The sequence below is a fragment of the Ziziphus jujuba genome, chromosome 7 (genome assembly GCF_031755915.1).
Source record: "Ziziphus jujuba cultivar Dongzao chromosome 7, ASM3175591v1".
Lineage (NCBI taxonomy): Eukaryota > Viridiplantae > Streptophyta > Magnoliopsida > Rosales > Rhamnaceae > Ziziphus > Ziziphus jujuba.
The window spans coordinates 16,377,789-16,503,893 of NC_083385.1; the positions used below are offsets into that span (position 1 = coordinate 16,377,789).

A 126,105-nucleotide genomic window follows, 5' to 3' on the forward strand; every position below is an offset into this window, starting at 1 on the left:
AGGAGATTATTTTCAGTTCCAAGTGGTGTATTGGTGTCCAAGTAAATTCAATTCAAGGTAAAAAGTGGAAGCTCTGGTCCTGCGATTGTCAGGCTGAGTGTTCCTTGAGAGGAGAATTTTGGAAGACTTTAACAGAGTGTGTCTATTCAAGCCACGATGCTTGGGCCTGCATAGGAGATTTCAATGACATTGTAAACTAGGATGAAAAGCGGGGCGGGCGACGAGTTACCGAGAAGTCTCATTTCTTCTTGAGAAATTTCATGCGGGACGTAGGAGCCTTGGATGTGGGTTTTGCTGGTTACTCGTATACTTGGTGCAACAGGAGAGGAGGTCTAGCCAACATTCGGGAACGACTTGGTCGGGTTTTGGTAAGTACCGAATAACATGTTATGTTCGAACAGGTAGGTGTTATTCACCTTAATGCACCAAGGTCTGACCATGCTCCAATCATGCTGCTGTCCCATTTGGATCATTGAAGCACTCCACGACCATTTAGGTTCCTTGAAGCTTGGACTAAGGATCCAAGTTGGGAACATGTCATAGCTAGAGCATGGTTTGAAACTAACCGGAGTTCGAGGAGAGTCTCTTTGACTGCAAAACTTTAGGTAGTGGCAAAATTTTTGAAGACATGGAATCAAGAAAGTTTTGGGTATTGTCAAGCCAAAATCAAGTCTCTTGAGGACCAGTTATCCATAATACAGGGCCTTGAGCCTTCAGAACAAAACTTAGATCGAGAAGCTTCTCTTCGAAACGAGCTAGATGAATGGCTCTACAAACTCGAACTTATTTGGTGTTAGAAATCTAAAGAAACATGGCTTCAAGCAGGCAATCCAAATACTAAGTTTTTGCATACAACCACCTTAGCCAATCGTCGAAAACTTCATATAGCAGCTTTAAAGGATGACTCAGGCGAGTAGCTACTGACCAGGGACGATAATAGCACCTATCTTGTAGCTAAATTCTCACAGCTTTATAAAGATGAGGGTGTTGCTCCTTGCCCGTCATTGTACCAATTCATACATCCTGAAGTTTTAGGATCAAAAAACCACCTCATTTTGGCCCTTCCATCGGAGGTAGAAATCATGAGACTTTAAAGAGTTTGAATCTTTTCAAAGCTCCTAGGCCAGACGGCATGCCAGCACTTTTCTTTCAACGTTTCTAGAATATTGTTAGGGGCGACGTCATAAAAACAATTCAAGACATCTTTATCTCTGGTCGTGTTTCGGCAGCTTTAAACAGAACCACCATGGTGCTCATTCCTAAGACCAAGTCTGCTTCTCTTTTTAACCAACTGCATCCCATTAGCCTCTGCAATACCGTCTACAAAATTTATGCAAAACTGTTGGCCTCTCGGATTCGCCTGCTCCTACCAAAACTCATCTCTCCTAATCAGGCTGCTTTCATTCCGAGTAGATGGATTGGTGAAAATTCCTTACTTATCAACGAAATAGTTCACTCTTTGAAAACTAAGAAGGGAGCTAAGGGATACGTTGGAATCAAGTTTGACCTCCATAAAGCTTATGATCGGGTTAATTGGGGAACTCTTCATGAGATCCTTATTCATTTCGGTTTCTCGGCCAGGGTGATCGCTCTACTCAACCAGTTTTACGTGATTAATTCCGTCTCTATTCTCCTCAATGGCAGCATGTCAGGACCCGTCCAAAATTCTTCACCGGAACCCTAGACAAGCCCTGATCTTAGGGAAACTCTACCGGACCCTCCAATGAAAAATCCGGCAGAACCTCCCCTAAGGGTTGGACTTACCACAACTTTCCTGCACTGAAAACACATTTCTAAATTCATCCCCTTATTCCTCTCACAAACTACAGGTTGATTCCATAAATTTACAGCACTCCAAATGAATAACAGTAATCCAGTGCATAATTAATACATAAGTGTCCACGACAGTATATAGAGCTTCATGAAGTACTATTAAGCATAGAATACAACAAGGATGAAAGAAATATTACAATTGAAATAAACGAAGACAAAGGTAACTTCTCGAATTACGACAGCGACGGAGATTTGGTTCGCTCCGGAAGAACGTCTACCACCCCTTGCACCTAAGGGAATGGAATTTAAAAATATGAGATGCTAATTATCTCAGTGAGTGATCCTATCTACTGAACATTTTTAATATTAATAATATAACAAATAAAAAAATTTAATTAATACCAACAATTAAATAAATAAATAAATAATAAACAATTGAAAGTAATAATTTCTCTCAAAACCTTCACTATTCACTCCGTTGGAAATGTTCTCTTTTTTAAAACATTTTCACAAAACACGATATTCGTATTTCCCGAAAACTAAGGGATCAATTAATTTAATAAACAATAGATAAATACCCCAAATATAAATAAAATGTAATAAAATATAATAAATAATTTTTGAACACTTTGGGTTTGAAATTTTATCTGAAAATTTATACTTGACGCACCACACCATATACTAGACCTGGCAATTTGGATCATGACACGGCGACACGACTCGAAAACGACACGGAATAAATGGGTTTGGGTTTATTATAAATGGGTTCGGGTCATAATCGGGTCAACCCGTTTAACACGATTATTAATCGTGTCATTTTCGGGTTGACCTGTTTAACTCGAAATTGACCCGTTACGACCCATTTATTAATCGTGTCATTTTCGGGTTGACCTGTTTAACACGATTATATACCTATTACAACCCATTTAAATTTAATTTTAAATTAATATTTTATCACTAATATAATATTTAATAACTAAAAAATATTATAAATTAAAAATTTTATAAAAATAATTTTCTATTACTAATTTTTTAAAAACAAAAAATACATCTTTAATAAAACAAAAACATAAAAATAAAAAAAAATAAAAAAAATTTCGGGTTAATAGGTTAATTTTCGGGTTAACGGGTTAATAGGTTAGTTTTCGGGTTAATAGGTCAATTTCAGGTTAACGGGTTAATAGGTCAACACGACCCGTTAAAATAATCGTGTTAAACGGGTCGTGTCGTGTTGACCTGTTTATAAACAGGTCGGGTTAGTGTTTTAGGTACCTGACACGATTAATAAATGGGTCGTGTTCGGGTTAGGTATTGTTGACCCGATTATTAAACGGGTTAACACGAACACGACCCACCAACCCGAATTGCCAGGTATACCATATACCAGTGATGCCCTCCGATACCCAGCGTCCCGAGCACCGACTGGCGGGGAGATTAAAGAGAAAAACTTGCATACGGCGCTTCGGCGTACCGACAGCACCGCTGCTGAAACCGTCATCTCGGCCACGGAGGGGGGCGACTGATGCGCAATATATAAAACTTGCCTGCCCTCGGTCCAATGGCAACTCACGGGAGACATAATAACTTACGCGCTAATCCACATATACAACCAGAACACCAATACTGTATGAGTGCGTCTAAAACCAATTATTAACTTTTTATTATCGTATCGATTTTCCAAAAAGCACTGTAGGAATTATATCAATTTTCAAACTCATCATCCCACATTTTCCTTTAACATTTCCGGTACAAAACCATCGATAACAATATACAATTAATTTTTCTCGTAACACGAGGTTCAACAAATAATATTCCACGCGCATAATTATAAAATTTAAACCACCAATTAAACCAATATTTTCCTTGAAATATTTAAAATCAAATTATGTCCAAAATAATATTAAAATCCAGATACAATTAATTAATGAAAATACCTTGCTCATGCATAATAAGTAAAATTAAATCACAATAAAATAATAATCGGGAATTTCTTAATATCCCAAAATTCCGTTTAGCATCAATGGGTATATGTATATAAAATAATACCTTTTTTCCAATTATTTTTAAATTCTATCACATGAGCAAATTCTAGATATCAAATTAACACAACATAGATATAATTAATTGCCCAAAATAGTTTTCAAGGTGAGTCACATACCTTAAGCATGTATATCAATCAAGATCCTCCGCAGGATCAACTCCACTACCCACACGTGCACCTAAAACATCCACAATACACCAAACCAAATATATTAATATTTTAATTGGATAACACCTAAACGGGTACCCGGGGAGCGAACACAAATGACAACCAAAATTGACAAGTAATATACCGAATCGAAGCTTGAGTGACGAGGATTACAAATCCGGTCTCACTTCCCGGAGATCGGACCCGAGGTGGCCAGAATCTGGCCGGAAAGCTTTCAGGATTCAACTCTTCGATTCTATCAAACCGTCGCGAATTGGAGGAAAAGAACACCGAATTTGGATTCAGGGGGTTGGAATTAGTGGAGAGGGACCGAAGACGGGACTGGGTACTCGCCGGAACAAGGATTTCTCTGGCGAGCCGTCGCGGTCACCGGCAATCGTCGCCACCGACAGCGCGTGCGGTGGCTAATGGCCGAGATTTTTGGAGGTTTTGTAGCTTGAAGGGAGAGGGTCTCAAAGGTACTAGTGGTGACAAGAATGAAGGCCGGAATGTGGAGATCTCGGCGGTTGAAGGAATCGGCGCCGCCAAAATCCCCGTTCCGGGAGCATCGCCGGTCGATTGGCCGTGAAATTTTGGGGTTTGGCCGGGAATGGGGAGGCACTCCCATCTGGCCGGCGCGTGTGGTAAGAATCGGCTGGAAAATTTGACAAATCCGATGGCCGGCGATTTTCTCTCTCCCTCTCTCTCCTCCCCCGTCGTTTTGCCAAATAAAAGCCACCTTGGGTGACACTGTTCACCCACGTGGACCAATCTGGTGTCGACACGTGGCATCACGGTGCACTTAAGCCAGATATAATAAAATATTACGGTATTCAGAAAACTTCACATGTCCAATTTAAGCGTGCCGCTAGTCTATGAACTTGTATCGACGAGTACTTTACAACCATATGAAAGTCAAAACAAAATTCTAGAAGGATAAAAAGTCAACTCTCGGCACCTTTTAGACAGTTTGCACCTCGACTTGTTTTGTCCATAATTTTCAAACCGTAGCTCCGTTTTCGATGTGCTACCAGTCTACAAACTCAGGGCATCATGCACTTCGCCACGGTACCATGGTCAACTAGAATTTCAACTGGAACAAAAAATCAACTTTTGACCCACTCGGTCAACGGTCAACCTCGGTCAACGTGCAAGAATTCCGATGTGGTTTGAGACGGGATGTTACACAGCATCTGTGGTAGGGTCAACTGGGAAAGAGGGCTCGGGCAGGGTGACCTAAACTTACCGTACCTTTTTATCCTATTTGTAGAACTCCTATCGAGAATGCTTCATCAGCTGGAAAATGAAAACAAAATACATGGCATTAAATTAGGTAGGACGGGCACCCCCATCTCTCATCTTTTCTATTCGGACGACTTAATGATTTTTTGCCACACAAACTACAATGAAGTGCAGGAGGTCGTTAACTGCCTGAACCGTTTCTATACTTGGACAGGTCAGCAGGTCAATAGAACTAAGTCAGGATGCTTTTCTTCTAAGAATGTCCCTGGGAATCTGAAAGCAGCACTTAAAGGTCTGTTAAACGTTAAAGAGCTCCCTAAAGACTCAAAATATATGGGGAACCCCCTCTTTTCCAGTAGACACAAGAAGAGAGATTTTGAAGTGTTGAAAAATAAGGTGGAAGCTAGACTTCAGAGTAGGAGAGCAAATCTGCTTTCTCAATCAGGACGTTTGGTTTTAGTTAAATCAGTGATTACAAGTATCCCTATCTATACCATGTCATCCTGCAAGCTACTAAGGATTTGGTGTAGAGAAATCGATCGTTTAGCTAGTAAGTTTCTCTGGAAGGGCTATTCTTCCTCGAGTTCTAGTTTCTACCTGGTGTGATGGTCTAAGGTTCGTAGACCCAAAAGCCTTGGAGGGTTGGGTATTTGTAAGTTGGAAGATGTTAACGTCGCCTTACTATGCAAAATTGGTTGGTCTCTTGAGGCTAATGTCAATCTATCTTGGGTGCGTGTGGTGAAAGCAAAATAATTCCCTCATACTAATTTTTGAAGGCGACGGGGAAGAAATCAGATTCTTGGTATTGGAAAGGTTTTTTTAAGTATCCGATCTATGTTAGTCAAAGGCATCTGCTTTAAGGTGGGAAAAGAAACCAATATCAATTATTGGGAAGATCCTTGGATCCTCAATTGCCCAAATTTCAAGCCTTCCCCCAATCCAAATTTGTCAAGTTTACAAATTGGGATGGTCAACTCCCTTCTCTTACCAAATGGTCAGTGGAATAAAGAGGTCATAGGAAGACTATTTGATCAAGACTCTTTAGAAAAAATCTTGAAAATCTTTTGGGTCGATAACACTCAAGAAGACTCGATAATATAGATAGGATCCCATTCGGGAAGGTTCCATGTTAAATCGGCTTACAAATTCATCAATCCGGCTCCTGGAGAACCTTCCAACTGGTGGACTTTCCTATGGAAGGGTAATATTCATGATAGGCTGAAGTTTCTTATGTGGAAATTGGTCTCCAAGGGCTTTCTGTTATGTGCAACCTTAAGGAGTTGTAATTGGGGCATTTTTGATGCTCGGTGTCTATTTGGTTGTGAGCACTTAGAAGATGAAGCTCATATATTTTTACATTGTACAGTTGCAAGGGCCTTCTGGTTGGCATCACCTTGGAGAATCAGATGGGAAAAATTACCAGGTCGACAATGTAGATGTTCTCCTCAATATTTTTGATTGATTTGTTTGCTGTCTTACCAGTTCACACTGAAGACAGTACCGTTTTCTTTCTCTTCGCTGTTCTTATCTTCTATTCACTATGGAAGCTGCGAAATAGTTTTATTTTTGAAGGGAAATGCCCAATTCTTGAGGAGGAAGTCAGGGCTCTGTTCAAAAGGTTTGGTGAGCACAAGAAGTTGCTTTTGTCCAATCCTCCACAACGGTCCAACCCTGCCTCAGGAGAAGTGGTACCTTTGTCGTGGTGTCCTCCCTCGCCTGGATTCATTAAGATTAATTGTGGTGCTTCTGTCAAGGAAGGCTCTGTGGGGATTGGAGTAGTCATGAGAAACCATGAGGGTAAAACCATTATGATCAAGGCATTTAAACTCAATCTTGGTGTTCCAGAAGCGGCAGAAGCAGCTGGCCTCCTTAAAGCGCTACAATAGGCCATTGGAGGTGGTTATCATAGCATCTGCTATGAAAGTGATGCCAAAACTATCATTCAAAACCTCAATGATCCCTCACGCGACTCATGCCACTGGTTCACCTTTGGATTTATAAAGAAAATTTTAGATGGTCTGCTTTTCTTGCTATCTCTTTCGCTTGGGTTCCAAGGAACGTTAACCGACTAGCACATTTAGTTTCTAGATGGAGTCTTTTGAATCGCCATACTCCACTCCTTCTGTATCTTAAGCAATTTAATGAGGCTGTTTATCAGGAATGAGGCCTGGATGCCTCTACCTGACTGGGCTTCTTGATGTATCTTGCCTCTTTTGGTTAATACAACATCCCTTTTAGCAAAAAGATACTTTGTATTTTTTGCATATATGTTTCCCTGTTTTTCTTAAATTGCAATTTATTTAACTTTGCATTTCATTAAATAAAAAATAGGATAATGACATGAGAAAATACCTCTTATTACTATCACATAAAAAATAATTAATGCAGTGACTTAACACATATATGAACTTCACCTTTTAATCTAGCAGCATAATTACAAAACCTTTTAATGTTTCAAAAGAAAAAAGACCTTTAAAATGTTTCGATGTTTTTTGAAAAACTCTATACGGGAAGACCAATTTGTTGATATGGAAGCTGTCTCTTCATTTTTTGAGCCCCAACTTTGTCCATGTTTAATACCAAGTATTCAAAGCTGATCAATCTTCGTAAATTTTTATTATTTAAAAGAGAAAACAAAATTGTCAAATCCTTATAATTAGCTTTATAATCAATTTTTTACTCTATATTTTCAGAATTATTTCTAAGACAAAATGTAAAAAACATGGTCAATCAGAATGTTTTGGATAATTTTCATGGTACCATGTTATTTTCTGTTCTATGGCAACTTGGTTTTCATCTAACTCTTTGGGTTTCTAGCATTGAATTTAGTCTTCTACTCGTCGGAAATTTACAAATTATCTGAAAGATTTGGAAAACCGTAATTCTTTTTCAACTATTAATATAGCCTAGGAACTCATAAATTCATCGAAATGGAGAGAATTCATATTCATGATCGCTGGGAAATTCGGTCAGGAAGAGTTGAGTCGGGCTTTGAAGCTAACCTGACAAGCTTGACCTGTAGGTTTCATGGGAAGGTCATGGTTCAGATTATTTTCTCACTGGCATATATATATATATATATATATACATGGTCAAAGCATTATTATATTATTACAGGTCTTTTTCACTCTCCTTGGCAGTCACATTATTATTGAAAAAACAACCTTTTTATTTATTTATTTATTTTTTTCATCCAGGACAAAGCAATTGATGATGCTTGCAAGTTGCATGTAGAAGGACTCAGTGGAAGGAGGAGGAGAAAACACAGACGAAGGAGTTGAAGAAAGAGGATGAAAAGGAAAGTGGGCATGGTAATAAAGTGAAGGCAAGCAATTCAGTAGACAAGGAAGAAAAAGAAATTGGAGTATATAAACTAGGTAAAACTATGAGTTTGAATATCAGTGAGGCACTTATGAAGGGATCAATATTTGGTAATGCAGATACCCCGAAATCCGAAATAATAGATCATCATCATCATCATCTTCATGATCATCTTCAGAGAAGCAAGTCTACTGCATTCAATAGTGATGTAGGAGAAACAGAACATTCAATGATTGTTTGGTTGTCACAGTATTCTATTGTTTCTGTTCTTGTTTTTGTTTTAATTTTTGGGACATTTAAATATTGTTACCAGGAAGTAGCTATATAGCCTTTTGTTTTTCATATTCTAAAAATGAAATATAGTTGTAGTTCCTCCTTTTCTTTTAATTTTTTGGTAAAGAATCGCACATGGAAAAAAGGATCGGGGCAAAAATAAAAAAAACATAAAAAAAAAAATTGGGAAGCTTTCTCTGAAGATATCAGAGCCTGGTTTCGATCCAGGGACCTGTGGGTTATGGGCCCACCACGCTTCCGCTGCGCCACTCTGATTAGTTGTCATATGCCAGTGCTATTTATTATTTCAATAAAAAGTTGTTTCTTTTAGTGCCGACCAGCGTAAAAATCTTCTATATTTCGTTTATATTATTATTATTATTTTTTTTTTCCTTTTCTTTTACAGGCTTTTTTTTTTGGGTTAATTTTCCGTTTACAGGCTTACAGCTGTTATTACTCAAACAAGATACAAATCTAAAAGCCGAAAAAATTAAATAAAAAAAATATAAGTCATGCAAAAATAGAAAAGCTTACAAGTTCGCATTGATTTAATAAACATTTTCTTCTTCTTCCTTCTTTATTTTATTTTTTTTATTTTTTTTTGGGTTTTGTGTTTTGAAACGCAAAAATTTCGTGTAAAATAAACATTTTGTTTATTAATCTTAGATATATGACCAAACATGGAGGATTTTTATTTTTGGGAAAAAGCATTGAACATGTAGTTATTATTATTAAAAATAAAAGACCTTTTAATATTTTAGAAAAAAAACATTTAAAATTTATTTATTTATTTTTATACTAAGATATGAAGATTTGAACTTTCAATTATTGCACGATAAAACAATGAATTTACCATTTAAACTAATACGTTTTGCTTAATAAAAGATAAATTACTTATATTTGAATATTAAAAGGAATTGAAATCCTGTATATTGTTGTAGTAAACTATAAACATTATGGATATATTGCAATCCTTATATGCCATTACTGATTGCTCTGAACGTATATATACATACACATAAATTCAATTAAAATAATTATTTATGTCTATATTTAAAAGATTATAATTTAAAATATCTAAATAAAAGATAAATAACAATAAATGACTGAAAAAAAATCCAACCAAAACAAAATTGTGAATGTTATTTGCAAATTTACACCACCACCACCATCAGAATCATCAATATTATTATTATATAATGCCCACTGTTATTTATTCTCATTGCCGACCTCATAAACGTTTAAATCACGAGCATAATGACCAAATTACAACTAGCTCCTATAAAATATACAAACCATGATTCTATAATTTCTTTATTCATTCTATATATATATATATATATATATCCATGCAGTATTATCTATAATCTTTAAAGAAATCTGCACGTTTTATCCCAAAAAAACTGCACGTGTTAAATGTGTGCGCAGAACAAAAAGTGCAGAAGATTTACTCTGACCTTATATCAATAATCTACTTTTGAGGTTTTTTTATTTTTTTATTTATTTTTTTGAAATAAATATTTTGGTCGTTCTCACTTGTTTACACCTGTGCTTCAATTTCCTGAATGCAAAAGGCTATAACTTTTCTTGTCATAAAGTAATTTACATTAACAAAACGATAGCAATAGGATATTATAAATAATTTAAGCACATTTTATATCAAATTAATTTATTTCCTTTTTTTTTTTTTTTTTTGGTAGTGGGCATTGATTCGCAGAAGAGTAAAAATAAATAAATAAATAGACCCACTTGCTTAATGTAGTGCCACAAAAAGAAATTTCACTATTTAAAAAAAAAATAATCCTATTAATATTGTTTAACTTCCATTAAAGCGTAACTGTACGATCACAAACTACGTTCAATTCTATTTTAAAAAAAAATTAATTCTTTTTTTAACCAAAAAAGTAAAAATTGGTAGGTTCCGTACAGAGAAAAAAATAATAAAAATCATGTATAATAATACATTTCCAAGAAAAATAAATAAATTTTAACAAAAATCCACAAAAAAAAAAGAAAAAAGAAAAGAAAAGAAGATACATATATTCTTATCTTGATAATGAAGTTGGCCCCACGTAATAGATCAATGTGGTCCCTACACATGCCCTTAACCAGGCAGCGGCCCACAGACCATAAAAATTATTAGATTTCCAGGTCAAGACCTTAATCATTATTATTATTTTTTTAACATTACAAATGATCCTAACCCTCCGTCCCATTACTCGAATCCATGTTCTGTAACACAGTTATCCTCAATTTTTGACCTTTTATCATGTGCAGCAAAACTCACATCAAATTAAATATTAAAAAAAAAAAAAAAAAAACTTTAAGAAGAAACAGAATCAAATAATGGGGGCCCCACAACTTGCATAGCAATATGATTCGCATGGGCATCAAACAAAGGCATCAATTAATCGGTACTCAAAAGATGCTTACGTGGCACGCTAAATTTTAGCTCATTTTCGGTGCACCGCCATTACATGCAACCATCGCTCAACACCTAAATACTTATTATTATTATTATTTTTTACTTCCCAGTTTCCACCCACAGCAAAACCCAAGGCTCTAAAAGAAAAAGCGCAAATTCCCAACCATTTTACAAAATTCAGATTTTAAGAGAGAGAGAGAGAGAGAGAGAGGAATGCCTTCGATGGTGGAGCTAGCTTCGTCTTCTCAGGATGGTCGCGAGGAGTCCAAAGGTGAGCAGTTCGATCTGGTTGATCTAACGGCTAAGAATTTGTCACTTCCTTCGGAGACTTTACTGAGAGCGGCGGTGACTCTTAAAGACCAGGTTGGTTTTAGAAAAAGCGGTTGCGTAGGTTAAGATTGTACACTCAATATGAGCACGTTAGCTAAGAAGCTTTTGAGTGGGTAATGGAAATTTCTTATTTATTTATTATATATATATATATATATATATTTTTGGTTGTGGTTAATTTAGGTCGTGCAATTGTCGTGGAAAGAAGGACTTGGTTCGGGTTCGGGTTCGGGTAAGAGCTTGGACCCGAGTGTGTATTCGGGTGTTCTTGGGACGGCTTTCTCCTGCCTGAGGGCGTACGAGGCCACCGGTAATCAGCAGGACTTGACGTTGTGCGCCGAGATTGTAGACACGTGTGCCGAAGCCGCACGTGGCTCCACCAGGTTTTTTATTTTATTTATTTATTTTTTGGTTGGGATAGTTTTAGTTTGCCCAAGTATGAAGCAATTAAACGATATTATTATTTTAGAAATTAAACGGAAAAATAAAATAAAATAAAATAGCGGGGATGTGTACGGTAAGGTTGAGGCTATTGGATATTCTGGTGGAACTCATATACCTTAAAGAACACGTAAATATTTGATTCAGACTTAATATCGTGGATTTGTTTTGTGGATATTTTGGTCATCTACAGTACTACGCGTCCGTTTATTAAATTTCTATATAAAATAAATTTTTTTTTTATAAAAATTCAAAATTTAAATTTTTTAAAAATAATGTAAAAAAATTTATTTGTTATCAATAAATATTTATTAATTTTTATCAAATATTTTTATTTTTTTATAAAAACTTTTTTAATTTTTTAATAAAGCTTTTAAGTAAAAAAAAAAATTTATGCCAAATAGAACCTACAACTAGCAATATTTTTTTTTTTTAAAGAAAAAAAAGTTTGTTTTTAATTTTTTTTTTTTTTAAAGAAGAAGTTTGCTTTTTAAATTTTTTGTTAAAAAAAAAAAATTGTTGTTAAAACATGAGGATGATTTATTTAAAAAAAAAAAATGAGGATGATTAATGCTTGAACGGTATTAATAAAAGAAAAGGAGATGATTTTTCGATGACCAAACTTTGGAACATAAAGGGGAAGAAAAAGTTGTTTAAATATCGTCATGAACCGGAACGGCTCGTGAACTTCTACCTAACAACATCAGATTCACACCCACATAATTGGTGATGTTGATTGACAGCTATAAATGTCTTAACCAATTATATATATATATATGTTTATATTATTGCAGCTAAACTATAAATTTAAATTAATTCATATTAATTACTCCTGAGTTGTATTTGTTTGTAATAAGTTGGAAATAGTAATAGTAATACTAGTTATGTGGGGTAAAAAAATTTCAGTTTATTTTACCTTTGAAAAGCAAAATTTTCGAAGACAATTTGAGTCGTGAATTAAAAATTCCATTTACTGTAGTGAATTAAATCATTACAGTGCATGTGGAGTTAATTAATGAAAAACCCGTCACAAATCAGCCAGGGTTTCATTGAAATCTTTTCCCTCATCTTTGTGGGGGGTTACAGGCAGGGTTTTTATATTTTTTTTGTAACTTTTTTTGATAGAAAAAAAGTTAATTTGGTTGATTATTAGTATGTTTCCCTTTATATTTGGAAAATGGGTTGGTCCTTTCCGTTTCTTAAACTGACTTGGAGTAACATTTTGTGCAGGCATGTGACGTTTTTGTGTGGTAGAGGGGGAATTTATGCCCTTGGAGCTGTGGTGGCTAATTATATGGGGAACCAACAAAGGCGTGACTTGTATTTGAATCTCTTCCTTGAGGTAATGTATAGCATCTTAGTCCTGTGAACTTATTCATGTGTGTTTCGACCCAAAAAAAAAACTTATTCATGTGTTCAAAATTCCAAATTTTTTTCGTATCTTATTTCCCAAAATAAAATAGAATGTTTTGGAAAATATCTTGTTTAAGGCATGGGTCAGTAAATATCATGAAATTTTTTTGTCACATATCTAGTCCACTCGCTCCAGTTATTGTCAAGAAGTACTATTATTTTGTAGGTATCTGCCTTTGTTTTAGATACTCGTTTTTGGTTTTCAGATATTTTAGGTATCATCTAGTCATGTGGTTGATAGTGGATGTGCATGTATTGGTACAATTATTTATTTTTTATTATTATTATTATTTGTGTGTGTGAAGATCTGAGATGTAATATGAATTTAACAAATTGGTTAACTAAATTTACTTAAAACTAAAAGAATGCCAATTTTAAATATAATTGGCATGCCTAATTAAATTGGTTTAGTTCATCTTGCATGGAGGAAGATGTTTTTTTTCCTTCCTAGTTTTGGTACCTACTCCCTTCATTTATTTTGTCTCTTTAATGTTGTATGTTTCCCTTTTTCCTTTTTTCTTTTTTCTTTTCTCTTTTATGTTATATGTTTTAGACAGTGGTCCACCCTAGGTAGAGCCCTCCCGCTGATTAATCTTCCTTTCCTCCTTAATTTTATTTATTTTTACTTTTTTAATCTCGGAATGGGAGAATTCTAACCTAGATCATTTTCTAACCATGGTAAAACCACTCGGCTGGCCCCTGAGGTACCTTTCTATATTCTTTTCAACATTTCTGTTTATTTTTTGGATTAGAAGAATCCTACTCTGAGGAAGCATATGAATTATAAAGGTCTTTACTATGATTAAAAAAAAATTACTCTTCTGTGGCGGGGCCCAATGTGGTTAAGAATTTTGTGGCTGCATATGGTGTGTTGTCTTGTCATAGGTGGTCTTCACTATGGAATTTGTATGAGTTAAGACTGCCAATCTCTGTCACATTTATACTTTTTCCAGATGGTCTTGTTCTTTTGTCATGTTGTTTTTACAGTTTAGCTATTTATTTTCATTTTAAAAATCTATACCACAAAACAGATCAGGTGAAAATGTGAAATTTCTATGAATCTTTTTTTCATGCTATGCAATTATTCAAGTCTTGACAGCATGTAAAAAGTAAACCTTTTAAATGATCTCGACATCAAATTAATGAAACGGTCTTATGGTTGTAGTTTAATATATAGTTGGTTCAGAAGCACTGTCTTATGATATAGAGACAGGGTGTTTAATGTTTACTTAATCATGTATAGGTAGCGCAAGAAAGGGCCCTTCCTGTTGGACCAGAGGAAGGTGGTTTTGGAATGTCATATGACCTCCTTTATGGACGATCTGGGTTTCTATGGGGAGCATTGTTCATTAGCAAATATATTGGTGAAAATAAGCTACCTAGTGATCTTCTCACATCTATTGTTGATGCTGTGCTGGCTGGGGGCAGGGCAGGGGCATCTGATAAAACTTCCTGCCCACTGATGTACAGATGGCACGGGACTAGGTACTGGGGTGCAGCCAATGGTCTGGCCGGAATTCTGCATGTGCTACTTCACTTTCCTCTATCTGAAGAGAATGCTGAGGATGTCAAGGGGACTTTAAGATACATGATGAGTAACAGGTTCCCTCATAGTGGAAATTACCCCTCAAGTGAGGGAAACCCAAGGGACAAGTTGGTACAGTGGTCTCATGGTGCAACTGGCATGGCTATCACCCTCTGCAAGGCATCACAGGTTGGAAACTCAAATATACTTGTCTTAAATTCAATTATCAATGTGTCATAACTTTGAGGTTTAGGAACCTCTCATTACAACAAACTAATTCTCCAACTTTCACTTTCACTGCATTTCACTTTCCTCTCATCAATCCTATATGCAATCTCTCTATAGTACATAAACACACACACACACACACACACACACACAGCAGCATTCATGTGTATGAGACATTGCATAATTGCAAAGTATTCTGCATGTTCGATCCTTGATCTTTGGGTGTGTGGATCGGTACTAGAGTCAATGTTTGAAGATGCAGATGTTTTCAAATCCTTAATTTGTTCCACCTAGCATAAACCAGTTGATGGAAAGAATTTCTTGTCTGTCCCTTAGGTGTTTCCAAATGATAGAGAATTCCGTGATGCTGCAATTGAAGCAGGAGAAGTTGTATGGAAGAATGGGTTGGTGAAGAAGGTAGGACTTGCTGATGGAGTTGCTGGCAATGCCTATGCTTTCCTTTCCCTCTATCGACTCACAGGGGAGAGCGTATACGAAGAGAGGGCAAAGGCATTTGCAAGCTTCTTATATCACAATGCTAGAAAGCTCGTAAACATGGGGAATACTCGTGGTGCTGCTGACCATGCCATTACTTGCTCCCTTTTTCAAGGACTTGCAGGAACAGTTTGCCTTTGGTTTGATCTGCTTGCACCTGAACGGTCCAGGTTCCCAGGTTATGAACTATAGACAGCAATCGACAGCAGTGAGAGTTGACAGTTTATTGATATATAATATATAATCTCTATCCTAACATATTTGTATGCATGTGTATATCAATATGTACTTATTTGAGAGCATTGCGGGGGTCTACTTTTCCAATGTTTTAATGGTTGCCTCAGCCACAGCCACCATGAGATGAGTTGGCTTCTTGTATGAAACAGACGTTGTTAAAAATATATTTGCACTTCAGATAAAACCAAAGCAAATCATGTCTTATGAATTGCTTCAATTAAGAAGCGAAAATAATGGAAATTATAGAAATTAGCATAGTGTTCCAACTGTTGTTGAATTGGAAGTAGGGAGGTTGTTGCCCCTGGGCTGGATTAGTATATAATTAGAATTTGATGTTTTTATGCATTTGAGTCAACAAAAAGTTTTCCAGTGAAGAGGTTTTTCTTTAGGGTTATTTTTTTAATATAATGTTGGTAATGCACATGGATTTGATCTTCGTATAATGTGGCAATTTGCCTTATCAAGCCTAGGATCGAGATTAAACGCCAGATGTAAGAACTATCTGACTTATTATGAAGGGGTGTAGCTCTGTGGTTAAGATAAGTAATATTGATAGTTAAAAATTAATTACAGAACTCGAGTAAAATTATCAATTAGTTCAGACAAATACTTCATAGAAGAGGTAATTAAGTTTTGTCCTTTCCTACCCCACCAATGAAGCAATTCAAGAAACAATAAAACAATATGAAGAAAGAAATTTATATCAAGAGAGGCGAAAATAACAAAATCTAAAAGAGATTTAAGGAATTTCAACGTGTACGGTAGGAAGAGAGAAGACAGAGGGTAAAGAAAAAGGAAAGCTGATCACCACCATCTTCTTTTTAGCACACAAATGGTGTCTTCTTGAAAACACCTAAAAGGGAGAACATGGGGGAGAATATTATTGAAGATTTGTCATATCAGAGCCAATATCCAATGATTAACACAATCAATTACATTATATGATGAATTAATTCCATTATTTCATCAATCAATTATATTAAATGTCATTGATCTTTTTTATTTCCTTGATTATATATGCTATACACCTATAAATATTGGTGTTTGTTAATATATTGTAGATAAGCAAGAGTGTATAATGAAATGTAGTGCTTTCGGTCTTCCGTTTTGTGGATGTAGGTTCATATTTATGTAGATCGGTGTTAACTGAACCTCTATGTTATTTTTCTCTCTTCTACTCTTGTTTCTTCTTCCCTCTTTCCCTTTTTTTATTTATTTTTTATTTTTATAATAACTATATCAAGTTAAATTGCAAAAAGAAAGTGGCAAAGACAGAGTTCCATGCCCCAAAAAGATTAGATGATAATAATGATGATGAAGTGGGAGAGAGTCGTTGATAAATGAGTTCCATTTTTTATAGAAGAGATTACCAGAAATTGGAGAATTGATTGAAGTTCCAAGTTATCACATTTGGATTGCTAACTAACCCATTTTTAGCCATTGTTTTCACAAGAATGAGGAGACATGGTTTTCACTTTGAATATAATCCTTAGAATAGATGATAACATTATATATTTATCAGTGTTCTAAAAAGCATAAGATGTTACAAGACGGTAAGGTCAAGCCTTAAGCCTTAAATCTTACGAGCCTAGGCGTAAAAAAAGCCACAATTATATTATTATTTTAATTATTATAAAGTTACTAAATAAACAAAAAAAAATTCATATTTTTAATGTCAAAATATATATATGTTTATATTATTTTTGTATGTGTAATAAACATGAATTAATATGTAATCGATCATAATAGATTTATGTAAATTCATATTTTCCAAGTTTCCAATAACAGATTAGCTTCAAAACATATATATTACAAACCTACAAATACCTAATAATTCATAGATTAATATATATTTAACTATTACCATAACCTATCTCTTGTTTAATTCTTTATCTGATTCCAATTTAATATCTACATCTTCATCCAACTCATCTTCCCTGCCATCCAATTCAAAATCATTTTCCTTGAGCTCTCTAATTTCAACTTGAGCATTACTAGCATCAATTGCTAGTAGAGTCTCTAATTTATTACTCTTCTTTTTCTTATTCATCATGTTCATTTTTGTTTAAGAAAAAAAACTTAATTTTAAAAAAGTTTTCATTTTTTAACAATATTTATTTTTTTATTTTTTATTTTTTAATTTCTTATGAATTGTTTTTTAATATTTTTTAAAAAATAATCTTAAGGAGAAAAAAAAAAACTTTTAACAAAAAGGCTCGCGCCTTTTAATACCTAAGCAAGCATTAGGCGGTCAACACAGTATTGACCGTCTTTTTCTAAACTTTGTTACTATACGAGGCGTTATTTAAAAGTATCACACCTAGATGGTGTCTTTTTCTGCCTTTTAGAATACTGATATTTATCACATAAAAACTTACAAAACCTTTATATATATATATATATATTATATGGACCCTAAAAATTTTAATAAAATTAATATCAAGCGGCAAAATTATCTATAAGTTCATTACATATTAATTTAGGATGGAGGTTTGGGGGAAAAAATTACTATAATGCATCAGTCGGAGGTTTGTTAGTAATTGTTGATTACTTTTGAGTATTGATTTACTGAAGGTTGGTAGAGAGAACTATAATGTACATATTGTCTAATCCTCATAGGTTCTTAATGTACTCAATTATTTTCTTTTTGTGATATAATAACGTACACAAATTAACTCATCCATTAACATTTAACAAAAGATGAAGCAATATTTTTCCATCTCAAAGGAACATCTACCTTCCAATCAAATATGATTTGCCATATGAAATGATAGACACTCTAAATCATTGAGTATACACATTGTCGTTTTGCAACATTTTTTGCACTTTTGCATTGAACATAAACTTTGGAGTTACATGAAGAACATGTATTTGAAGCCACAATGGTCCAAAACACCTGGCCTGAACACATCTCCGATTAATAGGGTTATCAAATCATAGATAATTAAATTCTCAAAAAATCAAATTAAAGATGATGTGATTGGAGCATTGAGAGATACATTGATGATGGGGCATTTGGTATATTGGGTTGGGTGGGTCAAACCTTGACAAACTGGGGAGGATGACAAGTGGCCTTTTAATATATGGACCCAAGTGTTCGACAAATGTGGAGAAATGGCCCATTGGGGGATCATAATTGAATGTCAAAACAAACCCTGTTTCCCATATCAGTGAGTTTGAGAGTGACATTCTTCAAAGAGAGCATATTGTTCTACATTTTCTTTTTTCTTTTTTAATCATATTTATATTTATTTAGCTGATAAAAACATAACTTGGGCTATGAGCCATGGCTGGGTATCTTTAGAGCCATTTTTGGGATGGAGAGAATTATTATTAGAACCAAAAGTGAAAAAGGTACTGTAAAGAAGAAAGATTCCATACGTTATGTGTATATATATATATTGCTTGTACATATTAATTAGGATTTTAAATTGCTTTCGAGAATATATTTACTTTACCGGAAACATGTGCTTTGGGGGTTATTTATCTACTACCTAATTTTAATAACTTGGCCTTTCTTTTCTGTTTTATTAGATATTTATTTAGGATAATCAAGCCTTCATGGTGATTAACCATAAACGGTGATGTTATATTTTGCAAGTATTTGGAAAGATAAACAAGTACATTGGAAGAAGTTTTTTATTAGATATCAAGAAAATTATTCTATTTGGTCACCAATTCTGATAGATAGACATTGCTGACACGGAAATTTATATGTATAATAAAATAATAAGCTCTGTAATTCTTTTTTTCAAAAAAAAAAAAGAAAAAGAAAATTATATATATATATATATATATATATATTAATATTAACCAATCAATATGTATCCACAATACTAACGATCTTTTTATATAATTAATTACCAGTGAAAACAAACTACATATTTGTATGCATGCCTATAGGCAGTTTGCATGCTTGACCAGTAGCTTCCCTGTCAGAGAAAATTTTAGATGATACGTTGGTACCAGATCAGTTAGTATGATTCTAAGTTATCTAATGTCACGTTTAAAAAAATTACCATGTCATCAAGAGTTAAACATCCCAAATAATATTTCACACGCTGTTTCTCTCCCCTGTTTTCTCTTTCCTCTGGATTCAGATCTGGATTTAGGATCCTTCTTCTGTCTATTCTCAAATTCCACCATAGAAGACTCTAAATCTCATTCCACTTTTATATCATTTCACAATCATTTTCTTTGATGGACAGGAAGAGCACAAGAAAGATATAGTAGAAAAGAAAGGAACAATCCATTCTGAGGATTTTCTTCCCTCCTTTTTAAAGCTTTAAGTTTTAGAAGACTCTGAACCATACTCCACTTTTCTATCATTTTACAACCATTTTCTTTGATGGATAGGTAGAGCACAAAAAAGAAATAGTAGAATAGTAGAAAGGAAAGGAACAAAGCACTCTAAGGGCGTGTTTGTTTCACCGGATTGGACAGGATTGTGTCCCAATCCGGTGTTTGGAAGGAACAAATGAAGGAGCGGATAAGTTAGCTGCTACAGTGAAATAATCCCCCGAGAGGGGGATTAAGCTAACCTGTCCTTCCCCCTGGGTCAAATTTCTGTCCGGAGCTCATCGAAGGCGTTGGTGGTGTCTCTCGCGTGCCTCTGCCCAGATCAAGCTCTGTGTTCTTCTTCTTGAATCTGTGAGTTTGCCTTCTTCTTTCTCTTCTCATTGTTTGTCTGCTTCTTCTTCTTCATGTTTCAGTTTATTTCTTTTTTATTAGATCTGCATATTCCTCTTTTCTGATATGCCAGAAAAGACTTTTTATTTTTCTTTTTCTTCTTCTCTGTTCTCGTTCTTCTTCTTCTTCATCTACATTGTTCTTCTTCTTCTTCGTTCTTCTCTTCGATCTGGCATTGTTTTGTTTTTTTTTTTTTTTTTTTTGCCATTTTATTTCTTCTTCTTCTTCAATCTGGGAGTACAGATGTGTAGACAAAATTTCTTATTCTTCGTTCTGGCATTTTTTTTTTTTTTTTTTGCCATTTTATTTCTTCTTACTAGAATCGATGTCTATTGAATTTTTTTTACTTTATGGCTGGAACTTTTCATGTTCTCTCCATTTTTGTTTTTGGAGGGGCGAATAGAAGAGGATGACATCAATGGATTTGTCCTATACAATGGATTTGTGTATTCTTCCTAAAACTACTCTTTATCTCTGACAGGATCGCATCATAGCTCGTCTCCAACAACCATATTCACTAGATTGCATTCCAGTGGAGGCAGAGTATCAGGTTATTGTGCTGTGAATATCTGTCGTATTATCTAATATAATCAGTTTATGGACTTGAGAAGTTACTCAGATTATGACTTTATCAAAGGAATGATGATAGATTAATATTTCATCTAGGTCTATTGAGAGCTATTCATAATTATCTGTTGATCTTAGAATAAAAGTTGTTTATTATCTCACTGAATGGAAAATCAGTATTCAGCTTTTTTTGTTAATAATTTTACACTGAGTGTTTTATCTGCTCTCAATTCTTGAAATGCTGAATGTTGATGCTCGTTCTTACTAAATCCCATGCTCTGAATAGCAGTAGTGTTATCTAATATAATCAGATTATGGTAGATTATGGACTTGAGAAGTTAACTTAGATTATAACATGCGAGAGGAATGATGACAGATTAATATTTCATCTAGATCTATTGAGAGTTATTCACAAATCATAATTATCTATTAATCTGAGAACAATAGTAGTTTATTCATATAATAAATGTTTTGGTGGGTGCTTTAATAGACATTTCTAGGATATGCATCTGTGGTTGGGAAGATGCAGTGGCTATGGTAGGTTGGTGACTAAGGTGGGCCATAGCCGTGGTTGCTAACTTTATCATTCTCTTTTGACAAACTGGATTCTTCAATTGACATGGCCTTGGACAGAATAGTTACTTTTATGGAATCACGGGCTTGTATCCTTCCTAGTTGGTGTCTTTTGGTTGTAGGTTGGTGACTAAGGTGGGCCAGTCACAATCTCTCCCCTCGGCTTAACTATTTTCTGCTGCAATATTAATATACTATTCTTCTATACTACTCCACTCTCTGACGAAATATGAAAACAAATTCTACAAAGAACTTGATATAATAAATACTGCTTTTTATTGGCTTATGAATTGATCAAGCTGATCACAAACACTTGAAGACATATAAGTTGTGAAAATTGAATTGGCGATATTCATGTTTACTTTTGAGTGATTTGGAAAAAAAAAAAAAAAAGATATATTCATTTCCATATTTGACTGATCACCATTTATATTTCAATAAGAAATTAAATCTTTTAATCGCCAGCTAGGGCATGAGAATTTTTATGATTTTTTTTTATTAATTAAATGTATGGTTTTTGTAAATTAATTTAATTTCACTCAATAGTTTGAGTACTTTGAAAGTTTAGAGATTGGTGCTAATTAATGTATGGTTTTTATCTTTTTTAAAACATAAAATATAAATAGGTTTTTTAAATTAAAAATAAATATTTTTTGAAACAAGGACAAAGTAATCTATTTGAAATCAAGTAAAGAAATACTTAAATAGTTTATGGAGAACTAAATTCAAACAAATGTGACCCTTAGACATGTAACTGCACCAATCCAGATAACAAATTTCTCCTCATGCATCATTGTAGTGTCTATTGGTTTGATTGTTAGATACTCCTTGTCATATCCTTGTACTTGAGCAATATCTGTGAACATATGCTAATGTGTTTAGGTTTGTTTACATATATTATTACATTCACGCTATGTTCTCATTAGTTGCACCGATAAACAGAAGTAGATATTAGGTGTTTATACCTACCATAGATAATCTATATGAGAGTAAAAATTCTAACATTTTTTCGTTTGTTTATATATAGGATGAATAATGAAAATTCCAATGTCTTTTGCACATTCGTTTGTTTATGCATAGATATGATAACCTTATTTTTACTTTTTTGTAGTGAATATGGATCGAAGAAAATTAGCGGCATTATTGATGCTTCCAAATGATAAGGCATTAGAATATTTTTGTACATGCTTTATAGTTGTCGGGTTTATGTACATGTATGTAGCAATGCGATTGAGAAATGATAGAGGTGCTAGGAATCGAATAAATAGGACTGCAGAGTTGCGTTCGTCTTTTGTAACTAGTTTGTTGGACAATGATGTTAACTGTATTAGTCAACTTAGGATGGATAGGAGAACATTTGGTATTTTATGTCAGTTATTACGCCATGATGGATATGTTAAAAGAGATGGTACTGTTACATTGGAAGAGCAAGTGTGCATATTTTTGCATATAATTGCTCATCATACAAAGAACCGTACAATTATCACTAGATTCAATAGATCGGGGGAAACAGTTAGTAGATATTTCAATTCAGTGTTGAATGGAGTGTTACGTTTACATGGGACATTGTTGAGGCATTCTGAACCTGTGTCAGATAATTGTTCGGATGATAGATGGAAAATATTTAAGGTATGTTAATCAATTAGTTTGGTTACTTTATTTAATTCGTAGATATATGTGGCAATATCTTATGTAACTAATTTTGTTTGTGACCTAGAATTGTTTGGGAGCATTAGATGGAACTTATATTAAGGTTAATGTACCCGAAATCGATAAGCCGAGATATCGAACCAGGAAGGGTGAGATAGCCACAAATGTCTTAGGTGTATGTAACCCAAATATGGAATTCATATTTGTATTACCTGGTTGGGAAGGTTCCGCTTCAGACTCAAGAGTACTTCGAGATGCATTAAGTAGGCCAAATGGATTAAAAGTACCCACCGGTAAGAGCAATCCTTAAAGTTTATATTGTAATGGACTAACATTACGCTATCTAATAGGAGCTATTTTTCTGTGTTAGGTTATTATTATTTAGTGGATGCTGGTTACACTAATGGTGAAGGATTTCTTGCACCATATAGGGGAACAAGATATCACCTTTCCGAATGGAGAGATGGTTGTGCACCTGCAAATCATGAAGAGTATTTCAATATGAAGCATGCATCTGCTAGAAATATAATAGAAAGATGTTTTGGGGTTCTAAAAATGCGATGGGCAATTTTAAGAAGTCCATCGTTCTATCCAATTTCAATCCAAATTAAGATAATTACTGCATGTTGTTTGATACATAATCTTATTAGGAGAGAAATGGCACTTGATCCTGGAGAAGCTGAATTTGATATGAGTAACGATGCTGACATAAGTGGGGATGAAGATATTATAGGGTCAATTGGTTCTTCGGATCAATGGACTAATTGGAGAAATGAGTTAGCTAGGCATATGTTTGATGAGTGGAGAAGTCGTCGTGGTTAATAGTTGATTGTTATGATTTATATAATTTTGTAACTGTTTAATTTTATGGTGTTTGTTACATCTTTTGTATGAAGACTAAATTATATTAAATATAACATATGAGATTTTTATTATTTGTTATTAAATTCATATTTTTTATGGTATTTTTGGAATCATGGAATTTTTACATAAATAGCAATGGAAGTTGGAGGTAGCAGTAACGATAATAGGGGTGGTGACTCTAGGCGTACATGGACTCAACGAGAGGAAGAAGCTTTACTGATTATCTTAGATGAAGCTGTAGCTAGTGGGCAACGTTGTGATACAGGGTCATTTAAGCCTGGCACACTTACTATGATTGAGAGGCGACTATCTGATCTGTGTCCTAATTCGAGACTACGAGCCAATCCACATATTGAGTCGAAGATGAGAAAGTGGAAGAAGCAATATGGTATAATATATGACATGTTGAACAAAAGTGGATTTGGATGGAATGACTCTCTTAAATGCGTGGAGGTTGACAGTGAAGAAGTTTGGCAAGCATATGTGCAGGTTTTGAATATTATTTGAAAATATATGTTAATTTCAATTTTAGTTTGTTATCTAGCATTTATTTTTTCTTAGCTAAACGTTGGCTTTTTGTATTTTAGAGTGCCCCAAGTGCAAAAGGTTGGAGAGGAAAATCTTTTCCTATTTATGAGAAGCTTGCTAATATTTTTGGGAAGGATCGGGCAACCGGACATGGAGCACAAACTCCAATTGATATGATCAATGAAATAAATCTAGACACTGCAGATGAACCAATTGATAATGTCGATTCTCCAATGTCTGTGAATCGAGGAGGTAGTGAACCATCTACACAAGTCCAAGCAAGAGGTAAACGAAAATCTAGATCGAAGGACGATGACATTGTAGCCGGGTTAGGCAATGCAGCAGAGAAATTATTTGATAAATTGGCTGCAAAGTTGGAAAAATCCGAGGCTTATTATCCACAATATTTAGCTATGGAGCTTGACAGGTTAGGATTTGAGGCCAGTGATAACCTCAAAATCTCTAAGGCAATGAGATCGGATCCATCGAATATAGAGGTTTTTAAGGTTATTAAAACGGATGCGGGGAAGATTGCATATGCTCGTGACTTTTTGGATAACTAATTTAGTAAAGTAGTGGACTACATATTTCTGTTTATGTATGGGAGGATTATAATTATGAACAATTAGGTTTGAAACTTATGAACTTGTTGTATGGTGGTGGATGTTTGTTTCTAAATTTGCATGTAAGGATAATTTTATGATTATGTGTTATGTTTTAGAATATTCATATGCGCGTGATTGAGTTGATTTATTGATTTTTTAATTGTATTACTATATTATATTATAATGTATTCTTATATGCAGGAATATTAAATGGCAAGGAAAAGAGTTTATGTTGTGTTTAAAGGTAGAGAACCAGGGATATATAATTCTTGGCCTGAATGTCATCAACAAGTGCAAGGATTTAGAGATAATTTATATCAAGCATATAATACAACCCAAGAAGCTGAAATTGCATATGTTGAGTATGTAGAACAACGGATGCGGAATCGTAATGACGCAAATCTAATACGAAATACCACCGCACATACACATGCTCAATTGAACAATGAATGGCGTAATGGTTTTATAGTAGGTTTTTTATTTGGATTGCTATCAACAAGTGTATTTACTTATTTGTTTTATAAGTAAATTATCCTTGTAAAATCCAATATATTTATATTTATGTAGTACTTGTTATTTGAATTGCTACATGTGAAATCTATATACATATACGTATAATTTGGATATGGATATTCTTATATTATCAACAACTTATTAATTACATATACTGTTAATTATTTCTTTATTTGTGGATAATTGTTATTTATGATTTACCATACTAAAATATTATTTTTATTGGTTTTGGAAACAATATATTTATGTAATTTATGGGTTGAAAAAATATTCAATTGTCTTATGCATACCATTAAAATATATTTATTTTTAATTAATTGTTATTTATGGCATACTTTGTCTTAAGTTAATTTTAAGCTATTTCTAAAGTTACATATTAATATTATTTGTGGATGTATACAACAAATTTTGTATATTTTGCATGTATATATAAATATATAAATATATAAATGTACAACTTTAATTAGATGTAATAATTTTTTTTAATATAAATTTAACTTTTAAAATTTTTATTTTTTTAAATTAAAAATATAATTACAAAATAGTCCTATCCAGTCCGATTTGGCACTAAACATGGTACAATTAGTCCATCATTCAGTCTGGAACTATGCCAAACATAGTACTGCACTAATTATCCTGTCCGATCCTATCCGATCCTGTCCGATTCGGACCCTGTTTTCTCTTTCCTCTGGATTCAGATCTGGATTTAGGATCCTTCTTCTGTCTATTCTCAAATTCCACCATAGAAGACTCTAAATCTCATTCCACTTTTATATCATTTCACAATCATTTTCTTTGATGGACAGGAAGAGCACAAGAAAGATATAGTAGAAAAGAAAGGAACAATCCATTCTCAGGATTTTCTTCCCTCCTTTTTAAAGCTTTAAGTTTTAGAAGACTCTGAACCATACTCCACTTTTCTATCATTTTACAACCATTTTCTTTGATGGATAGGTAGAGCACAAAAAAGAAATAGTAGAATAGTAGAAAGGAAAGGAACAAAGCACTCTAAGGGTTTTCTTTTCTCCTTTTTAAAGCTTTAAGTTTTAGTTTTGGTTTTGTTTTCAAAGTTTCTTTAAAATGATCAGATTATGTATGTATATGGGAAAAAGTAACAGTTTTTTAAGCTTCCATGTATTTTCTTTCTCAACAAATTGCTATTTGTACTCTAACTAGTCTGGTCAGGCCCAGAAGAAAACCGATTGTAATTGTGGTTTGTGGGCAAAGTTTTCTTGTTTTTAGTTTCTTTTTCTTATCTTTGGGTAGTCAACGGCTGTAATTTATGAAAAATTTCCTCCAACCATTTTCAGAATGCAAGAAAATTTTACAAGCTTAACCTTTGAAATGACCTATTGGAAAAAACTAATAATAATAATAAAGGGAAAAAAAAAAAAAAAAAAAAAAAAAAAAAACCCTGAAGAGGCAGAGAGCTTTTTGTTCTCATGAAGATGGATAGGCCCAGAACCACAACCATAGAAGAAGAAACAAAGCTATAAAGGGCGGTACAAAACGAGGCTTTAAATGTTTTAACTTTTTTTATAATAATAATAATAATAATAAATAACTGATATAACATGGTTTTAGAAAGGTGTGTTAGTTTTTCTAGTTAGAGTTTAATATTTGATGAGATTAAGAATTTCGTGGAGTGGCAAGAGAGAAGAAAATAGTTGAGGAAATAATGAAAAATTGGAATGAAATTTCAAGAGTCTTGGCCATGGTGAGATTTGAGAATAAACCGAAGGAGAGGAAAGAGAAGAGATAGGCGCGTGAAAAAATAACTAAAAATGTTTATCTTTCGACAACATGATAATTTTTTTTTTTTAAATTTTAAATATGACATTAAATAATTTGGAATGATGATTTTCTACATATATCACAAAGATGAGTGGTTATGGGATGGGTGAATTCTATTGATCCAATCAATTAAGCTCAAGTAAACATTAAGTTGTCACAATACTGATTACTGACCTCCAATTGTAAACCTTACTTATAAGTAAGGCTGTCATTCGAGACTTTTTGTTTTATTTTAAGTATTTTATTTACTTTTTTTTCTTTATTTTTAATCAAATTGTTTTATATTGAGGAAGTTTTCATTATTTTTTTTGGTCACCTATTATTATTATTATAAGGAATTTGGAAATACACAGGTGTGGACCATGCAGGGTTCGGGGATAGGAATGACAATTTGCCCTGTATGATTCGATACCTGCAGTGCATCGCCTATAATGGGATGGTTTTTTTTCAAAAAATCGGGATTACTGGGCGGACTCGGGACAAAAGTTTAAAATCCGAACCGGGGACGGGAATAAATACTCTGTTCCGAATTCGACCCGGTATATATATTTATTTATTTATTTATTTTTTTTCTAGTTTCATTTATGTAAAATATTATTTTCTACTTTACTTACAAGCTCCAACACTAAGCCCTCAAACATCGACATATTTGATTGTATTTTTGTTGTATTTTGGTCACTTTATTTACATTTTATTAATAAAAAAATTATATAGATTTTTCAAAATTTTTTTATATGAATTATTAAAAAAAAAAAAGCGGAAAAAACCGCCCCGTCCGGTCCTCGATTGGAGAATACCTGTTCCTACACCGCCGATAAAGAAACCGGAAAAACCGCGAGGACGGGATAAAAAATACCCCCCAGGGATAAAGATGGGATTTTAAAAACCGACCCCGTCCCATCCTATTGACATTCCTATCCGGGGGGACTCGTCCCTTTTCTTAATTTTTTATTAATTTTTTTTAAGTTTTATTTGTTTTTTTATTAAATTGCCAAAATTGAAGGTGTGCCCCCAATTTTACTAACTTTACTCCCACACATCTCTAATTCAATTTTACAGTTTTTTTTCTTAGTTTTATTTATCTTATCTTTTTCATCTCTTTTTTTTTTTTTTAAATCATACTTATTAAATATAATTATAATATTTATCTACAATATAATAACATTTTTTCTTGAAATACAATGTAATACCTATTAATCATAAATTTTAAAAATAATGATCATTTACAATTACAATGAATACAATTAGTTAATAACAAAATAATTGTATAATTAAACTAAAAACTATATTTATTTATAAATAATATTTATTTAATTAGTATTTTATGTCGTTTGAATTATAAAGATGCCAAATTTTGAATCTAATGACTAATTTTATTGTTATTTATTTAGTTCTCAATTTGTTTTGGTTAACTGATTTCTAACAAAATCTAAAAAAAATTTCTTTTTTTCTTTTTTGCTTTAAACTATGATTTTTTATATAAATTTTTAATGCATTGATTAAAAAAATCTAGTTAGTTGAGCTGGTTACAATATAGAAAAAAAAATATTATGTATATAAATGTTAAAAATTCTTTTAAAAAAAAATGTTATTACATTACATAGCGTTCACTTTTGAAAATAATTCTTGGATTCATCATTGGAGATAGATGGATGAAAATTTAGAAGAGTATTTTTAATAATGAATATGGATTGTTACCTATCTATATAAAAATTGATATATTGTAAATGACATATATATGTAGTTAATTTTAAAATTGTTCTATAAAATGTTATTTATAACATATATTTTATTAAAAAAATTTAATTTAATTTTTAAGAAAAATTTTGGGTTTAAAAAAAAATTACTATGTTTAATAGCTCTTGCAGTAGAAGGTCATTGGACAATTATTTTTTATCATATTAATTTGATAAGATGTTTAAATAATCTAATTTAAAAAGTTTTTTTAAATAATTATTTATTTTTTATCTGATAAAAAATTTAATAATAAATAGAATCGTTAAAAACAATATAAAATCGCACAAAATAAGCAACCAATTCCATATGGCATTACTATACCATATGAGATGGTAGCAGCTGCCAATTTCAGCCCTATTCAAATCAAACCTGTCTTTCTTGGAGAATAAACATAGACAACAATATTTAAACGTGCCTTAAATAAAAGAAATTAAGGAAAAAAAATAAAACAAATGAGGAGTAATTTTATCTTTTGGGAGACCACCCATTTTTTTTTAAAAAAAAAAAGTGGGATACAGCCCAGTCGGAAAAAAAAAAAAAAAATCATCTATCAAAAGTACTTTAAATTATAAAAGAATCCAAAAGCATTAGATGCACGTATATCAATAGCTCTTTCCCAATGATAACTTTATTTTATTTAATTTCACGTTACATTTCCAAGACATATTTTCTATTACCAGAAAATATATAATATGCATATACATTCAAAAAAGAGCATCTACATAAACAAAAACGGAAATTTTGATATGAAATTCAATGTGTTTTTTTTTTTTTTTTTAAATTCATCTAGCGATTTGAATTACACGATTAAAAATAATATTAAAAATTTTATAATTGTAAAATGAGGTTTGCTTTATATTTGAAACATTATAGATTTGAAATACTGAAAAAAAAAAATATTGAAAATGATTAAAAAAAACACTTCTGGTCGATAAAATTAGAAGAAAAAAGAAAACAAAATTAAAGGTTAATATCTCAAGAAAATGAAGTTAATCCTACTGCTACGACATTGAAAAGGACTAAGTAAATTCCAAAAAAATACAAGAAGAAATTTATACAGAAAGCAACCCACTTAGTTGTTATTTGTTCGACCACGTGTAACGTGTTAATTGGGCACGGTTTTGTGTGCACGTTTCGTCACAATCTTCAAAAAAAGTGGGACCCACCACGTCAAGTTGCCTACCGTCATCACCATATCTCACTGTCCTCCCCTCTCCACCGCCCACGTCATCTTTTATTGTTCCGTCTGCTGTCACCTTATCTTCCTCTCCTCGTAAAACACAAGAATTTTTGTAACTTTCTGTCCGGAAAACCTTCCCTTTACTCTCCCGAGACTACATTATTTCCTTACTCGCCACGTTTGCACGAACAGCTGGTCTTAAATTCCCAAGACGACACGTCGTTAGTTCAGAGAACTGATTGCAATTTATTAATTTATTTATTTATTTATTAACTTTTTGACAATATCCTTATAATTTCAATGTTTTTGAACTTTACCTCTTCCTTTTTTTTTTTTTTTTTCGGTTCAATTTATATAAATCCTTTTGTCCCTGCGAAGATGAAGATGAAAGCATTACTGTTTTGTTTTCTTAAGCAATAAATTAAGTTTGGATTCCTCATTTTAATGTTAAAAAGATCAAAGAAAATTTTATATGAAATAATTATAGAAATCATTTATACCAATTTAATTATCAAGCGACATGTGTATGAATTTGATAATAATTAATAACATTACATAACGTTAAAATAAAACTCATGGATCTTTTATTTTATTATTGAAAAAATCAACACTTACGAAAATATTTTGTATGAAATAACAATATCAAATCATTTATACCATTTTAAATGTACATGAAATATTTTATAATCATTTCTAATGTTACACAAAGTTAAAATAAAAGCTTGTGGATCAGATTTAAAATTACTATGTGATTAATAGTCTGTAGCAATAATATATCACCTATACAATGAATGTACGCAAGTGATTGTGCAATATCAATAAAAAACTTTGACTTAGTAACTTTTTAATTACTAAATTATATTAATTATAACATTATTTTCATTCCTAAATTATATCCGGCTCATAGAAGAAATTATCCTCAACGCCAATTCAATGCTATATAAAAGGTAAAATGCAAATCATGGGAAAGAAAAAAAAAGAAAAAAGAAAAAAGAAGAAGTTGAAACTAAGGCATTAAAATTTCTACAGTCCTACCTCTTTCTGATTGGGTCGTTTTACATACTTCACTTCGATGGTTTTTCTCTAGCCTGACTCACAAGGCATTGGTGCCCCCAAAAAAAAATAATAATAATAATACTAGTAATAGTATTTTTTTTTTCTTTTTTTTTTTTTTGACATAGTTGCGCGCAGTTTGGAGATATCGGCCACGACTTGTTTAGTTTTTGTTTGCTCGAAATTCGAACCACTAAGGAACTGACACATGGATTTTCGGCTCTTTCTTTAGTTTCCTCGCTGTTTCCACGAAGACTTTTTAATTGGCAACCCCACTGGGGGCTAAGAGGGTGGCATAAACCCAATCAGCTTTATTGCTTCTCGAATTGCAGGTTCACAGAGGCTTTTCAAAGAAAAAGAAAAACAAAACCATGGAGATGCCGAACGCAAGCAAGTGAAGAGAGAGAGAGAGAGAGAGAGAATTCACTACTGATACTGTTTTATAAAAACAGTTTTAGTTTCCATTGGAGATTCAGTGAGGCTTTTTGTAGCTTGCTACTAACAAATGGAGCGCTATGAGATATTGAAAGATATTGGGTCTGGGAACTTTGGTGTTGCCAAACTGGTTAGAGATAAATGGAGCGGTGAGCTTTATGCTGTCAAATTTATTGATCGGGGGCTCAAGGTATGCATATATGTTTATGTATATTATCATTTATTTTTTTGTTCATGAAAATGCAATAACAAGCTTGTTATGTTTTCAACTCTGCTTGAATCTCTGTACTTTTGCAGTTTTCCAGTGAAAAATATATTGGTTTTTGGTTGTTTGTTCATTTATTCATTCTTTTGCATATGAGTTTTATCTTATTTATTTATTTTTTTATACTTTGTATGACATGGTTTTTTGGATAACAGATTGATGAGCATGTACAGAGGGAGATTATGAATCACAGATCCTTGAAGCATCCCAATATTATAAGGTTTAAAGAGGTATAGCTCTGTAATTTTCAATCTCAATAAATATGTCATTTTCTTTCCCTTTGTTTGTGGTCATATTGCCTATTTCACCTTATTTTAGACTGATGTGTGGTTTGCCTTAAAAATCTTTATGAAAAGATATTTTGAGGCTAAATTTTGTTCTCTTCAAATTGATAGAACATTTGGAGGTAATATGCTTGTTGTTTTGAAAAGAATGTGCTTTATATATATATATATATATATATATTTCCATTTATTTTCAACACCCTTTGCTGTTATTTTCATTCATAGACTCTAATTTAAATAATATGCTCATGAATTTGACATTCCTTTTCTGTCTAGAAGTAGCAATATATAAAACCTTTTTCCTAAAGTATTATTCCTTAAGGTATATATCTATATATATATATATGATATTGAGAAGTAATACAAACTAGAAAAGAGATTAAAAATGATGAAGTATATAATTAATTTTGGGAATTAACTTCTTGTTATTCCCCCACACCACCCCACTCTATTATGTTTTGGTATTGGAGAAGGGATAAAGGCCATATTCTACATGAACATATCCTCAGGTATTATTCTGTAGCGTTGCTTCCACATGTGGGAAAAATTCCAAATGCGAAAAGAGCAAAAATATAAAAAGAAAATTAGAAAGCAACAATGGAACCTCATCATGACTAAAAAAATGTGATGTAAAAGGATTTACTTTTGTTGACTTTATGTTTTTTTTTTTTTTTTTGGCTTCTACTCTAACATATATGTATAAATATACATATATATATATATATACACACTTATATATCTACTGTGAGATTGATTAAAGGAGCTCCTTTCTTGTATTTACTAGTTTGAAATTAATATGTGCAGGTTTTACTAACTCCAACCCATTTGGCCATAGTCATGGAATATGCAGCAGGAGGAGAACTTTTTGAAAGAATATGCAATGCTGGTAGATTCAGTGAAGATGAGGTAAACTAAAATGGATGGCTGATAAATATCATACATATATAAATAACACATGCCCCTTTTTCCATCTTAAGCTCGGAATAATATTCAATTGAAGCAAATTTTAGTGGTTTAAAATAAGCGTTTCACAGGGGGACCACTTCTTCTGATGTGTTGTTAGGAACTTCAAGAAATATAATGTACATACAAGTTGAGATATTGATTTCATTTCATATGTAATATATTATATATTGTTTGATTGCTGCACACTACCACATATTATTTTCAGATATAAATGTTTGCAATGTTCTGCATTTATATTATTTGTTTTGTTACCTCTTATATATTTTCCTGCTTCTTATGGATTTTGTACCAGGCAAGATATTTTTTCCAGCAGCTGATTTCTGGAGTCAGCTATTGTCATTCCATGGTATTGTTGTTAGCGCGAACATAAAGTTCATATGCAATTAGTTTCCTCCTTCCCTAACTAAATTTTGCCTTTGATTGTCACCACTCTTTCTGATTTGACGAATTTTTTATTTATTTTTATATTTTACTCTGTTATAGCAAATTTGTCATAGAGATCTAAAGTTGGAAAACACACTTCTGGATGGAAGCTCAGCTCCACGTCTCAAAATTTGTGACTTTGGTTATTCTAAGGCAATGAAAAACTTTACTACTTAATTAATTATTGATTAGAAAAAGACACTTGGAATACATGTTTGATCTTAATTTCAATTGCTTACTTTTTTTTTTTTTTTTTTTTTTTGGTGTACGATTTACAGTCATCTGTTTTGCATTCACAACCTAAATCAACCGTTGGAACACCAGCATATATTGCACCAGAGGTCTTATCACGAAAAGAATATGATGGGAAGGTATAACTATTTTTGGTCAAAAAATTTTTCCCTGTTTTTTTTTTTTGGTTGTTAATCTCTTTAAGACCAACTTTGGTCACCTAATCTCAATGATAGCTTTATTTATTTATTTTTTCTTATCCTTGAGAATCATAGATTGCAGATGTATGGTCCTGTGGGGTTACTTTATATGTGATGCTGGTTGGGGCTTATCCCTTTGAAGATCCAGAAGATCCAAGAAACTTCAGAAAAACACTTCAGGTTGGTCATGGTGTACAATTATAGGTCCACCTTCTATAAACTTGAACTTTTAGTTAAAAAAAAAATAAAAAAAAAATGTGGTACTTTTTAACCCCATATTAATTAAGTGTTTCGTTTTCTGGCTAAAAATGAAATGCTAATGATTAATTGCAGCGGATTCTAAACGTACACTATTCAATACCGGACTATGTACGCGTTTCCAAGGAATGCAGACATCTTCTGTCTCGGATTTTTGTTGCTAACCCGGAGAAGGTAATAAGCTAATAATTAGATGCAATATTACAAAATTCTAGTGTTTATTCATCTGGTTTACCATTTTTATGCAGAGAATAACCATACCAGAGATAAAGAAGCATCCGTGGTTCTTAAAGAACTTGCCAATAGAATTCATGGATGAAAATGATGGTGGGCTGCAAAATGAGGATGAAAATGAGTCAGGGCAACAAAGTATAGAAGAAATACTGTCTATAATTCAAGAGGCTAGGAAACCAGCTGAGGGTCCCAAAATTGGTGACCATTTTCTTGGAGGTAGTATGGATCTTGATGAGTTAGATGCTGATGGTGACATGGATGACTTAGAAACAAGTGGGGATTTTGTTTGTGCACTCTGAAAATGCTAGTTTAAATCATTCACACCATTGCAGGCCATTTTTCCTTTTGGATGTTTCTTTTCTTTTTTTCTTTTTTTCTTTCTTTTCTTTTTTTCTTTTTTTCTTTCTTTTTTTTTTTTTTTTTTTTAAATGCAAGTTGTTGAGGATAAGGCATTCCCTTTTCATGCCTTGGGGAATCCAACTATCCCTTGAAAAAAATCTTGATGTTACGCTAGAATTTCTACTTGGCTTGAAAGCTTTCTGTCTTCGTGGCGTGTACAAAAGTGACAGTAGGAATTTATACATATATGTTTGTCGTTGCGTCCTTATCTTGAAATCATCTTTTTACAATTAAGCCAAAAGCAAAATCCTTTCAATATATATAATATAAATTTTATTTCCTACAATTATCTTCCATTTTATAATGAGAGGCATGATCACAATTTTCTTATAGACAATAGTTTAAGCAATTCAGCTAGTATCCTTCTCAAATTTTACTACAAATAGTACCATTTTACAATATGAATCTGTCATGTCATGCTGTCAACATAATCCAAAGAGAGGAAAGGATATGATTAGCAGAATTCATATACATATATATATATATATATATATATATATATGTATGTACAATTTTGTTAAGGTGGGTCGGTTGGCACAACAATTGGTGGACCATCTCGCCCATCTCAGCATTAATATATATATATATATATATTAACGTTGACAAAAATTCTAGAGGGTGCACTTGAATATTTAAGTTTTTCTATGATGCTAGAACCAGGAGAACCTTTTTCATTAAAAAATGCAGTGGGTAGCATTATATGCAATTATACACATGCAGAGTCCAATGGTAAGCTTGCTGCATATTGAAGGTGCATGATTAATTGAATCGCACCAGCAATTTAAAATAACATTAATATGGTTTCTCCATATAATCTATCATTTAATAAGTTTACTATGGAGAATTTTGATATAACAAAGAGACGGTCAGAATTTCACACAAATATCATCCTATATCGCAAGCCATATCGTTTATATTGATGGCCACATATAAAAAAATAAATTATCAATCAAATTTTTAAAAGAAATTATCAATCAAATTTATAAAGGAAAAAAAGAAAAAAAGAAAAAAAAAGAAACCAGTTCATTCTTTATAACAACTATTAGTTAGTCCCATGTAAATTTGACTCCTCCAATCAGAGTTGATTTAACAAGAAATAAAAATATATTAAAATAATATGATATCATTTAAATTAGGTATTTAACAAGAAATTAAAATATATTAAAATAATATGATATCATTTAAATTAGATACTTTTTTATTTTTTTTTTATAATTATCGATATTGTCGTTTTGTTATAGAATCAAACATAAATAGAAAAAAATAAACAAGCATAACACTTGTCAACTAGGTTTTTACCTTGGTCACATTTAAATTAGGTATTTTATTAAATAGAATATCTTAATGATAATATTAACCTAAGTGGCAGAATCTCCGCTTCGGCCTTCTGATGTGGTTGACCTATTAAAATAGTAATTTGACATATCACTTCCACTTTGTGTGATGTGTGTGTAGATTTAGTTGTTTTATATATTTATATTATATATTTTGTTTTGATTATGGCTTTGTTCATCTATCCAGTTCCCATATCTTAGTGGGACAGTGTCAACTAATTAAATCATCAATATTGACTAATTAACAAAAATGTTCTAAAACAAACTCGTTTGGCACATTGGATCATGATGTGTATATATATATATATATTTAACTATATTATATGCTATTGATTGAAGTAAGAGTTTAAATAATTGGTTTTTTTTTTTTTTAATGTTAAAAGAGTGATGTTTAAAGGTAAAAATGAATAAATAAATATATTTTTTTAGATAAAAAAAGGAGATTGTTTTTATCATATATTTAATGTTAGTGGAGAAAAAATGGTTTTTCTCATATTCTGTATTTCCTGGTATCATTAAGAGGGATCTGTAAAACTTTTTAAAATGTATATGGTTTGATCGATCCAGATCATTTATTGCATATATTCAAGATATTTTTATACGCTTTGTTTTTTCTAACATCACAATAGTAGCATGTAAAGCGTGAGGAATATCTGTATTAATTTAATTAAATATTTAATCATACGATTATTATGTGTATTTTGGTTTTGTTTCTTCTACATTTACAGTTTTAATTTTCGAACGCTGTCTTCCTGTCCAAAATCTCTTCTCTGACTTTGAGGATCTCATCTCAATTGACTTTATGTTATTTTTATTTTGTTATTGCCTGTTGATTTGTAATTCATGCTGGATTACATTTTTAATGTTCCTCATTTTTTCTCTCTTTTGGATGAGACACTGAAGGCAGTTCATCACTTTAAGCATTGGTTTATGTTTGTCTGGACAAAACATTCCTTAGTCTTTTGTGTTAATCATTTCCCCAAAAAAAAAGAAAAAAAAAGAAAAATCTTTTATGTTAACCATTTATTTTTTTTAGTTCTTGTTTTTATCAATAAGAACAGTATTTCCATCATGAACGGTCTATTCATATTCAATTCTGTTCTTATTCTTATCAATACGAACAGTATTTCCATCATGAACCGCCTATTCATATTCAATTCTGTGAAATGATGTGGTAATGATTTAGATTTTTTTAGATATTTCATTTTGTTAGAAATTAAGAATCTCCACTTGTCTTAATCATAGATATGTTAAGATATTTAAATCTTTTGAATTTTTTTTCTTATAGAAACAAAAATCTCGATTTGGAGTAGTCTTTTTATGGCATGTAGATATAATAGGCTTAAAGGTTAATATTGTAACAAATTAATATAATCCTCACACTTGCTTAGCAAAAAACAATACAATTTTAAATTGAAAGGCATTATAATAACATTGAATTTATTTTTCTTATTTTTATATATATGCCTAAATGATTTTTTTATTTTTATTTTTATTCATGCCATATTGTGATATTTTAATTTATAAATTTCTTTTAACCTCTTAGATTTTGTTAATTTAATTTGCAAAATGTACTTTGATAAAATTCATGCTAAATTTTGATAAAAACAAAAGAACTAATAAAAAATTTTGATAAATATATGCAGCTCATGTATTAGCTAGAGACACTTTGTCATTAGTAAAGACCAAGTCATTGATGAAGGAATAGCCAGAATGGTTAACTTCCTAATGCTGTGCCAGTGATCATTTGATCTTAATCAAGTTTCTTTTATTTCAGAAAGAAAAGAAAATGATAAATCCAAATCATCTCCTATCTTTTTTTGGTAACTCATCTCCTATTATTTTTGAATCTTCATCTATACTTGTCTTTTAATCTTAATTATTATTTTCAAATCCATTTAATTTAATGGTTGAAATTAATTGATATCAAATCTAAAGGCACAGGATTTTCACATTATCTCTAAAATTCAATTCATATGCAGTAATACACACAACTATTTTTTTTTTTTTTTTTTTAATTATTTTAAGTTCGACTCTGTTAGAGAAGCACCAAAAGCCGTTCGAAGCATTTATCCGAGTTTAACCTAGAGGAACAAGTATCAATGGAGGAGACGGAAAAAGCCTCAAGATTTGAAGCTTTTGAGTAAAACCAATAGTCATCTCCAACTCGGTGAGTAAAATCCCCTTTATATTTCAATAATAAGTTTTAATTTTTTTTCTTGTAATTTTTTCAAAAATCACCGTTGATTTTTTATTTTTTATTGTTTATTTTTTGTTAATAGGGTAATTAGTTTCACTTCAAAGTTATGTTAGATAATATTCCGTGAAGATGTATATATTAAAGTGTATGAATTCTTCATGGTTACCAACCACGTTAACCAAAGGAAAGCTTCTATATCTGTGTAAAAAGTTTCTCCGATGAAGAAAAAAGTCATAAAAAAATGAAAGTCACTGTAATTTTATATTTATTGTGTTTTAATACTAAATACATTGAATAATTTGTTGTAATAATGATCATGTGAAAATCATTATTAAATAATGTGGCATCAATTTTGACTATTAGATTAAATAAATTAAAAAAATGGCTACAATTAAATGGAAAGTATAGACAAGATACGAATCCAAAACTCAAGCAGGGGATCTATATCCTTTTTGATATCATTTATTTACCATTCTAAATATTTTTATTATTTTTCTACTCAAATATTATATTCTTATTATATTATTTTATTCAAAGATTTGATTTAACAAATTATTACTTATATCTACATATATGAATCAAACAAAAATAAAAAGTGAATTTGCATCATACACCAATAAGTTCTACTTTTAATGTAACTTTCATTTTTATACTTTCTAGATTAAAATATAATTCAATTTAATAAACAGAAGTGAGCTTATTCAATTTTTTAGTTTGAGTCATCTTTAGTATAATAGAGGAAGAAATTAATCATTTTAGCAATGGATTTATATTTAAAATTTACAAAATTACTTTTCTAAAATTTATCTTCTTCTTTTTTTTTTTTTTTCCCTTGATGACATCTTCATTTTAGTTATTATTGTAGCTAAACTATAAATTTGATTATAAAATTATAAATTTGTTCAAGTATGTTTTATATATTAAAATAAAATGACTCAAAAATTAAAATTATAAAAATTTAAAGGTTAAAAAATTATGTTAACAATAATTTTCCATTTAACATCACGATTTTGTGGCACAAATTATAAGAAACATAAAAATAAATCAACATGATTATAATATTATTAAAATATATTATTTTTTATTTTGAATATCATAATTTGTATGTATTCTAAGTGTTATAATTTATTATCTTGATATTATTTTAATATTATTCAGATATTTTTCAATTTAAAGACTATATATTTTTAAGTATTATAATTTATTGATTGATATGACAAACCAATGGAGACAAGTTAGACATCATTATTTCAATGTAAATAGAAGATTATCTAAATTGTCTTTTGAATCATGCAAAGGCAAGTACATGGAGCATCAATTAGGTTGGAGATCGCCATCGAGGGTGTGGTAGTTTAACAAATGGAAGCTGGCTTAATCATCAAATTTTCAGGTTTAAAAGTTATGATTAGAATCTTGGTATGCCTTGTTATCGCCTCGACCATTCCATGCTACGACGCCACATGGTGCAAGATCTTTGGTTTGTTTGGTTTGATGCCTATGATATTATGAGAAGGCAATTGTTTTAATTAAAAAATTAGGTCGCTTTATAACAAGGGGAATTTGTGAAGAAAAGTTTTGGGAAGAAAATGTTCGAGTGGCTAAAAGACTAATTACTCTTTATATGTCTGGATACGATTATTGTTAAGTGAAACCTTGCTTCAATGTAGCCTTATTTGGAATAAGTTTATGAAATGATCATTTACAAGGAGGCTTCCTAGAAATTTTGTTGTGGCAAACAATTTTAATATAGACTTGGGCTTTAAAGTTTTTGAATTTTTTTAAAAGGGCTATTGAAATTTGCGAAGCTTAAAGATTGTATCTCTAATGATATAGTTGCTGAAATTATTAGTTTATCAGTTGATCCTGCAGTTCAAATTGATGATAGATTGATTGGAATTATTAGAGTAAAAGTAATTTTAGTGTAAAGTTTTATTATGAAATAGCTAGAATTAGGGGTTCTCATAAAAAAAGACTAGCATTGGAAATTGATATGAGAAGTTAATGCCCTGTCAAAAATTAAACAAAGTTTGGTTATAAATGATACTTATAGTTGTTGTTAGATATTTTATATATGAATTGTCGATAGTCGTAAAACGTATTTACAGAGTTTATTTTTATCAATAATGAAATTAGTTTATTTACTGACTTTTGTAGTGAAATTTTTAAGCATACATTCTCTGTAATATTTCAGTTGACTCGTTAAATTAAAAAATTTATTCTCCCTAAAAACTCAATTGACTTACCAGTTTTATAAATTTATTATGTTACTATTATTAGTTAGTTTTTTTGTGGATGCAAAATCAGGTATAAGTCAGGTGACTAGCACATGACCTTTGTCTATAAACATAAAATGGTTTTTGGGTGTGCAATACATAATATATAAGATAAACTGATACATGAGACTTGACATCCATTTTGCTTGTTTGGAAAAACTAGAGGGAGAAATGTTTGAGAGACCTACGTTTATTAGGTACTACATTTGCAAAAGTAGACTTGTTTACTTGATAATGTGTGATAAAGTCTCTAAAAATATATATTCACCTCGACAATATCTAAGCATATTAACTTAAACATTTATTGTAGACATTAATAATGGAGAATATTTTCTTTAAACAAGGTTTGGTATAGGAATGATTGATGGTTTTAAAGAGTTATTTGGGAGGTTGGTTATAGGAAGATGTACCAGTAATGTGGGTAAAGTTTCGATGTGTTTCATACCTTTTTTTTGGCTTGTAATATGGGATTCAAGAAAGTTGAAACTGATATCGACTTAAATTGCTCATCCATTGGATGGTAAATATATGGGAATGTTTCAACCATGTAACAATAAAAAAATTTTACCCATTAACTAATCTAAGGTAAGTGAGGCTGATGATGATTAAGAAAGAAGTGCCTATAAATAGCTAAGCCACAACTATTTCAAGTGCGAGTTCGATTCTATGTCATTCTTTCTTAATCCTATTAGGAATGATAATCGGATAGGATCAAATATCTGAAAAACCTGATAACTTGGATGGGTATGAAAAATTAAACTAGTTTTGAGTTGGGTTTATAATTTTTGTGCCCATTTCATGTTCAGGTTTAACTAGTATATACTTGAATATTTTTAAGGCAAAATGTAATATATTTTGTATTTTTCTTAACAAGATCTATTAGATTGAGTTAGTGCCTGTTTGGTAGAGTTTTTTTTTTTTTTTAATCAAAAGTTCTTTTGTTAAAAAATAAAGATGTTTGACAAAAGTTAACAAGCACTTGTTGATTAAAAAAATAATTTTTTAAATTGTTTTAAAAAAGTCCAAATTTTATGATTTTTTAGGAAAAAAAATTTTTGTAACTTATATATAAATTTAATAAATATTTAATAGTGCTATTTTAGTTTATATGAAAACTCATTAAGTATTTAATACAGCTTTTTTATTTACAGCCAAACACTTATTAACTTTTTAATAATAATTTTTTTAAAAAAATCTATTATACAAAACTTTACAGACTAAAGTTTTATTTTTATCAGCTATATCAAATGGATCCTTAGAAAACTCAATAGGTTAGATTGGATAAAACCCAATCAATAATAAAACCAGATTGGATTTCAATAGGGCAAATTGTTATCGGGTTGGGACATATTTACCTAGATTCGGGTGAACCCGATCTAATTGTCATTACTAATCCTATGTATTCTCTCAGTAAAAAAAAAATCTAACTTTAGGCATGAAAGTACCCATTCGACAAGGTAATACATGGGCATTAAGCCTTCCTAATTCACTCTCTATCTTTCTGAAAAAGAAGGTACCAAACAGGGAAAAGATAGTTTTGGCCCAGATAGTAGCCTTGATATTTCTACATGCTCGTTTTGGATTAGATTATGGTTGCAGAAGATTTGTTGCCAAGAGATTAAAAAAATTCTTTCAAACATGTATTCAAAGAATGCAACAGATTTGTCGATTATTTGGCTAGTACTATTATGTCAACTGCTATACTATCCTCAAACTGCAGTCTCTTCGATCTACTTTAAAGGGTATTTCAAAATTTTGATTCCAAAATTAGATAAATAAAAAATAAATAAATAAAATAATTGGATTGGAGTTAACATAGAAAATAAATAAATAAAATAATTGGCATAGTTATTGTCATAAATAATTAAATGAAACTATTATAGAATTCTATTAAGAATTAAAAAAACAAAAAAAATATTATAAGTTTACAATTCTTTTTTAAATTCTTAGAAAATTAAAAATCTTATATTTCTCTTATTAAATTTTATATGTTTATTATAAAAAACAATTTGGGCCTTCAAAAATCCAGGCCTTAAGTCGGCACAGCTGGATATATAAGGCGCTCTTTCCCGGGCTCTAAAACCCTAACAGTCAAAACACCCCCCCCCCCCCCCCCCCCCCCCCAAAAAAAAGACCAGAGGAAGAGCAGAAGAGCTTCTCTGTATCGCTGCCAAAAGATGAAGGTGTGTAAAAATGGTTTACATAATCGCTCTTACATTATCGAACCTTTGGCTATTCTTCGTGAACTAACTGTAGGCCTTTTTTGTGTTTCTGCGTTTTGGTTTCAGTTCAATATTGCGTATCCAAGAACTGGGTGCCAAAAGAAGCTTGAGATCGACGATGATTCCAAACTGTACGTATAACTTCTTTCTTCTATGGAAAAAAAAAAAAAAAGAGTAGAAAATCTATATCTGTATTCGTTTTTTACTTTGCGCTCTTGCTCTTTGTTGATTTGGTGCAGTGAAATTTTGAATTTTTTTTTTATTTATTTTTTTATTTTTATTTTTTTTTGGGTGAGTACTGAGATAAGCTTTGATGAGTTTTTGTGAACTTAGTCATAAATTTAGGTATATGGGACTTGAAAGAATTTTGGTAATTGGCCATAATTTTGTTTCATTTTTATTTATTTGTGTTTAGAAGCTGTTTGATTGATATCGAGGAAGGTGGGACTTGAATTCTTCTTAGTTTGTAGGTGTTTTCCGGGATGGTGGTTTGTTTTTTGTGGTGTAATTGTGTATTGAACTTTCAATGTTTGGTTGGAAGCGTTTTTGTTATTTTGTTTATCTTCAAAGCGGAAAGGGGAGGAGACCGGGGGTTTAATTTGTGTATTTTTCATAATTTTGGGACCTCAGTTGAAAATTAAGATTATGATCAGCAATGCATATTTTGAAGTTTGTGCAATATGAGGAGCCATGGGTAGGTTGAAATAAAGCTAGAAGAAAATTCATTTCTACAAATTTTTTAGCCTGCTTGTTTATCTTTTTATTAATTCTGCTATTTGATGAGTGATCATTGCTTGTTTCACACTAGAGTGCGTTAGTGTAATTGTATTGATATTATTTCTCCACTGACTAATCTTGACATGGTTGGAAAACAATTTAATGCACTCTCAAATGTTTCATAAATTTTATTTTGTAAATTAGAATCTTTAAAGTTCTCACTTCATCATTTACAATGCAGCCGAGTATTTTGGGACAAGAGAATCTCACAAGAAATTAGTGGAGATGCATTGGGAGAGGTATAAAATTGGTATTATATATTTGAGACACTTTGTGATTTTAAGATTCAGTAGCCTTTTGATGAAATAATTATGATGTTTTGGGTTTGTGACAGGAATTCAAGGGTTATGTATTTAAAATCATGGGAGGCTGTGACAAGCAGGGTTTTCCAATGAAGCAAGGAGTGTTAACCCCAGGCCGCGTTCGTCTTTTGTTACAGAGAGGTTTATAGATGTCCTGCCAGTCTTAGTTTTGCATCTCATATACAAAGTTAATTGATGGAAATTTTGTTTGATTAGGAACTCCTTGCTTCCGTGGATATGGCAGGAGGAATGGTGAGAGGAGAAGGAAGTCTGTGCGCGGATGCATTGTTAGTCCAGATCTCTCTGTTCTAAACTTGGTTATTGTGAAGACAGGGGAGAATGATCTTCCTGGATTGACTGATATTGAGAAACCAAAAATGAGAGGTCCAAAAAGGGCTTCGAACATACGGAAGTTGTTTGCTCTTTCCAAGAATGACGATGTTCGGAAGTATGTTAACACATATCGCAGAACCTTCACAACCAAATCTGGTTAGTTGATGTGATCTTAAACTTTCTTGTTTAGGTCAACAAGATAATTTCTAAGTTTTAGCTTATTTCGAATTAGTGGGTAATATTTATATCTATTTCTTTTACCAGGAAAGAAGTGCAGTAAAGCTCCTAAAATCCAAAGGCTGGTTACTCCATTGACTTTGCAAAGGAAACGAGCAAGGATTGCAGAGAAGAAGAAGAGGGTTGCAAAGGCTAAGGCTGAGGCTGTTGAGTATCAAAAGCTCCTTGCACTGCGATTGAAGGAGCAGCGTGAACGCCGTAGTGAGAGCTTAGCAAAGAGGAGATCCAGACTTTCTGGTGCCACCAAGCCATCTGCTTGAGCCCATGTTATGCAATTTTGGTATCTGCTGAAGTCTCTAATGTGCAATTTTGGTGTTTTGATCTTATGAGTTTTACTGCGATATAGTTTGGGGTTGTTATAGATATAGATTAAAGCAGTTTTTTTTTCAATCTTTATGTTTTCTATGGTAGTCAACAATATAGATTTTGTTTGCTTTTTATGTTTTCACTTCATCCCTGTTGGTATAAGCGGTGAAGAAATTGAAAAATATCTGATAAATTTGAAAAAAATTTTATGTTCAAGTCAAATAAATTTTTTTGTAAAATCGATTGCTTAAAAATAGAAACAAAAATTTTCGCAAAGAATAAAAAGATTTTCAAACATTGTATTGGCTAAATAGTGTTTATTTTTTGAAAAGCTAAAAAAAAATATTAAAAAAATCTGAACAATTATTACGAGCATAGATTTCTTTCTTACTCACAGACATAATCATTGAGGATTTTACCAATAAAAACCATAATCATTGAGGAGTAATCATTAACCAACTAGTGATTACGGTTGCCAAAAATGATCTTCATATAAACTCTACGGTCGTAGCTGGGTAAATGATGAAACGGAATTATTATTTTATTTTGTTCTAATACAATTTCTTTTTATTGGTGAGTCGTTTCACTTCAGAGTAGGAAAATTATTAATTTTTGAAAGGTTAAAAATGAATAAAGGACGAAAGATCTTTTTTGGGTAATAAAAGCAGTAGTACAAGGTCTGTCATTATCGTATTGAAATTTGGGAGCAAAGGACTTCATTTTCGAGCTTGCTGTGGATTTCAATAGCAACTTTGTAGTATAGTGTCCTTCATTTTTGAGAAAAGGACATTTTCCTTTTTCACTTTCAATGTTGTAATTTACAATTTGGATCTTAATAAAACTGATAGCAACAAAATTATTAAATTTTAAAAGTTTTTTAAGCGATTATCTCTTTCTAGGACCACATTACTATGTCAAAGAAATAATAATAATAATAATAAGAATAAGAATAAGAATAAGAAGGACAAAATAAGTTAGAATTTTCTATATTGTGTTATCTTCACTCATCTTTTGCATATATTCCAACCATAAGCATCCATGTTATGACAAAAGAGACCATACGACCAATATATATATATATATATATATATATTTACTTAAATATCTTCTATACATCAAATCCCAGAAGGACCTTTTGGGCAGAACAATTTTCTGTCCCATCTCTATTCTTTATAACAATTTTGATCAAACAAAGTCCCATCTCTTTAAGATTCCCACACGGTGTTCCCATGGTGCTGGTTTGCCACTCTGCAATTCCTTCTTATCTCCCCTGGATTATCACTCTGCAAATCACCCATCTTTTCCATCCCCTTCGCAAAGTCGTCAAAGAATAGTTCTTGGTTTATACTGTACTGCATCACAAATTCCCTAGTCTGTGGAGTTGTGAAAAGTGTTTGATCAGAATTCAAAAACCCTCTTCCAGAAACCAAGTCTTTGAAATACTGGTTATCAAACTTCAGGGGTGTGGCATCCAAACCCTTTGTCACATTTTGGTCTACATCTGGTGGGCATAGCTTTTTTAGCTCTTCTCTGAACCTCGGATCGATAGCCGGGTCAGGCAGACCGGTGCCTGATTGGTTATAGAGCCTAAACATGATTGAAAAACACCGACCTTTGCCAATTGAATGTGACCCAGAAAGGGCAACCAGATCTTTGACAGAGAGATTGAATCTACTGAAGAGGTCTATCAGGTAAGTTGCATTGGACCTTGGACTCGGCATGACTGCATCCGAAGCTTTTTGGCTTGCTGTTAAGCTATCCAATCTTCCTAATTTCACCTCCCAATAAGGTCCTCCAGTCTGGTTTTGAAAAATTAGAGGGAAAAAAAAAAAAAAAAGTATATTAGCCAAGTTCTCAGTATTTGATCATCTTTAAGTTTTTTCATTAATTTATATTTGAAAAAAAGGACCAAATGGGAAAAGTTGACATATGAAGTATTTGATAGAAAAGCAAGCAAAACCCAGGTGGCTAAAATCCTCAAATATTGACCAGTCTAATGCAAGTTTAATATAGTTTTTCTTGGTCATAAAACTTAAAGAGATTAAGGGCCAGTGAAGAATTATATTACCAAGTAAACAGCATCTCTAGAGGCCATGATTATGATGTCAGCGCAAGAAACAACTCCAGGGCAAGCCTTCTCTAACGCTTCTTTGATTTCATCAACAACTTCATAAGATCTCAGTGAATTTATATTTGCAAGGGAAAGTTTTTCACCAAGCATGTTTGGTGTATCATCAAGCAACATAGAAGCATCACAGCCCTATAAAATTACAAATTAAACATGATTTTAAATGTTATGAATTTCTTTTTTTAAAAAAAAAAAAGAAAATATTTTAGTAAGAAAGTGAAAGTACAAAAGAAAGATATAGAATTTGTTCGTTTGGCTTTTATAAAGTTGTATATGTATATATATATATACTCACATTAACAAAGCAATCATGAAATTGGAACCTCATGACCGAGGCAGCACTCCTTTGCTCCCTGATCCAAGCCTTCTTCATGACATCTCGGACTATGAATTCGGCTTTCGGGCATGCCTTCGCGTAATAACCATACCGGAGATCAGCAGCGGAAGCCATGGTTATGTGCAAGAGAAAAAGAAGAAACGGATAAAACATTTTTTCTATTTTTTGTTTTTTGGGGGGGTTCTTTTTGAAGCTCTATGTAAGTAAGGAGGTATATGTGGAATGGGTAGATATTAGAACATTGTAAGGGTGACTTTTTATACTTACTTGGATGCATGTATGGAAAAACTATAGAGGATGTGAAATGGTACTTTTCCGCCTTTTTCTCTTTTTTGACTACTGTGTGAGCGTAGGATGGAGTAAAAATTTGGATTCTTTTTCTTCTGGTTGGGCCTGCATGGGTGTCAACAAATTACAGGGTTTTGTTATGAAAAAAGGAGGCAACAAGAAGGCCAAATTGGCCATGAGTTTGAGAGAGATGGATAACTGAAAGGACTTCAATCCACAGGCTTTTGTGGGTGTTGAGGAGGTGATGGTCCACTGCGTCAAACATTGCGACACCCAAGATGCTTTTGCCAATTTGGTGATGATCTTTTTTATCAAAAAAATAATAATAATATTAAATAATCCCTTCAATCTGGTTTTTTGATCATAAGAGAAAAAAAATCCTTTATTTGCTGCTATCAACAATAAAAGGCATGAGACCCACCCCTCTGGCAGATGATGTCAAATTTTACTGCATTAACTATTCAGTCTCCAAAAGGAAAACACAAAGACAAATATCTAAAACAAAAAATAGTTGTTTAGCACTTTGAAGCAAAATATATATTAATTGCACATCATTATCTTCATATCCCTTTGAATGGATAAAACTTGCACACAACAATGGTAGCACATGATCTGTACCATTTTAAATTGTTATATATTATACATGTAAACTCAACACTTTATAACTATTTACAATGTCATTTTGAATTGTTATATATTATATTTGCAAACTCAACATTTTATAACTATTTACAATGTCATATGATGTTAAAATAAAGTATATAGATTTTATGTAATATTTGTTAGATGTATGTATGATTATAAAAAGTCTATTGCACCACATCATTCACATACTGATTGTATGTAAGTTTTTTGTTGGTCGAATAAATAAGTCAGTTGTGAGAGTTTAGTAAATATTATTAAATGCTATTTGTTGAAAAATGTAGCATTTACCAAAAGATATAGTCAAAAAGATTTAATTCTCTGAATTTATTTTGGCATCTTGTAACATCTCTCTTCTTAAAAAAGTTTTAGATGCACCGGTAATATCTATAAAATATAAATATTAACTCACTTTCAATAGCAAATTGCACAATTATATTTTTGAAAAATAGAAGGTTAAATTGTTTTAGTAAAAAATTTTGTACACCAACCAAGGCTATGTTAATTTATTTGTTTGTATTGTAAAGGTTGCTTGTTTTACGAAAATTTAGTATTAATGCAACTTGTTGTAAAGGATAAGATATTCTATATTTGGTTATAAGATATTCTATATTTGCTTACTTTCTAAGCTTAGTAGTAATTCTATTATTACCCCAAAAAAAAAAAAAAAAAAACGTAGTAATTCTATTTTTTTGTTTTTCTGAAAACTTAGGCTTATTGGGCTAATTAATTTTAAAATAGTTTTTTTTATTTTTAAAAACAAAAAACTTCCAAAATAAAAATATACCTGTTTCTCCATTCATTTTCAAAAACAAATTTAGAAAACAAATTAAAAAATATATAAAAAAAATTATTTTCAATTGTTTTCAAGATAAAGAAATCATCTGTTTTCACTTCAGACTCGATAGAGGTCTCAAATCTCATTTCTTCGACAGATCTCGGCTCTTTGAGTCCAGGTTTCCTTCTCTTCTCTTCTCTTCTCTTCTCTCCATTGCCACCCCTCTTTCTCTCTCTCTCATCCATTTCTTTGGTTTTGTCGTATTGTGGGGGGTCCCCCAGTGAGAGGGTGAAGATAAAACGAGAACAGATGGAGTTCACGTGAACCAGACTTTGACAGTAGATCATTGCCCCGGTGTGGAATGCCACTTGTCCAGATGGGATGCGTCAGTTCACCTAGATTTTTTAAATAAAATTAAAGGATATATATATATATATATATATGTATATAGTCCCTGCCAGCAACATCAACATCGCCCAGCAAATGCTTCATTCGAAGTACGTGTAATTAGACACATGTAATTATACATCTATTATCAAGTTTATGTTGGATGATAATGTCTAGTAATATAATATAATATGATGTTTTTATTTATACAGCTTTGTTGAAATACATATTCAATATATATCTTTGTAAGATAGTATGTTCTCTAATATTAGACATGCATATTATGTTATATAGATAGTATGCACTATGAAAGAATTATTAATTTATATAAAGATGTATATATATATATATTGTTTGTGTGAAAGAATATTATTTTTGAATGTTATTGTTTTATATTATATATAAAATTCTTTGTATGAAAAAAAAATAATAATTTACATGTAAAAAAAATGAAAATTGTTTAAAAAAATTTTGAAAATTATTTGATCAAACATAGTTTCTGTTTTTTAATTTTAAAAATTATTTTTAAATATCAATGACCAAATTTTTTTATTTTTATTAAATAAATAAAAATAATTTTATATTTTCTATTTTAAAAATAAAAAATAGAAAACATGATGAAATAAAACTTTAATAATTCTATTAAATTATTACTTTTTTCTTGATCGATATAAAGTTACAAGATGCTCTATTTATTAATAACATGGTGTAAATTCATCCAAAAAAATAAAATAAAATTTGGTGTTACTGTTGCAGTTTGGTGCAACAGTACAGTGTCTTTTGGGTTTTCCTAGAGTTTCTTTAGCCACTATTAGGGTCAATCTCTATCCATTATAAATGGCCTTTGCATGTGCATATTGGTGCCACAAATCGTGGAACTTTGTCTTCCTGCCAAGATTCTGTATCTGATGTGAAAGATTGAAGAGTTTTTCAGATATCAGAGAAGAAGCAGCCTCCTTCAAATTTGCTTTCTTATCAAACTCCGAGTTTTTGGGGCCAATAATAATGTCATTGGGAATTGTCCCATTGACTGTCATTTTGATGTTAATTTGCATCTAACCAAAGAGTGATAATCACCATTGTTCATTTTAATTTCACCTTTATTTTCTTAAAAGAAAAAAAAGTTTAAACTTTTATTTTCTTATAATTATTTCTTTTTGTTTATAGCCCATATAATATATATATATATATATGTATAAAATCTGGTTCTATCAAGTCAATTTAAAAAGTTTATTATTGAGATTTTCTTTTTTTATTTTTTTTATTTTTTATTATTTTTCATTTTTCATACAATAGTCACTAATTATATACAATGTATATCTAACAACTTACAGCAACTTTAATTGTTTTATCCATTAAAATTTATGTCCTATGAAAAATGAAAATTGCTGATTCTTATATGGTAAAATATCTATTAATAAATAATTTTTTTAAAAAAAATATTCTTCAATGAATACTATTTAAAATAAAATTAGTTAATGATATGTAAAATTCCAAATGGTTTATTTTTTATTTTATTATTTTTATCTCATATTTTCTGGGATTTTATTTTATTTTTTTGGTTTTTCATCATTTTGAAAGGCAGCCATCACTGCTGTCTGATGTTCAATCATCGTTCTTTTTGTTTCTCTTTCTTTAACTATAATTCTTTTTATGCATACATCAGACTATTCCATTGAAGAAAGTCCATGTTTCAAATTTTTCTTTTTCTTTTTCAACCTTCCCATTCTCATTCTTCGACTTATTTTTATTTTGATAATGAAGGAAAAAAAAAAAAAAAAAAAAAAGGGGTACTCAGACTAAAGACACCTTGGATCTGTCTACTTGGACTCATACCTAAGACTCCAAGCAGTATCCCATGCTCGGCTCAAAGCTTTCTACATATGATGGTGTTCTAATTCTACTTCTAATTCTCTTTGAAGCAACAGGATATGGTAGTATTATTTAAGGTTGCTTTTGTCTAGTCTCAATCCACTCAATTCGATGGTGCCATGGCAGGTTTAGTAATTGAACGATGGGGATGCCATGTCGAGGCTAAGAGATTTATGGTTTAAGTTCCATAAACACCATTGATGTCTGTAGGATTTGAAACTATGGAGATTGGGGGTTGGAAGAAGAATAAAATTGAGAAGCTGTGTTGATGTTAATTTTCTTTTAATAAAAATTGATAAAAATGAATATATTACTGAGATTGTTTAACAAATTCTTTAGAAGTAGGTAATCTTGATAGTGTTTTGTTTTTGTTTTGTTTTTGTTTTTTTTTTAACTTGGCTGTCACAGTAACTTGACATAGCTTATAAAATGGAGATTTTTTTTTTTTTTGTATTTATCTAAGGAAAAAAATTTAATAATAAACAAAGCCATTAAAGATATTTTTAATTTTTTTAATAATAAACAAAGCCATTAGAGATTTTTTATAGCCCAAAAAAAATATATTTATTCAATATTCTTCAAAATACTTTGTTAAATTTAATGTTTGAATATTATAAGCTATACCCAATATTTTTCATATGTAGGAGTGATTCGAGTGAACACAAATCAATCAAACCTAATTAATTCGATTCGATTTTTTTACCTATAATCAATTTGCTTTGTTTTGGATTAAAGTAATTCTAAGCAAATCAAATCCAACTGAATCTATATATTATATATAATATTATATTAAAAATATTAAACCTAAATAATTAAAATATAATAATATTTTTAAAAATTATTAAAAAAATTAAAAAATAAAATATTAAATCCCATCAAAACCAAACCGATTCAATTTTTCGTTATAGTTTGGTTGAATTTAGTTTGCCCCAAAAAACGAAAAAAAAAAAAAAAATCCCACATCTAAACATATACAAAATACAAAAGGTGAATATAATTGAGGTGGTCCACTTGCCCACTATTCATTGGCCTAATTGGAGGAGCAGGGAACCATAAAATGATAGATGTACCCTTCTTATCCGGTAGTTGCTGACACAGAGTGAGACACAGAAGGGCCAGAAAGCAGCTTTTGAAATCTGATAGTGAAAACTCATCCTATCCCTTCATCGTACGGCTCTCAATTGCTGTCTACTTATTGTTTCTAATGCTAAGCGACATTTTGATTATTTATTTATTATTATTATTTTTTATCAAGCTTTATGCCTACAATGGACATTTTCTTTTGCGAATGCCTACGGTAGACTTAAAAAGGGCCAAAAAAGAAAAAAGAGAAAAAAACATTTATATATATATATATATATATTGCGTACAATTGATTTTAATAGGAAAGAACACTACAAAATTTGCAATTTGAAGCTATTTAATTAATAAACGGTAATTTCATTTAGCCTATATCGGTTTTATCATAATTATATTCAAAGTCATATTTTTGAAAAACTATTATTAATCTTTTTTTATTTATTTTTTATATCTTTCAATCCAAATTAGACTTATTTAATAGTCAAAAAAATATTAAAAATCAATATTTTATGATCAAATAATATTATGAAAATATAATTATAATCTTTAACAATTAAAATAAGCTAATTAATAAAAACTAAGCAGATGGATCTAATTAAGAAATTTTCTAAAATATGGGTTTAATATAATTAGAACAAAATTGAAAAGTGTTAAATTTAAGTTCTTCGAATAAAAATTATTAATATTTAAAATTTTAAAATTTTTATTATATTATAAATACAAAAATGTATTTATGTTATATCTTCCATAATCTATTTATTTTGCCTTGAAACTATTTAGAAAAGTTGGTTCATTGTCTTGGTTATAAATATCTGTATAATAATAAGGATTACAATTGTATAAAAAAAAATAATAATAATGAAGATTAGAATACTGGGAAGAAATGATGTTTAACAAACATATAAAAAAATTGTCTAAATAATTGGTAGAAAATTGTATTGATAAAGAAATTAATGTGTATATCTTTTTAGTAATGAAATTCAAGTGATTTAGTTTTTATTAAAAATGAAAAAAATTTAAAGTTAAAATAAGTGGGATCTTTGCATAGATGGGACACACATGAAGGGTGAGTGGTCCCTCCAAATTCAAAATCTGACACAGGAAAATTGGAGTCCTACCTTGACAAAACTCAAAGGTCAGTGATTTTGACTTATCCACCTTAAAAATGAAATAAAACCTAAAAGAAAAGCACTTAATAGTGGAGAACACATTCGAAGTTTGTGGATATCTATCTTGCCCCATATCTGTGCGTTTGGTATTACTTTGGATAATCGTGCACATTCTTTCATTCTTATGATAATTGGATAATGCTCAGCTCCCAATATCAATTTTCATTTCACCCAAAGTGGAAGATGACCAATTATTATTTTTATTATTATTATTATTATTTTTTTTACTCTTCAATACAATAATAGTATATATATATGTATATATAGATAGATATTCCAAATGTTTTTTTTTACTACAATTTGGGGTATGGAGCTTTTGACCCAATTTAAGGTAGAAACTTTTAACCTAGAAATGTGTATTTTTTAGTGGTTTTATTATTGGATTAAACCTAATAATAGATTCAGATGGTGATGCTTTTTTTCACATTAAAATAATAGTGATCCAATAAACAAAACTATATTAGAATATGTTTATATTATTTCTCACTAATTCAATTAATTTGAGATTTTACACATTTCCCACCCCTTAATTAATTTGCTTAAGGAGAAATAATACACATAACCCAAATTTAACATATCGATTTGATTTCAGTCAATAAAACCATATTTAAGTCTAAAACCAAAGCAGCAGCCAAAATGAGATATTCAAATTCCAAATCCATCTTTCTTAATAAAATAACCCATTATGCAAAAGATAATATCATGAGCACCAAATTGTTTAGTCACTAATATGACAAAATTATGTATTATTATTTTATTGGTTTATACTGAATTTTACATATTTCATTAAAGTTCACTTATTCGTTATTTAGTTTATATTAATTTTGCAATCAATAAAACAATAACAAATAATTTGTCACATTAGGTGATAAAACACTTGGTTACTATAGCATACTATATATATATATATATTTTAATTATTATGATTATCTTACAAATGGAAGAATGTAAATATTACAACTAGGTTGTTTTTGCAGGAACACTATAACACTACTATTAGGCAAAAATATTTGCTTTGAATCAATCCCCTTTAATATAAACTTTTCTTACATAAGCATGATCTAAGTTCTAGCACACCATAACATAGAGAACCAAGTTATGAACAAAATGACATTCAAAGAAAGCATGAAGCTATTGTTCTCGAATGACGACAAGGAACACAAAAAGGATCATTAATAAAGAGCCTTACAACAACAATTTTCAAACACAAAAACTTGTGTGTTTCTTGCATTCAATTCCTATAGAATATAAGTTTAACTGTCTGTACTGAAACGGTCAGAGATACCCCCAATGAAAAAGGAGGAAAAGAATAGGAGAAAGTAGGAGAAAAGAAAGTATGAATTAAGTAGATAAAGTTACACAGGCCCGATTCATGGTTTCTTGATAACATTTGTTTATGCCTAGCTCATGTTTTCTTCCATTGTTTTCTTCTTATGTAGTTCATACTTCTTTGAGGTTAATTAATTAATTATTCAACATTCCCACCATCTTAATTAATGTCCATGAATAACAGTTCGTTTTAATAAAATTATCTTATGAGTAATCCAATAATTAATTGCTCATACATAACAATTAGCATGCCATATCATGTTAATTCATTTTTTCTTGATTGACTTATTCTTTCATAGATATGTCCACATAAATATCAAATTACACTAATTAATGCCAGCAATCATTCCAAGCAAGCGAGCACAATCAAAAATATTAATAATAATAAAAGACAAAAATTTTCAATATTGTCAAATGTACATGATGTACATATTAATAATGAATAGCATAATTGAAGATAACTATTCCCCCTCTAAATCCCATAATAATATTTTACTAAAAGAAAAAAAGTGTAGCTAATCACAAAGATTATGACAGGAATTGATAAATCTAACATTTATAACTTAAATTGCTTTTCACATTCTACACGATTTTTCTATTAGCTATAGTTTTTTTTTTTTTTTTTTGGGGATTTTTTGGGTGTGCTTTTTTGGAAGTTTTTCACATACTAAAATGGAAAGACAATAGAAACTATTTGGGCCTGTATTTGGGCTAATGGGTCCGGTCCAAACTCAAAAAATGGGCTGGAGGATCCGACATCAGCCCCAACAAAGGGTCACAGCCCGCGAGAACTGCGATCCGCTTTCTCTTTTTTCGAGTGCCGCTGAATATCAGTGACAGTTGGAGCTTTGAGCAGGCAAAAATGGGAGGCGGCGGAGGTAGAGGCGGAAGGTCTCGCACTCAGAGAAAGCATTTCCGACAGAGCAGAGAGAATGTCTGGAAGCGTCCCAAGTCCGATCCTTCTTCAGACCAAAACGACAACAACAACAACAATAATGGAGCCAATCCAAATTGGCAGCCTTTTGCCACTCAGAACCCCGCCTTCGATGAATATTACAAGGTCTATACACTCTCTCTCTCTCGCTCTATATATATATATATATATGTATATATATTCTTTGTTTAGTTTTTCCCATGAACATGGACTTGCATGACCATTTTTAAAATTTTAGTTTTTACCCAATTGGGTTTCGTGCTTGCTTTTGTTGGGTATATGAAAAAAATGTGTTCTTGAAGTGTTTTGTGATGGTGGGTATGCGTTTTTTAATGCAGGAGCAAGGGATTGTGTCTTCAGAAGAGTGGGATGCATTCATGGGTGTTCTTAGAAAACCATTACCCGCCGCCTTTCGGATAAATGCGAGGTAATTTTCGAAATTGGTGACTTTTGTTACAAGTTAGAAGCTAGGAGTTAGAAGTATAAGACTGCTTTGTTGTTTGGCTTTGCCCTTATTAGCATTTCTTTTTGGGTAGTTCGACTCTTTATAATAAGACTAAAATGATACTTGGTGTTTTAAGTACTGTTTCTCTTTGATACTTGATGTTTTAAGTACTGTTTCTCTTTCCTTGAATAATTAATGAATTTTGTTTAGCATCACATTTTTTTTTTTTTTTTTTTTTTTCGGTTGCTGGATTCCTCGTTGGGTTTTTGGTTTTATTTGCATGTCAATCTTTTCTCAGTACTTTTATTTTTTTATTTTTTTGTAATGCATTTTTTAATTAAGTAAAACTAACTCTATATTTCATCATGCACTTTGATTTTTCTATATCATTAATCGACTGTTTCATCTCCCCTTTACTTGATTTTACAGTAGCCAATTCTATGAAGACATCCGAAATCAGTTAGAAAATGACTTTATGAATTCTCTTCAAGCTGAGGTAAGTCATCTTAGCTACTTTGTTTACTGAAAATGAGGTTCCTTAGTAGTTGTGTATGCTTTATTACCTCTTTTCTTTTTCCTTTCAATTTCCTTTACATTTGTAATGACTTTGTTTAGGTCACTGATGGGGATGAACCAGAGGCTATTAGACCGTTGCCTTGGTACCCTGAGAATCTTGCTTGGCATTCAAATTTTTCTCGCATGCAGCTTAGGAAGAACCAGAATCTTGAGAGGTAAATGATACATGATGTGATGATATTACTAGCATAAGTGGTGACTAGAATGCCTAGGACCAAGGTGGCCTGTGGTGATTTTGCGGTCCGTGTTTCACATATTGCAATATTAGTAGCAGATGGAAGATTAGCAGTTTTAAAAAAAAATAAAAAAATAAAAAAATGAGGTTATTAGAGACGGTTTAGATTTTATAATTATATCCTTGAGCTGGAGTTCTCAGTCTGAGATTTACATTTAGTCAAGATCTATGGGCAATCCATAACAAGAGAAATGTGTACACAAAATGTTTTGTAGGTTTCTGAATTATTTTAGTGCAACACTTACAATATGTACACAGTACACTATAACAATGTTCTTTGCATGCCAAGTGATTCGAATTACATATTAACCAAAACAAAAAAAGTGATTCAAATTACTCATTGAAACTTTAATCAATTCTTGTATTTTTATAAATCAATTATTGCTTATTTTCATATTAATTTCTCAGGTTTCATGAGTTCTTGAAGCTGGAAAATGAAATAGGAAACATCACAAGACAGGAGGCTGTCAGCATGGTGGGTCAAAGTTACAGTCTGTCAAATTTGGATTTTGCAGTTGATTTTTTGTAGTGATATTTTTGCAAGTTTGAATGTTATATAAGTGCATGGAGATGGTCTTGAAATTTTGATTTCGATACGCATGTAGTCTCTTGACTAGTTTTGGGTTGTTTAGGGAATATAGCTTGTTATAAGTTGCCACCTTTTTATCTACTCATTGATGACAATTGTGGTGCAGGTGCCTCCTCTTTTCCTTGATGTATGTGCCGATCATTTTGTACTTGATAGTAAGCAATTTATTTTTATATTATTCATTTTTACGTCTCCATTCTTGTACAGCTGCAATTTAATATACCTTTTAACCGAATAATAATATTACTTTTTCTCTTTCTTTTTAATTTTTTGAGATTCTAAAGAAAATTTAATTGGATAAGAAATATGCAATCTATCTAAAGGAATTTTTCATGATATGATATCAAAATACGTGATATTTTGGTATATGCTAACTTATGATACAGAATGTACTTTTTTCATGAAATCATAAATGTTATGTTACCTATTGTACCAACTATGCATCAAGTAACAAGAATTTTAGTGCTTCTGACAGTTTGCTGCAACTTTTTTTTTCTCAGTGTGTGCTGCACCAGGTTCGAAAACATTCCAATTGCTTGAGATTATTCATCGATCTGCCAAACCAGGATGCCTGCCTGATGGACTGGTTAGCATGTCATCCTTTTAATTATTTGCTGTTTCACTTTTTTAACTTAAGAATTTTATTTGTTTGTGATATCTTTTCTTCTGTTTAAAATTGGAGGATGGCTGTGGCTTTATTATTATTATTTTTTTTTATATGATTTTGAATTCTTGTAACTCTGCTACTTATATTTTTTGTTTTTTGAGAGTGGTACTTATTTTCTGAAAGTCATTCCATTCCATGTTATCTTTTTCCTTGACTAGGTTGTAGCAAATGATCTCGATGTCCAAAGATGTAACCTTCTCATTCACCAAACAAAAAGAATGTGCACTGCTAACCTGATAGTGACAAATCATGAAGCTCAGCACTTCCCTGGCTGCCGTTTAAACAAAAATGACTCTAATGCTTCTGGAATAGGAACTGAATTGGAGTCGAGCATTAGACAACTTCTCTTTGATCGTGTTTTATGTGATGTTCCTTGCAGTGGAGATGGCACCCTTCGAAAGGCACCTGATATCTGGAGGAAATGGTAAGAATGCTTCTCTTCATAGATTGCCATTTTTCTTTTAACTTGTTTAAAGGATTGATGAGATTTGTTTCACTTATACACAGGAATGTAGGGCTGGGCAATGGGTTGCATAGCCTGCAAGTTCAGATAGCCATGCGAGGTATCTTCAGAAAACCTTTCTATTTGAACTTCTGAATGGTAGGACACTGTCTTATGAGGCTTTTGCAGGTTGATAAGTAATTATTAACTTGTAGTCTTATGTAGTTGGCCTATATGAGATTAAGGATTGTAATGGACAAGCTCAAGTATATTTGCTTTGTTTAAGAGTTGATTGCTTGCAAATGAACAAATAAGTAGTCAAATTCCTGAAAACCTTTTTTACCCTCTTATTTGAATTAACTTATCTTGTAAAATGGAAAGCTTACGGTGGTATGCGCCTTCTTGGTCACCATGGTTCAGCTATTTACAAGTTATTGGTCATATTTATGGTTTAAACTGGAAGATTGAATGAAGTTATTAAGTTTAATTGTGCCACGTATTGGTCTTTCTTCTTGATGTTTGAAACTTCCACTGGAATGCATTTAGTGAGAGAAATGAGATCTGACATCTTGTCCCATCATCAAAATCAAAGCATGAAGTTAATAAAATGGGTCTAATCAACAACAAATGTAGAAAAAGGAAGTCTTATAAAAAAAACAAATACATCAAAGGTTTTTTAAAAGATTTCTTTTAGATATACATCCCAACCTTAAGACAAACGGGAAAAATATACAAGATTTTGTTAATGGGAAAGAATAGCCTTTGATGTATTTGCGAGGCTTTATATTGACCAATTAATGGGGTAAAACTAACATTGTTTGTCATAGTGGTTGGTTGTACGCCTATCCAAACTATGGTCATTCAGAAATGGTTCTCTCTCTCTCTCTCTCTCTATCTCTCTCTCCTTTTAGAATTTTAGTTAACAAGCTTATTTTTCTTCTTTTGAATGCCTTCCAGAGAGCATCACTAACTTGGGAAGGTTATATTGATTACTACAGGTATATCTTTGCTTAAAGTTGGTGGCAAAATGGTGTACTCGACCTGCTCAATGAATCCAATTGAGAATGAAGCTGTGGTAGCTGAGGTGATATGTCAGTTATCCTACTTGCAAAAAGAAACACACACATGAAAACTTAAGTCCATCTGATTAAGCTTTCTCTGTCTGGATTTGCTTACCTTATTCTTTTCCTGTAATTGAATCAATTTTCTCTTGTGAATTTATGTTAATTAGTGTGCTGAGTTATGGTCTTTTTGCTCTATGCAATTCAATGCTGATTTTCAATTTTTATGATTCATGGAAGCAGTTTTGCTTAGGTTTGAGAGGACTTATAATCATATTTTTAAATATGATGCTGAAGACACATGAAGAGTGTTCTTTAAAAGGATAGCAAAATGTATTAAAACGTGTAGTGTATGTGTGATGACTGGGAGTTCTACTTATTGTTTAAAATGAAAACCAAACTACATAAAGATGTAGGCACTACATCAAATTATACAATGTTATCTTTTTTAGATATTTTTGACTACAAGTTTCATTTCCTGCAGATTTTGCAGCAATGTGGAGGGTCTGTTGAACTTGCAGATGTCTCTAGTGAGCTTCCTCATCTTGTCAGGCGGCCAGGTCTTAAGAGATGGAAGGTTAGTTCTCATTATTATTGAATTTATTGCAGTAATTTCTACTGATCTTAAAGTTTTTGCTATTCATATAGCCAGTTTTCTCAGGAGTATGTTTAGTCCTTTCTGGTGTGACATTTTTGTGCATTGTTGCTTGGCTTTTCCAAATTGTGTGCGTTATTTGTGGTGATCCTCTTTTGCTTGCACCAGTAGGTGATATCATAGGTATTATTTGTGTAATTTATCTTATGTGAACATAAACTTATCTAAAATGAAAAAATGATACATTTTAAAAATTATTCACCAAAAAAAGAAGATACATTTTAAAGATATCAAATTAGTTGGAATATATATATATACACACACACACACACACATTAGAGAATAATTGAAAGAGAAAAGTATGTGCTTCTTTAGTTATTTTTTGAAACTTATTGTTGCGCGCTCAACAAGTATTTGACATCAGCTTACCCTTACACATATTAATCAAAATGTTAAGCCTAAGCATTGAATGCTCGCAGGCAGCTTTTATACTTTCCCTTAAGTGTGTGATTTCACCATTACCCTTGATATGTGCAGGTACGTGACAAGGGTGTCTGGTTATCTTCCCATAAAGATGTTTCCAAATATCGGACAAATGCAATTGTTCCCAGCATGTTTCCTTCAGGGAGAAGCTATACAGGCACAACTGATAATAATCATCGTATGGAACTTGGAGAAGAGTGTGAGAACAATGGAAATGGAAATTCTGAAGAATCTAAAGATACCTTCCTTCCAACAGAGGATTCAAGAATTCAAGCTGATGAATTAAATGAGGAAGTTTCTGAATTTCCACTAGAACGTTGCATGAGGATACTGCCACATGATCAAAATGGTGGAGCCTTTTTCATTGCTGTCATCCACAAGCGTGCCCCTCTGCCAGGTGTGTTCATATTATTTTATTCATCTAATTTATTTTGTTCAATACTTTCAAGAAGTTCAAGAAAGTTGAGTGTTCGTTTTGCTAAGTTGATGGTTTTAAATTCCTTATATGTTTTTTACCATGCAGCCATTCAGGAGAAACCGAAATGTCTGCTTGAGAATGATTTGTGCTCTAGTAAAAGTGAGCCCCATTTGGAAACACAAAATCAAGTTACTGAAGATGCAAATGATTTGGAGATTATTCCAACAGAAGGTACAGATGAAAAATTTTCAGAAGCAGCTTCGGAGGCAGATTTGATAGATAATAATCCTGATGGGGCTGCAGATTTGATAGAAAATGATCTAGGTGGGGCTGCTTTGGAACCTGAGTCTTCCACTGCATGTAAAGAACATAATGTGGAGGGTGCCCAAGTGCCTGGTGATGGGGAAACTGACCAGAAGAAAGCTGGAGGAAAAAGAAAGTTACAGATTCAAGGCAAGTGGAGAGGGGTTGACCCTGTTGTTTTCTTTAAAGATGAAGCTATTATCAGTAGCATAAAGACATTTTATGGAATTAAGGATAGCTTTCCACTCTCTGGTCACCTTGTGACAAGAAACCTTGACAATAACCATGTGAAGAGAATTTACTACATATCAAAGTCAGTCAAGAATGTTCTTGAATTGAATTTCTCTGTTGGACAGCAGCTCAAGATAACATCCATTGGCCTGAAAATGTTTGTAAGTATTTCAATTCATTAAACTGATTTCTTTTCCGGAATGCCTACATACTAGGTGTTTCTGTGTCATCTGTTCCCTGTTTTCAGCATGTCGTGGCCTCTCATGTCTGCTGAAACACTTACATATGGTCATAGTCCATCACTGGTCTGTTGCATGAGTAATATTCTCATGCTTGGATCAGTAGATCTGTCACTTGCCAAATCTGCATCATTTAGTGTTAGTAAATTACGTAACTAAAAATGAGGAGTACAAAATTCGCACTATATTGTTAGGTATATCCTTATCATTTTAGCAGACTTTGTGCAACAGAAATTGTAGAAAGATCAAGAATCAATGTTGATACATCATCCCTTTTTATGTCTAAGTTACAAGGACCAGAATTGAGGTTTTGTTTATGGCCCTTGTACCCATAAACCTGACATTTATTATTATCTTTTTTTTAAAAGAAAAAATAAAGAAAACACACAAATATAAAGGATGAATATGCAATTATCACCAAAAAGAGAACAATAGGATAACTATAGTGGGATGCGATCCTATTAAAAAATGCTTGTGAATATTAAATTATTCCGTTCTTTGGAATTTGAAAGTTACAAGTCAAACCGAAGAATTATTTGCTGCAAATTTATGGCTTTAAGCTTCATTCTGGGTTTATAACCCCTGCGGTAAAAGTTTTGGCTGATTCTTATTCGACCTTGCTTTATTATGAGGTGAAATTTCTTTGATCAACTTCGTAAATTTCTTTGATCAACTTCGTTCCTTACATGTTTGCTAGAAGTTTCATTTCCAATTCTAACTCTTGCTTCAAATATAAACAGGAACGACAAACATCAAGAGAAGGTAGCACAGCACCCTGTTGCTTCCGTATATCATCTGAAGGGTTGCCACTTATTCTTCCATACATCACTAAACAGATCCTATATGCATCTCTAATAGACTTCAAGCATCTTTTGCAATATAAATCTATCAAATATTCTGATTTTGTTGATGCTGAATTTGGCAAGAAGGCATCAGACTTAATGCCAGGATGCTGTGTAGTAGTTTTGAGGAAAGGTATGGAGCATCATGCTATCGAGGACCGTAACTGCATTTTTCTTTACGGTGCTGTATGATCATGCATATTTATGTTTAGCTGAACTTTTTTCCAATTTCTGCAGATGACAACGCCTCCTTGGATGGCGAAATTGATGGTTCAACAATTGCCATTGGATGCTGGAAAGGAAGGGCCAGCCTGACTGTGATGGTCACTGCAATTGACTGCCAAGAACTGCTAGAAAGGCTTGTAATACGAATGGAAACTGAAAAGGAGTCTTCAGTTAAAGAAGTTGAGCCCTCAAATTTGGAGGCGGGTCTAGTAGAAGATATAGATGGTATTGAAAACGGTGACAAGTATGAAAGTGGGGACTGATTTTTAAATTAAATACAAATTTTGACAATCGAAACTTTCTATGTTGTACTCTTAATATGGGTAATTTTCTGGTCGGTGTTACTTTGACAAGGGAGATATTCATCTTGTATGCCATGTGATTTCTGCAGCGGTATTCTTTTCACGTGGATTTTTTTGTTCATTGCTTCTTTTAACAAAATATTTTCTGGAGAAAATGTTTGTTCTTAAAAATGCTGTGAACATTGTAATATTTGTGGAAATCACCACAACAATCGGAGAATTTTATCTACAGCGAATTCTCGCTTATTTTCTTCCCCATGTACCTGAACTACTAGAAGCAAAAGAATGCGGCATGGATTGTAATAAAAATCCCTAAATATTGTGGACTTTTTTTTTTTTTTGATTTTTTTTTTATTTTTTGGGGTCAGATAAGACAATCCAAAATCCAGAAATTTAAGGGATCTTAAAACAAATCCCAGTTTTCTGATCGAGCTTTTTTATATTTAATTTCTCCTTTGGTATATGAAATATTTTATTAGATTCTTCCCCTTGGGAATTTGTACAACAGTTAAGAGGATCTTGTGCATTGCCCTCGACATAATAACCAATAATATTTGCATGAAAGAGCAAAGACTTGCAATTGTGATGCAACGATAAGGTCAGAGATTTTCCAATTCATTCACACGATTGATTGAGAATGTGATAGAAACCATACAAATTAATAGATAACCAATATGCGATCTGAAACTTAGCTTCCTCTTTAGTTTTTTTATCTCCCATATCACAACAAGCAATTCACCAGCTCTCACATTAACTAAAACTGAAGCAGATGTAAACAAATATACAAATTAAAAAACTCCACAACCCTCAAAAATTTCTATTATAAGTAGAATAAAGAATCCTATATCAAGAATTCATATTCAATGAAATCACAATGATGTACAGCACATCTTGTTCTTCGCTGGGATTTCTTGTGCAGGGCCTGGGATAAGGATCTTCTTTCCAGACAGGGATGCAGGATTTCCATTACCCTGATTTTCACCAGCAGATAGGTTCTTCTTGTTCACAATGTTGAAGATCTCCGTCAGCACAGTCAAGAAGGCGTTCTCAACATTAGTCGCTTCTAATGCTGATGTCTCCAAGAAAAATAATCCTTCTTTCTGAGCAAATTCTTTGGCATCTTCAGTGGGGACTGCACGTTGGTCCTCAAGATCAGTTTTGTTCCCTATCATAATGATGACAATATTCTTGTCAGCATGGCTACGAAGCTCTTCCAGCCATCTTGGTATGTGATCAAAACTCTGGCGTTTTGTTATGTCATAAACCAGCATTGCCCCAACAGCACCCCTGTAGTATGCACTAGTTACCGCTCTATATCTGCTTGAAGATAATACAAGGAGAAGCAAACTCGTAAGTACTTAAAACTGATGGTAGAGATTGAGAGCAAACTCATCGTCAAAAATGTAGTAAACCATGAGCCAAAAAAAAGGTTAGGAAAAAATTTTTCAGTCTGCCAAAATTAGCAATCCAACATAACTTAAATGAACATCCTACCTTACTTTAGTAGAGAAAATATGCTGCTAACTTCTCACGTGAACAAATGATTCATGCAGAGCCTAATTTACTGGTGTTAATTAACCTTTACAACAAAAAAGCAAAATCTACATGACAATTACATTTCACAGGCCAAACTCTCCTATATACCCACCAAACAAGAAGAGCATATTGACTTCATCAACTTGTTGCCATGTAAAGCTAACTATGACATGGTAGAGAAATTAAACAGCCTAAAGTTTTAAAGGATATCCAATAAAAAGAACAAAAAAAGTTCTGATTCGGATGCATTAATAGAGAACTTTTCATCATTCAGCCAATAAATAAATAAAACTTAGATCTGCCACTTAAACAAATGGGTTGTCATATAAATATACGATCAAAGTATCCCACAAAGGCAAAACAGGAAAAAGAAACAAAATCATAACAAAGGTGAGCAAAATTTGTTCCACAATCATAACGTGAAACGAAACTTCAATATTCGATCACCACAACATAATTCTAATACCATGGAGTAGATTATATTGAAAATTTGTACAGAAATACATGTTACACAGAAAGATCAGATCATCTAATGGTAGGCATTCAAGAATTTTATTTTGTACAGTGCATGGAATCATGAAGGCCGAAATGAGAGGAGTATATTCCTAAGCACTGATTAAAGCAAACAAAAAAAGTGCAAAGGACTAAAATGAATCATTCTACAAAAAAAAGAAATCAAAAACACTTTGAACATCTTGGAACAATTAGATGCAAGTCAAATAAGAATCCCGGCGAGTATCAAACTCTATTTACCACAGTTCCAAGTAATTCAAAACCATTAAAAAAAAAAAGTTAAATCAAACAAAAACCGATCAAGAAACTAGCAAAGCAAATCAGAGAGAGAGAGAGGGTGATTACTTACCGTTCTTGGCCAGCAGTGTCCCAGATCTGAGCCTTGACGCTCTTATGCTCAATGACAAGAGTCCTAGTCTGAAACTCAACTCCGATGGTGGCTTTAGAATCCAAACTGAACTCGTTCCTCGCGAACCGAGCCAATATCTGAGACTTCCCCACCGCCGAATCCCCTATCAGCACCACCTTGAATACGTAGTCTATCTTCTGACTCGGGTCTCCATACCCACCACCGCTCGCCATTTTCTCTCTCTCTCTCTCTCTCTCTCTCTCCAAGATTTTATCTGAGATCGATCAGAAAAATAAAAGAGAAACACAGAGATTGATGGACAGAAGAAGAGCCTTTTGGATCTCTCCGATTGTTCTCTTTTATTTGGCTTTTGAAAGCTACTGCCTTTTTTAATGAACCTCAGATTTTTCAGATTTATTTTATTTTTTAAAATTTTAATTTTAATTTCCAAATGCAATCATATTGGAGGTGAAGTACAGTGGATTTCGTTGTAACGCCTTTTTTTTTTTTTTTTTTTTCCCCGTTCACACACACACCACGCTGATTGCGCTAATGAGAGATTGCCACGTCGGTCATTATCAAGTGATACGGATCTTGAAGATCTTTGCTCTTCGACGTGGCGAATTGGTATTGGGTAGGTTGGTAAAGTGGACGTGGTTAGTGAAACAGTGGATTATGGTACTTGGAGTAATAGTTAATTAATAAAGGGAAGAAGGAACAGGTTTCCATCGGGGAGTGTCAGAGAGGATTGAAATTGCTGTTGAGCGGATGTCTCGGGTGAGCTGTCTGGATTAGTCGACGCCGTTTCTTGTGCTTTTTTGGCACTTCTCTATATATCAGAGATCCAAGTTTTTATACTTTTCTGGGAGGCCCATTATACAAATATTCTTTTTACACCGCTGATTCAACTATATACACACATTGCCCAAGGTCACTTCTGATAATATAATTTCTTATGGGATTTTTTGACAAATTAACTTATATACAATCTCATAAATATTAAATTTATCAACCAAAAAAAAAACTTTCATCTTCTCTCTCTTTATTTTTCTTTTATTCATTTTATATTTAGAAGTCATTCTTCGTCTCTATTACAGCTATTATCCTAATTCCCAACATCATATTCTTCTTCTTCATGACACCATTAAATTTCTCATTACCATTGTACGGAATTGAACCCTCTGCCCAAAATTATGAAGATCTTCTTTACCAAAAATAGAATCTCTTCCAACTGGAGAAAAATTCCCAGTTAATAAAATAAAAAAAAAAACCCCAAAATTATGAAGATCCTCTTTACCAAAAATAGAATCTCTTCCAACTGGAGAAAAATTTCCAGTTAATAAAAAAAAAAAAAAAAAAAAAACCCATTTTCAGTTTCCGCAGAAAGAATTGACCTCCATGTTTCTAAAGCCTTTGACATAGAAATCTAATTTGCCATTTTGTGAGTTATAAATGATGTTAATATGATGAACAGAAAAAAATGGAAAATAGGATACTACAAACCAAAATCCAAATGCACAAGAAATTCTCTTTAAAAATTAGAAAAAAAAAAAAAAAGTTAAATCCACTCATTTAACTTGGAAAGTAGTTTTTGTCCCTCCATTTGGAAGCATTATAAAGTTTCTAGTCCTTGCCCATGAAGGTTTGCCTGGGAAATAAAAAATTTGAGACGGTATTTAGTTATTTTGGTATTATAAGTATAATTTCTCTTTCTCTCATATCAAACTTAATTTATTGCTTAAAAAAGATTTATGAATTTTTTTTTAAATGATTGTTTTTTATTTTTATTTTTTTTATAAGTGAAGTTTAAACGAGTTAAACTCAAATCAAATTTAAATTTATCACTAGTTATTTAAGTCTGTTTACCGTCCTATATTTAAACAAACTATAATTATTATTAACTAATACTTAGAATAAACAAATTATCTATAATTAGGTAAAAAAATAAAATACAGTTTTAAAAACTAATCATATCACTAAATCTCACACACACACACACACACACATATATATATATATATATACATACATTTCGTAAGTTCTCTCCATCTTCTTCCTTTTAACACCTTATGCAAATTCCGAGCACCTACGAATGATGGTGGTTTTTTTTTTTTTTTTTTTTGAATGTTTAGATTATATTTGGTATACAAATATCTATTCCTTTAAAACCATCAATAACTATTCATAGTAATAGACAATGGAAAAAAAATATTAATAATTTCTATTTATATGTTTGGTAAAAATATTAATTTAAAATTAAAATTTAGTCTTTATAAATATTTTGTTTTATCAAAAATATTCAAATTTGGTAAAAATTAATTAAAAATAAAAAATTATATTTATTTACATATTCTTAATATGTGATAATCAATTTAAATTTAAATATGGTAATGATATTTTAAAGTTTATCCATATTAAAACATACGAATAAGAATTCTGAAGTTTTAAAAACGAATTGTTATTCCTTCAAATTAAGGCATATTTATTCCTATGAAATAGCTATTGTCAAATTCAAAAAAAAAAAAAAAAAACCAATGAAATAGGAAGTTTGTTCGTATACTTATTCCATAAACCAAACATGCTCTTAGTTATAAAATTTCCACCCAACCCAATAACTGGTTGAGTTGAGCTATAAAATTCAATATAGTCTTTTATTGAATTTTTTGGAGTTTGTTTGATATAAAAAGTAGTCTTCATGATTGGATGAGAGGTAGGGATAACAATTGAGGTCATGATATAATAACATGATTAAAAAAATATTATAAAATTAGTAAATTTTTGGTTTATTATAAATGGATTCAAGTTAAATTCAGATTAACGCATTTAGCATGATTACTAAATATATCAGTTTTTGTACTGATATGTTTAATCCGAAATTGATTCAAATTAATCTTTTAACTAAACGTATCAATTTAGATTAACTCGCTCAATCCGAAATTAATTCATTTAACTAAATGTGTCAATTAATGTATCAATCAAATCTGACACGAATATAATCAGTTTAAATTATAATTTTAATATATTAAATTTATCATTAATAAAATGTTAACTAATATTTTTTTAATTACTAAATTACAAACTTATTTAAAGTTGTATTTTTAATTTTCTTTTATTAATTAAAAAAATAAAGAATAAAAATTATTAAAATAATATTTATTTACTTTTTTACTACTAAATTACAATATTATTTAAAGTTGACACCATTAAATTCCCCATCAACCTTCACTATACAGAATTTAATCCTCTGCTCAAAATTTGGAAGACCTTCTTTACCAAAAATAAAAAATAAAAAATCTCTTCCAGTTGGTGAAAAATTCCCAGTTAATAAAGAAAAAAGAGACCCATTTTCAATTTTCGCAAAACGAAGTGGCCTCCATGTTTCTAAAGCCTTTAAATTAAAATCCAAATACACAATGAAATTCTCCTTAAAAAATCAGAAATGTTAGAAGGTTAGACTGGGAAATAAAAATTTTGAGATGGTACTGAGTTAGTTTGGTATTGTAAGTATAATTTCTTTTTGCTTATATCAAATGTCAATTAATAATAGTTAGAATTTATCAAACATATCAGTTAACTATAAAATTAATCAAATGGAGAAAAAAAATGAAAACTAAATTAAATACAACTTTAAATTGTGTGTTATTTATCGAAAAAGAAAAATTTTAATTTTTTTTTTTTTAAGTTTGTAGGGGTATAAAATGTTTAATTAGAGGTGTAAATCAACAGAGTCAAATCGAATATTAGCATTATCAAACTCAACATGCATGATTTGAAAGACAATCAAGCTCGGCACAAGCTCATTAGATTTTGAAATAATTTGCTTAAATTCAACTCGGTTCGTTCATAAAAAACTTAAGTTTAACTCACTTCAGACCATTACAATGTAAAAACTTAAAAACTTAAACAATTATTTTTTTAAAAATAAAAATTAGAACACTGATAATTAATAAATTCCATTTATTATATATTATCATAAAATTAATTTATTTTTAAAAAGTTTATAAATTCAAAATATAAAAAAATATTATTTATGCATTATAGATAATTAATATAATTAAATTCATAATATAATTTTTACATAAATACATATAAACAACAAATTTAAATTACCCACAAGCTTAATTTATTGTTTACAAACAGGTCATCAATTTCAGTTTTTGTTTAGAGTTGACTTATTTTCTTTACAAATCAAGTTCAAACGAACTAAAATTAAACTGATCACTAGGTGTTCGAGCCTATTTACAATCTTATGTTTAAACAAGTTGTAACTATTACTAATTAACACTTGAAATAAATAAATTATATATAATTAAGTAAAAATAAAATAAAATACAGTTGTTAAAAACTAACCATGTCACTAAATCTTATATATATATATATATATATATATATATATATATATATATTTCCTAAGTTCTCTCCCTCTTCTTACTTTAACACCTCATGCAAATTCCCAACAGCCATGAATGATGTTGGTTTTTTTTAAATGAAAATTCTAAATCTTTCTTTTCTTTTCTTGGTTTTGAACGTTTAGCTATAAAATTTCAGCCCAACCCAACAACCGGTTGAGTTAAGCTATAAAATTCAATATATTCTTTTATTGAACTTTATGGGGTTTGTCTTTAAATCATCACACGTTGCTGGCCCGATTTGACGATAAAATAATTGGTTTAATAAAAAATGAAAATGCGTTTTACATGCTTACAATTTTATTTTGTTTTATTTTTTTTTTTTGGGTTTGGGGGGGTGGTAAAAATTGAAATTATCCCACGCAACGCAAATCATATATGGCCAAATTTGACCATAAAGTAATTAGTTTGATCAAAATTAAAGGTGTTTTACATTTGTTTTTTTTTGGTTAAGAAAAATGTCTTACATGTCAATTAGACCCCTATTAGTCCACCTAATAGTTTAATAATTTAGTAGGATTTCTCAAAAAGTTAAAATTTAAAATTTATTTTATGATTTATCAAATCACGTACAATTTATTTTTTTTAAATAAAAGTTTTAATATATTATTAAATCAATATTAAATTATTTGTTTATTTTTAAATTTCAATCATTGTTTGAAATAATCCAGCAGTTTAAAACGGAGGAATTGATGATAAAAACCTCAAGTTGAGTCCGACTCTTACAAGTTTAGAGAAAAATAGGAAAAAGTTAATCGCATAACCTTCCTTCTTCCACCTTGTATTAATTTATGTCGGATTCAAACCAAGCTTCTTAAATTGGCTTAGCTTTCTAGACAAATAAATATAAATATTTTGGTACTTTGTATGGTGTTTTTTAATTTTTTATTTTGGTAATAACTTTGTATGGTGGTTAACTTGTTATTGTTGATGAGGATAAGATAAACCATTTTGAGATGGATCTAGATCCTTTGATTGTTTTTTGTTAGATGCTTGTGTGTACTTATTTTTTTAGTATTATGAATGTATTTCAGTACATATATAAATTGAATTTAACTTATCTTTTAATTTCTTTGTTATTCAGTTGGTTTGATATTGTTAATACTCAATTTTGATATAGAGAGGCCAACATGTTGATTTGGTTCAAAATGCATATTTTTATATATCAAATAAATTTATTTATATAAAAGGTTGTCTCAAACTATTCGTGGGGCTTTTGGTTGAAGATTAGTTTGACTAGCACAAGTTATACAATGTCAAGTGTAATTTAGTTTATTTTATTAAAATGATGATCACTAAGGGCTTTTAATCTAATAATAATAAAATAATCTAGATTAAATTAATAAATGATATTTTAGCGGATAATCTTAGAAAAGTGTAAGTTGAAATTCGCATTCCTAAATTTTAACTTTAGGAGAGAGTTATACGGATTGAGCTGTAAATATACTTTTGCTAGGAAAAAACAAGCATCTGATCAGATCAATCAAGTTTTTCAAGGACGGAACTGTCGAAGTCGAGTAAGGATTGGCCAAGGAGAATTCATGATGTAGTTGGGTACAAACAAGCTAGTAAAAAAAAAAGACACGTAGAAGCCAGAATCTAAATCTAGTTTGTGTAGTTGATTTCTTCCTAAGATAGACCACTCAAGGAAATACCATTTATAAAATTACATTACAAAGCTTGCTTCCCTTCCTCTCAAAATCATTTTCTCCCTTTGCTTTGTTTTCTTTGTAGAGTCTATATTATGTATAATTTTATTTAATTTGCCTTTTTTGATAATTGTTTTGATGACTTTTGTTCTTCTGGGAGATTTCTCTTTTTCTTGGGCTTGTGATTAAGTGCATCATCAAGAATCACATTATGCTTAGGTGTATCGTCAAGAATCATACTCTCGAAAAGCACTTGACTAGGCTTACTTTCATTAAGAATTCAGGAGATGCAATTAAGGTGTGAAAGCAGCTCATCCAAGGCTAGCTCAAATTTGAGTGAATGAGTGAATTCCAAAGATTCAAAGATGATCATGCGAAATCTGTAACACATTTTGATCCTAACAAATATTATATGTTGAATCAACAATCATTCTTTAAAATTGAAAGTCACATTAATTGCTTTTTTTATTTATTTTTTATTCCATCTTAGTAATAAGAGTAGAATAATTTAAAAATGAATACAAATATATAAATTTGGTTGCGTTAGTGTAATTAGTCCCCAAAAAAAAATTAAGTCTCTTCTTGTTTACGAGAATTTTAGGTCTTATTTGGCATTTTTTTTCAAAAAATCTAAACCAATTTTTAAGATTCAAAAACTATTTTTAAAAATGTTTAGATAACTTTTAAAAAAATACTTTTAGCCTTCAAAAATATTTTGAATTAAACTCAATAAAATCTCTCGTGTAGTAGCTTAAAAGTTTTCATTAGGTTTCTCCTATATACATATTTATATACATATATATATATATATATATATATATAAATATATATATTCTCCAGGTAATTGATCCTTGGCCATTAGGATTATAAATTAAAAAGAAAAATAAATTAGAATGAAGAGAGAAGATGTTGCAGAGTCTGAAGCCATCGATAACAGAGGAATTAAAGGGAAGAAGGTAAAGTTTTCACAGCCGTTTAGTAAGATGGCTTATGTGGCAAATTTTAACAGATGTCAATTAACCAATGGCAGGAGTAGCCAGCTGTACAGTATGCCGGAAGTACTATACATTTTTCCTAAGTTAGACATTATTTTACAATAACCCTGAAATATTTACATTAAGCAAATAAAAAGAAAAACGAAAAAGAAAAAGGAAAAAGGTCGAAGGCCCGTGTTAAAAAATTAACATTTATGATCGACGCCCACGTTGTACTCAAAAAATTTAAAAAAGAAAATAAAAAAAGAAAGAAAAGAAAAGTCTAACTTTTTATAATCGACTTTGACAAGATCCTGATTAACGCGATAAAAATGGCTGGTCACTAAATTTTTGGTTGGCTTGGCAAGCTACGTACTGCCTTCGGCACCACACCTATTGGTTCCATATATAATATTAAGAAAATCTTTATGATATGTCTAGCAGCAAATATCTTTGATAAATCCATCGAATCTTCATAAAATTAATAATAATTTTTTAATAAATTATCGTATTTAAAATGATGCATCGTAGATCTTCAACATATATAATAATAATAAATATAATCTTTTATATATTTGAAATGGCGTAGAATTTCAACATATATAATAACAATAAATATATTTTTTTAGATAATTAACAGGATAATAATATTTTGTTTCTCTTTGAGTTATCATGCACAGCATTTTGCACTATACTTTTCAAAGCAAAAATCTTATTGTTTCCCTTAATAATTGTTTCTTTGTCACTCTAATCCAATATAGTATTTTAATATATAAAGTTAATGTAATATATATATATACATATATATATATATATATATTGATATATTTCACATTATTCATATACAATATACATGATTATTTTTGTCCAATATATATATATATACACGAATGATTAATTTTGCTAAATTCGTTATGCCAAATTGTATAATAGAAACTAAAATAAATAGAATTCAAGGGTATATTTAAGAGAGAATGAACTGGGCCTCCCTACCTCGTAGAAGCCTGGAAAAATGTATATTTCTTGCTATGCTAATCATTTATTATTATTATTATTATTATTTGACATGTAAAACTAAGTTAGGATTGAAAATAGAGTGTAAATGAGTCCAATATTGAATTTTTCAACCTCGATTCAAACTCACAAAAGTTTAGATTTGACTCATGAAAAATTCGAGTTTAGTTTAACTCAATCCATTATATTATAAAAAATAAAAAATCTTGAATATTTATTTTCTTAAAATAAAAACTTTAACAATAATAATTAATAAATTCTATTTATTTTATTATAAAATTAGTTTAGTTTTTTTTAAAAATAAATATAAAATATAAAAAAATTATTTATGCATTATAAATATTCAATGTGTTTAGATTCATAATATACATTTTTTTTTATATAAATATATATACATAAAAAATTTAAGCTACTCATGAGCTTGATTTGCTGCTCAAGATCGATTCACAAACTTTATTTCTTATTTAAGTTTTGTTTTCTTTTTGAGTCTAAGTTCAAATGGGATAAAATCAAACAGATTTCAAATCGATCATGGGCTGCTTAAGACTATTTACAACCCTAGCTATAAGTTTGAGATCGGTTCGGTTTTAGCTTTGCTTGAAGCCAATTAGTCATTAAAATGAGTCAATATTAAACAATAATTGAAATTCGTAAGCCAACTTTGAATAAAAAATGAGCTCGTGACTAGTTTGAATTTATTATTTATACGTGTGTATATAAAAAAAATATTTTATTGATTTAAACATATTAAATATTTATAATAGGTAAAAAAAAGAAAAAAACTTTTATATTTAATTTTATAAAAATATTAATAAAACAAATGAAATTTATTAAATTAATTAAATAATATTAAATGTTCATTTTTTAATTTTAATTTAGATTTTAAAAAAATTGATTTAAATTTGAGCTTTTCACAAAGGAGTAGAATTAATTTTAAGCAAAACATTTCAAAAATTTATAAAGTTAAACAGAGCTTAAGCCATCATGTGAGAATCTTAATATTCAATTCAACTCGATTCATTTACACCGCTATGTTTAATTATTGTCTTTTAACAATAGTTTGATATTTGTCCTACTAAGTCAATATCAATATTTAAATAAAAAATAATATGTTATATAACAGTCATACGACGTCTAATTTGTACCACTTTTAATTATTATCTGCAATCTATACGACATCTAATTTGTACCATTTTTAATTATTATTTGCAATCTATAATCATTCATAATCATAATATAACCATAAAATAAAGCCTATGGATTTTAAAATTGTACGTGTCTGGTTACGAATGTAACGTGATGTCGTCCATATAGGGGTGGCTTAAGAAAACCATTCTTTAGATGGTTGGTGGGATGAAAGAGTAGTTGATACGTTCATTAAAGCGCATGGATAAGTTTCATCGTCTATCTTCTCTTTGGCTTTGTAATTATTAGCCCAAAAAACAGGCCAGCAAAAGAAATTGCTATCTTTTCCTCTTAGAGCTATAAGATTAAAACAGTACGTGGGTTTTTTTTTTTTTTTTTTTTTTTTTTTTTTCCCCTTAGCATGGATTCTCCATTCGTCGTTCCGAGATGGACTCCAAGTCCAAGTCCAACGACAGCAAGATCGTCGTCGGCTCTGATGGATTCGGTTGAGATGCAACAAATGGATTCCGAAGAAGAAAACGGCATGCGGTCGACTAGCATACTGGATGGGAAAAGGTTCCCATTTACCAGTTTTGCTTGCTCACAACCTCATGAGGGTCACGAAACGACGCCGTCTGTTAGCTTCGATTGTAAGCTTGGAAAATCAGTACATCGGAGTTTCGAAACAGTTGATCTCCGGAACGGAGAGAATGGAGTTTTTCTGACGTGGAGGGAGCTCCGGGTAACTGTAACTGATCGGAAGTATGGGAACCGGACGATCCTGGATGGGCTTACTGGGTATGCTGAACCGGGTCGGGTTTTGGCAATCATGGGTCCCTCTGGCTGCGGCAAGTCAACTCTCTTGGATGCGTTGGCAGGTAATTATTTTATGTTATGGTATTCATGAATGTCGACCGAGCATGGACCTGGAATAATAATTATCATTATTTTTGTTAAAAGACCCTCGCTTACGTATAATAATCTATGTTAAAAAACAAAAAAAAGGCAGTCTCTCGGCGGCTTAGGAAGATTGTCCACGCCCTTATATCTTGTTCACATTTAGAAGTTGATTTATGAACTTTTTTTTTTTTTTATCCCATTAATTTAATACAATTTAAACATTTACAAACATTTGGGACTAATTAAATATTATTAATAGTTCTAATTGTCATGATATAATATTTATGAATAATTTAATTTTAATTAATTAACGACTGGTAAAAGTCATAATAAGCTAACTCCGTAAAAGTTCAAGCTAGCTTTTTAATTAATCAAAATATCAGACACTAATTCATATTATATTATATATTATCATGCAACTTATTCTAAGTTTAATTTGGATGTTTGTCAAGCAAAAATCTTACGGTACAATTAATTAATTGCAGGGAGATTAAGTTCGAACACACAGCAGACTGGGGAGATTCTGATCAATGGCCGTAAAGAAACACTTGCTTATGGAACTTCTGTGAGAATTAAAACCCAAATTTCAAATCCATTATATAAAAACTGCCATCAGAAGTTAATCTCCAAGATATAATATACATACTGATTGATTGCCTGATTTTTTGCCGTGGTTAATCTAGGCCTATGTGACACAAGATGATACACTAATGACAACACTAACGGTAAGAGAAGCTGTATACTACTCAGCACAGCTTCAGCTTCCAAACTCCATGTCTAAATCAGAGAAGAAAGAGAGAGCAGAGACTACGATCAGAGAGATGGGTTTGCAAGACGCCATGGATACAAGAATTGGTGGTTGGAGTATAAAAGGTCTTAGCGGTGGACAAAAGAGGAGGGTTAGCATTTGCATTGAGATTCTCACACGTCCTAAGCTTCTCTTCCTTGATGAACCAACCAGTGGACTTGACAGTGCTGCTTCTTACCATGTCATGAATCGCATCGTCAAGCTTGCTCGTCGAGACGGAAGGACTGTCGTTGCGGCAATTCATCAACCAAGTAGTGAAGTTTTCGAGCTCTTCCATAATCTCTGCCTTCTTTCCTCAGGTCGAACTGTCTATTTTGGCCCTGTTTCAATAGCAGAGCAGGTACTACTATCTATATTACAACATAAATTTGGTCATTTTGAACAACGAATTGGTCACTGATATTATTATTATGATTATTATGATTATTTTAATACAGTTTTTTGCTGCAAATGGATTCCCATGTCCAATGCTGAGAAACCCATCTGATCACTACCTTAGAACTATCAACAAGGACTTCGATGATGTGAGTCTTTTTCCATACTAATATTGCAATACTATTATGGGATATTGTTCGGTATTGGATTGGATGGAATTATTTTAAGTTTTGTCCAATAAAAATTTAAAAATAGTTTAGTCTAAGGCAGTGCAATTCAGTTTAAATGAGTTAGAAATTTAAATTGTTTTTTGTTTTTGTTTTCATATTGATCAGGACATTGAGCAAGGGGTTGGTAGCAAAGCAAATACCGAGGAAGCCATCAACATTCTTGTAAAGTCCTACAAGTCTTCCCTTACTTCTAACCAAATTCAGCAGCAGGTTTTTGAGATATGCCAACGGGTAAATAAATATATAACCTTATTTTATTATTATTATTTTACAGTGGCCAAAAATATGAGAAGATCTTCCATGAATCAGTGTAAAAGTACCAGGTCACTATTTCATAATGATTTTTATTTTTGAGAAAAGATAAACATTTTGTATAAAAATAATAAAAACAAACGTTTAGGTTTTAGGGTTTCATATATTTTTCAGCCATAGCCAGTAGCCACAGCCGGTGGAGAAGGCCGGCAACTGTTGTGAGATCCGTGGAAGACATCCAAGGCAGGGAACTTCGAAAATGAATGCTGACTTCTTTTTGTTTTTATTATTATTTTTTTTCAATTTTATGTATAATTTTTCCTTATATGCCTTCGGATATGAAGAAGTGAAGACGACGATGACAACCCATGAATGTGATCATCCATCTTCGGTAAGAATAATGGCTTCTTCTAATTCCCTTTTTACATCAAGAAATGGTCGATCACATGCATTCATGGTGATCTACGTTCGCCAAAAGAAAAAAAAAAGATACCCATAGAAGGTTTGTCGCTCATGACCCTGGTAGCGAGCCGCTGGCGATTCTCCGACGACAATGGCTTCTGTTATATGAACCCTAAATTTAAGATTGAAAAATAAAAAAATAAAGTAAAGGACATTTTAGTAAATCAAAATAAAATGAAAATAATGACATGGCATGGCATGTTTTTGAACAGCTGGCACTTATTTATTTGGAGGGTACCACCGATTCATGCAAGTTTTTCTCCAAAAAATATTGCTAAATGGTATATAAATTTTCTCTGTTTAGCATGGAGGCACTATGGAGAAGAAGGGAAGCCAAGCAAGCTTTATCACCCAGTGCCTTGTGCTCACCAGAAGATCCTTTGTGAACATGTATCGTGACCTTGGCTACTATTGGCTTCGACTTGCAATCTACATTGCCTTGTGTTTATGTGTTGGGACTATTTTCCATGATATCGGCTCCACTTATGGCTCTATACAGGTAAATCAAATGAATATGGCATTTTTTCTTTTTTTCTTTTCTACTTTAATTTGCATGTATGAATTAGACAAACCAGTTTGAATAAAGAGATTTCTTCAAAAGGGTAGTCAAATATAAGCAAACTTTTTAATCTGTTCGATGATTTTAGGCAAGAGGGTCAATGCTTATGTTTGTTGCTGCATTCTTGACTTTCATGGCAATAGGTGGATTCCCATCATTTGTAGAAGACATGAAGGTCAGTAAATCTCCTACGACAAAATTGAAAATTACTATTTATCACAATTGATGATTATTAGGCTCTACATGTCCAGACAATTTAATTGACCCTTTTCTTTAAATTTTCCGCTGAATCTAGATCTTTGAGCGAGAAAGACTAAATGGGCACTATGGTGTTGCTGCATTTGTTGTGGGAAACACATTCTCTTCCCTTCCTTACCTGCTCATCATATCTTTGATTCCCGGTGCCATAGCCTATTACCTCGTAGGCCTTCAAAAGAGTGTCGACCACTTCGCTTACTTTGCTCTTCTTCTCTTTGTGTGCATGATGCTGGTTGAGAGCTTAATGATGATTGTTGCAAGCATTGTTCCAGATTTCCTAATGGGGATCATCACAGGTGCTGGGATTCAAGGAGTTATGATGTTAAATGGCGGTTTCTTTCGCTTACCGGATGATCTTCCAAAGCCTTTCTGGAGATATCCAATGTATTATATTGCATTCCACAAGTATGCAAACCAAGGGTTCTATAAGAATGAGTTTGAAGGACTAACTTTTCCTAGTCAAGCAGGAGGGCAAACAAGTATTAGCGGTGAAGAAATATTGAGGAGTGTTTGGCAAGTAGAGATGGGATATTCCAAGTGGGTTGATCTTGCTATCTTGTTTGGGATGGTGATTGTTTATAGACTCATGTTTTTGGGGATCATAAAGACTGTTGAGAAGGTTAAACCAATTCTTAAAGGTTCTAATGAAGTTGCTCCTCCAAAGAATTATTCCAGTCAAATTGCAGAGAATAAATCTTCCGCACCTTGAAAGTGAAGCAAAATGGTGTTCTCTGTGTTTCTAGTTTAGTTGATTAATTTAGTAGCTGTTTGCATAGCATGTTAATTAGTTGGTAGAAATATTGTAGATTTTAATAGTAAGCTTTCGTTGTTCCACAAGCTGTTGATGATGTGTAATTTTCCCCACAGGGACAAAAGAAATAATTTAGTCCTAGGATTGTGTTAGCCAGTTAGCATGTTCATATTCACAGTGGTGTCCCAGAGAGACAATGTTATATAAATAATTATTAAACAGAAATAAAATAAAAGACTAGTAGGTATTGGTATTTACATTTTTATTATTATTACTATTATTTTAATGAGGTGGTATTTATTTTATTATATTTATGTTATGGGTGTTTGGGTAGTGATAAAATTAGTGGGAATCTAAAATTACTTTAAGTGAAATTTTTTTCTGTTTAGATAACTTTTAAGAGAAGAAATTTGTGAGTTCCAATGGAAAATAAATTTCAGAAAATGACAGGAAAAATGAATCCTACTGAATATGTATTATTTTAAAATTATCTAAAAAACTGATATTACTTATTTTTTTAAATACAATTTTATCCTTTAATTTTAATGTATAAATTTATTTAGTTACTTGTAAATTTTATTTTCCTTTATAATTAATCAAATATTGTCAAAAAAATTATAAAAAAACTCATTCTCATGAAACTGAATCCTAAAAAACTGATTTTTCAAAAATTAATTTTTTTCAATATTTTCCTTTTTATCAAATACCCCATTAAATAAACATAAAATCCTTTCATAAAAAAAATCCTTCCAAACCACAGATTATATCCTATTATGTTATAAAGCAACTTTATATCCCACTTACATGTCCTTCGTACTTCATATTATATATTTATGTTTATTTTCTAAATATACATTTAGCTAAATGATTATTTAAAGAAAAATTATAAAGAATGAGAGTCATAAAAACAAATTTATAAATTTAAACAATTAATTAATTTTTCTTTCAAAGAGGAAACAATGTTTTCTTATTGAGTAATTTTTGTATATGCTGATAAAAAAAATGTGAAAAAAAAAGATTTCCTAATTCCCCAATTTATTTAGTATAAAATAATTTTATTTTATTTTTGGGCCCGTCCTCGCAATATTATATATAAATATATCTCTGGTGAGGTGATAGGCCGTACGCTATTTGGAAACGAAGAGAGGGAGAGGGAGAGAGAGAGGGGAGAGATGGAGGAAGAGGAACATGAGGTGTACGGAGGAGAAATTCCCGACGAGGGCGACATGGAGGGAGACATGGACGTTCATCAGACGGACGTCGACATGTCCGCCGCAGACGACGACGCCGTCAAGGTCTTATCGATTTTGGACCAAAACCCTAGTGATTGATTAAGTACGTTACCTCAAAAATCAAAAGCCCTAACTGTGGTTTTGTGTGCCTCTGGCGGTTGATGTTGCAGGAGCTGGACGAGATGAAGAAGCGCTTGAAGGAGATGGAGGAGGAGGCCGCTGCCCTCCGCGAAATGCAGGCCAAGGTCGAGAAGGAGATGGGAGCTGTTCAAGGTTCCGTTTCTAAAATCATTTTTTTTTTTTTTTTTTTTTAGCTTTTAAAGTATAGAGCACTGATTGAATTTGAGATAGTCGTTTTGATTCCGTTTGTGCTAGCTATAGAAACTGTTAAATTTGATTCCGCATTATATTCGTGTTTCCTGAAAAGAACGAATATATATATATATATATATGTATATACTCAAAGTACTATTTTTTGTTGTGTTTTGATTCTTAGAAGTATAATTGTTCGTAAAAAGTGTCATAGGTGTATTTGGCTGCAAATTAACTTTAACTGGAAGCTGAAATTTGGTTTGTGCACTGGAATATTCTATGCAGAATAGTCAATAACTAATAGTTTTGTCCAGAAAATATATATTGTTTTTCCTCAATTATGCTTGGCTGGTTTCTTGATGAATTGAAATGACATCCAGCTAAGTGCTGGACTGGTGAACTAAATGGTGATTTGTTAATGAGGGAGAAGAAATAGGACGTTACAAATGTTAATATGTTTGTAAGAGTACTAATTAAGTGCGATGGGATTCTGATACTTAAATGTTAAGAAAATGTCTGAGATCATTTTTTGTGTTTTGTGCTCTGTTCGTTTTAATACTTATTAAGATCTGATTTTCTTGAGTTTGTCCCTTTAATTGTGTCGATGCATTCTATCATAAAGCATATTTTGCAGTCATAGAGGTCTGTTGTGGATTAAAGTCTTTTTCAAGTGCCTAGCAGTTAACATGCTTTGTTTAATAATAATTTTCCCTAAAAAGAAACTACTTGAAAACTTCCATTTTATGATTTAGACAAAGAATTCTTACGTGTTTATTTTTTTCTTTAATCTGTTTATATGTTTAAACTCATCTATCTACCTGGATATGTTATATTTTCACACAGATCCTGCTAGCGCCGCAGCTTCTCATGCAAACAGAGAAGAAACAGATATGCGATCTGTGTTTGTTGGCAATGTGAGTACACCAGAAATCCCTATTTTAGCAATTTCCTTCTTCTTCTTCTTCTTTTTCTTTTTCTTTTTTTCCTTTTCTTTTTTTTTTCCCCCACCATCTCTTTCTCTTTCTGTGGATAAGGTGTCATGCATTATGGATGGCATGCTTTTATGGTGATGAGAGTCATATTTAGTCTTGTTTTCATGGAGTTTGAAGATGGTTAAGCTTGGACTTTTTTTTGGTATTGCGAGACCTTATCTTTTAAATAACTTTTTTATATATTTCATACTTGCTATGCCGTTGAAGAAAAACCATGCAGGTCGCCAAAACCAGTGGTTTTCTTTTATGTAACATGTCTGTGTGATCTTATTACTTTGCTTGATTGCATCATCCATTAAATTTTAGATACACTGGTTTTCTTTTTATATCTCTTTCCTTTCCCCTCATAATATTTAGACTTCTTTTTACAATATAATTTTTCAATGGATTCTTCTGTTAGTTATTCTACCTTTATGTGCAGTTTCATAACAAAAGTGAATAAATATACTGTTGGTTTGTTGAAAACATATTGCTTTCAGATTTTAGGCTATCAATTTATTAGCTTATTAGTTAATACCGAACAGAACAACAAATCTGGTGGAAGCTAAAGTTTCCATAGAATTTGATATCTATTATTGTTCTTAAGCTCACCAAGACAGTTAAGGCATGGTGGTAATGATAACTTTTGATAATACTGGTCAAGCTTTTTGGCATATTAAGTTGTCTGACTTATTTATATGAAGTAAAGTTGTTTCTGAATTGAGGGGATGTATGGATGTGGATAATAGAAATACATCAAACTTTGAAGTCATGGTTTGACTTTATGTCTTACTATAATGGCAGGGTCATTCTTATTCCTGAAGTTCTGTTTATAAGCGCTGGAATTTGTTTCTGTGTTTTGAGGGTGGGCCAATGTATTCTGTTGTTAATTAGGGTTATATTAGAGGGGAGGAGGAAAAAAAATCCAATTTTGCATGTTCAAAATTATTAAAAAAAAAAAAAAAAGTAATAAGAAGAAGAAAAGAAAGAAGGAAAAAAAAAAAAAAAAAAAAGGAAACAAAAAAGAAGAAGATGAAGAACAAGGGGGAAAAAAAAGGAAACAAGAAAGAAATTCTCAAAAATTTTCAGTGGAAAAAATGATTAAAAGAACATTTGGAACTGAAAAGAAAGCATGAATGGAAAAAAAGATGGAAAAATAATTGAATTGTGGAAGAGGCATTAAATTGAGTGGTAATTCAAACTACTTTATTTATAAGAAAGAAGTGGAGTATAAGTATTTGAGCTTTTGTTGGCCAAATGTATTCCTGGTGATCACTGTGGTTGATTGAAGTAGAATGTGATTTAAGATGCTTCATCTTCAGTACTCAAGAGCCCAACAGCATAGTCTTCAGAGAGCAGAGGAAAGTTTTGGACATGAAATTCTAGTTGCAGAGCCTCTCTGTGGTTGGAAATGATGATCGTTCCTCGAGTATGTGTGCTCATTTAGCATGAGGCAAGGGGTACATGTTTACCACTTACCTGGCTTAATTCTCTTCCTTATTCTTTGTGTTCCTCCAAACTTTGAAAAGAATTGATTTTATACTGTGTTTATTCAGTTTTCTATCACTAACAATGTCTCTGTGAATCATATGGACCTTGGCAAGTTTAACTGCTACTAGTCACAATTCAATTAAAAAATGTTCGGCTAAATCAGATAGCATACTGAAAAATCTTTCTTATTCACAGACTATCTACTTAAGAATACTTGTTTTATTTTATAAGGTTATATTTATCTGTACATGATAGTTTTGGTAAGGTCATTCTCATCATGTGGAGACTATTTTTTTTTCTTTTTTTTCTTTTTTTTAAAGATCATCCATCCTGGAAAGTTCAACCAATTAAGTGAAAGTTGAGTGAGACACACAAATGTTAGGTATAGTTGCAAGTTTGCACCTATAATCAGAATGATATTTCTTTTGAATATTGAATTTTACATCATGGAATTATTTTGATTCTGCATTTTGATACACTGTTATTTTTCATTTCTCATTGTCAAATCTTGAATAAAAATGGAAATAATTAGATTTCAACAAGAGGACTGTAACCTTAGCTCTGAATAGTTCCTTTATTCAGAAGTTTTTACAGTTGATGTCAAATGAATCTAAGTACGCACTGTACTGTCTATGATAGCCTGATATTCTGTTTATGGAGATTGATGGGAGTAAATTTGTTGAAATGCTGGCAGGCAAGATTTGGTTTAAGTATAGCGGGTAAAATTGGCTGTAACAAGTGGAAAAAAGGCTGAAGCATGTGAGATAGGCATGCTAAGGTGTGACAAGAGATGAAGGGTTGTTGATAGCAAGGAAAGGGAGATGATGATTGTTTCTTAAGGAGGTCAACATTTATGGTTGTGATAAAACATTGGTATGAGGCTATTTCAACAAGAGGACTGTAACCTTAGCTCTGAATAGTTCCTTTATTCAGAAGTTTTTACAATTGATGTCAAATGAATCTAAGTACGCACTGTACTGTCTATGATAGCCTGATATTCTGTTTATGGAGATTGATGGGAGTAAATTTGTTGAAATGCTGGCAGGCAAGATTTGGTTTAAGTATAGCGGGTAAAATTGACTGTAACTAGTGGAAAAAAGGCTGAAGCATGTGAGATAGTCATGCTAAGGTGTGACAAGAGATGAAGGGTTGTTGATAGCAAGGAAAGGGAGATGATGATTGTTTCTTAAGGAGGTCAACATTTATGGTTGTGATAAAACATTGGTATGAGGCTATTTGGAAAATAAAAATGTGATATTGCTCATGATATGGCATAGATGATTTGTAGCAAGCTGAAGACATGGATGAGTTGTGTGGATAAATTTCTTATTTAGGACATATGATGGAGATTTTACTGGTTAGGAGAATTTGCAAGAGTGATATTCTAATGTGTCACCACCCTAAACTTCCTGACAATAACAAATAGCACATAACTTAGGAAGGGTGGCAAGGTTAGGTGTGTACTGCCACAATGGTGTGATGGCAATTCATATCTTTCTCAGAATAAGTAATTTGTAGTACTTTAGACGTTAATAGGTTAACAATTTATCATAGTAAGTTTTACTTGGATTTGGAAAGGGAGATGATGATTGTTTCTTAAGGAGGTCAACATTTATGGTTGTGATAAAACATTGGTATGAGGCTAATTGGAAAAGAAAAATGTGATATTGCTCACGATATGATATAGATGATTTGTGGCAAGCTGAAGGCATGGATGAGTTGTGTGGATAAATCTCTTGTTTAGGACAGATGATGGAGATTTTACTGGTTCGGAGAATTTGCAAGAGTGATATTCTAATGTGTCGCCAACCTAAACTTCCTGACGATAACAATTAGCACATAACTTAGGAAGGGTGGCAAGGTTAGGTGTGTACTGCTACAATGGTGTGATGGCAATTCATATCTTTCTCAGAATAAGTAATTTGTAGTACTTTAGACATTAATAGGCTAACAATTTATCATAGTAAGTTTTATTTGGATTTGGTTTCACTGCATCTTGGATTGTCTAATGTTCTAGTGCCCGCGATTTTTTGTCATTGCTGACTCTGATTTGGTTGTGAAATTCTTTGATCAATCATGTTTTGCAGGTTGACTATGCATGCACTCCTGAAGAAGTGCAGCAACATTTCCAATCATGTGGTACTGTTAATAGAGTGACTATACTGACAGATAAGTTTGGCCAACCAAAGGGTTTTGCATATGTTGAATTTGTAGAGACAGAAGCTGTACAAGAGGCTCTCCTTCTGAATGAATCTGAGTTGCATGGCCGGCAATTGAAGGTATTTTTTCTTTATTCCTTTTCTCAATTTTTTTTTTTTTTTAAAAAAAGAAAGAAAAGAAAAGAAATGAGATCGTTTTAATTCATGAAACATACGAATTGTCGGTACAAGGAGGCTCGATCTGTTATATGGGGATTATTAGTAGTGATTATATGAAGTGTTTTGTATGCATGTACTTCAGGTTTTGCCTAAAAGGACAAATGTTCCTGGGATGAAGCAGTACCGACCTAGACGTTTCAATCCGTACATGGGTTACCGCATAAGGAGGCCATATGTGCCCCCTTACATCTACTCTCCTTATGGGTATGGGTAAGTTACCTCCATTTCTCTTCCTTTCAAGTTCCAACACAATATGGAGTGTAATTATTAGATTGATGATATGCTTTCTTTTTCGTCCATTAAACATGCTACAGGAAGGTTCCCAGGTTCAGAAGGCCAACCCGATACATGCCCTACTACTAGAAGAACACTATGTTATCTCGGTTGTAGCGTATACTTATGGTTGGATGGATGTACCTTCCTCATTTCAGACCTTCATTATATATTAAGGGCGGCATAGAAGAGTTTAAGTACTGAGATTTTACTTTGCGTCGAATTTCTAGACATATATATATATATATATCAAGCAATTATTGTTGGTCTCTCCTTTGTGTGCACTTGAAGTTGACTAATAAAATTGACTTTTTGATGAATAATTTCTACCTCTATTTTTTTTTTATTTGTTTTTTTTTTTTTTGGCGGCGGTGTGCGCCATGGGGTGGAAATTATATATGGTTATTAGTTTTTTATTCTCCTAATATAAGGATTAACTCTCTGTATGGAAGGTTTAAACTAAATTTTGTGAACACTATTTAAATTAGATGCATATATAATGATATAGCTGCTTCAGTTGAAAAACTTTATGGAATAGATTGAGACACAAAGATATTTATGAAAAAAATAAAGTTAATAAATTACCTGTAGTACCAAGTAAATCTACATTTTGAAAAGTCACTAAAATGATTGCTCTGTTTTAACATTCCATGAAAACGACATTTTAAAGTTTTGCAAAAAATCTGTAATAAATAAATTTAACTTATATTCAAATTTTTGTATTACATTTTTAAAACTTTTACATTGTATTTTTAAATTGTGATTTGAAGAGAAAGGTTATGGTCCGCTCCATCCATATGCTAATATGTATTATAGTAGATGCTTTTTTAAAAAACAATCGATTTTTACTATTTATATACAGTAAAACTATAATCTTTTTAAAAAAATATCAATTTTGATATGGATCCCTATGTAGACGGATAGTGTCATAGCTTTTTCCGTGATTTGAGTACCCTACTTTTTCTTGATCAACAATTTGAGCACGTTACTTAATAAATATTAGCAGAAGATGGCTGATTATCAAGCATATAATTGTCCTTTGGTCTAAAGTAACAAAGCCTTTCGTGATTTTGTGTTACAGGAGAGGGGCGCTTTTGCCAACTTCTGATGTTCAGCTTCTCCTTTGCTTTTGATTTATAAAACTCACCTTTTCTAGCGAGGCCAAAAAAAAAAAAAAAAAAAAAAAAAAGGTAACAAAGCCATTACTTTTTGGATAAAAATTTAAAGCTCAAATTTTCATACTCCAAAACCAAAATAAAAATAATCTAGCGATATAATTAGTACATTATTCAAATAAATGCTACTAATTTCTTAACCTTACAAAAGGTATTAAACCGAGAAATTGTCTATGCTGTTTGATACTAAATAGACCATATACCATTTTACCAAAATGATAAAAAATTAAAAAAAGAAAAGACCAGAAACCATCTTTGTGTATACTCTCATTGGAAGAACATTCGGGGCACCTTTTTCAGAGAGTAAAGTCTATTGTTATCAATGCAAGTGTAACAATTTGAATATTGATGTGAGCCAAATGGTAAAAGTTATTTCTGTTTTAAATAAGAACCCAAGTTTGAATTCCCCACCATCAAAAAAATAAATAAATAAATATTGATTAAAGAGAGACTGCCTGGAAAAATATAATTTAATGGTTGAGTAACTTTGAATGCTAAATATAGAAGCTTTGCTTCAGCCAAAAAAAAAAAAAAAAAAAAGAAGCTTTGAATGTTGTTAAATGGGTTTGATAGTTTATACAATCTGTACGGAAAAAAAAATTAAGTTTATTATTTTATTTTGATAAGAAAAGTTTCTGTTAAAGCTTAAGATAATCCATTATTTGTTTTTCATAATTAAAAATATGATATTATCAACCATAATACTGAGTTCATATATCCCCACACCCCTTGATTAAAAAATAAAAATAAAAAATCTATAATTCTTTGATCTAATTAAAGAAATATTTACCCAAAAAATACCAAAGAAATATTGATTCTTTTATAGGAAAATATAATATTAACTTAATATTTCTAAAATATAAAATTCTTTATAAAGTTGATGACCACAAAAAAATTCTTTAAAAGATAAAAAGGGTAAATTTTCAAGTAAAATAACAAAATGAAAAATGAGTGTCGGATCGTTTTTAGTGCAAAGAGCCACTTCTTAATTTAAAGGGCCAAGCACTCAAAAGAAATTTTTTTTTTGATAATTTATTTTAGTTTTTTTTTTTTTTTTATAAATTTTTTTTTCTTTGGTATCATAGCTCATACATTTTCTGGACATTTTACTCTTGCTTTCATGTCTTCCTATTTGAAACGGATGTGGAACCTTCCCTCATCAAGCTTTACTTTTAAGCTTTTTAACTTCTAATGACATGTAACAAATAACCAATCAGAGGTCATGATTTAATCTTTCAACTTTTATATGAATTTTATTATTTGTTATAACTGATGAGAATCGTTAAAATTTTAATTGAAATATTTAATTTTATTATTTTTTATTCTAAAATTTTAAAAGTAAATCATTTAAAAATAACTATTTAAATTACATTTAACACATAAATCCCACCAATGATTATTCACCAGTGAAACAAATAGTATATTTCTTTTTATATTCATTTATCATTCTTGTTCTATTTGTGAAGATTGATTTTTAGAAACATAATCTTAAAAGGAATTTGTAAATTTGTACAAATACAAAAATAGCTAAAAAGAAAATACTTTGAAGAGTTAAAAATATTTTGTAGGACTAAAAAAGTTTGGAAATTTTTTCTTTTGGAAAGTAATAAATTTTTTTAAAAACCTGTATGGTACTAAGCATATGATTAAAATTACAAAAAATGTTGTTGAAGTAGACCCAAAAAAAAAAAAAAAAAGTGGAAAAAATATATTCAAAGAGAATTTAAACATTGTAATATTTCCGTCCCTCTTGGGGTCATTTACCCCTCCAAAAGGTGTATATATATATATATATATTTTTTTTTTTATGAAATATTAAATAATTATATATAAATTATACAGTAGTTCTACAGTGGGTGTCTGTGTCTAACGTCCGTAACACTGGTTAAGAAAATTTCAATTAATTTGCACATCCCACAACATTTGTGGAACATTAAATGTTCACAGGCGCTTACAAATGGAGCTTTTTTAAGTTTTTCTATATATTTATAATAAAGCATTTCTAGTTGAAATGCAAAAATAATTTTATATAGTTCCAAAAAATTTATAATACTATCATAATATTGTTATTATTTATATATATATATATATATATATTTAGCTTTTACAATAAATCATCATGCTAGAAACCTTAAAACTTCCTCCAAAGCAAGGTTATGGTTATCAATTTTCCTTTCCCAGTTAACTGTTGTCTTGGATGATAATATTGGATTTGAAGTGGGTGATTCTCTGTCTTAAGAACAAAATATAGAGTAATTATTGAGGCAAGAATGGTATCCAAAAATGGAGCTGGTTAGTTAGGATTTAAAAAATGGAAAAGTTTTAGGAAGAGCAAAGAAGCTATTGGATCAAGTTTTGAGGTTTCCTCTTATCCTGGTAGTGACGTCAGTGACCTTTATAGATAGCTGTAACTCTTTTTTTGAAAAAACTACAAAAACTGTAAAATCTTAAAAAATATAAATAAAATAAAAAAAGAAAGAGCGGCACCAAAGAATCGCTAGAATCCAACTGGAGATTCGGTGGCCATCTTCAGCGGATTGCCGGTGTGGTGACTGCTTTTGTTTGTTTTCTTTGGACAATGGCTGGCTACTTTTTTTTTTTTTTGAAGATAGATATTAAGGAAAAAAAATTAAATGGGTGTAATTTAGATGTTTATGGGACTGTGTATAGATTTTTTTACATTGCAAAAAAAAACTTATTTTATATATATATAATTTTGTTATAAAAAACACCATTTGTTTTGCATTTGTGCGCGCCGAGCACCTTGCAAAATATTGCGGAATGTACAAATTAACTGGCCTGGCATTGTGGAACGTTAGATGCATATAAACACTCTTTATATGATGCTCTCTATAGCAAGACTCTATATATATATATATATATATATACACAATAATAATAACTTATGAACAAAGAAACAATTATTGAATTATGTGCTTCTTAAAATGTCTAAACTTTTTGTTTGTATGAAAATATTATGCAAAGGGATTAACTGATAATATAACAAATGTTTGAATAAGCACACATTAGTACCACCAGTGGCGATGGCCACCATGCCTAAACCACCCTTTTTTTTTTCATCCGATGATTGACCGACCTATATTAAAAAATTGTAACTTTTTGTTTTTTAAAAGAAAAAAAAAAGTGACTTAATTAAACAATATAATATACATCTTTTACAGGAATAAATAAAAAGAAACAGTTGGATTTATTGCAAACTAATCTTTAGAAAAATTAACAAGGAAGTAAGTGAAAAGGAAAATATGAATAAATTAATCTTCTTTTTTCAATGAAAATAATACAATTGATAATTGCCATGTTATGAGATATATATAAAAATAATATGAACTTAGGTTGATTCGTTTCTAAATCCTTAACAAATAAAGCATGGATCGTTGTAAAATAAGTTTTAATGGAAACTTCAATCCTTAATCAACTTATGACTAAAAACTTTGGTATATATAGTGATGATGCCACAATAAGGGATAGAAAACCTATTGATAAATCTAAGGTTTGAACGCCATACTAAAAGCTTGATAAGTTCAATAGTTCTTAAAGAATTTAGAAAATAACTCTCACAATTATGTTGAAAATTCTTAAAATGTTTCATTCAACTAAAATGTATGCCTATTTATCTATAGATAAAGTACAAATTAAATTAAGCTAGTTTTCTAAAACAAAAATTAACATTAAACCTAGTTTCTTAATCTCAATTTGACTAATCAATCTTCTTTGAATTGAAATTAAGAAATGTAATTTAATTCAAACATAGCTTTCTAATCTTAATTTGAATAATTAACGTTCCTTTAATTGAAATTAGGAAATATGATCCAATTACATAATTAAAGCAAATTAGGAAACTAATTTAATACTTGTCCTAATATAAAATAAACACAAAAATAATTGAGATTCCTAATTAAAATTTGAAAATTAATTAATAACTAGGACACAAAGAAAAGTCAAGTCCATAGAAATGCCACATAGGACACCACATAACACTACTACATCATCATATGGTTGCCCATCACTCTGCCACTTCAACAATATGCCACATCATCGTGCCAAGTCAACAAAGGTGTTTTTTCATGAATTAAGCTATGTAATCCTATACATTGGACCATTTTTTATTCAACTTTAGTAGTGAATTTCCCTTGAAAGCTAAATACCTCATGAATTAAACAATCTAGTGCTTCTTTGAATCTTTTAGCTTGAGCTTGTGTTATTGGTTTCATCTTCAATTGTATAGGATCTTGGCTACAGCTTATTGTGCTCCTAAGCAAGTTCTCATCAGAAAACTTAGGTAATGCTTGAATCTGTGTACTCAATTTAAAGTCTCAAGAATTTTAAAAGAGTTTAAAATCTAGAAGTATTTTATTAAGATTTTAAAAATGTTCATATAAGTTAAGAGATATTCGATTTAGATTCAATAAATTTTATAAATTTCGTTAAAATTCAAGTGTATTCAATTAAAATTTTGTAAATTTTTCTTAAAAATATAGGATATTTAAAAAGTCATTAACTTAAAAATGTTTTAAAAAATAATATAAATTTAAAGAGATTTTAGAAGTAAAATTGCAAAGAAAAATATTAATATGAAATACAACTTTAATTTCAAATATTTTATTGAATTTTTACAAATTCTGTATGTAAGAATTTATTAAACTTTTTAAAATATATAACTTATTTTAAATTTATTAAATTTTAAATTGAATATTTCTCTAAAAAAATTTAGATCATTTGGGATAGAAACTGTATGGAATTAAATTATTTGAAATATTTAAATAGTATATATAGGGAGTGATGGTTACAGAGATAGTGACAAATAGTATTTAATTTCCAAATATACATAGAGACTTTTAAATGTACTGCCTTTTTTCTTCGTAATTATGTTTTTATTTTATATTATGAACTATTTTGATATTTAAAAATATTAAGGGTGTCAATCTAATTAATGATTTACTATTGAAGGTGTCAAAATGTACAAATAGCAATTTGTTCCAATGGATCCAAATTGTAAAAAAAACAAAAAGTAATGATCTTATAAACAACGTACATTGCTATAAGTTTATACTGGTCATGTAACATCCTATCCTCAACTCCTCCTTTTTCACTTTTTTCACCTTCTTTGCTATCTATAGACAAATTTAAAAATGATACAAATAAAAATCAATAAATTAAAATAAAAGTATCACTTGATGATCTAAAATAAACTTAGCGTTAGTTTAGAAGATTATTTTTCTATATATATATATATATATATATGTGTGTGTGTGTGTGTGTGTGATATTCATCTAGCATACTATATAATCTATCTACTTTATGGTATATGATATTGATATAGCAATAATATTAAGAAAAAAAATACAAATATATATATATATATATTTTAAAATTTTAAATAGTATTTATATAGAATATATGACAATTTAATTGGCTATTATTAAAAATATTATTTTTTATTTTGAATTTTAATACTAAAAAATAAAAATAAAAATAATTGTAGCAAATTAATATTTTTGTACATAATTTAATGATTTTACTGCTATATGGTCTCCATAAGATAAGCTAGTAATTTATTAGAACATGACTATATATACCTTATAAAATTCAAATTTATAGATGGTTAAAAACTACAGCCCTTATTTGAAGCAAAAACAATATATATATATATATATATGTATAGATATGATACCCTTAGAATTTTTTTTACTACTAAAATGCATCAAGATGTTTCGTCCAAAAAAACAAAAAATACACCAGGATATGTCATAAGAGCCACTGTCTTAAAAAAGTAAACGTGGAGCTGCCAATATTCTTCTGTTCCTCAGGCGTTCAGCAATAATAAAGGCCAGCTCAAGAGACTGAGAAGCATTCAGTCTAGGGTCACAATGTGTGTGGTATCGTGAGCTCAGGTCATCCAGAGTCACCGTCCGAGACCCTCCGATACACTCCGTCACGTTCTGTCCAGTCATCTCCAGATGTATTCCTCCCGGATGACTCCCTTCTTCATCATGCACATCAAAGAATGCTTTCACCTCAGCCTACAATATTTCAATTCATTATGTATGTATAGATATATATATATATATATATATAAATATTTTAGTGGGGACGTGGAGCATGGTATATATTGCTCGATAGCCACAGATTCATGTTTGGATTAAATGTAATCATTTGATTGAATCTGTGGGCTATCTATCGAGCAATATATCTTGCCTCATATCGCCCACTCAAATATTTTTGTATATATATATATATATATATTAAATATATATGTCAAGTACTTATGATCAAACAATAAAAAAGTCAAACATGCAAATTCAATGCAGTAAAAAAGACAATTAAGGAAAGCTGATAATCATACAAGAATGGCATCAAAAGGACGTGCTCTTCGTCCGCAGGGAGCTATGATGGTGTTCCCATGCATGGGATCACAGACCCATGTTACAATTTGCCCTGCTTGACGGACAGCTCTGATCAAATGAGGAAACTTCACTCTCATGTTCTCCGCACCCATCCTCGAAATTACTGTGATCCTTCCAGGCTTGTTACGAGGATTTAATATCTCTATCAGCTTAACCAGCTCTTTTGGATCCATTTTTTCGCTCACCTGGATATGCATTTATAAAAAAGTGTCACTCTTTTTCTGCTTAGTTTACTTTGTCTCTTTGTTATCACTGGTCGAATAAGAATGGAGATAGAAAAAAATTGAACAAAGGATTCTAATCCATGAGAAGGCGTGCACTGTAATTTTGTCAAACACCTTAATGCCAAGAGGATTGGCAACTCCTCTTAGGAACTCTACGTGTGCACCATCCAATTGGCGAGTACGCTCCCCAACCCAAACCATGTGGGCAGAGCAATCATAGTACAGACCAGAAGTTGAATCCTTCCTTGTGAGTGCTTCCTCATAAGCTAAATGCAAACACTCATGCGATGTCCAGAATTCTGTTTTTGTCATGATAGTATGGTCAGTTGTAAGTCCAGCAGCATCCATAAATCCTAAGGTCTCATCCACTCGATGCGCGAGCTCCTTATACCTGTTATTTATGATATCGTCGAAGAAACAAAAAAACAAATTATAACTCAATTTCTCTTAAATATCAACTAATTAATTGAAACTCATCCATATCCATGCATATGCTTCTATTGTGAGGTTACCATCTATTTTACCATCTAATCTTGTATAAGTAGACTGGCCCGTTCAAATACCAAAACTCACAGTCATTAATATTGATCACAATACCATGTTATGTTATCACTCGTCCCCAAAGCTCTATGTATCATCTCAATAGCTTATTAAACTGTATATATGACAAAGGTATACATATTTAGTGCATATAATATTTATATATATATATAAGTGATTTGCTTATTTTAAAAAACATAATGATGTGGACAATAAAAAATAGAGTATACAGTAGCTAGTCCATCTGATTTTATATGTTAATCCTTTAATATTTTTATTTTTTAATATTAAAAATTTAAAGTAAACTTGTGAAGGTATACATTAAATTTTTATAGGATTATATGGATTCCATTTTTATTGTTCATATTATATGTTTCGAAAATAGTTTGTAAGAGAATATTTTTAATGTAATAACACTAATTTTTTAACAAAATAAATAAGGGATGATTATATGATAAATGTTAAAAGTTGTTATATCCCATCGAATATTTTAAATTTAAAATATATATATATATATATATACCCACCTATCTCTTTGTTGACTATGCTGGGCAAAATCAAGATTCCACTTAGTAACCCTTTGCAAGGAAGCATACCCACCGGTTGCAAAGGCCCTAAGAAGGTTGAGTGTAGCTGCAGACTGGCAGTAAGCCCTTATCAATCTCTGAGGATCTGGAGTTCTAGATTTCTCATCAAATGCAGCACCATTTATAAGATCCCCTTTGTACTTGAACAGCTTCATTCCATCTTGTTCCTCATAATCCGTTGATCTTGGCTTTGCAAATTGACCAGCCATTCTGCCCACCTGTGTTACAACAAAACAACATTGTCAATTAGTATTCAAATTCTAATTTTCCTACTCATAAAGGAATGGAGATCTTTTATGCCTATTTTCTTGTTTCTGTTAGTGGATAATCAGTATTAATATCTTAGTTCATTTTAAAAAAAGTTTTTATTTTTTATGGAAAATAAAAAAAAATTTCATAAAAATAATGAAAGTCACATGAAACAGGCAAAAAATATGTCCCAAATGTGTCCAAATTTTTTTTTTTTATTTGTTACCGATAACGATCACCATCTAATATGATAAATTATAATTGAAATATTTAATTTTAGATTTTTTATTTAAAATAAAAATAAATCTTTTAATAAAAAACCATATAAATTATCATTTGTTTCACCGTTGATCATTCACCCATTTAAAAAAAAAAAAAAATCCTGAAAATTACAGCTGAAATCGTTCTGTTTATAGTTCAAGAATAATTTTGGGAAATAAGAACAACTACAATCTAAAATAAACAACATGGACCAACCTTGATAACAGGCATTTGTCCACCAAACATAAGAACAACACCCATCTGGAGAAGTAGTGTAAAGGTGTCCCTTATTTTGTTGGCACCGAACTCCTTGAAACTCTCCGCACAATCACCACCTTGCAATAGAAATGCACTTCCCATGGCCGCCTCAGCCAACCTCTCCTCCAAGCTCCTCGCCTCGCCAGCGAACACGATAGGAGGGAAGTTCTCGATGGTATTCAGTACCGACTCCAGCTCATCCTTATCTGGGTACTCAGGAATCTGCAACAGCCTCCGTGATCTCCAACTATTTGGACTCCACTTTCCAGCACTCGCCGCTGATGGCACTGAAACCTTCGATGAAGACGACGATGGCTTGTTGGCTGCTTTCACAGCGGAAATGGGATGGACGGGTGTGAGGAGGTTGATCCTCTTCCAGCTTGGGAAGAAAGAAAAGGCAGGTTGGATATGGAGTTGAGAGGTAGCAGCAGAGAGAAAGCGGGTGTTGTACAGCGATTTGGAAGACAAAATTGACGTGTTCAGATCAGCCATTGATAATATTAGCAAAGTTGTAGAGAGTGAGAGAGAAAAAGAGCTCTAAGAACGAAAATGGTTTGTCTCTTAAGGAGTTTATAAGCAATGCTTGCTTACTAGCTTTACTTTCAGTTAACAATTGTTTTGTGCATACGCTTAGACAGTGTGGTGGGTTTCTCAGCTGCCATGTTCATTATTATTATTATTTTAAGCGCCAGAAGGGGATGGGTCATATGATCACCAAAAAAAAAAAAAAAAAAAGAAAGAAAAAAAAAAAAGGGGGTCATCCTTAAATAATTTTCAATATTGTCGTTTATTTTATATATGTAGAAATTAGTTATTAAATTATAATAATTATTATTATTTTTTTCATAAAACTCATGAGTGAGGGTTGTTTTTTTTTTTTTTTTTTTTTTTTTGGGATAAAAGAACTCATGAGTGAGGTTGTTTAGTAGTTTGTCTTTCATTTCCACACCTTCATATCATGCTTCTAGTCAAGCCCCCCTTCTTTAAATTAAAAAAAATTATTATAATCCTGGCATAAAAAATAATTAATAAAAACAATCTCATATGTGTCACTGGGTAATGTGTTTATATTTATTGTAAAGTATTCCATTCATAATTTAAGATTATCTTATAATCCTTATCATTTAATCGATCTGCAGTTGTTTCTATCACCAAACGAAAATTTTATGAATATAGCTTACGGCTAGTGATTCATTTATTCATGTATCTAGGATATACTATTTTGTCAATGATAAATTTCTTCTTTTTTTTTTTTTGGTGAATAAGAAAAAAAAATTGATACTTCTAATAGTGGTGTTATATGTATATATATAAATATATAGAGAGAGAGAGAGAGACAGAGAGAGGAAAACCTTCAAATCAGAGCGATTATTTTAATCAATATAATGGCATAGATATTATCCAATATCCGGGTTTAATTTATGGCAAAATTAATGATAAAAGAAAAAAAAGTTAGCTTGCTTATAAAAATTTAAAAATTAAAAAAAAAAAAAGGTTTATAAGCATTGCAATGCTTGACTTGCTAGCTTCAGTTGCACTTTCAGTTGTTTTGTGCATAGGCTTATTAGAAAGTTGGTGGGTTTTTAGCTGCTAAGTATTATTATTATTATTATTATTAAGCGGCATAAAAGATGACTTATGGGATGGCTCATATTATCAAATAAAATAAAATAAAAAAGGGGTATAGCCATATGGGCCATCCTTTAATAAATTTTCAATAGTGTCTTTCTTACATATATATCTATATATATATATATATGTAGAAATTAATTATTAAATTATAATAAAAATAATAATAATAATTATTATTATTTTTATAAAATTAATGATTAAAGTTGCTTAGCGCTATATCTTTTGTATTCATACTTTTTATATCATGGTTGTAGTAAAATAAAAATAAATAAATAAAATGGAATCTCTCTTATATGTCATTTGGTAATATGTTAATTTGTATTACAAGTATTGTTAATGCAAGAATTTGATTTCCCATGAGGCGCCACGTGATGAGATTAAAACCTTATCTATAAAACAGAGAGAACGGGAAGTTTTTAAGGTAGATTAAAACATTCCGAAGATGATGTACTTTGAGCACCAAAAACAAAATCTAGAATTTTTATAAGAATGTGCATATCTTGTTATAAAGAATAGAGGAGGTATTTATATATTATTCGCATTATGCTTTCTTATTCTTAAAGAAAATCGATTCACTAAGCTAAAAGGTTAGACCACATAGCCACAAATTAGGAAGATATTGACTTTCCTAATTTAATCCTATTCAAGCGATTTTGTTAGACATGTTTTATGAAAGTTTTCTATATTGAATAGCTAAGACTCTACTAGAATTTTCAAAGAAGACGTTTCTGTAGGCAAGCCAGTCTCGCTATTAGACGTGATTTCACAACTTCAAATGCTACTTATACAATCCTCTCGGAAACATCTTCGAATTAATACTTTGCTCAGCTGCGTCATCTCATCCATTTATCTTGAAATCCTAAAAATCAAACCTTATTTAAAAAGTTTGAAATCTTAAAAATCAAACCTTATTTAAAAAGCTTACTGAATTTATTGAATTAAAAAGAGGATTTATTACTCGAAATAAATCCTACCCATACAAGTATTACATATATAAAATTTAAGATTATCTTATAATCCTTATCATTTAATCTATCTTTACTTGTTTTGATGACCAGACAAAAATTTTATATATCCAAACTTTGGATTCCAAAGTGTTAGTAAAATAATGGATACTTCATTAGTGCCAAAAAAAAAAAAAAATACATAACAGTTTTTTTTGGTAAATAAAAAGAAATACATAACAGTTGAAACTTCTAACAGTGGCATTATATATATATATATATATGGAAATTCTATAGTGAGGACGGTTCACATGAGGATCGCAGTATTAGTAATGATTTTTCATATTATTAACAACGGTTTTTTAGAAAATCGTCACCAATATTATTAAAAATCATCACCAATACTGTGGTCCGTATGAGGACCGTCTGCATCATAAACGGACTATATATATATGCATAAAATATTATTAAGAATCATGCAGCGCCTTCAGATTTTTGTCAATAATAAACTGAATTTTAAAAAAAAATTAGCTGATGATGTACGACGAAGCAGCATGGCCCAGTGGTAAGGCGCTGCTACTTGCGCCCAAGAGGCGCAAGTTCAGAGGGCCGGGGGGGCGGGGGGTTTAGGGGCGCCAAACATCTGGCGCAGTGATGCCAAATTTCAAAAAAAAAGCTGATGATGTACCTTTTATAATATGGGACTAAGCACACTATACATCGGGATGTATATATAAAATCAAATGAACGTTTTAAAATAAAACAGTATAGTGGGGCAGACATCATGTTGTGTATACAGGTGAATTGCCCGATATCTCAAAGCATGATGGGACATTTTTTATTTTTTTAATAAAAGCATAATGGAACCTGAATAAATGACACTGCCAGATCTATTATTACTTACGGAAAAAAAAGCATGATGGAACGTGAATAACTGACACTGCCAGATCTATTATTACTTACGGAAAAAAAAATAATAATTAATAATAAAAATAATCACTTTATATATTTTCAGCCACTAATTAATAAGTAGAGTAGTCATATTTCCTTTAAAAATATAATAATAAATAGTCTTTCTACTTTTTTAATTTAATTATTCATATATAGATATATATATAAGTGAATTTTGAATCTCACACCTACAATAAAAGAAAAAATGATTGACTGAAATCACTCATATCCTTTTTTTGGTAATATATATATATATATTTTTTTGGGTAATAGTTATTATTGCATTTACCAAAAGAAAAATTATTATTGAAAAAAATAACAAAATTAATTATGGGTCCCATAATATTTAATGAACAAATCTACGTTGATTTTGGGAGGATTAGAACCTCCTATGCCAACCCATCCTTCCTCGCCTTACCAAGCAACGTGCTTTCCCATTTATTTTTTATTTTTTTTATTTTTTAAGTTCCAATCATTCAATTTATTTTCCTACCAAATAGATACTATTACTCATAAATTTTTAGTTGAGAATTTAGTTTTGTCATTAACTTTCCTTTTTTTTTTTTTTTGGTAAAAACTTAAACGTGTATATGTAAGTAATGGAAATATTTCGAGTATTTAAGATTCAGTACTCCTCCTTTTCATTTGAGGACATGTGGCTGATTTCCATGTTAGATAGTCTTCCATAAACTTACTAACGCCGCTGAGCAACGTTTCTTTTTTGCGCCTTGGCTTCTTCACCTCCTCCATTGAAGCTGCATTGTTTTATTACAATTTCTTTTTTCATTTTTTGGGCAAATAGCAGCATCCCCATCCCCATGATCAAGGGAAAAAAAAAAAAAAAAGGTAAAAAGTAAAAAATCAGAGGACAATTGGCTCTAAATCCAGTTAGCTAGATTTTTTTCCCACCTAATTTCTGTGTAAACTTCGTTAACGCTAAAAAAATACATTTTTATGGTAAATAATTGTCTCTCGTTAACAATTAAGATTTTCAATATCCAGGAACTTATAGGTAGAGATGAAGTAATATTTTTTGTGGTGCCAAAAATGACAATGCCTCAAAAGCAATCTTTATTATTATTATTATTATTATTTTGAAGAGGTATGAAAGAGGGCATTTATTTTAATTAGTGGTATGTGGGAGAGGGAATGGTGGGGAGCGGCTCTTGTTGAATCCATGAACATCCACTATTTCAGAGAAAGATCATAAAAAGGTGGGTGTTTAACCAGTCGCAGAGGTCAAGAAGTAAACTCATAAATTTCATAGTGCCCACCAAATTAATTTATATTGTACTCTGATTATTTTTTTACCACTTTATTTCATTTTATTTCTTTCCTTTCCTTTCTTTTATCAAGAGGATGCAACAGCTTCATTCAACGGATGAGGTGGAGAAACCAAGGCACAAAAAAAGAAACGGTGCTCAACAGCGTTAATGAGTTTTTGGAGAGTACTGAGTCTTAAATACTCTGGAAATATTTCTAATATTTCCATTACCTACATGTGCACATTTAAGCTATGACCAAAAATTTACCCAAAAAAAAAAAAAGAGTTAATGACAATATTAAATTCTCAACTAAAAATTTATGAATAATAGTATGTATTTGGTAGGAAGAAAAAATTGTGAGAGGAACGAAAAAATAAATTAATTAATTAATTAAAATGGGAGAGTTCGTTGTTTGGTAAGGCGAGGAAGGATGGATTGGAAAAAGAGGTTTTAGTCCTTCCAAAATCAATTTAGATTTGTTCATTAATATTATGGGACCCATAATTTTTTTTTTCAATAATAACGTTTTTTCTTTTTTCTTTTTTTTTTTTTGGTAAATGCAATAATAACCATTACCAAAAAAAAAGGATATGAGTGATTTCGTTTGATCATTTTTTTCTTTTATTGTAGGCGTGAGATTTAAAATTCACTTATATATATATATATATATGAATGATAAAATCAAAAATTAGAAAGACTATTTATTATTTTTTTTTAAAGAAAAAAAGACTACTTATTAGTTACTGGCTGAAAATATATAAAGTGATGATTTTTATTTTTGGTAACAGTCATAATGTACTGCAATTAAAAATGTTGCACCAAATTATACATCTATCGTCATTAAAAAATAAAATAAAATAAAATTACACAGCTACTGTCCACCATTAGCTATTAACTAATACACTCAATCTTCTCTATTTTCCTAAGGGTATGTTTGATTGATGAAAATAATCATTCCTCATTGAACACGAAAAGTTATTCCCACTAATAAAATATAAGGAAAAAGAATCCTTTATCTTTTTTCTTTGTTCAGTAAATTAAATCAAACGTTTAGATTAAATAAATATATTTTTTTAAAATTTTTTTAATTCTTTTAATTTAGTTTTTGAAAGTGTATATTGTTTATTTATATTTATGTTTATATTTAGAAATATGAGTTTATATTTAATTAAATGTCTAATTTCTTATAAGATATATTTTAAGTCCAAAGTAGAACTGGCAATCCGTATTCACGTGTCAAACTTATATCGACCCGTTTAATTATTGTGTTAAAAATGTTTAACTCAAATCCGACTCGTTAATTAATTATATCAGATATCTAAAATACTAATTCGATCTGTTTATAAACAGATTAACACAACAAAACCCAATTAACAAGATTATTTTAACGAATTATGTTAATCTATTGACCTGAATATTAACCTATTAATCTGAAAATTAATATATTAATCCAAAATTAACCTATTTATTAAAAATTAACTTGTTTATTAATGTACCTATTCTACTAACTTGAAAATCAAGCTCCTTATTTAAAAATGACTTAAAAATAATAATTAAAAAAAAAACATAAAAATAATTTAAGCATTAAAATACCTTCTTAAACAATTAAGATACAATATTTAAATGTCATAGTAATATACCATCTAATTATATTTGCAAATCCTAATCCACAATACATGTATTTACCCAAAAAAAAAAAAAAAGTCTCAATACACGTGCTTAAAAAAAAAAAGTTTCAATGCACCAACATTAACATTTCACTATCCATAACTGTTGATAATACTACCTCATCAATACAAAGTAAAATAAATGGCATCACAACTATGTAGATATAGTCTCCAATTGTAACATTAGTACATCTAAAAACAAAGGAAAAAAGACGACCGTCATTATGTTCCTAATTTATTTGTCAATGTCCAAACTCTAAACCAAATATGTTAATTTTTGGTGCTCAACAATTCGACTTCGAATCATCATGTTCAAGTAAATAAAAAAAAAACAATCAATTAAATATAAAATAGAAACTAAAATGTTAAAATATAATAAAATAAGTTAAACAATTTTTTAAGATTGATATTACCTTATGTTTGAGTATCGGCATAATTAGAACAATGATTTGAAGATTCTTCTTTACTAATATCACAACTTAAAACATCTCCAGTGAGATCATCAAGTTGTGCTTGAAACTTTTCTATGCATTGCATAAATTAGTGAAACCAAAAAATCATTACTATTTATCATAATAAACATAAAAAGCAGAAAAAATTGAATTGGAAAAAAAAAAAAAAGAAGCAGTTCTCTTTTTTTCTAAAATAATGGTTATCTACATTTTATCCAATGCTCACCTCAATATTTATAAATATAAAATCAAACAAATTTTACCCCTTAGGAAATAAATAAGTTTGACCTCTACTAATACGTTAAGTCTAATTGAAAACAAATTAACAGTTATATAACCTTAAAAGTTTCATATACACAAATGAAATGAAGAAAACATTAATAAAAATAATTACATTTTTCTTCAAATAACCAATTTCTTGTACAAATTATTGCTTCAACAGCACTAGGCTTTAATGCACTACGAAATTGATCTAACATTCATCCACCAATGCTAAAAGCATATTCAGAGGCAATAGTGGATATAGGGATACTCAATAAATCACGAGCCATTGAAGCAACTTCAAGATAACAAAATTGGTTTGCTTTCCAAAAATCAAGCACATTCAACTCAATTTCAGTAGCCATCTTTGGCTCCTCTAAATAAAGCTGCAAATGTGATTTTTTTTTTTTATTGGCACCTTACTCCTCAATTTCACAAATATTAAATTTCTACATTATTAGAAAATAAAAATCTCAATAAGATTCAGTTTCAAAAAAAATATAAATAATCACTAATTAATATGGATACAAAAAAATAAAAATAAAAATAAAAAATTTAAGAATCATTTACCTTCAAAATGGCACTAGCTGTCTTTCTAAAAGCAATCTCATTTCCTCTAACACCGCAAGACACAATACTCTTTTCTTTCTCCAAAGAATGCATAGAAGATGTCGAAGGATTGTTTTGAACATACTCCTTATATATCGAAAATAATTTGCTCTTAACTCGTATGAACTCACTAGAACCATTAGCTCCATAAATGTTTTTATAATACCAATCTACAAATCGAAGCTTATATCGAGGATCCACAACCACTGCAATGGCTAATATCATACTAAAATCTGATCAATACTTTTTAAATTTTTTAAGCATTTGATTACCCATTGTTCTCAAGTACTCATCCTCATTTTCAATATTTTCTTTCAATGTAACATAAAAATTGAGTAAAAGTACAAATTTGGAGTAGGATATTTAGTTCTCGAAAATATGCAAGTGATATCATAAAGCAAACCCAAGAATTTACTTATCTTTTCGATCTTCTCCCACTCATGACTAGAAGAACAACTCTTATAATTTGAATCACTTAGTTCCAAATGATAAAAGGCAAGCCGATAGTACAATGCACTTTCAAGCATTAAATATGTAGAGTTCCATCCAGTAGGCACATCTTACCTCAAACCTCTCTTAGAGTCCATTGACAACAATTTAACATATTCTAAAAGCTTTTGCTTTTTTGCTTGTGACCCCTTTACATATTTAATACTTTCCTAATTTTGTGAACAACATTATCAATATTCTTCAACCCATCTTGTACTACTAAATTAATGATATGAGCACAATATCTAAGATGAAAAAAATCACCATCCCAAACTACAGCCCCCTTTAATTTCAATTGAGTAGCTAATATATCAATAGGCACATCATTTGCATAAGCATTATCTAAAATTAAAGAAAATAACTTTTTCTCAATTCCTCATTCATACATCAAAGAGTATATTTTTTCCGCCAATGTTATGCCAGTATGTGGAGGTGGCATATAACAGAAATTTAACATTTTTTTCTACAAAATCCATTCTTTGTCAATGAAGTGGCAAGTAAGACATGTATGTCCATTGGTAGTTGCAGAAGTTCATAAATCAGAACTCAAATAAATTCTACTAGGAGTTGCATCCAACATGCATTTTATCCTACTTTTTTCTTTCAAATGAATTTGAAGAACATCTGACTTAGCAATATTTCTAAAAACAAGTTGTATATCAAGATGCAAATATTGAAATATGGCTTTAATTCCATCATACTTAACAAATAAAAAAGGCAAATCGTGCATGATTACGGTTGAAGTTACTAATTCTCAAAAATGCTCAAAGTCAAATTTAGATGCATTCAATGAAATAGTCCCTCTATCTTAAGATATTAATAATTGGCCTATATCACGAGCGTTTCTTCTCACACAATTTTGTAAATAATGCATCAAATTGTCCGTTCGATATTTACTATCACAGAGATAAATTGTACCACAATCTTTATACTTACGTCTTTGCTTACCATTAATATCCAACAAAAGCACATCAAAGTAAGACCAAGGCTTTGAAGTAAGTTTTCTCTTGCGCTTCACTTAATGCTCACTTGTGATTCCCTTCATAGGACTTGCATCATCTTCTAAATTAATAGGCATTTCAAAGCTGCTTGATTCAAGATTTACTTGAAGTCCATCCATATTTATCTACATGTTTTCAATAAAATAAATTATATATTAAAATAAAATATTGTAATAACCTTATAATAAATATGCATATAATTTTTTATTTCAAAATTACAAAGCAAAATATCTATACACACATTCACATATAATTTTTCATTTCCCAAGCTATAAGAGGTATAAGATGGTCGGATCTCTATGCAATCACTCCAACCAAAATAATACAATTCAAGATATTTATAAAAATAATCATTTGAACTCTCCACAAAAAGAAATAAAATTTAAATTTACAATTCAAGGGATTTAAATAGACACTAGTAATTCTTTTCCTTAAGATAAAAAAGATTGTCAAGTTTCATAATTATTCATTAAAAGAATCCATATTTTTTATTTAACCACTAGTGGCACAAAAATACCAAAGCTTATATAATACAAAGGATGAAGCTTGGAATATTTCCAAAAAGCAATTCAAACACAAATGCCACATCTTCAGTTACTCAGCACTAGCCAAAATATGCAACTTTATTATTCTTCTATAATCAAATATGATCTCAAGCACCAAAAGAAAACATCCAAACTATATTAAGGTGGTTTCTAAAGTTCTTATTTTTTTTATTTTTTTTTATTTTGTTCCTATTATGATCATTCAGAAAGACCAATAAGAAAAAATTGCATTACCAATCATGAATTTTCATCTCACTCAATATACATAAATATCAAAGACAATTAAAACACCTTCACACACCGATTCCCCGAAGTCTAGCATCACTCCCCAATTCCCAATACACACATTTCTCTTACCCAGCAAAGCACTGAAAAAATCTTATAAAAGCCAGAAACGAAGTCCTTTGAAACCAAATTTTTCCTTACCAAATCACAAATTCTCATTGAAAATACCAACAAAACAAAACAAAATATGCACTCCTAACATTTCAACTCCATTTCTTCAAATAAGCTGAGGGCTTCATATAAATTTTTTTTTATCTACTCAAAAATCTAATAAAAATAGAAAATGGCATTGACTTGAAGACTCATCGTGTAACAGCCCAGCCCAGACCACCCGCATGCAGATATTGTCCTCTTTGAGCCTGAGGAATCCTCTTACAACCAGCCCTCAAGGGTTTAAAATGAGTCTTAGTGGTTAGGGGGAATCCTCTTCCAACCCCTACCTGCCAGTCCCACTAGCCCGGACTTCCCAGGCCCAACCTAGATTTTGTCCGCTTTGGAAGCTAGGTGGTGAGCCCAATCCTACCCCTCACGCTTTTACTTTCTCTCATGGGAACGCGCCTTCAAGGGAAAGGTATCCACACACTTATAAGCCATGTTTCGTTCCCCTTTCTAACCGATGTGGGACTTCACACACTGTGTCTATTGATAGCAGCTTCTTCTCCTTTGTTCTTTCAAAATTTAGGGCACCAAATCAATGAGAAGAAAGAAGAAAAGACCAGAACAAAGAAAAGAGAGAGAGAGAGAGAGAGAGAGAGAGAGAGAGAGGAAGAAAAAGCTTTTGGTTAGCGATGGAACTGTAGAGTGCGGTTTGGAGCTGGAGCACAAAATGACGATTAGGGTTTTTAATCATGTGGTGGAGTGTTAGTGATTTGAATTTTTTTTTATGTTTTTATTTTATTTTTTTAAATTAATAATAGAAAATTACTTTTACAACATCTACAAGTTTTTTAATTTATAATATCTTTTACTTATTAAATATTATATTACGGATAAAATTGTAATTTACAATTAAATTTAAATGGGTTGTAATAGGTATATAATCGTATCACGACCCGTCCAGAATTCCTCCCCGGAACCCTAGACAAGCCCTGATCCCAGGAAAATACCACCGAACCTTCCAACGGAAAATCCGGCAGCACCTCCCCTAAGGGTAGGACTTACCAAAATTTACCTGCACTGAAAACACACTTTTAAATTCACCCCCTTATTCCTCCCGCAAAACTACAAGTTGGTTCCACAATTCACAGCACTTCACAACAATAGCGGTAAATCAGTGCATAAATAAAACATAAGTGTCCAAATAGTATACAGAGCTTTATGAAGTACTAATCAACAGAAATACAACAAAGATGAAATAAATATACAACTGAAATGAATGAGTACAAAGGTACTCCTCGAAACACGATAGCAGCGGAAAATTGGTTCGCTCCGGAAGAACGTCTACCACCCATTGCACCTAAGGGAACGGAACTTAAAAACGTGAGATGCTAATCATTTCAATGAGTGACCCTAACTACTGAACACCTTTAATGATAATAATAATAATAATATAACAAATAAGGGAATTGAATTAATACCAACAATTAATAAATATATAATAACAGTTGGAAATGAAAATTTTCCCTCAAAACTCTCACCAATCACTCCATTGGAAATCTTCCTTTATTAAAACGATTTCACAAAACCCGATATTCGTACTTCCCGAAAACCAAGGGATTAAACATTTGATAAATAATAAATAAATAAATACCCCAATATATAATTAAAATGTAATAAATTATAATAAACAATTTTTTGAACACCTTTGGGGTTTGAAACTTTATTTGAAAATTACACTTGACGCATCACACCATATACCGGTGATGCCCTCCGATACCCAGCGTCCTGAGCACCGACTGGCGGGGAAATTAAAAAGAGAAACTTGCAAACGGCAATTCGGCGTCCCGACAGTACCGCTGCTGAAACCATCATCCCGGCCAAGGAGGGGGGCGGCTGTGGCCAATAACAAACTTGCCTGCCCACGGTCCAATGGCAACTCACGGGTGAAATAATAATACTTGCGAGCTAAACCACATATACATATACCAGAACACCAATACTGTATGAATGCGTCTAAAATAATTATAAAACCAACTGTACCGTTTTCCAAAATTACCGTGGGAAATATACCAAAATTTCTCACTTACCATCCCACATATTTTTATTTAACAAATCGGTACGAAAACATCGATAATAAATAAACCATAATTTTTTCGTAATACGAGGTTCAACAATTAAAATACCGCGGGATAATTTATACAATTTAAACAAATATTTTCATAAAATATTTAACCCAATTATGCCCGAAAATAATATTTAAAACCTCGTACGATTATTACCGAAATATACTTTGCTCATGCATAATAAATAAATTAAATCACAATAAAACCAAAATTAAATCGCACCACATGAGCATAATTTAAATACCAATCAAACATAATTAATTGCCCAAAATATTTTTAAAGGTGGGTCACTCACCTTAAGCGCGTAAATCAGCTAAGATCCTCCGCAGGATCAACTCCACTACTTGCGCGTGCACCTAAGACATCCACAGTATACCAACCAAATATATTAATATTATAATCGAGTAATTCCCAAATGGGTACCCGGGGAGCGAACACAACGACAACTAAAAATTACGAGTTATATACCGAATCGAAGCTTGAGTGATGAGGATCACGGATTCGGTCTTACTTTCCGGTGATTGGACTCGAGGTGGCCGGAATCTCGCCGGAAAGCTTTCGGGTTTCGACTCCTCAATTCTCCCAAACCGTCGCAAATTGGCGGAAAAGGATGCCGGATTCGGGTTCAGGAGGTCGAACACAGTGGACAAGGACCGGCGGTGCGACTGGGTACTCGCCGGAACAGTAACTTCGGGCGAGCCGCCGCGGTCACCGGCAACCGTCGCCGGCGGCGGCGCGTGCGGTGGCCGTTGGCTGAGATTTTTTGCAGATTTGTAGATCGAGGGGAGAGGAATCCAACGGGATCGGCGGTGAGGCAAACGGAGACCGGACGGCGGAGAAATCGGGGTTTGAAAATTTTCGGCCCCTAGCCGGAAAAAGCTTCGATCCCGGCGCGTCGGAGGTCTGGTGGCCGTGAAATTTGGTGGGTAGGCCGAACTTGAGGAGGTGGTGAGGGATGGCTGGCGCGTGTGGCCTAAAAATGGCCGGAAAGGGGTCAAACGGCGGTGGAGGGAAAAATCGCCGCCGATCTTCGCCGTCTCGATCCGGGCGCATCCGGCGACCAATGGCCGTGAAACTTTGGGGTTTTGCCGAAAATGGGGAGGGGTGTCCGTCTGGCCGGCGTGTGTAACGTGAATCGGCCGGAAAATTTGAAAATTCTGGCGGCCGGTCGGTTTCTCTCTCTCTCTCTCTCTCCTCTCTCTCTTTCTCTCTCTTCCCTGAAATTTTTGTCAAATAAAAGCCACCGTGTGATACTGTTCATTCCACGTTGACCAATCAGGTGTTGACACGTGGTGTCACTGTGCACTTAAGCTAGATATAATAAAATATTACAGTATCCGGCGAACTTCAAACGTCCATAACTTTTTAACCAAACGTCCGATTTAAGCGTGCCGCTAGTCTATGAACTATTATTGACGAGTACTTTACAACCATACAAGAGTCAAAACAAAATTACACCACAAGAAAAAAGTCAACTCCTGGCACCTTTTGGACTGTTTACACCTCAACTTGTTTTGCCCATAACTTTCAAACCATAGCTCCGTTTTCGACATGCTACTAGTCTACGAACTCGAGGCATCATGCACTTCGCCACGATACCCTGGTCAACTAGAAATTTCAACTGGGACAAAAAGTCAACTTTTGATTCGCTCGGTCAACGGTCAATCTCGGTCAACATGCACGGATTCCGGTGCGATTTGGGATAGGGTGTTACAATCATGTTGGGTTGAAATTGACATGTTTAATAAATGAGTTATAACATGTCAATTTTGAATTAAATGGGTCAACCTGAAAATAACACGATTAATAATCATATTAAACAGATTAATCCGATTATGATCCAAACTTATTTATGATAAATTTAAATTCATTTATTCCGTATCGTTTTCGAATCATATCGTCATATCATAACCCAAATGACCACCCCTAGCCTAGAGCATATTAATATTTAAAATATATTTGATCACATAAAAGAGATATAGGTTTTCCAGAAAAAAGAAAGAATTTAGAAAACCTTATGTTTAGAACACTCTTGATATATTGAAGAAAAGATTTCTTACAACTCATGGATACATCTTGAGAACCCTTCTCCTTTTAATAGATGAAGGAGGTAGGGATAAGCTAACACATTGAGGTAGAAGCGTCTACATTTACAACTTATCAAGATAAGCAGAAATATGCTTTTACAAGACACAGCAAAATCTGTTTTTTACGGAGTGTCATGACAAGATAAACCATTATATTATTAAAGCATATATTATTTACAAAAGATCATGGATGTCAGACTCAACGACTGTTCTGGAGACAAATTGAAATAGTTGTAACGGTATTCATCAATTTCCCTCCAGTGATGCTTTTCCACCAGGGAATAGTAGGTTCCTCTTTTTGTGGGATATTTTTATTTATATATTTTTAATATATAGATAATGTGAAGTTACACATTCATGGAAATTATCAATTTTAAGTATTAATTTACCCTTAAATAGAGTGAAGGAATGGATATTGCTTATGTTTTGAAAAGGAATCACCATTCTTTAAAATGGAGGAATAGCTATTTATATGGAAATGCTATTCCTTTTCAATAAAACCAACTAAACATAAACTACAGCCGAAATAATAAATAATTAATTGATTGATAAAAAATATTATTAAAAATTATTAATATTTACAAAAAAGAAAAAATATTTAAAAAAAAATACATATATTATTAATTTTTGAGTTCAAATTTAGACTTTTGGTAAAGTAGCACTGCATTGGATTATTGTCTCAGACATACTCTAGAATGATTGAAAGATTATTAGATTTCTGTTTTAATAGTTTTAAGACTCTCCAACTAGCTTAATTAGTGACGGAATTCATTTAATTAATTATTTAGATAAAAAAAAATAGCTTATTAGTTGAACTCAAGGTTCTCTAAGTCTAAATTTATTAACCAAAATGTTGTATCTAATATTGTGGTAGTTAATTAGTGACTGATTAATTAAAAATTTTCTACAACTGTAGGAAGTAAAATCAATGAAATAATATTAATTCACTAGATATCAAAAATTTGATAAGTTTAAAATTCTTCTATCAGCGATATTTTACTGATCCATTGAAAACATAGATTTTAGGCCCAAAGCACAGGCTAATTTCAAATTGGGCCAAACTTGGCCTCACACCACATTAAAAAAGTTTTTATTTTTTTATTTTTTTTATTTTCCAATTTGTAAGAAAATCATAATAGCATATTTGCAATTAAAATTTGGAATTATTACTAAGTTGTTGTCATATGAAATATCCAAAAAATATATTTTATTATCAAATTTAGAAAATTAATTTGATTGATACATATATATATTCATATTTAAAAAGTTAAATAATAAAAATAAAAAAATTAATAATTTAAATTTTATTTTTAAAGTATAGATATAAAGGCATACTACTAAATCCACCCCGTCATTAAAAGATAATATTGAAACAAATTGAATGAGTTATTATTTTGTTTATATTATTTTATGAAAATATTAAACAAGGAATTTTATTACTTCTATTGTATCCATTTCCATACCAAGGTTATTAATTTAATAAAACTAGATTTTCTTTCTTTTCAATTTTTTTTGAAAGTAATAAAACTAGATTTTCAAAAGTTTTTATAATTTCTTAAAACAGTAAAAATATTTTTCGAGATATTTTTAGTAATTTATTAAAATTTCGAATCGAACCAAATCGAAAAGAAAAAAAAAAAAAAAAAAGGAATAATGAAATTCAAGCCGTTACAAAATAGAAAATACCCACCCAATCCTCACTCGCGCGCAGCAAATTTTTTTTTTTATCGAAACCATCACCAAAAGCTTTGTCTTGTCTAATTCTCTCACTTTCTCCGTACCAGCCAAGAACCACAAAACCCTAACCATGAAAAACTCTCACTTGCTTCCTTCGAATTCTTCAAAATCCATATCGTAGGCTCAACGAAAGCCTCAGCGACAATGTCGCTATCTTCTACGGAACTCTTCACCTCCTCATCTTCTCCTTTCACTCTCTACTTCGCTCCCTCTCCTCCCAAAAACCCTAGCTTTCTCTTCTTCCAATTCACTTCCCGCCATTCCTCGCATTCAAGGCTTAAGCTTTCGAATCCTTCTGGTTTTGGTTCCATCAGGATTCGGCAATCTCGAATCAGAGCTTTCGACTCAGATGGCACTTTGCGGAGAGATGGAACGGTCAGTAGCAGCAGTTTCAGTCTCGATTCCTTTCTTTCTGTAGCTGAATCTTTGTGTATATTCTCGTCCGCTATTGTTGCGATTGGCTTCACGCTTAATTGCGCCGTTCCGAGCTCGAAGAAGACTTTTTTGGAGGTAATGGGGACAAAGGTTTTGCCCTATGGGGTTGTGATGATGGTGATTGGGGTTGGAATTGGGGCGTGGATTAGGAGGAGGCAATGGAGGAGGATATGCAGAGAGTCGGTGAAGGGTGGGCTGGAGGTGAACTTGCTGGAGAGGATTGAGAAATTGGAGGAGGATTTGAAGAGCTCCGCTACCATAATTCGTGTTTTGTCTAGACAGCTTGAGAAGTTGGGTATACGTTTTCGTGTTACTCGCAAAACTCTGAAGAAGCCCATCGCTGAGGTATTGCTTATTTTTCAGGAAATGATTGATTTTAATTTTTATTTGTTTACTTTAGGAAGACCGACATGGGAAATTTTTACAAAGTAAAAAAATTCACTCAATGCCTTTTGAGGCAAGGCTTCGGAGTCGTGTTTTTGATACAATATGACTTGCCCTGTTGGTTGGTGGAGAGCTGTGTCCTTTTAAAAATTTGGAAACTGTGACAGAACAACACGCTTGTTTGGTGAGACAGAAACAGAGAGGTGTAGGGGTGCTCATCCAATTTTTCCTAGGTTAGTGTTGTTCATTTTCGTATTAGTAACAATGTTTTTGATGATATTAATACTGGAAAGATTAAGAGAAGGTGGGAGCAGAGCTACATACTTCGAAGGTGGAAAATTAGAGAGGAGGGAAATGTTAAGTTGAAGTTACCCTAATAGAGTAAGCTTGGAGAAGATCTTGCACACTATTTTGAGTTAAAGCGTTGAATTTGTTAGTGGTAACTTACGTTGTCTGTGCTTGGATTAGTTCCTTGAGTAATTTACTTGAAATAAATATAAAGTCATAAGTGTAACTTTCTCATCCCAGTAAGAATAAGGAGCAATTCGTGTGCATTGAGTTATAATAATGAAATTTGCACTCGCTGTGATTTTGGTTAGATTTGCATTATCATCTTACCTTCTAACTCTGCTTTAATACATAAGGTGAGTGTATAATTTATGCCATATCATATAACTTGAGTAGCTGAGGGGGGACCGTTCTACTAACTTGCAAATGCATGGCGTTTTTATTTTTTATTTTTTGGATTTAGCAAATGCACAAAATATCTTCAAGTATATCGCATATTTTGTTTTGTTTCAGAATTGTGAGGAGAGATCGTCATTTAGTGGGGTTTACAGAATTGTGGGAGCACTTCAGTAAATTAAGGTAAGATGGATGCTTGGCATGTGCATCCATTAAGCAGTGATAACTATACATGCATAGGAAAGTGGAAGAATTGCATGTTGCCCATATGCCTGTAGAAAGTCCCAGACTAATTTCAACCATCCTTATCCTCTAGACAAGAAAGGAAAGTGGAAAAATGAACTTTTCCTCTTTAAAATCTCTATTACTGTTAAAGTCAAAGAGTTCAAATTCATGCCACTATAGCAGCAGAGATAAGGTTAAAGAATGTTCAGTGATCACCAAGTGGAGTGGAACATTGGTTTAAAGGAGGATATTGGATTACCCATAAAACCATGCAACTTAAATTGATTGGTGCTAATAGTCATAAGGAACTATGAGAGTTTGTACAAAAAGATTACAATAGGAAACCAACACTGACAAGCTTCTTAACATGGCCTGTGACCTAACTATGAGAGTTTGTACAAAAAGATTACGATAGGAAACCAACACTGACAAGCTTCTTGACATGGCCTATGACCTCATGATAGAGTGACTTTTTGGAGAGAAGGAAAAAAAAAAAAAAAAAAAAAAAAATTTATGTTGAGGTTGTTGGGATCTAGAATGCTCATCCAAAATAATGGGTAAAGGCATTGATATGACATGCTGTTGCTACGTATTAGTAATTATCTTTACTAAGACAAGCAGCAGGGTTTGCATCTGATAATGATTTCTAATTTTGTGGCTGAAGACTGCAGCTTTGGCTAAAAAAAATTCTGAGGCCACTCGAGCTTTAGCAGTCCAGGAAGACATTCTGGAGAAGGAGCTTGGTGAAATTCAAAAGGTTTTGCTGGCTATGCAGGTGAGTTCAATGTCAACAGCAAGGCCCTACTTGTGCTTATTAAACACATTCAAAAAGTTTAATTTGCTGGATATCATTTAATCTGACTGTTACTTTTCAAATTGAATGTTGTCTACAGGAGCAACAGCAAAAACAACTTGAGCTGATACTTGCGATTGGGAAGAGTGCAAAATTATGGGAAACCAGACAGGAAACCAATAAAGAACAAAATAAGATTGAAATACATGATTTGACGGAGGATGGTATAAAGCAGAAGGAAGCTCACCAAATATAAGCTTTGGGTAGGAGCAAAAGAGACTGCCTATGATTTTGAAGCAACGACTTAATTTTTCTGATGTTGTTGGTGGCATGAAATCGAATAAGTGGATAGCTTTCATAGAATCAATTATATGGTTTGGAGGCATTGCATCTTTAGCGGAGTAGAAAGAAGTTTTTGTTTCTCTGTGTAGGTCATTCTAAGGAGGGTAAAGGGAATATCAGAAAGGGGAGAATAAGTTGAAAATGCACTCATTCCTGGTTGAACAGAGGATTGTATTTCTATCAAGTAATGCACAAATTCCAAATGGTTCTTTCCAGTGACATTGTAATTTCTTGTCGATTGTCAAATAAGTATTTTATTTATTTATTTTTTTTAAGGCTTTTCCATGAAATACTTTTTTATGTGTAATAACAGATTCGACCTGCAGTCATCATTTAACTCGAAGGTTCGTCTCTGCTCAAAAACCAGGCTGAGGTCTTTCTGCTTGGTGAAAAATAGAATATTGAAGGAGTTTTATTAAAAAATATATATATAAATAATTTGAATTAATTTTGTACAAATTTTGTATTGCAATTTTACTATTTTAGCATCTATCTTTAATTATTAAAAAAAAAAATGTTAACAAAAAATAAAACTGGGATTTTTGGGGCTTCTAGGTTCTTCAAATCTAGGCCCAAATTCTAAGGATTGGACCCAAGTCCAGACGGCCATTTTCTAGAAGCAACGACATCATTTTATGAGGAACATGACTACTGTAACGTTCTCAGTTTCCCGGCCACCGAACTCCATGCTCCAAAAGCTGCAAGCACATAGAAGAGCTAAGAGAGAGAGAGAGAGAGAAAGAGATGGAGAGATTGAGGAAGCTAGAAGAGATGCAGAGGATGATGATTTTGATGGAATCTCACGGCATTCTTACGAATTCATCCGATCATGATTCTACTCGCTTCGTCGCCAATCTCATCTTCTTCCTTGTACTTCTCTAGAAAAATTTCATTTTTTTTACGAACCAAATTTCACATATATATAATCTCATTTTCGTTGTTTCAATTTTGTTAAAAAAAAAAAAAAATCTAAAAAAATTTCGTTCCAATGTCCTTAACTTTTTGTTTGCTTTTGCAACATTAAAATTTCGTAAAAGATTCAACCTTGTGGGGAGCTTGACTTTGACCAAAAATGGACATTGGTTTCTGATTGCATTCCTAAAGTAGGTATTTTTAGCTCATCAAAATCTGATTTCCCACTAAATTTTTCTTCAGTGGAAGCAGTGGGTTTGATTAGATATATATATATATATATATATATATATTTTGCTTTGTTTTCCACAGATGTCTGCTGGGTTTCTAGAGGAAGCATCGCTCTGTGTTAGTCGGGAAGGTATTGAACACAAAAAAAAAAAAAAAAAAAAAAAAAAAAAAAAAAAAAGAAAAGAAAAGAAAAGCACAACCTCTGACTCTGTTTCCCCAACCCGTTTTTCTCCCCTTTTCCTGATATAAAGAAACCTTGTGTATTTAGCAATTGTCAGAAGAAACCTGTATTTTCTAACGAAGTGAGTTACTTTTGGGTTCCTTGGAAACTTGTTTTGTTACTTTTAATTGTTCAAGAGGGTCACTTTGGGGTTCTATGGAATGGAGTGCCTTTATGCTCAATGTATTGTATCTTGAAGGGGATTCTGCTTCCCATTTCACAATTTTAAGTTGCCGTTTTTTTACCTGAAAACTTATATCTGTGTTGCCCTGTCAAATTTTAGTGCTTGAGCATGCTTTTTTCTCAGGCTATAAACAACACACTGCTGAAAAGGCTTTGCAGCTTAACGTTGAGTACAAGTCAGATTCAGATCTGTCTCAAACTAATTTTGGACAAATGGCTATGGTTGGGATGGATGCGATGCAACGATCAAATTCTACGCTTGAAGATTTTGTAAGCGGTTTGTGTTGTTCTTGAAGGGAGGATTTCTTCATAGGGCTTTGTTTCGTTGTACAGTTGAATATTCCTTATGATAAGTTGAGAATATGAATGGAAGTTAGTTAATATTAGCTGCATGATTGTATATTGATGGAGAGAAACAAATTGCTTTCTGATAAGAGTTGTACAGGTTTCATGGCATTAAAGCTAGCATGTAAAAGCATACATATCATAGTGATTCTTGACTTTCCTTTTTTCATCTTTAATCATTCCCTAATGGCTTGTTTATTGCTGCTTCAAGAATGTGCATCCAAGCTTTTTAAGGTAAGCATGTAAAAATTCGTAAACAGACAAATTCAGCATTAATTGGATGTAAACAAACACAAATTTAATTTATCATACCATTTTTATCCTTTACATCGGATGGAACAAGCAATATTTGAGCTATCATTTCATACATTTTAACCTGACAAGCTTTTCTTCTGAGGTTAATCAATTGATGGGATTATAATGTTTTAGAATTTCTGTGTTGTAATTTCTATTTATGCTGTTGAACTGCTGATGGAACAGTCAACTTCTGCATCAACTTAGACCTTGATACTAATTCAATAACATGTGAAAAACCAAAACTTGTTAATTAGTATTAATCCAGAGCTTGGACATTGATGTTTGCTGCTCTTTGAATTTTAATTGGTTATATGAACTTCAGCATGCAACTTCATGATCAGAATATATGTCATTGCATGCTTTTCTGTAGAGATGAATAATTATTTCCCTAAGCTTGCTGGAACAATCATGTATAAATATGATCAAGTTAATGGTGTGATTTATGCATTTTGCAGTGCAGATCTTACTTTATGTTTCATGGTTTGGATTCAACACAACCACAACAAATATTCAGATATTTACCTGTACTTTCATTCACAGAAAGTTATATCTATCAGGTAATCCAGACAAAAATAAAAAATTTAGTTCTTTTCTTGGTAAACAACTGTGTTGCATAATCTCTTTTTGATAAAGGAAATAGTTTCATTGTAATGCCGATGGAAAGATCTTCAGAACTGTTTCCATTTTCTTTGACAATGTTGAGAATATTGCCCTCTCTGTTTTAATTTCCTAAAAATTAAAAAGGAGGATGTGGAGTGTGCCTCACATAATCTACATTTTGTTTGAATTTATGATTGAAAAAAAAAGTAACTACCATAAAGAGACCTGGTAGAGGTGAGCGGTGAAAATCTATTATGCTGATTGTTGAGCCTCTGTATGGCTCATCTCCCTTTGTCTTACCATATATGTCTATGTTGTTGCAGCTGGATAGTTTGAATGAGAAGATGTTGAATTCAACAAGCTATGAAGTTGCATTTTCTGAAAGAGGATCTAAGGTGGTAGTTCTAAAAAGATTGAGAGCACTAAGCGTTAAAAATCTTGTAAGTGGGTAATTAAATTTACTAAGCCGTGCTATTTCTTTTCTGATGCAGGACGCAGATATGAGGTTAATTTCTATGTTCCATAATGTGTTCAAAAATGATCCATTCAGACCACTGGCAGGTGTACTTGAATTTCATGGGCTTTTGACCAAAAGGTACAATATGTTACTTTCTCACTGTTTTCTTTTGATGAAGGGAAAAAAAACTTTGAATTAATCTTCTTGTATTGTTTTTTTGAATATTTAAGGATAGAACAACAATTTAAGTGTGGAGAAGAGTACTGGGCTCTAGAACGAGGGCTTTGTTCTGCAATTATTGACAGAAAGGAGGTATGTGCACCATCTTGGCCCTGTTCTAGAAATACTTTGGAACTTAATGTGGACATTTCTCATGAATGAACATAAAGTTATGCACCTTTTTGCTACATGTTTGGTTTCTTAATGGGAAAGTGATGAGATAAAGGTTGTTGAATGCTAATTTTAAAAGAAAGGGTTACTGTAGTTGGCCTACTAAACTGAAAAGTAATAACATAGATCAATAAGGTTGAAGTGACAATAATTCTTAAAAGGCTAGTAAAATCTCCAGAGAGTAACTTGACGTGACCATATGGCTTGGGTTTCTCATAGAAAGTGCTTGAGGAATTAAAGCTTACTGGATCTTGGCCAAGCTAAACAATTTGATCTTGGTCAAGGAATTAGCCGTGAAGACCAATAAATCCCTAGGAATAAGGTCGGAGATTGCAGCACCAATCACTGGAAATTGGAAGTTCTTTTCAAAGAATATTTTTGTTTACTGAATGGGTTATTTAGTCTTTTTAATTTCAAAAGTTCTCAATTTGATAATTCTTAGTACTTGTGCTAGTTTTCTTTACCAGCACTCACATACCTAGCAAAAAGCCCTGTAATTTTTGACAATACGTTAGTTTAGAGGGCCTTTCCCCTGCATGAGTATTTTGGATGGTAATTATTAGAGAACATCAGAAGAAAATTAAGTGGGCAGAGGAGCAGCTGAAAATTTTCTCTCAAAATCAAAAATCTTAAAACTATATTTATAATTTTGTATTCAGAGAACTAGAGTAGATTTTAGGGTAGTCACCAAAAAATTGGGATAAAAATATGAATTTTTGCAATTTAAAAAAATTTAGACAGAAATAAATCAATGAATCTTTAGAAACTTTGTAATTTGGACTGGGAAACAGAGATATAACATCAACATAACTTAAGCAACACTGAGACTGTATATGAAATAGCCCATAAATGTGGTGATGCCTTACCCTTTCATGTTAGATTCAAAATTACCTGAATAGAGGAAGTTTATGCACATGTAAATTTGGTTGCTCTTATTTTTTGAGTTTAACCCATCACTTAATGATCACCTGCTGTTCAGATACATGTTGAAGATGTGATAAAGGCGATTCATTTGAAATCCTTTGATTATCGAGTACTGAATCTTCTCTTGTATCAGTTGAGAGGAGAACAGGTAGTTTTCTGGATGCTTATATTTATATATTAAATTTTATAATTAATTGTAACTTCTGAATACAATTATATTCAATCAAACATTTACTTTTTTTTCTTTTTTTTCTTTTTTTTTGGTTTGCGACCAATTTATCTAGGATATGCCTGATGCTTTATTTGTTTTGATAGAAAGGTTCCAGAAATTTTTTGGACAAGATAAATAAAAATTCATGTTTATTGAAATCTTTGTTAGACAATATGAAGTAACATCATAAATTATCCCAAAGCCAACTACATAGTCCAGTGCGATAAATGGGTGTTTTCGACTATTTCTTTCTTCTTCTATTCCCCCCCCCCCCCCCACTAAAGATTGGTATTGCTTCTGTCAAAAAGGTGTTCTTCGTCATTACTATATTTGTTCGTTGTAATTTTTGGGCTATTAGGGGAAATTTTTCATTAGAAGAAACAAAGCTCAGGAACCTTTTATGTCAGTGTTTTCGCTATTGTTAATGGCAGTTATTTTTATTAAAGCCTCAAAAGAGTTATTTGATGCATTGTTAATTCTCATTTAATTTAAATGTGATATTGTGTTTTCAAGTATATTGGTGCAAAGATATTTCATCTGTTTTTTTTGTCGAAGCAATTATGAAGGTTAATGAGTTGCACATGGATTTCCTTTCGGTCTCAGAGTTCCTGGTAGAAGTTGCTGATGACCTGTGCGTATTTTTTGCCTTATGCTTATATTCTATTTACATGTGGCAAATTCATGGTTTTATTTTTCCTGATGACTGTAATTCATTCTTAGCCATTTTTCTGAAAAGTCTCTCTGTAGGAGAATTAAGTGTTTTGCAGCTTTTTTGCTATTAATTTATAATGCTTTTACTGGAATAACTCATACTATTATTTGTCAATGTTAAAATTCTTTTGGTGAGCATGGTGTCTGTTTCATTTGCTGATGAACTGATGCAATGTTGTAGGTTTGACTACGAGGTGAGGTTTAATTGCTTACTGTTAACAATTAAGTTTTTTTTTTTTTTTTTTTTTAATTTCTTTATTATTTGAAATTATTGCTTCCCCTGTAGGATGATGTGGTAGAAAACAATTTCAATATTTTGCGCATGTTTGTCCGAATATATGGAGCTTCAGCCCCAACTATGCTGGTGAGCATTCCAAGCAGTTCTTATAGGTGTTCTTTTATCTTTTGTTTTCTTTTGGTGAATAATAGTTGATTAGGATTATTTGATAAACAATTGTTCATTTTTAATTGCGCTTTCTAATGCTTTTGAATGCTAAGTTTATGGCATCTCATGATGCTTGACATATCCTAGTTCTGCTTCTGGAGTTCTTTTCTTAAATAAAAATAAAGCGACATGTTTAGGATATACATATGTTTTTAAGGTTTCTGCTGAAGTTCTTCAATCTATGGTCTAAGGGACATAGCAAATATATAAAATAATGAAGATGCATTGATGCCGAATATTTCCAACTTCAAGGATGAGAGTAGGGTTAAATGGTAATGATTATCCTTCTTGATTTGTGATGCAAAGTTCTTGTCATGTTAATGGAATACAAGCTGTTTGGTTATGTCAATGTTAGTGATAGTGATGTTAAACTTCGAAGAAAAAATTTAACGTCATTCACACTTATTCGTTGTATGATTCTGAACTAGTCGATATTGCCTATACTGTAAGACCCCCATTCTTTTTCAGGCAAAACACATAACCGAGGCTGAAGAGAAGTACAACGCTATGTTGAAAACCTTAGATTCACAACTGTCCTTGAATTACCAGAGAAGATGTGAAGAAGCCACTAAAGAAGGTGATTTTATATCTGTTTAAATTTCTGGCATGTTAGGTTGCACTCTATTTTTTGTTTGCTTTATTTTTACCTGGATTTTTATGATACGTTTGGAAACGTGGAACATTTTAGGAGGGAATAAGTCTGGGCATCCGCTGGGAACATGGAGTATACCACCATTAATATTAGATGAAGAATTATATCGGTCCAATCTGCTGGATCCCAAATGAGCAATTTTGACCTTTTTATATTGACATGGCTAAGGTAGAATGTTTTTTTTTATTTTTTGTTACCCATTTCAATTTTTACCCAGATGTTGCTACCTAGTTGGTGCTACACAGACTTGATACTTATTGCAGTATTATTTTGGTGCAATTGGAAGATCTGAAACCAGAACATTTATTTCCATAATATTTGAAAGAAATTTTCGATCTGAAACCAGAACATTTATTTCCATAATATTTGAAAGAAATTTTCTTTTGAATAAGAGTTCTAGTGCATGGCATAAAGTTGTTCCATGTGATTTTGCTCTCAGCTACTTTGTTCTATCGTTCAAATATTTCTTCTATTTGTAGTTATTTTGAGTTAAATACGACATGGAAATTTTTTTTAGGCGAAATTATCCTTAACCAAAAGGGACATAAGGGATTCAAGAAAATAGTGAAAAGGATACAATTTCATTTGCATTCATATGTATATTACATAGTAAAAACGTTGTAAAATACAATTCATATAGAAGCTTAATACAAAACAGCTAAGTAGTAGATTTATCAAAAAAAAAATAAAAAAAAAAAAATCAGCCAAGCAGTAGCAAAAGCATAGTTGCTACACGAGAGAAAGCGCAATAAGAGCATCTAGCTCCATGGGAAACTCCAGCAAACACCATCACAGGCAAATTTTATGGAGACGGAGGCCAATCAAACCACCCAGCATGATCGAAATCAAAACCATCATAGAACGTCATTTCCACATCTTCCATACTCTGTTCGTCCCCCCAAATCCCATCAGACATCTCATAGTCCAACTCAAAATCATAGTCATCATCAATTTCACCAGCTAAAAAGTCCCAAGCCAAGTAACCAGAAGAACCTGAATAATTTGAGCAATCATCCCAGCCATTAATATCATAATAACCATCTTCTAGTGGTCCGATCACCTTCAGACCGCATAAAAGGAATCTCTTGACATCGAGTTTCACATTCCAACACCCTCGGACGTCCAATAATTGAAGATCAGGGCAGCTCATGATTATCTTGAGAACAGCTTCCGTATAGATTAACAGATAAGCTATCTCAAGGTGCTTGAGCTTAGGCATTGTATCTGCTATTGCAACTGCCTCGTCATTTTGACAGAATTTGTCAATTATCTCCCGAGGATACATATTTCTGCGCAATCCTGTAAGACATTTACAATGCTTACCAATTGCCTCGAGTGCAGGGGCCCCTATGTTTCTGCAGTAGCTTACATCCAAGAAAGTAAGGGTAGAAAGCCTTGCAGCAATCTGTTCCATTATTGGATCATTGACTTCGCTTCTGGGTAGCCTCAATGTCTGAAGAGATTTGGCACTTGCAACCAAAATGGATAACAGGAAAACAATATAACTACTCGAATTACCAAATTTGCAATGCTACCTAACCAAAAGAATACAACAATTATGCTCTCATTCTTCTTTCCATCTAAATCGGGTTAAAGTTACCATCTCTCTACTTAGAGAAATCATTCAACATTTTCTACCTCAGAAGCAAAGACAATACTTAACAATCTCATCTTTCTAGCAATCATCTAATATGTGTATCCTCTACTAGGTGTCTTCCAATACATCCATAAGCCCTATGCAGTCTTATTCTCAAGGTCAATCCATCTTAGAAAAGTTTGATGTTCTTGATCTCACTACTTTAATAAAACGACGGAACTTTTTTTAAAAAAAATACAGGGGGGGAGAAAAAAAAAAAAAAGAAGAGTCGAAAGCTGACCATTTAATGTGACATTGGAAATACTTACTGGTCTGCAATCAAAGGCAAAGCCTGGTCATTAGGCAAACCAGAAACACAGAGCTTGCGGAGAGCACCTGCGCTTCTGGTGATCAGCATTTCAAGCATTCGGTGAAGGATCTCAGGCCGGCGATGCCGGCTCCATTGCTCAATGTCAATCTCCTGCCAGCAATAAGGTCCAGTAACTGCTCTTCCCCATGATTTGCAAACCCTTGGTATAACAGTTAGTATCTCCTGTAATGGCAAATGCCTGAAAATTAGTCCAAGTGCATCGGGTATTAGGTCATCCCACTGGCGGAATTCAGAGTCTTCCTCCATCTAATATTCCTCCTCAACTGCCAAAAAAGAATGAAGATGACAATTTAAGACAAACAGCACTAACGAAACACAAATAAAGAAAATGCTCGCAGAATCATATCAGGAGTGGAAAAAATGAAGGAAAAAATAGTTTTTTCTAATTAGAAGGAAGAGTAAACAAATGATGGTGAAAGGAGAGAAAATTTCTCATCTTTATTTACCTAATAAAGAGCAAGAGCACCATTCATCGAACTGGCACAACCAAAATTTTTGGGAAAACTGAATCGTAATAGCAAGAAAACAAATCAAGCAATTTCCTTCTCAAATGGACATCATTTCCGACCTCAAACCAAAAAGAAAACCCCATTAACAAAACCCCATTCCCTGAATCAGCAATTCAAGGCAAATTTTTAAGGGAATGGTGGAAAATTAAAGCTCGAAGACCAATCAAATTACCATTATAATAAAGCCAAAATGTTTTATAAGGAATGCAAATCCTTGGGTAGACAAAAATTGCTAAAACCAGACAAACCCGGATAAGAAAAATACCTACAAGAAATTCTCATCGCCCAAATCATAAAAAAATTGATAAAGAACCAAAAAAAAAAAAAAAAAAAACAAAAAAAAAAAAAACAAAAAGTCTTAACGGTACAATTAATCACCAAAATCTACACAAACAATCATATGGATAACTAATTCCTCAACCTCCAAAGATTGTACGGATAGTAAGAAAAGAAAATTACATTCTAGAGAAAAAAAAAAAAAAAAAAAAAGGGATTACCGATTATGGGATATCATGGATCTGCAAACAAGTCGCAACTTATCCGGACCTGAAATGGAAAAGGGTATGAAAAAAAAAAAGGACAAAAAAAAAAAGAAGAGAAACTTACGGGGTAGAGAGTAGAGGTACAGCTGAATAGTTGGGGAAAAGTTAGAACAGAAAGAACAAAACTAGTGGAAACCAAAAGTTAATGAGTAGTAGAAAAGTGGGGAAAGAAGTGAGAGCGTGAAAGGTAAGTAAATAATTGACATGGAAAAAGCAAAGAGTACTATCACATACTGTATTTTTATTTTTATTTATTTATTTTTTTCTCTGGTTTTGTTTGTTAGATTTTTACGTTACCTTTTTTTTTTTTTTTTAAATTTTTTGTCCTGGTTTTTTAAAGTCTCTTGTACTCTGCTTTGGCTGCTTTGGAATATGAAAATGACGTCAACACCAGCTTACAAGTTCGTTGCCACAAGGCATGTGCAACCTCTGCTTGCACCACCTGTTTCAAATTATTATTATTATTATTATTTTGGTAATTTGCTATAATTTTCTTAAAAAAACTGAAAAAAAAAAAAATTCTACATGGAAGCTGAAGGATATCCAGAACCTGCATTGCAAAACAACCAAAAATTAATTTGAATATTAATAATATTAAAATTATTAAAATATTTATCAAATTTATTTATAAAATAATATAATAAATTATATTTAAATATTTAATTTGTTTATTTTTTTTAATTCACTTAAATATTTATTTTTTCATATTAATATATCAACTAATAATTCTTTAATGAATATTATTTAATAAATAAATATGGTAAATATTTTGATAACTGTATCATTACTGTTAGATATTTGATAGAGCAAAAAATTAAAAGAAAAAAAAAATACTAAAAATAACAACCCATAACACAACATCTATCAAGATGATATGGTAATTAAAGAGATACAAATTTATGAAAAAGCTCACCTTATTCATAAGTAAAAACCAATATAAATACAAGTACAATAACAATAAACTATTACATATAAGAGCCCGTTGGCAATACAACTAAATCAAACTTACAACCTAAACTAATTTACAAGTGTAGAACAT

At 31.5% G+C, this 126,105-nt stretch overlaps 14 protein-coding genes and 1 non-coding gene across 32 annotated transcripts; 10 read left to right on the forward strand and 5 right to left on the reverse strand.

Annotated features, from left to right (window-relative positions):
- Positions 1–9,001: 9,001 nt before the first annotated feature.
- TRNAM-CAU (transfer RNA methionine (anticodon CAU)) lies at positions 9,002–9,073 on the reverse strand. Its single transcript has one exon. It is a non-coding gene; the product is annotated as a tRNA-Met (tRNA).
- A 2,247-nt stretch (positions 9,074–11,320) lies between these two features.
- LOC107425318 (lanC-like protein GCL1) lies at positions 11,321–16,157 on the forward strand. Its single transcript, XM_048479672.2, has 5 exons — positions 11,321–11,585; positions 11,736–11,935; positions 13,224–13,335; positions 14,650–15,120; positions 15,496–16,157. Exons 1-5 carry the CDS (start codon positions 11,436–11,438, stop codon positions 15,844–15,846), a joined length of 1,284 nt encoding a protein of 427 aa, XP_048335629.1. The 5' UTR covers positions 11,321–11,435; the 3' UTR covers positions 15,847–16,157.
- A 3,689-nt stretch (positions 16,158–19,846) lies between these two features.
- LOC132804441 (uncharacterized) lies at positions 19,847–25,991 on the forward strand. The gene is made up of 4 exons (XM_060818829.1): positions 19,847–20,541; positions 21,062–21,130; positions 24,368–24,723; positions 24,822–25,991. The coding sequence occupies exons 3-4, from the start codon at positions 24,370–24,372 to the stop codon at positions 25,323–25,325; spliced, it is 858 nt and encodes a 285-aa protein (XP_060674812.1). The 5' UTR covers positions 19,847–20,541; positions 21,062–21,130; positions 24,368–24,369; the 3' UTR covers positions 25,326–25,991.
- Positions 22,945–24,317, forward strand: LOC132804476 (protein ANTAGONIST OF LIKE HETEROCHROMATIN PROTEIN 1-like). Its single transcript, XM_060818883.1, has 4 exons — positions 22,945–23,128; positions 23,234–23,349; positions 23,438–23,663; positions 23,741–24,317. Exons 1-4 carry the CDS (start codon positions 22,945–22,947, stop codon positions 24,190–24,192), a joined length of 978 nt encoding a protein of 325 aa, XP_060674866.1. The 3' UTR covers positions 24,193–24,317.
- Positions 25,992–31,781: 5,790 nt separating the features above from the next.
- On the forward strand, positions 31,782–35,549 carry LOC107425296 (serine/threonine-protein kinase SAPK2). 2 transcript variants are annotated; one of them, XM_048480030.2, is made up of 9 exons: positions 31,789–32,269; positions 32,500–32,574; positions 33,433–33,534; positions 33,887–33,940; positions 34,078–34,170; positions 34,296–34,388; positions 34,524–34,628; positions 34,782–34,880; positions 34,955–35,549. In XM_048480030.2, the coding sequence occupies exons 1-9, from the start codon at positions 32,150–32,152 to the stop codon at positions 35,237–35,239; spliced, it is 1,026 nt and encodes a 341-aa protein (XP_048335987.1). In that variant the 5' UTR covers positions 31,789–32,149; the 3' UTR covers positions 35,240–35,549. The 2 variants fall into 2 exon arrangements, with proteins under 2 accessions (XP_048335988.1, XP_048335987.1); XM_048480031.2 differs by lacking the exon at positions 34,078–34,170 and having other exon boundaries at positions 31,782–32,269.
- Positions 35,550–43,249: 7,700 nt separating this feature from the next.
- LOC107425284 (small ribosomal subunit protein eS6) lies at positions 43,250–45,465 on the forward strand. Its single transcript, XM_048479733.2, has 6 exons — positions 43,250–43,329; positions 43,435–43,499; positions 44,327–44,384; positions 44,480–44,588; positions 44,664–44,936; positions 45,045–45,465. The coding sequence occupies exons 1-6, from the start codon at positions 43,324–43,326 to the stop codon at positions 45,275–45,277; spliced, it is 744 nt and encodes a 247-aa protein (XP_048335690.1). The 5' UTR covers positions 43,250–43,323; the 3' UTR covers positions 45,278–45,465.
- Positions 45,466–46,277: 812 nt separating this feature from the next.
- Positions 46,278–48,267, reverse strand: LOC107425304 (peroxidase 17). Its single transcript, XM_016035283.4, has 3 exons — positions 47,747–48,267; positions 47,392–47,583; positions 46,278–47,122 (listed from the first exon to the last, which is right to left on the reverse strand). The coding sequence occupies exons 1-3, from the start codon at positions 47,939–47,941 to the stop codon at positions 46,529–46,531; spliced, it is 981 nt and encodes a 326-aa protein (XP_015890769.2). The 5' UTR covers positions 47,942–48,267; the 3' UTR covers positions 46,278–46,528.
- Positions 48,268–56,131: 7,864 nt separating this feature from the next.
- Positions 56,132–64,178, forward strand: LOC107425311 (uncharacterized). Its single transcript, XM_016035290.4, has 15 exons — positions 56,132–56,393; positions 56,606–56,694; positions 57,142–57,208; positions 57,328–57,443; positions 57,932–57,998; positions 58,219–58,267; positions 58,613–58,698; positions 58,938–59,203; positions 59,287–59,342; positions 60,220–60,305; positions 60,767–60,859; positions 61,415–61,757; positions 61,884–62,473; positions 63,292–63,526; positions 63,631–64,178. The coding sequence occupies exons 1-15, from the start codon at positions 56,196–56,198 to the stop codon at positions 63,879–63,881; spliced, it is 2,592 nt and encodes an 863-aa protein (XP_015890776.2). The 5' UTR covers positions 56,132–56,195; the 3' UTR covers positions 63,882–64,178.
- A 328-nt stretch (positions 64,179–64,506) lies between these two features.
- On the reverse strand, positions 64,507–66,786 carry LOC107425312 (ras-related protein Rab11D). The gene is made up of 2 exons (XM_016035292.4): positions 66,319–66,786; positions 64,507–65,237 (listed from the first exon to the last, which is right to left on the reverse strand). Exons 1-2 carry the CDS (start codon positions 66,549–66,551, stop codon positions 64,790–64,792), a joined length of 681 nt encoding a protein of 226 aa, XP_015890778.1. The 5' UTR covers positions 66,552–66,786; the 3' UTR covers positions 64,507–64,789.
- Positions 66,787–75,659: 8,873 nt separating this feature from the next.
- On the forward strand, positions 75,660–80,329 carry LOC107425286 (ABC transporter G family member 1-like). The gene is made up of 8 exons (XM_048478685.2): positions 75,660–76,367; positions 76,875–76,954; positions 77,073–77,537; positions 77,635–77,721; positions 77,908–78,033; positions 78,821–79,015; positions 79,164–79,250; positions 79,371–80,329. The coding sequence occupies exons 1-8, from the start codon at positions 75,911–75,913 to the stop codon at positions 80,040–80,042; spliced, it is 2,169 nt and encodes a 722-aa protein (XP_048334642.1). The 5' UTR covers positions 75,660–75,910; the 3' UTR covers positions 80,043–80,329.
- Positions 80,330–81,194: 865 nt separating this feature from the next.
- Positions 81,195–87,064, forward strand: LOC107425313 (polyadenylate-binding protein 2). 3 transcript variants are annotated; one of them, XM_016035293.4, is made up of 6 exons: positions 81,195–81,379; positions 81,487–81,589; positions 82,472–82,542; positions 86,178–86,369; positions 86,551–86,678; positions 86,783–87,064. In XM_016035293.4, the coding sequence occupies exons 1-6, from the start codon at positions 81,257–81,259 to the stop codon at positions 86,829–86,831; spliced, it is 666 nt and encodes a 221-aa protein (XP_015890779.1). In that variant the 5' UTR covers positions 81,195–81,256; the 3' UTR covers positions 86,832–87,064. The 3 variants fall into 3 exon arrangements, with proteins under 3 accessions (XP_015890779.1, XP_015890782.1, XP_015890781.1); XM_016035296.4 differs by lacking the exons at positions 81,195–81,379; positions 81,487–81,589; positions 82,472–82,542 and adding an exon at positions 83,452–84,059; XM_016035295.4 differs by lacking the exons at positions 81,195–81,379; positions 81,487–81,589; positions 82,472–82,542 and adding an exon at positions 83,452–84,028.
- A 6,436-nt stretch (positions 87,065–93,500) lies between these two features.
- LOC125423874 (phospho-2-dehydro-3-deoxyheptonate aldolase 2, chloroplastic) lies at positions 93,501–97,135 on the reverse strand. 3 transcript variants are annotated; one of them, XM_048479607.2, is made up of 5 exons: positions 96,419–97,131; positions 95,633–95,910; positions 94,680–94,956; positions 94,281–94,526; positions 93,501–93,957 (listed from the first exon to the last, which is right to left on the reverse strand). In XM_048479607.2, the coding sequence occupies exons 1-5, from the start codon at positions 96,950–96,952 to the stop codon at positions 93,700–93,702; spliced, it is 1,593 nt and encodes a 530-aa protein (XP_048335564.2). In that variant the 5' UTR covers positions 96,953–97,131; the 3' UTR covers positions 93,501–93,699. The 3 variants fall into 3 exon arrangements, with proteins under 3 accessions (XP_048335564.2, XP_048335566.2, XP_048335565.2); XM_048479609.2 differs by having other exon boundaries at positions 93,739–93,917; positions 96,419–97,135; XM_048479608.2 differs by having other exon boundaries at positions 93,739–93,920; positions 96,419–97,135.
- A 15,412-nt stretch (positions 97,136–112,547) lies between these two features.
- On the forward strand, positions 112,548–115,745 carry LOC107409661 (uncharacterized). Its single transcript, XM_048479328.2, has 3 exons — positions 112,548–113,387; positions 115,000–115,110; positions 115,229–115,745. Exons 1-3 carry the CDS (start codon positions 112,752–112,754, stop codon positions 115,382–115,384), a joined length of 903 nt encoding a protein of 300 aa, XP_048335285.1. The 5' UTR covers positions 112,548–112,751; the 3' UTR covers positions 115,385–115,745.
- LOC107425315 (uncharacterized) lies at positions 115,515–122,390 on the forward strand. Of its 7 annotated transcripts, XM_048479319.2 has the most exons (16): positions 115,515–115,654; positions 115,784–115,814; positions 116,026–116,340; positions 116,508–116,573; positions 116,695–116,743; positions 117,141–117,286; positions 118,114–118,215; positions 118,582–118,653; positions 118,750–118,853; positions 118,946–119,027; positions 120,085–120,177; positions 120,807–120,871; positions 121,133–121,145; positions 121,238–121,315; positions 121,865–121,973; positions 122,085–122,390. In XM_048479319.2, exons 3-16 carry the CDS (start codon positions 116,215–116,217, stop codon positions 122,180–122,182), a joined length of 1,203 nt encoding a protein of 400 aa, XP_048335276.2. In that variant the 5' UTR covers positions 115,515–115,654; positions 115,784–115,814; positions 116,026–116,214; the 3' UTR covers positions 122,183–122,390. The 7 variants fall into 7 exon arrangements, 6 of the variants coding, with proteins under 6 accessions (XP_048335276.2, XP_015890789.2, XP_015890786.2 ...); XR_007242544.2 differs by lacking the exons at positions 115,515–115,654; positions 115,784–115,814 and having other exon boundaries at positions 116,128–116,340; positions 121,238–121,341; XM_048479321.2 differs by lacking the exons at positions 115,515–115,654; positions 115,784–115,814 and having other exon boundaries at positions 116,311–116,340; positions 116,508–116,577.
- A 220-nt stretch (positions 122,391–122,610) lies between these two features.
- On the reverse strand, positions 122,611–125,319 carry LOC107425289 (F-box protein FBW2). Of its 7 annotated transcripts, XM_048479325.2 has the most exons (5): positions 125,131–125,274; positions 125,022–125,070; positions 124,462–124,519; positions 123,954–124,278; positions 122,611–123,553 (listed from the first exon to the last, which is right to left on the reverse strand). In XM_048479325.2, exons 4-5 carry the CDS (start codon positions 124,259–124,261, stop codon positions 122,851–122,853), a joined length of 1,011 nt encoding a protein of 336 aa, XP_048335282.1. In that variant the 5' UTR covers positions 124,262–124,278; positions 124,462–124,519; positions 125,022–125,070; positions 125,131–125,274; the 3' UTR covers positions 122,611–122,850. The 7 variants fall into 7 exon arrangements, with proteins under 7 accessions (XP_048335282.1, XP_060675016.1, XP_048335284.1 ...); XM_060819033.1 differs by lacking the exons at positions 124,462–124,519; positions 125,131–125,274 and adding an exon at positions 125,301–125,319; XM_048479327.2 differs by lacking the exon at positions 124,462–124,519 and having other exon boundaries at positions 122,611–123,284; positions 123,372–123,553; positions 125,022–125,277.
- Between the last annotated feature and the right edge of the window lie 786 nt (positions 125,320–126,105).

Coding starts and splice junctions, on each gene's coding strand:
- LOC107425318 (XM_048479672.2), top strand. CDS start 11,436: ATGCCTTCGATGGTGGAGCTAGCTTCGTCTTCTCAGGATGGTCGCGAG. Junction 13,336..14,649: donor ATTTGAATCTCTTCCTTGAG/GTAATGTATAGC, acceptor AATCATGTATAG/GTAGCGCAAGAAAGGGCCCT. Junction 15,121..15,495: donor CCCTCTGCAAGGCATCACAG/GTTGGAAACTCA, acceptor TCTGTCCCTTAG/GTGTTTCCAAATGATAGAGA.
- LOC132804476 (XM_060818883.1), top strand. CDS start 22,945: ATGCGATTGAGAAATGATAGAGGTGCTAGGAATCGAATAAATAGGACT. Junction 23,129..23,233: donor TGGATATGTTAAAAGAGATG/GTACTGTTACAT, acceptor CGGGGGAAACAG/TTAGTAGATATTTCAATTCA. Junction 23,664..23,740: donor TGGATTAAAAGTACCCACCG/GTAAGAGCAATC, acceptor TTTCTGTGTTAG/GTTATTATTATTTAGTGGAT.
- LOC132804441 (XM_060818829.1), top strand. CDS start 24,370: ATGGAAGTTGGAGGTAGCAGTAACGATAATAGGGGTGGTGACTCTAGG. Junction 24,724..24,821: donor TTTGGCAAGCATATGTGCAG/GTTTTGAATATT, acceptor TTTGTATTTTAG/AGTGCCCCAAGTGCAAAAGG.
- LOC107425296 (XM_048480030.2), top strand. CDS start 32,150: ATGGAGCGCTATGAGATATTGAAAGATATTGGGTCTGGGAACTTTGGT. Junction 33,535..33,886: donor GTAGATTCAGTGAAGATGAG/GTAAACTAAAAT, acceptor ATTTTGTACCAG/GCAAGATATTTTTTCCAGCA. Junction 34,881..34,954: donor TTGTTGCTAACCCGGAGAAG/GTAATAAGCTAA, acceptor ATTTTTATGCAG/AGAATAACCATACCAGAGAT.
- LOC107425284 (XM_048479733.2), top strand. Junction 43,500..44,326: donor ATCGACGATGATTCCAAACT/GTACGTATAACT, acceptor TTTACAATGCAG/CCGAGTATTTTGGGACAAGA. Junction 44,385..44,479: donor GTGGAGATGCATTGGGAGAG/GTATAAAATTGG, acceptor GGTTTGTGACAG/GAATTCAAGGGTTATGTATT.
- LOC107425304 (XM_016035283.4), bottom strand. CDS start 47,941: ATGTTTTATCCGTTTCTTCTTTTTCTCTTGCACATAACCATGGCTTCC. Junction 47,584..47,746: donor TTCATGATTGCTTTGTTAAT/GTGAGTATATAT, acceptor GTAATTTTATAG/GGCTGTGATGCTTCTATGTT. Junction 47,123..47,391: donor CTAGAGATGCTGTTTACTTG/GTAATATAATTC, acceptor TTTCAAAACCAG/ACTGGAGGACCTTATTGGGA.
- LOC107425311 (XM_016035290.4), top strand. CDS start 56,196: ATGGGAGGCGGCGGAGGTAGAGGCGGAAGGTCTCGCACTCAGAGAAAG. Junction 59,343..60,219: donor AGTTCAGATAGCCATGCGAG/GTATCTTCAGAA, acceptor TGATTACTACAG/GTATATCTTTGCTTAAAGTT. Junction 63,527..63,630: donor TGTAGTAGTTTTGAGGAAAG/GTATGGAGCATC, acceptor CAATTTCTGCAG/ATGACAACGCCTCCTTGGAT.
- LOC107425312 (XM_016035292.4), bottom strand. CDS start 66,551: ATGGCGAGCGGTGGTGGGTATGGAGACCCGAGTCAGAAGATAGACTAC. Junction 65,238..66,318: donor GACACTGCTGGCCAAGAACG/GTAAGTAATCAC, acceptor ATCTTCAAGCAG/ATATAGAGCGGTAACTAGTG.
- LOC107425286 (XM_048478685.2), top strand. CDS start 75,911: ATGGATTCTCCATTCGTCGTTCCGAGATGGACTCCAAGTCCAAGTCCA. Junction 76,955..77,072: donor CACTTGCTTATGGAACTTCT/GTGAGAATTAAA, acceptor TGGTTAATCTAG/GCCTATGTGACACAAGATGA. Junction 77,722..77,907: donor TCAACAAGGACTTCGATGAT/GTGAGTCTTTTT, acceptor CATATTGATCAG/GACATTGAGCAAGGGGTTGG.
- LOC107425313 (XM_016035293.4), top strand. CDS start 81,257: ATGGAGGAAGAGGAACATGAGGTGTACGGAGGAGAAATTCCCGACGAG. Junction 81,590..82,471: donor GGAGATGGGAGCTGTTCAAG/GTTCCGTTTCTA, acceptor ATTTTCACACAG/ATCCTGCTAGCGCCGCAGCT. Junction 86,370..86,550: donor TGCATGGCCGGCAATTGAAG/GTATTTTTTCTT, acceptor CATGTACTTCAG/GTTTTGCCTAAAAGGACAAA.
- LOC125423874 (XM_048479607.2), bottom strand. CDS start 96,952: ATGGCTGATCTGAACACGTCAATTTTGTCTTCCAAATCGCTGTACAAC. Junction 94,957..95,632: donor CATAGTCAACAAAGAGATAG/GTGGGTATATAT, acceptor CATAAATAACAG/GTATAAGGAGCTCGCGCATC. Junction 93,958..94,280: donor GTCCTTTTGATGCCATTCTT/GTATGATTATCA, acceptor GAAATATTGTAG/GCTGAGGTGAAAGCATTCTT.
- LOC107409661 (XM_048479328.2), top strand. CDS start 112,752: ATGTCGCTATCTTCTACGGAACTCTTCACCTCCTCATCTTCTCCTTTC. Junction 113,388..114,999: donor TGAAGAAGCCCATCGCTGAG/GTATTGCTTATT, acceptor TTGTGGCTGAAG/ACTGCAGCTTTGGCTAAAAA. Junction 115,111..115,228: donor AGGTTTTGCTGGCTATGCAG/GTGAGTTCAATG, acceptor TGTTGTCTACAG/GAGCAACAGCAAAAACAACT.
- LOC107425315 (XM_048479319.2), top strand. CDS start 116,215: ATGGAGAGATTGAGGAAGCTAGAAGAGATGCAGAGGATGATGATTTTG. Junction 117,287..118,113: donor ATTCTACGCTTGAAGATTTT/GTAAGCGGTTTG, acceptor TGCATTTTGCAG/TGCAGATCTTACTTTATGTT. Junction 118,216..118,581: donor CAGAAAGTTATATCTATCAG/GTAATCCAGACA, acceptor ATGTTGTTGCAG/CTGGATAGTTTGAATGAGAA.
- LOC107425289 (XM_060819033.1), bottom strand. CDS start 124,261: ATGGAGGAAGACTCTGAATTCCGCCAGTGGGATGACCTAATACCCGAT. Junction 123,554..123,953: donor TTGCCTTTGATTGCAGACCA/GTAAGTATTTCC, acceptor TAATTCGAGTAG/TTATATTGTTTTCCTGTTAT.